This window comes from Diadema antillarum, unplaced genomic scaffold, assembly GCF_040938485.1.
Source record: "Diadema antillarum isolate AM-2024a unplaced genomic scaffold, OU_Dant_1.0 seq00000674_RagTag, whole genome shotgun sequence".
Classification (NCBI taxonomy): domain Eukaryota; kingdom Metazoa; phylum Echinodermata; class Echinoidea; order Diadematoida; family Diadematidae; genus Diadema; species Diadema antillarum.
In genome coordinates, this window is record NW_027271580.1 from 1,734,389 (window position 1) to 1,878,567 (window position 144,179).

The window sequence follows — 144,179 nt, forward strand, 5'->3', positions numbered from 1 at the left end:
TCTGTTTTGACTGACGTCATATTCTCCAGCACTATATACAGAGCAACGGACCAGCGCTCGACTGGGTCTCTCGTGTTGCTAATATTATCACCCTCGTTGCGTGACTGACTTCACTGTTGAAGACAATATAGTAAATACTCACCAGGTAACAGCGAGAAAGTAGGCAGCCATGTTTGCATAACAGTTGGGATAGCGTTGTAACACTTGGCGCCTCAATACTGGCGCCACGCATCTCCAGCTCAAGTTAAATCTTATATGGAATCACTGACATCTGCTTTTAATTACTCTGCCACATGCAGTGATGTCATAAGTAGGTTTGTTGTTCCCTTCGTCGAAATACCCATTCATCAATTTCATGCGTAAACATTTCCCTTTAATGGCGCGAACTATCCCAATTAGATATCAGAATATGTCGCAGTACAGATGAGCCTTTCAAATATAACGCGTGAATTCTTGATATTGAGATCAAGGGTCAGAGATCAGAAATCAGGATCACACACTGGCATATGATTTATTTGCATTAATTAAGTGATATCTTGACAACATTAATTCTGATAATCTAGCGATTTTATATCTTTAGTTCGTGGTCACAAGTCTCAACACACACACACACACAAAAACTCCACCCACCCACCCCCTCCCACCCACACCCACACACACACTCTCTCTCCCTGTCTTTCTTTCTATGAATTTTTCTCCACACCCTATTTCCATTTTTTTTAATGTAACCGCAATTCTTCAACACTTTACTTTCAAGTAAACATTATAGAACAAAATTTAGCAAGCGAAACTTTAATGTTTCATTTTAATTGGACATGACATAAACAAAAAATGCAATAGTAATTGTGATGCAATTAACAGACATTTTATGCAAATCAGGAGCGTCGATCCTGATGTTTGTTTGTGTGTGGGGTTTTTTGTTTGTTTGTTTTTTGTTTTGTTTTTTTAGCTTTTTGGAGGGGGTATAGGGTGAAGGTGAGGCGAGGGTGAGTGAAGGCAAAATAGTGTTTAGGCTCAGACCTATAGGCCCTTCTGAAGCTACTCCTCCTTTGCACGTCAACAATAGGTGATATTTGTTATTCCAAAGGCTCGTTGTTACGAAAACAAAATTGATATCGGCAAGGGTTCAATATTCCGAAACACACGAATTCCCTATATACCTAGGTGTTCCTTAATCCGAAAATGCAATATGGTTTGTTTTTCCGAAGGTTCGTTAATCCGAAAATAAAATAAGATTCATTAGTCCTTGCCACGCGGACAATGGGTGATGTTCGTTATATCGAAGACTTGTTGATCCGAAAATGAAATTAATTACGGCAAAGGTTCGATATTCCGAAGGTTCGTTATTCCAAAACACACTAATTCCCTACACCTAGATGTTATCCGAAAAAAAAAAAGTGCTTGCTAAGAAAACTTCCGATTTTTTTTTTCATTTTCGGATTAAATAACGAATCATCGGAATAACGAACCCGTCTATTTTGGAATAACGAAATTTCGGAATAACCTTTTAGATAACGAACTGTAACCCACAGAAAATGGGGTTTCTACCATGTAAACGTGGATATATATATACAAAACATGCACACGTATATTTACACAGACTCATGTTTTATTCTGTGTTTCATACGAAATGCAAACGTAACACTTCTATTAAAGATACGATTTTAGGAGCCTTTTCGCGTGAAATATGAGTCCTTCAAATTGATTCATACTCAGAAGAACAACAAATCGTTAAACAAATATGTTGCGAATTCACCAATTGGCTCCAATGTAAGGAAGAATAAACTCGAGACTCCTGAAGAAGGGGGGAAGGAAGCCACCGAAAATTTGAGTTGCTCAATAAACTAATTCTTTCTTATGTATTGGCGAAATATTGCATTACCGGTTTATTCTTCGTTATACATATATATATATATATATATATATATATATATATACATGTATATATATATATATACATATATATATACAGTGTATATCCAAACAGTACCCCCACCCTCATTGAAAAGGCCAAACTTTTCAACACGAAAGGGTTTTGAGCAAAATGATTCGAGAGAGGTGTACACACTTATTAGCAGCGGTCACACTGACAAAGCATCGCAACGTTTAAGTTCACAATTTTCAAGATCTGGGAGTTTTGACAGTGTGGCCTCAAATTTCCCGAGAACTTCTCGTGAAACATCTCTCGAAACTTCCCACTCAAACAAGGGAAATTTCCCGAACCCCCCGCCCCGCCAGTCGATCTTCTCGAAGTTTGGGCTGTCTGAACGCTCGCAGCTGAAACTTCACGAAGTTTGTCACGTGACCAGTCCACCACCTGTTTCAGGGCGGCGCCTCCGAAGCGCGCGCTCATTGGTATGTACGAGTGCGCATTGTTACGTCACAATCCTTAGCTGTAGGACTGCGAGGTGTGGCTTTCTTCTCTGTTGCTCATGCGTGCTCATGCGCACAAGTGACCCAATCTTTGAGAACTAAAGGAGCACTGAAACTCTTAGAAACTTCTTGAAGAGTTCTCGAAATAAAACTTCGCGGTGTTTTGTCAGTAGCTATTGACAAATTTCTTCGTGGAAATGAGGTTGACATGTTCAGCCATGTATGAGTGAATGAACATTACAGACAAAACGATCATTTTCAAAAGTCAAAAGGGGGTGGACAACAATATTTATAGAAAATGTAAAGAAAATAAAGAACATTTTTTTCACTTTTCCACCATCATGAAAGAGCACTTGACTTCTCTCTTTCAGAAAGCAGGATGGAATAATATTACCCTGAGCATACGTCAGTAACAAGTCAATGGAATGTGTACTTCTCATGAAAATGAAATTTTGTGGATTACTCATTATGTTTTCTTTATATTGTTGTCCAATATATAGACGTAATGAACTGTAGTAGTCTTCTTTTCCAGCGATGACGATACCGAAAAAATTTTTTCCTAAATCTTTCAATTAATTTGTTCTACTAATGTTGCTGCTTTCACTATGCCAATATTTATAATTGAGTTTTGGTTTCTTTGAAATATGAAGCAAGAGATGCCAACCGTATGCCTATTGTCAAGATTGCATGAAATCATTTGCCTTATATACTGTCGACTTGTTCATTTTAGCACTAAACGTGTAACTCGCTTCACAGACTCCAAATGGCTTTTGTGACATTTGAAAAATGATCATCTTGTGTTCAATGTGTGCTCACTCATGCATGACACAACAAATCATTCTCATTTTCACATTGAAGGTAGTCAATAAAAGTAAAAAACACCCACGCCAAATTTTATTTTTTATACTGATTAAATTTTTCGTTAGAAAAAAAAAAAATGTCATCTTGATTGGGGGAGCTATACTTATTTTGTTAGACATAATAAAAGTATGATTATATCCTTATAAAAATCTTTGCCTCTTGAAGCACACCTCTCAAAATTCTGGTTGATGATTCATTTCTGAAGACATGACAATCTCAATGCTAGGATTAATAGACTTTGGGCCCACGCTGGGAGGACGAGTCGCGGTAAAAGGTTTGCACGCTTGGTTGATAACAAAACGGTGCTTGGTTCGAATCTTAATTCGACAACTTTCCCTTCTTTTTTTTTTGGGGGGGGGGGGAGCAGTGGGTTAATGTTAATTTGGTTGTATACAGCAATTATACTATCTTAATGCTGCTTTATGAGGATAAATCTCCAAGCATGTAGTTTTGCTGTTTATCCCGCTAAAATCCCATCTCATACGCTTGTTTGTTTGTTTTTCATGTTTGTTTGTGTTTGGGGTACGTTACCGAGTTTCTCTTCAAATGTTGTGTTCATTTTGTTCGTTGTAAAGGGGAATATAATATTCCTGCAGACAACTTCCTTGATCTTTTCTGATATGCAATCTCTTTATCTGCCTTGTATAAGGGAAATCGTTCTTACGTCAGCATATTTCGCATGATATGTGCTCGCCGCGGGACAACAATCATACTTAAGATTTCAGCTTCTTTATCAACTTCTTGGTTGCATACAGAATCATTTGTTTCTTGGCGACAAAACTATAACATTGCCCTCAAGAGTGAGATTATACAAAATGGTGTTTCGTTGTGCACTGGCAGCAGAAACCAAACGTCATCTGACGCACCCGGGTGAAGTTCTCCATACACTATACAGCCAACAGTAACGGGAAGTGATCTGCGCTAAGTGCCTGTAACGTGCCAGTTCTAGTCAATGCTGCCCTTCGTCAGCTCTTGTTGTTGGTGCTGATAAGTATCCGTTTGTTTCCACTATCCGTTTCCCCTGGAATACACTGCCGCGTGTGTAGCCTGCCTTCAGGCCTGTATAGCTGTCATATTATTCGTGCCACAAAAAAGCAACCAAAAACCTAAAGAGCAATGTGGATTGAGTGAAAGCAGCAACATTAGAAGAACACATCAGAGAAAAGTTTGAGGAAAATCGGACAATCTATGCAAAAGTTATTAATTTTTAAAGTTTTGGTGTTGTAATGACTGGATAAGGAGACTACTGGAGTTCATGACGTCATGTGTGGACAACAATATAAAGAAAATATAAAGAGAATTTCACAAAAATTCATTTTTCATGAAAATTACACATTCCATCAACTTGATACTGACATTATGTTAAGGGTATAGTAATTAGTCCGCCTGCTTTCTGAAAGTGGTTGGTGAAATGCTCTTTCACGTTAGAAAATACGCTAGAAAAGTGAAAGCATGTTGAGTTTTCTTTATATTTTCTTTACATTGTTTTTCACACATGATGTCATAAACTGAAATAGTCTCCTTATCCAGTTGTTCCAACACCAAAACTTTTACAGTTCTTAACTTTTGCATCGATTGTCCGATTTTCCTCAAACTTTCACTGATGTGTTCCACCATGGAGCTGTACCTCCATGGTTCTACTAATGTTGCTGCTTTCACTCTATCCACATTTCTCTTTGGGTTTCGGTTTCCTTTAATATCCAGTAGTCAAAGTCCAGCAAATTAATATTTCGGCTTAGGAAGAGGCTTCTCCCTTTAAAATACAACTGCTTTAAAATAAAACTGCAGTTTGAAGGACTGAACAATAATCATCTTGAGTTGGTGGGTGGATGCAACGACAAAACAAGTTATTAGAGGAACTATGGCTGTGAGTTGTTCCAACTACCTCTGAAATAGCAAATACTAGTAGTTCGTTGCAGAGTGGCCTGGAAGTTAGGCTAGTGCACCTGGGCAGCAGGATGGGCCCTGGATGGTGGATGGTGTCATCTTAATTAATTCACATTCCGCGACTTCCTGAACAAGCCGTGATTCACGGGATCTTGCTACGTTTACACCGACGGGAGTGTTCTCACTGTCAACGCGTGGGTAAGTTTTGCTTCTCTCTCTCCCTCTCCCCCTTCTCCTCCTCCTCCTCGTTCTCCTCCTCCTCCTCTCCCTCTCCATCTCTCTATCCCTCCCTCTCTGTCCGACTCGATAATGTGCAAATGCTGAAGGCAAACGTATAATTTACAAGTTAAAAAATCCCTCAACGTTGTATTTCAAAAATGGTGACACAAACGCAGTATACAAAATACTGGAGAAAATGCCAACGATTTGTGAAAGTTTCCATCGCGTGTGAATGACAGCTTTCGTCCTGTTATAGGCCTTTCTTCATTATACCGCTTAACAGAGGGCCCTTGACCCTCATTTATTTACACTGATAATTTAACACTCAGGACCCTATTTTGATACAAGTTAATGACGGTATTGCATGGCGTAATGTGGGTTTACTTTGTCGTCGTCGTCGTCGTTGTTGTTGCATTATTATTATTGTTCTTGTTAATTTGCTGATATTTTTTGGAGTGCCGGGAATGTGTAATGACAATATCATTGTCATGAAAAAAGAAGAAGATTAAATCCCCTCTCTTAATGATATCTAAAATGATGGCTACAGACATCAGAAAATTCTAGTGTAACTCGTTATTCTTGCTATAGTTTACTTGAACAATTATCTTCCCGATCACCAGTATCATTATCATAATCAACAATTCGCAGCAGCTGATAGTATAGCGTATTTGTCGTCGTCGTAGTAGATGTATATGCCACTATATAAATAATAATATGTTATTGTTATGATTACTGTTTTATTCTTTAGCATTACAGCGTCAACGTTATTACCCATTATGTTGCTATTATAATAACTTTATTTGCATCATTGTTATTGTTGATATCATGATTGAGTTTGTGCTATAGCTCTTTTAAAGTCAGAATAGTATGCTGATAACAATTTGTTGTTACTCATGCTGTTTGTCCGTCTCAATTATACTTTATATTTTTAAGCATAATATCGCGGTATACCTCTGGGGACACTATATACCGGGGTGATTCTAAAGTAGACATGAATGTTGTGTATAATGCCGATAACAGCTTTGCTGCATTTTGAACAGCTTAAGACACAAACAAGATGCACTGTGCGACTTATAAAGTATGTTTGATAAAGAGGCGAGAACTAAATGTGCAAGAATATATGAAAATTACATTGGTAATGCGAACGCCCTATTAGCTGATAATGATCGTCAACCTCTGTGTTCCGAGTATTCATCAAAATGATCTCAAAAGTGTGGGCCTATACACAATCAGTGTTTATTTCTTGTTACTTTCAGGATTAAAAACAGAACAAAACACGACAACTCAGTATATATTGATTTGGTGATCCGATCTGACTGTAACACAATACCTTGATACACACATTATCATTCTTTCTTATAGATTTGTTTTGATGTTAGAACGTATCTGCCACATAAAATGTCGGCGCACTTTACAAAATAAAAACCCAATCCACGTATATGCAACAGACTCTTCCGCGATACAAAGTCACGATATAACCAAGAAAAAATCACAATGATATCTTTGGTTTATTTTCTATGTTTTCTTATGAACATCGATGAGCATCGATGACTAAACCCATGCTTACATGGCGATGTTGGGTTTTTTTTTCTGTTAAAGGTGACATTGAGAAACTAGGACGCTGTTAGTTTAACAATTTTCCATCACGACAATTTCGCACCTATAGTTTATTATGACAAGAGTTAGAAGACTTAATAGAGCTTAATCGGCAGCTCAAACTTGGTTGTCGAACAGAATAGAACATCCCGATGTCAGAACGTTGGCAAACTCATTGAGATCACGAGAAAAATAAAATCCCGCTTGTCTTTTGGGGGGCATCTGAATTCATTGGTCAAAAGCTATGAGTTTCATAACATTATATCTTCATTATTCAGTAAACCTCCACGAATATGCCTTTGATGCACACGCACCTAACAAAAGAAATAAGTGTCCGTTGCTGGAGTAAAGCATCGTTAGATGGTTATGTGCGTCACACACACACACACACAAAAAAAAATACAGAAATTACTAAACTATAAATTTGTATGAGTGTTTTTAACGAGGGAAACTTTGATTCTCAATTTGTTATTATGTATCAGTATAGTCCTTCCAACTGTGCACACGGGCGCCTAGCGAGTTCGTTCGACAACGAGGATGGCGGGAGTTCGGCGGCAGCTGACCCGCAAGCGAGTCATTCAGCGCCGCTCTGCTGGCAGAACACTTCTCTCCTCTCTGAGGCTTCTTCAGAATGTTGTTGTTTTGCAGTCTTCTCTACTGATCTTTAGGGCATGCAAAGTGTTGTGTCTACTGTTAAATGACTAAGATATCCAGCCACTAATGTCAAAGGGAATTATCACAATCTACAGAATAAAAAAAAAACAGTTAGTATAGCACTGTGTGTTGTCATGTACAATCGAAGCCATAAAAAAACACACCAGCGTTTTGATAGGCATAATTATTGTAACTTTGCAATAATCTACTGCGACCTGCATGCAAAGAGCTATGATATTAAAATACTACACATAGTCATTACAGCTGAAAAATAAAATCCTCGGGGAAAAAAAAGTAAGACAACAAACATAATCAACTTATAACAAGATATTTGATACCATCTTCTTTTTAGACACTGAATGACCCATCTTAAGTTTAAATAAAAAGAACAATTATGTTTATATCAATATAATTTACTAGCATCATGTTGTGGGCAGTATCAGTTTACTTACTGATGTTGATAGTTGACACTTTTGTTTCATTCATATCATTTATTATGTCATTCTCCTCACATCGTTTTTAGTCACTTGCCTGTAACCGGTGCTGACAATAACATACAAATCAGTGTAGGGCCAACGATTATGAGAGAGAAATAAGACCAATTTTGTCTGGGACTTTGAGAAGAGGTCTAAACCAACTCTTGGTGAGTCAGGACAGGAGTACAAGTTAGCCATGAAGTCAAATGAGCTCTTTTTTCTGTCTTCTTCGTTTAAAGGGCGGGAGCATCTTGGCACGTCCTCCCTCTGACTGCGCACAGTTGCCGCGGCTAGACCCCTGCAGCGAGACATGCAAGCTGCGCTGCTTTATATAGCAAGCACTGCTTGGCACTTTTAAACTCGACTTCCAAACTCAACGAATTTTTACCGGAAAACCTGGTTATGACGATGTCTTCACATTCCACGAGGAGTACTGTATTGTCTTAGAATCTACTTCGTTCCTCAGTGGCGTCAGGAGTTTGGAGTGGACTTAAATTTTGCGTCTTTCGACTGGACATGCTGACAAAGTGTATAAAAAAACTATAGGAGAACTAAGTCTTATACTTAGTGAGTCAATCGTAGTCAATCGTGTAGTAAGACTAGTGGAGACGCCAGTCCAATACAAAGAGAAGCGACAGACAGATAAGAAGTTATCTTCACCCTCGTCGGTCTCTGCAGACATATACTGAATTATGTACGTCTTGCTTCGTGTGCCAAAGTCGAGTGATTTTCACTCGGGCGCATCAACGGCATATCCCTCGGCTGTCCCTCCTGTGTTGACAGGCACGAAGTTAATCAAACAGATTAAAGTGTTCATTTTTGGAGTAGAACATTAATCAGATTAGCAGTGTAACGAAATCAAGGTTATCGAGATTTTATTCCTGGTTACGCCTAAGTTTTGTCCTTGAATAGTCAAATTCATCACTGTAGATTGCCAGCGCCGCTATTTATTTTGACGACTATATTAAAAACCTGTAACCATAGGGCCTAATGCGTGACTTTAAATCTATGCTGAACTTTATCACTACCAATATACTAGATACCCAATGATTATGCCAACATGCATAATTTCGGGTAGCAATCAAATATTTGCTGCGCACCTCAAGGGGTTCCCATGAGCAACCTATACAGATAGGAAAGTTTTGGTATAGATCGCTGTAACACACTCATTAGCCTATACTGCAGTTCATTATAGTTGCTGCAATGAGAGACGCGCACAATCTGCTGGCTACTCAAAAGGCATAGGAAGAAAAAAAAAACGTAGTTTAGAATAGATAAGGCTAGATAATTAGATAGATAGATAGATAGATAGATAGATAGATAAATAGATAGATAGATAAATAAATAGATAGATAAATAAATAGATAGATATTGGTTTATTTCATAGATAGATAGATATTGGTTTATTTTATCAAAAGGAAAATACATAGCAGCCCAGAGGCTGAATTGCGTGTTCTTGATGTTAATATACAAACGAAACAAAACAGTACAATACAATAATCATTTACATTAAACAGATGCAAAAAGTGGGCCTTATTACATGTACATAATTTTTACTACAAATACTATTCTCTTTCAAAATCTGCACTTGTAGTAGTAGGACAGTGAAACAACCATCCCGTTTTGATGGGTAAATATACTGTATTGAAATTTAATGTGTTATACTTTACTGTCGCTATTCAATATTCATGCATGTTATATTCACAAGTTTGTGATATCGTTATCTTTGTACCTCGTATTTGTACCTCATATTTGTACCGATATTTAATACGCCGAAGGGGGGTCGATAGAGTCAATTAAAATCTACAAATCTACATTAAAGAAAGCATAAGAAATTGATTACTGTAGATGTACGATCCCATGCACAAGCAAGGTTCCCTCTCGGCAAGAAAATGCAACGTTGTTACTTGTTACAATATAGCACGAAAAGGCTAACACCCATCTCAGCCAAAACCAATATGGAAATGATGACGCATTCAGTTGATTTTCTCCAAATCGTGATAGCGCCCTCTACATAGTTAACCTCCATCCTTCCCACCCCTCCCCTTGAAGCGCTCGCACCCCAAATTGATAGCCTCTATAGCAATCCAGTGATGACGAGTAGACCTACTAATACTATACTTTCTGTTACATGCTCCTTCTACCTCAAGATGTGTATTTTGTACATGTATGTAACACCGCTGTAGTTTTGGTAAGATATGGAGAGATTTATTTGTTTGCTATTTTATCTCTACGTTCTTTTTCTACCATTATACATTGCATTCTTCTTCTGTATAGAAGAAAAAAGAAGAATACAGTGTATGTGTAGGCCCCTATATAATGTATTGTGTTGATAGTGAAGAAATTGCAACTGATTGACTGAGAAGAAATGTCTTGATGTTTTATCATTGTATGAAGCATTTTGGTTTAAATAAAAAAAAATGAACACTCGTATATATGCACGATGCAGTGCAAGAGTCACTGATATCTTAGAGTAAATTTTGATTTTTTGCAACCCACTGAAAGTGAACTTACAAAATGTCTTCATGGATTACAGGAGATTACAGTCTTTACACCCATGGTCGACAGAAGCTTCATGCTGTTTTGTCACAGTAAATTGTGTGGTGGTTGGTGATTTATACAAACGGAATCGTCTTAATTCCAACACGTGACTTATGTTAATCAAATCGTCAACAGCGATGAGCAAATTTTTGACATTATGTTCAACAACAGGCATTTTCTGTAGAGCGCAGAATTGCTGATGAGCGGAATTAAAATTCATCGACAAAGATTACGGTTTGGTCGAGGTCCAAAATTTTGTTGACACCTTAGGACCTATAACAATATGTGGCATGCTGTCACTTGTTGACTAGAGTTGCTAGTTTCCAGAATATAAATTCCTTATCAATGAATTACTATGTATTTGATATAGTAGAAATAAGTGAGCCGTGTGTGAGAACCAAAAGTCAACACAGTGGAATACGGCGAAAGCGAACAGACAAGTTGACCTGTCAACATGCCCTCTGACCCTAACCCGCTCTCCTGTCTGTTTTCTCTGGTTGTCTCGACTGTCTGTCTGTTTTGTCTGTGAGTGTCTGTGTGTTTGTCTTTCTCATTCTCTCTCTATTGGACAGTGGCAGGATCGCGTTTTTTTTTTTTTTTGTCAGAATAAGATTTACGATTTTAGGAGATCACTGCTTTACTATCGGTTTTCTGCTGCATAGTAACACAAAAAGATAATACCTACGTAGCCGCATGAAAATCATTTGTACACGTTATGGTGGTGATGAACATAGATCGAGTTGTTTGTTCAGCCCGCCAAATGCGATGCACAAAAGAACTGGGGAAGATGATGCGCGAGTGCTGTGTCGAGGAACGGATCTATTTTGTTTACTTTGTATGATAACAATATCCCAAGTTTTGTGGAGTTTCGGGGAACGGGGTAGGGCGCAATATGAAACCGTGGCGGTGGAGGCTGTATTCGAACTCGCGAGCAGATAATACTGTCAGCAACTGGAAGCAAAGTGAAAGCAGTGAAAGTGCAGTCAGCTTACTCATATCAGAAAAAGGTATACAGGAAATCGTAGAATGCGTATTTGTTTTGCCGCAGACATGATATTTCACTAGGGCAGTTCTTGTCTAGTTTTATTTTAGCGCGAATGTCCGGTCCCTGTGTTGCGGTGCAACAATAACAGCCCCGCATAAGAGTGGACGCGTCTGAAACGATGAGATCATCGATTTCTCGTTGGCCATTGTTTGCATTGGAGGTTGGGAGAATTTAGAATGAAACAGCAACAAGTGAATCACCTGAGATTTGTGTTGCGGTTTGATTCTTACAGTTTATACGCAACTTCATCACTCTACATTCAAAAGTGGTAAAAATTCAACCAGATCCGGTTATTCTTCATGAAGTACGTGTTGGTGTTTCTCTTACCTCTTCTTAAAACGACCTGAGACTGGACTGAGAGAGCTTCTCAAGATAGTCGTGCCTAGCACGTTGCAATGCTTGTTAAAAGGATTCGTTCATTTTGCGTAAATTCAATTAACGTCGACAGTCAGGCTCCACCTGGCCCCGTTTTATCAAAGGATGAAATTGATTTTAAATTTCCTTACCACACAGGCTGCTATAGACGTACAGTTGAAATCAACTATATAATCGATTTTAACTCTTCATAAAACAGGGTCTGTAGGTATACTTGCATTAATTTTGAATATATCAAGGACCTCTATTCAGATCGATACAGTCTTATTATCATCAAGAGATTGAGTTGAATGAGAAGAATCCCATCAAATCATTATAATAATAATAATAATAAAAACAACTTTAAGGATTTTATTCCCACTTAATTCTTCCATTAGCACCAAAGTAACGATGGATATCATAATTACAGATGTTTCGCATAAAAAAAAAAAGAATCCGAAATTTGTTTTTCCCTTGCTGAGGCTATTGCCAGTTGACCATACTTCTCCCCGGCTAAAAAGGTTGTACCAAATGCACACGTACACACACACACACAATTAAGGTCTTTGCTCATCCTATTCTTTTTTAATGTAAGAAAAAAAAAACAGACTAGAATCGGAGGTTTCCCTCATAATTCCATCGATCGATTCTCGCTTGAAATCACGGGTTTCATCCTTTATCACAGTTTCCATTCTTTTACCCATTTGACACACTCTCTTTCATTCTCTCTCTCTCTCTCTCTCTCTCTCTATTTGTATGTTTCGAAGACCCAGACATTTTAGAAGACAAAGACCGCAAAAAAGGATTACCCGTTCGATAAGAAAAACACCAGAGTGATAATAGGACACTCTCTTTAGATCAAAGTGACTTTACAAAAGGGATACGAGAGCGAGGGAGTGAGCGCTGCGCAGGTGCGGCTGATTTGCGAATCAAATTCTCCCTCCCGTGTCTGGTCCGCGTGGCCCCACCCCCTGCAGCGCTGGTCTCTCTCGACTAGCAGCTACAGCGCGCTCATACCATTCTTCATTCCTCACATACTTTCGGAACGTCTGCTGGAACGTGAAAAATCTTCACTGAAAAGCATCTTTTCAGCCAGAATTCCGTCCATTACCGTCAAGTTCCCGTGCCTTGGACTCAAACGCCTTTGCCAATAAGGTCAGTTTATTCTATTTCCAAATTTTTGACAATTAAAACATGGTTTTGGTGGACGATGTCTTTCCGAAATTCCTGCATCTTTGACATTTTTGCCATTTTTCCGACAGCTAGGACTTCCGGACGAGTCTCGAAGTTCATTTTGTTTTGGTCGACTCCTAAATTGATTTACTTCAAGCTGAGACACCTGAAATTCATGTTACAGGCTAAGTTAGTATATTTTGCTCCGTATTCCAGTGTTTGTTTGAGATGTTCTGAGATGAACGCCACAATTCAGAGGCGATACTGGTCCGCTGTGCCTCCAATCCGCAGGTAAAGTATGTGCGCTTCTGTGCATAATCTAGCGTTGGTCCGAACGGCCGTGTATTGTGGACACGAGCTGGCTTATTGTATACCGCGGCATACTTCGCAATCCTGCGCAGCTCTGCCCGGACGACAATAGAAAACATGCCAGCTATTTGGTAGTCTTCGAGGCAGCAGGAGCAGCGACTTGTGCCATGCTGGAGCTGACACGACCGCTGTCTCCGAGCCGAGGACTGCAGTAGTGCTTGGGAGCAGGGAGAGTTGAGGGTTTCTTCCATATATGGTGCCCGATGCATCTCGCAGAGAAATGCGCGGCAGACTCGGGCCTCGAGCCTCGAGCCGTGCTGCTGGCGAGCCGATAGGCGCAGATTTTCGTTGTGTTGTGCGAGACGACAGCAGCAAGAACATCTCATTCCGCCTGCCTATCGCTCAGCGAACATTCACCTGCAGTTTACACATAGGCAGAGCGCATACACTACATACAGTACCCCCATACCTGTCTTCCTTCCTATCAGTATCACTCAGACCTGAAGCTAGCCGCGATGTCATGAAAGTAAACACCTGAATACGTAAACTGTGGTGAATACTCTACTGTCCATCGTTTGTATTAAATACATGTACTTTCGAGTCAGAAACCCGGATCCCTCATGTGTTCATACTCAACTGTAGGTAGCCAGTCGGGCCTATCATAAAACGTGTAATTGTTGATTCCTTTCACATTTCATGTCATGTGTGAAAACTACGAGAACTGCTGATGTACTACGCCGGGTACCTTGTATAACATTCGTCTTAATGATATGAGCGACATAATTTTGTTTGTAGAAAAGTAGAATCGGATTTCAAGGAAAATGTCGTTTGGGAAAGTGTTTGAAGACGGAGATCTACTACTCGATCACCAAATCATGTCATCCATCTTAGTTTTCTTTTTATTTCCCTCCAACTCATATAAGGCTGTTGTTGCCAGACTGAGAAATATATCAGGCCCTCTTAACAGTTCTGGGAAAGGAAAGAATGATAGGGTGAGAGCTCTGCATGTACCCCCACTACGGACTACTGAGTCCTAGGGTACAAAATGAGATGGAACCTAACTCTGTGTCTCACTATAAATTACCCCAGATATACTGTACAGTGCAAGATACGAATCACTAATATTTCAGTGTTGTATGCTAGTATAAACGCTGCCGGTACCCAGTAGAGTTGTTGCGTCATGTCTAGGTGAAGCAGAATTTAATCGTTCGTGTTATAGCTGTATATTTTAGAATTCTAGCTGCTAATGACACTTTAAGCTATTTTTATATGTTTTATTGTATAATAAAGGAAAAAAATGGAAGCCTTGCTGCCTACTGCCAATGCCATTCACAGAACGAAGGAGGTACATGTATGTGATATCTGTACCTCCTTGCTAGAACAAATCCTTCCAAATACTGCAGTTTTACCCACGTGACAATGGTTTATGTTGATGGTTTTATCCAGGTAGGTTGACTCTAGCTGAAAGTGATCTTCTTAACATCATTCATAATTCAAATTAACGAACCGACAATATTAGGAAAACACATTTTGAAGAGAAAAGTTAGAATTTTCAAATATTCAAACATTTAACATATGAAGCAAATGCTGGCTGTCGCATAAGATCACACCCTCCCCAGAGTTGGGGGGGGGGGGGGGGAGAGCAGAAAAATGAGAAAAATAAAGAAAAAAAAGAAGAAAAGAAAAACTTTCCTCTTTTCCTGTCAGAGCTATTGCCCCATACATTCTAGCTAGCTGAGGAATGGTGCTGAAGCTTTGCCCACGGTAGCTGCCGCAAGCCACGGTGCGTGGCAAGCTCGCTGTATGTGTAAACAACCGTTGCGTATTGTTAGGGCAGGGGAGCCCTGTGATAAGCCAGCACCATGCCTTTGTTACATGCTGCCATTTCTCTCTCTTTCTCTCCCACTCTCTATCTCTCTGTCTCCTTGTCTATAGTCACTCCACTAACGGTTGGTTGGACTGGGGCTTTTTTGTTTGTCAAGTCTCTAAACCTGTTATTCATATTTGTTTAATCCCAGATTTGTTTGGCTTTTTTTGAGGGGGGTGGGGAGTTGGTGGTGACTAGAAATGAGACTACTTTCCAACTGATAAACTCACCGATTCATGTACATTGTTCCTGAAAAAAAACAAACAAACAACAACAACAACCCAGCAATTAAAAGCCACTATTTCTTATTTTCACTTTTTTCCGAACTATCTTTTATTTTTTATTTATTTTTATTTATTTTTTATTTATTTATTTATTTTTATTTTTTTTTGGGGGGGGGGGGGGGGGTTGGGCTTTTCCGCACTTATACCTTGAACTGGTAACAATTTGTGAAGTTGTAAAATACAACTCATGATTCAAGGTTTCGTATGTCCCCAGAAATGCCATGCTGTCCACAAGATGGAAGACATGGCAGTGTTTAATGTATAGATTTGAAGTGATGAGTCTACATTGTATGATTTCCTACAGCAGTGCAAACAGAAATATTACATGGAAACTCAACATTTGTTCCAAGGGTTATCATACCAACTGAACTACACGGTACCTAGTTTTAAGTGCCAAGAGACAGAAAATGACAATAGGCAGACATTTTCATTTTCCCTGTCTGGGGTCATGTAAATCTGTTACAAACCTATTACACCAGGCATCAGGAAGAAGTTGATGGGGCTGAATTTAAACAGACCTATTAGCCTGTTTAGACACTGATTAGATGAATGTTTGATGGTAGGGAGTGCTAAAGGGGTGATGGAAAAAACTCAGTAACAATACGATTTACTGTAAAACACAATATATTCGCGGCATGAAAATTTTGCGAATTGGAGCCGACGGCCTTTCTCGCAGCATGAAATTTTCGCGACTTACCATTGGCATCCAATGCATATTGTGTAGGCAAGAACTTTCGCATGCATTTTAATTTCGCGAATGTTGCCGCTCTCGAAATTCGCAAAATTAAAATGCACACGAACATTCCTCATTTTACAGTATGTGACATGTTTGTCGGCATGCATTGAATTGATACTGGGCATTCTGTACAGAAGACAAAAGAGTCTGAAGCTTCTTACTTGTACATTGTAATTCTTGCAATTATTATGCTGCACCACAAGAAGCCCATGATTGAACACGTGACTGAAGAGTACAGGCAACTCTCATTATAAGGAAGTCCTCTAGCTGGACCGGCAGTTAATTGTTACATGAGAATTTTGTTATAGCTGAACAATAAAGTATGTAAAGATATAATAGATGATAATTTTGGAACCCGAATTTTTATTTCATTGTAGCAAGAGTTTCATTAAAACTATGTTCCGCAGTGCGTTGTAATGAGAATGCACTGTATAATACTATGTATGATGTAATAAAAAAGGCTTCAGTTAGAGCATTATTGAGATTATTTAGTGAAAGAGATTTGTGTTCAGTCAGTTGATTGTTGAACTGTATTGTTTATTTTTTGCATCATGTTCTGTTGTCATTTTTGTCATTTCATCCAATATATTACTTAAATATCACTAAAAATACAACTTTCCAAGTAATTTTGTGTTCATTGTATTTGAACATTCAAGGCAATTACCAGCTTAATAGCACAAATAAAGTTGTCATGACATTTGCAGTTGCAGTGAGCATAGGTCCATGAAAGTTGGCTTTGATAGGGCTGACGTACATGTACAGTACATGTACTTGTAGGTCTACAGACATCAATCCCAAACTTTGATGGAAAAAGAAAAAAAAAAACACCTGAAGACTTTGTTCTTTGAAAGCTTCTGATTTTGTGGGACCATTTTCTTGTAGTAAAATTGTTATTCATGGGAAGGAGTAATTTTCGATTGACTTACGCATGTAGATGTATATAACTTTCCTTTATCTATTTATTTATTTATTTATTTTTTTTGTAATCCATTCCTTTATTCTTTTTAGTAATCCTTTCCTTTGTATTGTGAATATGAGGTGTCATTCTTAATGATAATAATGTAGAATAAGTGGGGGTATATTGCCATATTTTCAGTGTAAGGAATCTTGTAGAACTACATATGTAATTTTGAGCCGAGGAATATCAGCTTTCATATCAAATTTCTGTACATAACAAATACATATGTGTGATTGTTTATTTGCATATATACTCTGTTCATATGCTAGCAGACACTACGTGTAGTCACCTATTCTAAAAAGAGAGAAAGGCAAGAAAAGATTCTGATGGTATGATCAAGGTCTGTGCCCCATGAAATACAAAATGTATCTTTCCCTTGGATGATCTGCCTACCAGCAGCACGGTATAACATGTCACCCACATAGACCAGAGTGTGGCGTTGTTTTCTTCAGGAGTGTTGAAACAAAATATGGTAAAAATCTGTGCTCCCTACTACGAGTGGACGAAAGCATAAATGCCATGTCACAACTGCAGCATTTTCAGGAATATCGTGTATTCAGATATAGTATTCGCTCCTAACCAGCACATATGGGTAGCCAAAGATGATGGTATGAAAATTGTTCCCAACGGTAACTCTTATAGCTCTTATGACACTTATGGATTTTATTTTAGTGTCGATAAATGTGAGTAAAGCACACTTGGAGAGTTTTTTTTTGTCTCTTTATTCAATGGAAAATGGCCTAAATGTAAAATGTCATGGCTGCATGCAAATTCTCTCAGATTCTGTTAACGTGTTCTTTAATCTTTTCTAAAAGTTGCCATTAAGTTTACAAAGTATGGCAGAAGTTACTGATATGAACATGAATATGTTGTAAAATTGCAATTGGCATCTTATCTTTGGTTGCTAAAATTCACATACTGCATTTATGTCATGTGTTACATTTTTAAGAACTTGTTCAGGGATTTTAAAAATGTTTTGCCATACAATGGAGTGGCATCTATTATCATGTGGAGTTTGTTATCAACTCAAAACCATGTGTTTTGATGACTGAGGTGAAGAAGCAAATATAACTTCACAAAGTTATGAGGTGTATTTTTGCAAGTTTTTCCGTGAATTTGGGAAAGTGGTTTGCTGGTTTGACACTCCCTGATTTTTGCTGCGATGAAGGTTATGAATAGAAAATATGTATTGAAGTTATGAAGTCACTAAACTGAATTGAGGGGAATTCCATGTGAGTTAGTCTGATAAGAAAGTGTAAAATTTGACATAAAGTCACAACTTTACGTAATTGTTGTATTGTATGACAAATCTGGAGGGGATGACATCAATTTATTCTTTGCATTTCATATTGACTGTTCAAGAACTGTTTCATGAAAATTAGGGAAACTTCACAATTTCATAACTTCCTTAATTTTCATCTGATTTTGATCAAACTTTCATTATTGTGCTGGTAAGATTTCAAATACTCTTTCCGTTTAGACTAACTATTATTTTTAGTGGATTTACCCTTTTAAGATAACTTCCTTAACTACTGTCTTGATATACAGAGGTAATTGGAATTCTTCCCATGATGGCTCAATCAAATAATTGGTCATTTTTGCATTAATTGCTGAGAACTCATTTGTACTGATAGTGAACACAACAAGCTGCATGTGTACTCCTACCCCAGAAAACTTCTTTAAGTGATTGTATACATCACCCTGTGACCTGAAAACTACATCGATACTCACTCTGTCAGAAGCCAGTCAATTGTTTGTGGTCTGGTAAGGGAGGAAAAGGACTAGGGAAAACAGAAACTAAGAGCAGCAAAAAAACAAGCAGAGATATTGTCAAAGAGAGAAAGATAATAATGACTTCTGTGCTGTGTCGACTATGAGTCATCGCAAATTGCCAGTGCTTCACCTGGTCCGGACTTTGCTCTTGCCTGTTGACTGTTGAAAAATGCATGCAAACTCCAAAGTACAAAAGGTCTACATCTCAATGTTCTGTAGTCACAAGTATAGTCTGCTGTCTGTAGTCTTGGCAACCAGTCCTACAGTGTAGTTTGACACTAATCTGCAGAACCTTTAGTATTAAAGTTTTTGAGAACATATATTTGTCTGTTTGTGTGATGGATATAAATTTACAAGATGCACACTGGTAGTGTAAAATAAAAGTTTTACAACTTTTGTTTCAAAAGAAATTTACAAGAAAAATTCTGATGGGTACATGAAGAAGAAATCGCTATTTTTGATTAAGATTGTGCTAAGAGCGATACAGTCCCATTCTTGACTTCAAAAATGTCATAGACTTCTTAGTATTCTTGTAAAACTTGGTGTCATTTTGATAATTTTTACTTCATAAAGTATATCAGAGAAGCATTTCTTTTACCACTTCAAATCATGCAAAAACACGGTATGTGCACTGTAGTCATTGCCTATCACAATGAGTCTTGACCCTTGGATGCATTTCTACATCCTGCATTATAATACTCTGAGGCATGTGGATTGACACAGCTAATGTCAGGACTCAGGAAACAAAATGAATGTTGGGCACATACACATGACTTACATATAACATGTATAACCACATCTAATCACATCATGTACAGTTACATGTAGGCCCTTATACCCTCCCACCACAATGTTTCTTTGACAGGCACAATAGCCATGGTCACACTGGCAAAACTTAAAGAAGTTCAACTTTTGAGAACACTTTGTAAAGTTAGCTCGTTCATTCACACAGAGTCCTCTAACTTCTTGATGTTTCAGTTCTCGATAAGTTTTTGAAGTGTGCAACAAAGAAGAGAGTGTGCACCATCTGACAGCTGACTGAAAAATGCAGTAGGTACTCCGGATTGGTCATGAGACAAACTTCGTAAAATTTCACCCGCGTGTATTGAGACTGCACAGACTTTGACAAGATTTGCCAGGGGCTCCTGGAAATTTATCTCATTTTAGTGGGACAATTCGCAAGAAATTTTGTGAAAAGTTTTGTTGAAATTTCCAGTCCCATTCGCCAAACTTTTAACTTCAAGATTTGAGTAGTTTGGCCAGTGTGACCGCGAATTATGTAATTCTGTACAACTATATGGGAATAAGTGTACATTGTATGTCTGTACACAAAAATGGGCAGTGTTTCTTTGAATCATTTGAATTGTTAATTTTTACCTTCTCTACATCTGAGTTGTGCATGACAAGGACCACTTTCACATCTGATGTTTTGCCAGGGCTATGACCTCTCTTAGCACAAAGTGTACTTTGGCAGGGTTATCGTTTCACACCTGATATTACAGAAGTTTGGCTAGCACCACAATATCTCTGGGCTTGGCTGACCATGCTTTCAAGTGAGGGTTAGCACCACTGTTGTAATTAAACGTTAAGCTATCAGGTGCGATACTTAAAAAGACAGGCAAACTTGCATGCTTTCTGTTATTCATTATCTGGACATTGTTTACAACTCTACCTCCATTAGTTCAAGATTCAAGTCACATATGTTTTTGCACAATGGTTTTTAAGCACATTACATTGTAGTCCATATAATGCAGATTAGTACACTTGATCCTGCAACAATGAAGTTACTGCATCTTTTGGGGAATTAGTGGAATCTTCACCCTTTAAAGGGAAATTCCAAAGTTAGTCTCGATTTTGATCAAAATCAGATAAAAACTCTCTGGAAGTTATGATATTGTAAGTTTTTTACTCATTTTGCAAGTCAGTTCTTGAACAGGTAATGTGCAAATGAGTGAGCTGATGTCATCACCTCAATTTTCCATTGATCATATAAAAAAAGACTGACAAAAATTCAATTTTTCTTTTGCAAAAGTGTAAATCATAGTGTTAAATTCGCTGCTGCATGGTATTAACATCAAATTAATGATCAGTCAGATTGGGATTTGGTACTGGGGCATGTTCTGCATTCGATAGAAATATTGGATTATAACATTTCAAGATTTTTGACGAAGTGAATGGCAAGTTGTGAGGCAGTAATGGCACTCCTATCAGAATAAGGGTGCATTTGTCTGAAAATTTTCTGAGGTAGAATCACAATCCTATGTAACTATGTTTGGAAACCCCATTCAAAGGGCGATATGAAATGCGTTTGAGACTAAGATCCCCTCTCTGTGAGTAGATAAACACAATACAGTTGAACCTCTATTATCCGGCCTCCCTTTATCCGGATCTCTCTATTATCCGGACGCAATCTCGCCGTGATTTTTTTAAAAATAATTACGGGAAGAAAGGGGGATTCCCAACTCCTTGAGAACTCCTACCCAAACACACATGAATTACATATTACTTCCAATATGATTAACATACATTGCATCAAATTTCCTTCCAAATTGCTTACCTTCAGACATTTCAACATCCCGAAACATCCCCAAATGTAACAATGAAAAGGTTGCAGTATACACATTACTACATGTGGTACTACAATGGGCTACATCAGTACATGTGTATGTATATGTACATGTATAAAGCATTGAGTCTCCCGTATCCGGCCAAATCCCTTATCCGGATGAGCCCCGGTTTCGACTTGTCCGGATACGAGAGGTTCAACTGTACCATTTTGAAACGCATAATTTATATCTTTGAGCTTTCATAGTCAACTTCCAGTATACATGCTGTCTACAAAAAAGGGCACGCCTCAGTTGACTTCCACTCTCCGAGTCGAACAGAGTTCCGCGAGTTGAATCGCGTATTATACGATGTTTAGATAAATGCGGAACCCCGAGAATCGTGTTTCAAACCATGTTCATAAATTTTAAAATGTAATTCTCTCTCTCTAGTTAGAGATACTGTAAATGCAGCATAACTTTTAACTGAACCGGAATTCCCATTGATAAAAAACTTAATCACTTGAAAAAGTCTGTGTAGATGCATGCGGTAATATGAGAAAAGGAGCACATCCATAAAATTCTAAGTGGAATTGGACAGCCGGTGGAGTTGCAGAATGTACAAAACTGTACTGTGCATTGTGGCATCCTCTGATGGGCCTTTCAATATAACTCTCCTAGTCAACATGAATTTGACCTCTAATCCTGAAATGCTCTGAACATCAGAGTTAATATAAGATTTCCACAAAAATAAGATCTTTCATGAATTTTGCATATCATTTAAGGTTTTTACCTTGTAGAAGATTTGTTGAAATATTACACTGTATGTCATTGCAAGAGAATATAGACCAACCAAAAATGATTGATATCATATCAGCAGAGTGGTATATAAGGCAGTACATCATGGGTGAAGGTTAATACAACATCTGTCAATCGCTAGCAAAGTTATAACCACTGGAATGTTAGTCTGTCATTTGAGATGTCATTATGTGGTCATTTTGGCATAACCATCATGGTCATGTGTCATCAGAAGCCTTTGTGGAGAAATTCTTATTTGTTTTGTGCATGAAGATGCCAAAAACAAAAAACAACCAACTTTTGTTCTTCGTTCAAGTGCACACTGGATGGCATTAAGAACTACAATGCATAAAAGTGTACCAAAGCTATGAGATGTTTTAGAAAGTGTTCTTTGTTGGCCAGTATAAAGCATTCCTGCTGCTGAAAGTTGCAGAAACAACCTCGTTTCCAGGTTTCATAATTCAGCGATGCATTATGGAGACCTTGTTCTGAAAATTTTGTCCCCTGCATGCAGGTTTCACGACAGGTCAGCCTTGACCATGGGAGCCTGCAATGCTGTTCTTGGTCACCTTAAAAAGTAGCCTTTCGTTTTACCATATTATTAGTACAGAATCTTCACAGTCAATACAATCTTGAGTTGTCGACTATGAAAATAAATGACAAGAGAAGATCTCTTTAATGTTTTGTGACCTCAAACCATGACATGTGATCCCTCTTTTTGGTGCCACTCCTTACAATCCAAGTGAGTGTCACATTTTGAACCGGTGTGCAAGGCAAAATGCTGAATTTTCATGATATGAGCACATCAATAGTGCATACACTTGTAGTTTGAAGGCAGCGATTCCTGGTTTCACTCGTGGTTCAGCTCCTAAAACTACAGCTGTGAGTGGGTGCATCGTAAACGGTGAAGTGTCATCTTTCTGTGTGCTGTCCTGTACTGGGACTTACGGCACCTGTGACTGATACTGCCCAGTGAAGTAGTTTTCGTCACCTTCCTCTTTCTTGCGCTTCACAAAAGAAGCCAATCCCCTTTGAATAGCCATTTGTTCAAAGAGACCGAGTTTCCTTGAAGTAACAGCAGACAAGGAACTACCTTATACCCCTCTAACTTCTTGGTTGTTGCACATGTGTTCCTGTCTGTCTGTCTGTAATGGAAAAGCATTTCAGCTACAGTTGTATCTGGACCCTCTGTCTAGAGAGTGGAAAAGTGTTTCAGCTATCTAGACCCTCCCAAATCAGGGTTAAGTCCATTCCATTAGTTACTTTTGTACATGTATCTGCATCGTAATTTTGCGTAGCCAGAATCATCCTCTCTATCGTAGGTGGCTGTGTGTGTTGGTTGCAATGAAATTCAGGTCAACATTCATTGTATGTACACACACGCACATTGTACGCATAAATGAAGAATAGCCGGTGAGGTTAGGTAATCGCTGAGTAAATAAAAGATTATGTCTGCAACCACATGTAATTGGTGGAAACGAGCCTTTCTTTCGTGGATGCTTTTGAGCTCGACTGGCAACCTCAGATCCTTTGTATCTCTCCCCGCCAGGTCTCTCCCCCGTACTGCACAACAGGGGGGAAGTTCAGTTTGTTAGCTCCAGGGAAACTTTTTTTGCCATTGGACCAACTAGTGCTGTACAAGTCTCCCGGGCGTTGGGGGAAAAGGAACTCTGTCTTGGCTTTGTTTGAATTTGGGGAGACTCTTCTGACAACATCCTGGGCCCTAATCAAATTTGTAGCTGAATTATGAAGGCCACTTCAGCAGAATTGATTGTTTCCCGTTTGCCCCGATTCTTCCGATTTTCCTCCGCGCTGTGACAACTGCTGATTTTCCACAGTGTATAATGCATCGGGAGAGAAGGGGTTAGAAGAGAAATAAGTTGTGTTGTCATTCATCTGAAATAGTACCATTACAATATTTTTAAACATTACTAGGCTATCAAACCCAATGTAAAAACAAACAAGAGAACTGCAGAGACAAAATATTTTTATGACACTGTCTTTTCATAAAATATGCCAGTTTCTATACATGTGCTGTGTGTATTGTATGCACATTGTAGGTTGCACCACCACAAAAAATTTGAACAATGTATATTAAAGACACAGTCTGAGCATCACCAGCATCATGCAGTGCCCTAGAACTAAATCTGGGAGACTGCATTCTCTTCTTCAAGGTGGGTGAAAGGTGTATTTTCCTGGGAGGTGGCATCAGAAATGTCACTGTCCATTATGTTTGAGTTTTGGAGCTGTGCTTAACAGTTGGTGACAAGTCCATATATTTCGTATTGTCTCCTCTTCATGCAACATGATAGTGCCTAATTTCCATGAGGGACAGTGCACATGGAGGTGTTTAGACACATGTAGCCATATATGGGAATTCACCCAGATTGCGGGAGTTTTAGGGAGGAAAACTGATACCTGAACTCTAGCGTCTTCTCCTGCAGTAGTCGTCACCCCAGCTTCAAACTATGGAAGATCAAAAAAGGCTTTGCTGTACGTAGGAAAATGCCAAAGGCAGAGATTTGTGTAATATTTTGACCTAAAGAAGTAATTGATGCTGTGTTTGAGCAAAGTATCCATAATTTGTACTAACTACATGTTTCAAAGTACGATGTATGTCCAATGTGGTTTAATAGATGCTGTGGTGGCAGACTTTATATACAAAAATTCATGACATTACTTGTTGGTAAAGCTGTTCACTTCAGGCAAGTCAGCTTTTTATATCTTAAAACGTAGAGAACCTTAGAGAATTCTCATCAGCATAAATATAAACAAGTAAAGTTCAGTGAACTGACCTTTGCAAGAACTTGTTCACGTGAAAAGCTTCCTCTTTTACAGGAGACAGACTGAATTTGCTGGATATGAGGTGAATTGGAGAAGAAAAGCAGCATTTATAGAAGAAAAATGGAAATGGCAGATTTAGTTTGGCTTTGAAGAAGGGAGTTTTCTGCACATGATTCAAAAGGCAGGTGGAAAATGAAAAGATGATGCCGAAAGTTTTTTTTTTTCTTAAATTTTGGAAAGGCTCATTTCAGATACATGTGTAGGGCGAGTGATAGAAATTGTGTCAATCATTCAGGCTCTAATGGTTACCTGGGCACTGTTTCATGAAAGTTGTCGGCCCTGACAAGTTGTCAGTCTTTGATAATCACCATATTTCAGTGACCAGAGCTTCTCAGCTGATCAAAACAAAAGGATTTTACTGAAATTGCCAGAGACTAACAACTTTCACGAAACAGTACCTTGAAGTGAAGAAATCTATTTGTGTGTGTACTGTGTTGAGATGTGAATTGAGACTTATGTGGCTTTTAAATTAATGAATCAACATCTCCCAAATAGAGCTGGGTTGATTGTGTATTGTCATGATATCATATGGGGGGTGGGGGGTAGACTGATTATCTTAATTCACTCTAGTTTTGTTCAAGCCTTCATAACAAAAGTTCCTGACAGTGGCAACCAGAAAGCTTACATGTACAGTGTAGCTGCTCATAGCAACATCTACATTGAATATGCTTACAAACTTTAATTCCAAGTATTGAATGTACAGGTGGGTGAAATAGAATTTTTTAAAAAAAAATACTAAGTCATCTAAGGGAAAGTGTCCATTAATTATAGTACATCAAATTTTTGAATTAGCAGCACCTGCCAAACAAAGGGCTTAAATGAGTGCCCTTTCCTCTGACTGACGTATCATGTGTTTTCCACACCAAAGGTTGGTTTCAAGAGAAAGTCGAAAGTCATGTTCAGAAATTTGAGTGAAGTCTTCAGTTAAGCAAAGTTTGGCTGAAAATATGATTAAACCAAAATGTAAGGGCTCTTACTCTTACTCGTTTGAAAAAATGAAGAAAAAGGAAGTGTTGCGTAGTAATACACTTTCAAATGGACCTTCTGCTGCAGCTCCAAGGTGTAATACTGTAAGTGGCTAGTTTCTAACAAGTATTCTTTATAATGTCACCAGTCCTTGGGTCAACCAGAGACGTGCTTGACACCCTCCCTTGTTGATGCCTTGAAAACCAAATTTAGCATCCCCTGGCTTCTATCATACCCTTGTGTACAGGTGCTCAGCTACGTTTTTTTTTTTTTTTTTTTTTTTGGTATTCATGATAAATGTTGACGGAAGGCATATAAAAGCTTGCAGGTTATACACCAGAACAACAGATTTGCATCTTTGTGATGTGACAAAGACAGCCTTGGTTCACCATTCAGATAAGTGCGAATCTCCAGCTTGTCGAGCACAAGGCTGCTTTCAGTGACTTCATTAAGTGATATGCAATATTCAGCAGCTAGACTATGTGTAGATTCAGTTGTCTAGAGGCTTTATGGATCAAAGAGTATCAGACACATAGTGCAGCCAGCATTTCATCTGCATCACCATTCAACAATATTCATCAGCACTGGATCTGAATGCATGTGGTTTCTAGTCATTGTGCAGAGATTTTTAGAGAGAAAAATCATACACATTTTGCAGCCAACATGCATTTAAAGATTTATCAAAATTCAACATCAGAGAGTTGATCAGCTGTAGTTTTTTGTAATTGGTCAGAGACTGTTTGGAAAAATGAGACACGCAGTGCAGCACGTATCTCATCTGCATCAATATTCATCGGCACTTGACTCGAGTGTCAGTAGATTTAGTCATTGTTCTGTGAGTGTAGGGTAAAAACAAAGTCAGACAGTATACAACTTGTATGTGTTCATTCCTGTTGTGCCTTGCAAATGTATTATTTGACAATGAATACTGTGCCATGTTATTTCAACATGTTTGTTCTCCCTTCCTTTGGGTACATGCCCTCAGTAGTGCAGATGGAAATTCTGCATCTTCACCATAATGTGGTGACTCAGCTTTCCTAGAATTTGTGCTGTAATACTATAGCTATCTCACCTGGGATATGGCTGCTTTAAAGGAATGGTATAGTTTTCGGTTGAGATGCGGGATTGAGAAATACCAAATTATGAAAATACCAAAGAGCATACAATTTAAGAGGAATTCAAACAAAGTTTCTTTGATGAAAATCAATTTTGGAATGGTCGAGATATCCAAAAAGCAAAGTAAAAACAAAGTCGTCCTATGAATAAAAGATAGGACCCCGTTGGTTTTGGATATCTCAGCCAATTCAAAACCAATTTTCATCAAATAAACTTTGAATTCCTTTTAGAATTGTATGCTCTTTCATATTTCGTAAGAGGTTTTTCATAATCTCACCAAAAAAAGTTGGAAGCCTGAAGCCCCATCTCAACATATCCTTTAAATATTGTCCACTTATACCACCTTCCCCATCATGGTAGTGGTTCGACTACCATGTAAAATGTCTGCTGTTTTGTATCATAAGACTTTGTTAGCTCTTTTATCATAGCAAATATAAACAGATACCTGGTAATCAGGCATCACTAAACAGCACCACACCTGATCTGTAAATGACTTGTAAAAACCCTCCTTTATTGCCTGTTCATGTAAGATCAAGACATTACAAAAGGTACTACAGTATAATCTTCCACTTGCTCGGATGGGCAAGGTTCCCATACTTTTGATGACCAGTGCCCATTAGTTTTACTGACCAGTCCAGTGACTTTCAGTTGCCCTTGGCACTTTGGCATGGTGGGTTTTTAGCATCTTGCTTATGACAGGGATATTCTGAAAGTGTTGCACATCACAAAATGCCACAAGTCCACAACATCAATTCAAATGCATGATGGCAGTAGAAAAAAGAATAAAAAGGGAGAATAAAACAAACCCCAGTAAAAACAACTGCAAATTGTGTACTCATACCATTTGTTTGTTTGTTTGTTTGTTTTTTGTTTATGGGGAGGGTATGTACAGTGTATGACAGTGTGTTAGGATGTTGTGACCAAATATATTCCATATTCACCCTCCATAATCTTCTTTTTTTTTGTGGTCTTTTCATATTACTAGTAATGCAAGGGTTTCGTGTACATGCATTGTACAAACACAGTGTATTACTGTGTATTCAGATCATCACACATTCAGTAAATTGCAAAATTCTGACTTGAATGCAGATGGTCATTTAAGACTAGGTTCGTGATATATTCAGATGTTTTGCACACCTCTCAAGCTTGTCAGGGGCTTGCCCTCAGGCCTGCCTCACCCAGCAACAACCATTGAAAGTGAAATAAATTCCAATCTTGGAAGTATAAAGTTGTATCCACAGTTCAGAAGCAGGTGAAATCAATCTGATCTCTCATTACTGAGCACTAAAAATGGAAACGGCAATATTTATAGAGAACATCGTATTGTAATGTATACAGCAACAGTGAGCCACATTGTACGTACGGTAGACCATGAAACACACCGTGTTTCACTAGTGTATTTAAAGTCTTGAATGTTTCTAACATTAGAATGCATTAAGAGCTCATAAGCATTGATGAGCATGCCATCACAGGAATTTATTTTTGTCTTTGCGTGCTGTTGCTAGGCCAGCTACATGTGCGTGTGGTTGCTCTGGGGAGCCCTGTTTGAGTGAGTATGCACGAAGACTGAAAACATTCATGAACACCTTTCCAGCTAGTGATTTATCAAAGCTTGGTTGTATTTCATAATCAGAGGCAATATCTAAAACGTGCAAACACACTTTTGCTTTACAGAAGCTGTGAATCCATAGCTCCTCCCCCCTTTTTCTGAAATATTAGCAAGTCCTGAATTGCCCCAAATTCTTTATTCTGTAGCAACAATTTGTCTTTCTGCTGTTTGTTGATAGCAATACAGATGGTTTTCTGAGGTGGATGATGTACGTGTACACATACTGCTTATGCGTGTGAGTTTGTGGGGGGGGGGGGGGGGGGGAGGGGATGAGACATAAGGTAGAAGCCTTGCAGAACTCTACACCATGGCCATCTTGTTAAAAGATGTATCATTTGTCAGACGATGATTGAACTGATTGAGACCAAGCGGGACACCCGCCCCGGCAAAATATTAATGGATATCTCAGATCGAATCTTGTGTCAGAGCCGCGCCCCGCAAGTGAACAAAGAAAATTTGGTAATGACTGATGCGGATCGCTGTCTGCAATATTCATTCATGAACATGTCCTGCATGCTGTAACGCTATATGCCACTCTGACATCCCCTCCCCCACCCTCACTTTCAAATGTTTTATGAAAGGGGATCTATCACCAATGTCAATTTTCACTTACATCCAGTTGCATTTTAGTAATACCCAGCAAGTTTTGATATCTCTCTCGGTCTCCCTAGATGATGGCCCATTTAAATCTTAAAGGTTGCATGAGGAGTGACCGACAGAAGACATACAAGTAAACATGTAGAGAGGCCGGGATTGCATTTTTGTTTTGTTTTTTGCTGTTTATTTTATTTGTTTTCTTTGTGTACTTGTTGCTCCTTTTTATCGCGTGATAATGGATATGTTCAGCAAAATTCCCTGTAAGAATAGCTGAGTTTTGTGGCATTGATTTGTAATTTGGATATATACTGAATAGGGGTTCCAATGCTTATGAACACATAAAATCAGCCCCACCTGACAGAGATATTTAAAACAAATTCAATGTTTAATTGATAAACTGTGGTCTTAAAGCACAGAGAACGAGGCAACCAGTGGAAACGCAGCCTTGTAACATTGTACATCATTCAGTTTTATCCAGCACAGAATTTCTATTTTGCGGATTGAACTTGCCAGCTGCATACTTTCAGTACTTTGCACTTCCTATTGTTTCATTGTATTGTTATTTACCTGGGATAAATTATTTTCAATAGGGTTCCCTTTATAAATTATATGTAGTATACATATTTTATTATTTTTTTTTCTGTAAATAACAATAACACCATACATTGTACACTTCTAGTAGTGTAGCGATTCTACTCATATTTGAATAATGCTTGTTCATAATACATGTATATGAAATAGTGGCAGTGAGATCATGTCTAATGTAATGTTCGCTTTGTATATATATACTCAGGGAATACCAGGTACCCTTCTAAATGTCTTGATCTGTAATGTAATCACAAGAAGATCAGTGACGTCAAAATGAAAGTTCAGTTTGGCATTTTGGAGTTGCGAATTGACCCGAGCACTATTCATTGTTCCCACGCTTCCTGCCCAAGTGATTCTCCAAGAAATCGCAGGTACAAGTGTACAGCTGCAAAAACGGTAGCCCGCCCGGAGAGCAACAGAACGAACCCATTAGCATGGTGCCTGGAATGGATTTGGCATTGTGTTTTCTTTCCAATTTTGATCAAGGAAGTAACATTCACTATGAGCAAAAATGATAATTTCAACAAATGCATCTCCAGGGGGAAAAAAAGGAGAACATTTGTGAGGAATAGAATTTATAAGCTTACTCTCCTCAAAGATGATATTCCAGTATTCTGTTTTCTTTGCCCCGTATCATATTTATTTCTTTCCTCGCATGATTTTCCTGATATCTTGCTGAAGAGAGATGAAATGAAAGCAGTGTGTTGTGCCTTGCATCAATCTCCAACAGCTGGGATGACCTGATGACAGTTCTGAAAGAAGCTGGTTAAGCAGCAGGGGGAACGTGGTGTATTTCTTGGGCCAGATCTATTTCCATAGCTGTTGTGTAAATGTATTGTAAAGCAGGTCATGACACAGTTGCATTTTTGTCCCCCGTTTGACTTGTGAGGCAGAAGTCTTGGTTTGATCGGGAGCTCCTGTACAGTAGGCTCCATGGTTTGATGCATGACATTGACAACAGAGCTGTAAGAGTGTTTGTGGATGGGCAAACGAACCTCTCAAGAAATGTTGGTCAATTCAATGATTGTAAATGATTTGATTGAAGAGGAACAAAATGATGACTGTTGATACTCCTAGCTTCTCTCTTGGTCTTAAGGTTTTTGTTGTTATTGTTGATTGGGGCTGGGGTGTTTTGATGAAAAAGAGGATGTACGCATTGTATAGTGATGTGTCATTTTGTATGTGGTCACTGCAACATTATGGGATTATGGGGGCAGCTAGTGTCCAGAAGTGGGGGGCAGGCTCGAGTGTGTGCACATCCACTTTACGTACATTATGTGGTTTGAGCAATGGTCAAGTTGAGTATTGATCTTCTGCTGGTATTGACCATGTGTGTACACATCTGTACATGTGTACAAGTGCTGGGACAGGTAGCTCAGTAGTGCTGTACATGGTATGGGTCAGTCTCCTCAGAATTAGATTGACCTATCTAGTGCTATCAAAGGGACAGAGGATCATCATACCACGCCAGCAGCAGCACATCATTATGACTAATCAGTGAACGCATCAAAGGCAATCAGTGTAAACTTAAGTAGATGGTAATGTGCACTGCACAGAACAATGCTCAATTGCTAATGCATGCAGTCGTCATAAGTATCAATTCTGCAGTGAAAGCGCTTTCCTTGACATTCTTTCTTCTGCACTGTGAGTTCCGATCATCTATGGCAGTGCTCAAAACAAAGGGAGTACCTGGTATTGTGAGGTCATTACATATAATGTATGTCTGATGCCATAAATGATACTGATAATGACACTGCTGGTACAACTGACCGACCGTAGAATGCCATACTCATGAAAGACATGATACTCACAGTATCCCACCTTCTTGTCATAAGATTACATTGTACCAGAAACATGGACCGTTTTCTGATACCAGTATTGAAAATGTTTATCATTTCATGCAAAGCTATATCAATGTGAACAATAGAGTCATGCATCATGTGTTTATCCGGTACTGTAAAATTGGAAATTGTCACACGAGTAATTTTTTGTGCTTGGCTGGGTAAGATGAATTCTGTGGTTTTAATTTCATGGAATCAAAACATAATTTTGTTTTTATATAGCAAGAAAAAAAAAATTGTGTGCTGCTATTTTTGCACTAGTATCTTATCACACATGAAAATGTGTGAAAACTTCCACTTGAACAGCATTCTTTTTTTTTCCCCCTATGAATTCACACCATTTAATAGTGAGAGTATTACATGGTGACAGTCACATTCAGAATATGAGAAATCAGTCTCACTGGACCTAGTGAAATTTATAAAGCAATATTTTCTATTTTTATTGTAATTGTGAGAATTTCAAATGGCATGATGCCACATGCTTTTTAAGTGTAGAATATGCAACAATGGAACTCGTCCAATCAGTCGCAGTGATGCAGATATTTTTTACAGCTTAGAGGAGACAATCTTTCTTTTGTTTTGTAAAGACAAAGTTCTAGGTATTCTGCGAACTGCAATATGTGACCTACAATTTATAAAGGTGACTATAGTGGTGAAATGAATTCAGATAGAAAGGAAGGGATGAACGTTGTATGAATATACAGTCAGCATATGAATACAATATAATGCAGCACGATTGTTTGAGAGCACAATAAGAATGGAAGTACATTGTATTGGACACGTGCTACACCCTCGTGAATCAATCGATCACGTTTCAATGAAATATAAAGACAAATGTGTGTACAATTTTGTATATGTGTGAGCTTTAATATAATCTGCCAATTGGCTCAACTTTTTGTGTAGAAGTGACACCTTGCTTTTACAATGACCCCAAATGTACTTTCCCTTTGTGAACAGTTGGTGTGAAATACAACACTGAAATTGTTTTTATTTTTGCACCTACATGTGTAGTTCCTCTCTCTGCTACTGTAGAAACTATGATTTTGAGTGCCATCTGTTTGAGAAAAACAATAACTTTGCTTAAAAAATGCTCAAAAAAAGTGCACAAAATCCTTTGAGAAATTACACATTGCTTTAAAGTTTTAAATGATTTTCTTGTGTAGATTTCTCTTTCTTTGATTTCAGTATACATAAGTATAGTTGTTCATGTAATCTCTACTTCCATTGTGGAACATGTTTTGATTGTTCATTTTTAAAGATTTTTTATATTTTGATTAGTCATTGTTTTGAATGCAATGTTACAGGTTAGTGAAAATTCTACCCAAAATTCAACAAATCATTAAGGAAGTTAAGCATTTATGATTGTCAGTAAATTATGTGACTTGTGGCTTGCTTAGTGTGTCTGTGTATGTCAGTTACCAATGTCAGTTATCATTTATCTGCATATGTATTAGTAGATTATGTTTTATTTGATGATGATCGCACACTGTCAACGACTTTGGGTTGTGTTACGTGTACAAGTTAGTTACTTCATTTACAGTGTGTTGCATTGTTTTTCTTCATTTCTCTCAGATTGTCTGCCTGCCTGTGTAGACGGCATTCTTGTCCACCATCGTCACCGCCAATCCCACCATCATTTCCGACTCCGACGACATGTCCGATAGCTGGCCCCCTGCCCAGGTGCCTCCGGCTCCGCAAACTCCGACCCCAGGGTCCCAGACTGGGGGTCAGACAACTCCGGGATCGCCCGACGACGATTTAGGGAACGATGCCGAGGGGGTGTGGAGTCCCGACATCGAGCAGAGCTTCCAGGAGGCTCTGGCCATCTATCCACCATGTGGACGACGAAAAATCATCCTGTCCGATGAGGGCAAGATGTATGGTAAGTAGCACGCGAGTCCCAATCTAACATTTGTCACCCTCATTTTTGCAAACCATGCAAAGTACAGGTATATTCCACAAATATACAGTTCGCAAAGTCTGTAGGCAGATGATAGGAGTAGGCATTTGTAAGACAAGTGTGTGTCCAAATATGGATCAGTCCCAACATTGGCCGTGGGAGATGCAGCACATTTTGTTTCACTTCTATTTTTTGTTTGTTTGTAATGTATTTTATGCCAAAGACTTCATGTACCAGGTAGTCACCTTGAAATAAGGATAATTTATCATACAAATGTTACACAATTCAAGTGATGCAAGTGTGTGGCCATGACTTGTTTGTATTCAGTGCTTCAATGAACTCGCTTCCGCCGAAATCTCGCCGTAATGCGCACCGTCAAATTAAGGCTACTGCAAACATAAGCTTTTGTTTGCCAAGGTATTATTTTACCCTGTTGAACAACAGAGGACCTGTGGACCTGCAGTTTGCACACCTCAAAAATAGGTAATGAGCAACTAGTCTGCTTTTTTATGTGTTTGTTTATTGATTTGTTTGTTTGTTTGTCCGTTTGCTTGTGTGTTACAGGGTACCAAGTTCAGCAGTTCTATTTTCCATGAGTTGCTGTAAAATGGTTGTCTGAACACCCCCAGGGGGCTCAAACTTTTCCAGTAATCACAGGGAGGTGTGAACAATGTCACAGCCATGGCTCAATATTCAGAGTGTGCATTTTGTGCCCAGGGCATCACAACTAAAATATCTGTGAAGGATGCACAAAATTGGAAAACCAGCATATACAGGTAGTAGGACCTATTTATAGAAGAAAGTGCATGTTTCAGATTTCAGTGCTCGGTTTCAGTTTTCTGTCTTCCATTCTCTGCCTTCACTTACAGGAGTATTTTCTGTTTTCAATAAGCACAAACAAATACAAACATATATTTGGCCATATTCTGGGTCTCTATATATTTTGGCATCGTACATATCCATCCCAGAAACATAAAGAGATATATTACATTTCCGGGCATAACAGGAGATGGTTCTTCCACTGGCTTGAATGGGTACTTTGGGCAAGGCCTTTTCGCCTACTGTACAGTATTTCCATCACTTGCCTAGTAATTATGAATTTTAGTTGTGTAGGGCAAGTGGGCAAACTAATAAAGGTAAGTCTGGAGACGAGATTTGCCATCATACAACATATGTCTGTAAATTTGAATGTAGAAGCGAAAAGTAAATTATGGAAAGGATACTACAAGTAGGCCTACTGTCTAGATATCAACCACAATTTCATATGTTTCATCCCAAGTAAACTGAATGTGTTACATATAGTGAAATATGCAGTGCAATCTCTCTTTCACAAGTAATTCTACGTATTGGTCTCTCTTCTTCTTCTTTTTTTTTTTTTGGGGGGGGGGGGGATGGGGCATCGCTGGTTTGATAACTACAAACCTGCAAAGCTACATGCATTATATGCTGATTTGTTGGTGTTTGATACGAAGTTGTTTGTGTCTAGATTTGCAAAGGGGATGTACTTTGTAGTCTGGTTGTGCTGCCTGTCTGAACCTCCTCCGTATGGATGAGGGAAAATACATGTAATTTGTGTGCAGGGTCAAAGTTCAAGGGTCACAAGGCAATTTAGTGCAAAGCGGCCAGTTGGACGAGTCTTACAATGAATCATGAGTCAGACCATGTAGATCCATGGTCAGACAGAGTATATCCAGCTGCTTAGTTGTGCTTTCTGTTTAAATCTTTTACCCACCAATATTGAGTTGATTCTTTCTTTCCCAGTTAAATCTTTGTGTATGTATTAAAAAAAAAGACATGGTATAGCTATATTCTTAATTTTTATACCTTTTTCTTTTTGTGCAGTGATGGATAGTTTTATAGTCAAAGTTTGTGTTTGTTTCCACTATAAAGGTCGCTCAGGGCAGCCTCAAAGGTTTCTGTAGGTTTGAGTGAGGCTTGCCTGAACTAGTTCATCTGCAGGCATTTGGGGCAGTAAACACGCTTGAATTGGAATAGTGCTTGTGAGCTGCCCTTCTCTGACAATCTCTCTAGTAGGGGCCTATGTAAATGTGATGGAAGTGCTTGTGACTGACAAATAAGGCCCCCTGACTTTTACTGCCTGAATGCTGATGCAGTCTGTCTCAAACTCTGAAAAGTGCTATAGTAGTTCCAAATCTCACTGCAAGCTTCATGCTCCTTCAAAATATGAATTGAACAGTGTGCCCCTTCAAAATATAGGCCTATTTTAGTATTTACATACTTTGTCATAATATGATTTCTCCTCTTCAAAATGTCCTGCTTTCATTCAAATGATTATGTGATGTGTTGTGGAGAAGCCAGATTTCATGATCTCATGTAAACATTCACAACAATTTAAATCAAATTGTTCAAAGAAGAAATGGTTGAAACATTTTATTCCTCTATAGATCTTTTTTAGTACTTTGTGATATGGAATGATTTCTTCCAGCAAGGACTGTGTGACAGATGAGGCTCTTATAGATATTCTCATCTTATAGATGAGGCCTTCGCAAATAGAATTTAGAGAGCATGCTGCTTGCAACCCTAAATTCATATCAATGTCTCGAAATTCTACTGTCTTCAACCTGTAAGGTTGTCACATTAATGGTGGTGGACAGCCATCTGCGTTTCACAGTGTTTGCTCTTTGACCATTTGTCTAATCTGGTTTTATGAGGTGTCGTTTTATTTCCCTCCCAGTCAAAGTACAGCGGACAATGGCCAGGTAACCTCCCTTTCAAAGAAAATTCTACTGTACCCGGAGAGTCAATGAAGGCACATTATACTATTTACTCAGGTAGAATAAGAGGCAGCTCTGCTTGCTGTTTGAGTAAATAGAGCTGCTCGAAAATACTTTCTGCTGAGTTGTCAGACACCAGCAGGCACAGAATGATGAGAATTTTCTCAATGGTATAGTACATTATAGTCTAGACCGTAATTTTGCCTTCCATTGTTGCACAATGTATGAGACATTGATAGCCTCTTTTGTTCGGGTAAATTTTTTATGTCTTGATAGTATCCACCTGCAGATTTTTTTTTCTTTTTTTTTTTTTGCTTTTTGCTTGTAGTGTATTTGTACATGTCACATCATACATTATGTGAATAAAGTGATTATCAATAACTAAAATGGTAGGCATTATGCACATATAATTTTATATGTGACTCATCTACTGTTCAAGTACAGTACAACTAATAGGCCTACTAGTTCAGTTTAGCTGATCTATTTTCATCAGTTGACTTCCTAATGTATAGTCTACTCTGTCTATAGTATAGTGCTCAAATCTTTATGCATCTAGAGCTGCCGAAATGTTGGATATATCTCCTTCCCAATACCCAGATAAATGGCTGTCTGTCAAGTTTGTACATAAACTTATGTATGATAACCATTTTTATTATTCTCCCTGTGGAACGAGCCAACCAAATAGGCTCTATTTCTTTTTCCCTTTCCAGTCGTGACCTCCACTGGCAATCATTAGTCAAGGTGAAATTTAAAGGGACTGGACATCAGTGCTTTGTAGTCTCCTTGAAATGCTTTGTACTACTTTTTAGAACAGTTTGCTATTTGATAACATTTTGTGCTTTAGAATGTCTTCAAAAAATTGAAAAGATCAAAGCGTGAAAGATTTTTCTGGTGATCAATCATAAGTCCTAATAGAGTTTTCCTGGGTTAAACAAGTCATGGTAATTTACATAAAGGCTTTTGAAATTTATTACATGCACAGCTGTGTAAGTACAAACCTTTGATCATACAGTCCAATTAAATTTCAGATGATAACTTCATTAACTTGTCACTTCAAAAAGCACAAGTTTGATTTTCAATGCTATCTCTTTAATATTTTGTGTGGGAAGATTTTTACATGGAGTAGTTTGTTTGTTTGTTTGTTTGTTTTTTGTGTGTGTGAGACTGACCAATTTGAATAAAATTGAAAACAAGGCCAAAATCATGCTTCAAGTGTCAGATGTAGACATCATGTGTATGACATGGCATTAGATGAAAAAGAGGAGCACACCGCAAAATGTGGCAAAGTTTTCGTACTAGAGTAATATGCAGTTAGCGCGCTGAGCTTTTGTGATTTATGCTTCCGAATGAGTTGTTTTTTCATTGTGTTAAGGAAGTGCAATAGGTAGCATATTTTAATGTGGGTCTGTGCACAATTTGGCAGTTATGTCTCCGGATTCATACCATATGTTTGCATTCTATTACTCGTGATGCACTCCGTACATTGTCAGTGCAGCTAGGGGCAGTCACTCTTCTTTCTTGGAATTCTTCCAGATCATAAACATCATCATCGTTTGATATAATTTATGAGTTCCTTCTAGCAGGTCTTCAATTTCCCTGAGGAAATTGCTCAAATGCACACACAGTGCAACAGCCGCCGAAGGTTCGTCTTCCCAGAAATTGCGCATTAAGGAGTGTACTTGCCTGAGATGCTCGGAGAAATCAGGGTTGTGAGGATCGGTCAGGGTGCAAGCGAACAATTTAATGGCAATACGATACCGACACAGATAGTGGTTGACCAGTCTCTAGAGGTTCGGCGTAGATTGATGTTGTAGATTGCAGAATAGTGGTTCTCTTTGCGCTATGCTGGCCAGCAAGTGTTCAATGTTCAGTCTTTTTTTCTTTTTCTAAATGGTAAGTTTCACATCATATTTGTTAGACCTCGACAGTGCACAACTTGCAACAGAAATAGAAGCTACAGTGTTTGCTAAAGTGTCATTTAGGGCTCTCTCACAAGTTCAGTGTGTACAGGTGATACAACGAGATCCAGAAGACGGACAAGAAGTAAATGATTCCTGTTCATATCCGTCTGCTCAAGGTGACCGCTGGTTACTGTAAATATGCTTTTGTCAAGCCTACAAATAAGAGTTAAATAAGACTTGACTCACTGCTCAGCTTCATATGATGCGAAAGAAAGATCACATTCTGACAAAATCCTTGAGCATTTGATTGCAATAACTTGAACATTTTACCTAGATGGTACAATGTATGTGCATGGATGTAAACAGATACTATAAATGGGAAAGAGGTGGACCCGATATATGAGCTCACTATTAATGTGATTAAAAAAACAAACAAACAAAACAATTGTATTCCATCTGTTATATGATACACATGTGAGTGGGGAATATCAAAAGAAGTGCTTTAGAAAAATCTGCATGAATTGTTTTGTATTGTAGAGGAGCATGTGCAAGACAAGTACTTTTTTGTCTACAGTGTTATGTGTTACTTTATGCCATCATTTGTCTTAAAAAGATAATCTTTATCTCCTTTCACCAATGCAACGGAATGATGTACATGTAGACCTATACTGCATGATGTTGACATAGCAGAACTGTGTGTACATTCAATGTTATAGTTGCCATAGTGACATTAAATGAACATCAAGGTACCCAATGTTGCATCTCATCAAATGGAAGGAAGGACAAAGAAAGCATACAGCAGTTTTTCTAGGTTGGTTTTGCAAAAAATACATGGAAGACTGGGTTTGTAAGTTTGGAGGCAGAAGGGAGATACAATGTACATTGTAGAGTTGGGATGGATACAGACAGACAAACAGACAGACAGACAGACAGACAGACAGACAGACAGACAGAGAGAAGGAGAGAGAACAACTGACTCTTCAAGACTTTCCATGTATGTACAGGGCGTAGCAGTGCCTCCATCCAGCTTATTTGTGTGGTTCCAAAGGAAGAGGTCGTGACCTCAAGTAGAGCCCAAGCATCACACAGGTCAAGAGGTCAAGATCAAGCCTCTCAGCTGGGTCAGGCCAGGGTGGGGGCTCCCTCTGACTGGCAGGCATCTTGTCACATGGCTTAGTCTGGGAGCAAGGAGGAATATCTTAACTCTTTGGCTTCTAACTGTGATTATTGACTTCACATGTGGGGCATGCTGGTATATCAACTCATGTCAGATTTGTGTTCATCTGTGTTCAAATAAAGTATGCTGCACATTGTAATATTGACATACAATGTAGATTCCAGTTGGACAAAAATAAAAGATTATTATATACGGTAATAAACAAAATTCTGCTGCTGCTAAATCTTCATTTTGAAATGCTGAAATCGTAGATCAGTGATAATATTTAAGATGGAAATATCAGCTCAGCTGCTATCAGAACAATAATGAAAAAAGAGATTGTAACAAATTAGATAGCCTGTACAAATTCTACAATGAAGATTGCTTTCAGAGTGACCAGCATGGTGGACATCCAAAAACCTCTCATCGGCATTCAGGGCAAGTTTTGACCACTGGTCTGCACTCATCTATGTAGGAATTAACTCTAGAAATTTTGAAAGGACTTGACATTGTATGTAAACTGTTCAATACAAACTGTGATGCCATTTTTTTTAATTGCTTATTAATCCATTTTAGTTTATATTTTCTTCATTTTTTGTTTGATTATTTCTTGTAGTTCATCCATTTGTCTATCTACTTGTCTTTCTTTAATACCTGCGTTTGTTGATTGAGTGTGATTCATTTAATTGATGTTGAACCATTTTGTATTCAGCGGGCATCAATTTATTGCCATTTAGTGACTAGAGTTGGCGAGTGCTTAATCTTCTTGGATAAATAATGGTCATTTCGACTCACTCTTCCTTATTCATTCCCAGTATTTCATACACGAAACAGAATCTGCTGTCTTTTTTTTTTCATACACCGTGTAAGTGATCTTGTAAGTTATGCCACGTAGCTGCAACCCAAACGAACAGAGGCAATTTGTTGAGAAAGCGCTGTGTTTAGCGAATCCGCCACTTTGGTAGGCCAGGAGACTGTGTGATATCTGCTTGGTATGCAGGTCATTATTTCTTTGAGGAAATTGAAGCGGCGCTGATGGAGATCTTGTTAATCACCGCCGTTACGGCCGCATCCCCCCACCGGAGTAAACTGCGAGTGCTGGGGTATTAGTCGCGTTGACAAGTGAAAATGGACAAGATGAAAAGCGCAATAATTATTAACTTGATTGCAGACTCTGATTGCACAAGGGGAGTAGGATAGGGAGAAAGGGAGATGGAGGGAGGTGGGCAGGGAAGGAGAAAGGTAGGAAGGGAGGTACATCTAAGAATTGGAGGTAGTAAAATCACTCGGTGTTTATCTGGCAAGGTGTGTACTTTCATCTCTGATTTTGTGCAGTTGTATAGTCACTGGAGCATGTATCATATGTACTTCCTTGGGGTGCTAGCAAATGCTAAGTTACTGTGCATCATTACCATGTAGCAGAAGTACCAAGTGATGCATGATTTTGTGGCATGCTTTGAACTTGCACTTTGTGAGGTTCTCTGGAAAAAAAATGAAAGCTACAAAGCACAAAATTTTCAGTCTCATAAGAAACTGATTGACAAGCTTAATCTAAAGTGTGATCAGAATATACAATGTATCTACTGTTTAGATCCATCAGAATCTTTACTTAATCAATGTTGTCTCCCATGATGGATTGATCTCTGTCTGTCTGTCTGTCTGTCTATTTATCTATCTCCATCTATCTTTGATATCTATCTATCTATCTATCTATCTATCTATCTATCTATCTATCTATCTATTTATTTATCTATTTACCTATCTATATAATACTGTACTATAGCTGTTATTTTCGTGTAGGCCCTACAGATATTTTCATGAATGGGGAGATGACAGACATTTTTGTGAGATGTTTTTTTTCGCAAATTGCTACCGAGGCTTGTTGTTAATGCGCTATTACCGTAGCGCATGACAATATTTTCGTGTGTTATTAAATCCATGGTCCTACTGTTGTTTGCGAAAACTGAGAAAATTCAACCCTCACGAAAATAACAGCTTATACAGTATTGGTCTGTCTATCTGTGAACCTAGCAAGTACATGTGTACATGTAAGAAGTAAAGAATGACCAGAAGAAAAAAACAAACAAACAAGTAGTTGCCTCAAGAAACAAAGATGATGCAGCAAAAATGGCACAAACAAAAATTTTAATCTGTGATATCTCATCCCAAGTGGAATTGTGAAGTGGGAAACAAGTATTTTAAACTATTATATCTTGGTTGAGGAGTTGAAGAATAGAGAAATTTATCAGGGAAATATTATGAAGGACACCAAGATAGCGGTGTTTATGAACAGGTTGCAAAAAAATAAAACAAAACAAAACAAAGCGTAGAATGTACAAGAGAGAGAGAGAATAGAGATGAGTTGTGGCTCTGTAGCACTACACAGGGCACTCAGCACAGCCTCCATTAGATCGCAGTGTTTTGGTTTTGCAGATTGGAATTTCTGGTATGCACGGCATGCAATGCATGGAGACCTGACAGGGGAAATTGACTGATGCACAGCGTTGCCGTGGTGACAAATGAATCACCACTGGCCTGGAAGTCTCATGCTCCCAGTCTTTTGCTTGTGTGGTGAGGAGTGCCGAGAAGCAGAGTATCTGACATTGTAATATGGGTTATAGGGGTATGGTAGGGACATTGTGTATAGTAGGCTGGTCTTCAAGTCTAGCAGTTAGATGAGAAGCTGTTTCATTATTGATGATATGATTATGAGATGGGGATGTTCCATTTTGATATGGGAGAGACAACTGGGAGTGAGGGAATAGCATGTATGCATTTATTCTGAAGGGGGTGGGTTATTGTCTGTTGTCTTGTTGTCAGAGCAAGTGATTATTTTACCAGATTTCAGGTAATGGTAGTGAGACCAACAATTTTAATCATCATTGTTTTGTTACTGAGATTTAAGTAATTATGTTTGAGAGATTACATAAATATTGTGTCTGACATTTCATAGATCATAGGGTGCAAAAAGAGCATTTGATAGGTCCATGGTCGGCTGTTTGGGAAAACTGTGAGTGAATTCCATTTTGTGTTTAAGGAATGAGGCTGAATGATTCGTCCTAATAAGAAAGGGGAAAAACACATAGGCCCTACTAGAATCTTACCAAACGGGGAGAAAAATACACACACATATATATGCACACACCTTTTTTTTTTGGCTTTTCAATAATCTTCACTTGATTTCCATGATTTTTCATGACACGAAATACAATCCACACTGATTGATCGAACAGAAAACACACAAACACACATACTTCCTAAAAGAAGAAGAAGAACAACAAACACAAACAAAAACATTGTCCAACTTCTAAGCTGTATGAGTTAGTGGAGGCATTTTTGTTGCTGTTTTTGTTTCTATAATCAGTTTTTTATCTATATTTTTGTCTGGAGATTCAGGGGACTGGCTTAGGGCAGCCTAAGGCAGGTTTGGTATTGTGGGGTTTTAGTGGATTCTGATGATGGATACGTGTTTCGAGATCAATTGTCATAAGAGCACAGTGGGAGTCTGAGTGTAACAACAGGTTCTTGAGCCACATTTTTTTTTTGAGCATTTCAAACTCATTTCAAGTGTATGGCAAGAAGGATGGATTGCACCCATTTGGTTTGGTTTGTATCAGGTTGATTACCTGTGATAATGGGAATGTCTATTTCAAGTATATCGCTGTATACAAGGGTGTCCACTACTGCAGCTGTGGATGAAAATTTCTGATGTTTTGAAGAACAACTTGGTTGGTACAACTGTAATTCTTGTAAGATAATAGTCATCCACCCCCAAATATTCTAACCCTCTGGAAGTAATCTGTCTCACTGTTCTTATGATGACAAGGAGATTCGCCGTATTGATACCCGTCAAGTGTGAAGAAATATATCCAAGAAACTTTGCGCAAACACGACAAGCACTGTCATTTTACAGTCGAGTGTTTTGCGCTGCCATCGATTTTCCTCTTGTGTCAACAAGTGTTGCAAGTGAGTGCGAACAATGTCGAGCATATTTGAAAATTGCGGAGAAAACAAGCACAAGAGGGTTTTGTGAAGTAGTTTTCAAATAGTTTACAAGAGTGGAAGAGGAAGTGGAAATATGACAAAAATTGGTTGTTGTGAAGAAAACATGTACCAGTAGTATGGTAGTATTTATTGAGACTAACCAAGGACAACATATCATTTTCTATTACTAACGGAAATGGGAGATGGTATGACAAAGTCGAGAGTTGAAGATTTTAGGTTATTGTTTTGTCTTTCTTGCTGTGATAGAATTTCTGTTCCTATATATGATGAAAACAAAACTCCTGTCCCTCAAAACTTGCTCGTGTTTGCTTCATTCTCTTAAGATGCCTCCAAAAGCCTGTGGAAGTGGTTCAAGTCTGAATGAGATGTAGGCTAGATAAGTTTGACTCTAGCCTCTTGGCAATAACAAGGACAGTCATTTTGACTTTTTCTCTTCTTTTTTTTTCTTCTTCTTCTTTTTTACCATTTCTCAAAATCTATAAGAATGATTGTACATGTAATGTATATTTTGAAAGGAAAATACACGGATCTGGCGTGTACATCATCAGTTTATTTTTCCGAGATCAGCGTGATCAGTGATGTTCGGCTTTGACCTCAATCCTTGATCTTTCATCACCATCGCACAGATCCACCACCGTGCCACCTCTTGCCCCCCTCCCCACCGAATCCTCCGCCCATCCTCCTCTCAATCTCAGATCCCCCCTGGCCTAGAGGAACAGGCTTTCACAAATCCTCCACATGTCATCCCCAGTTAAAGTTCTCCCATCAGTGCTCCGTAACGGACTTACGTACACTGTGTGCTAAGCTCGGAGGAGAGCTGCCGTATGCACAGTTTTGCAGAGTCATCAGCCGGACATATGAAAGCAAATTTTGAGCTCGCATGCATCTGAAACTACCAGATTGTGTCTTTTTCAACAGAGCATTGTCATTCTCTGTTTGTGTTGCCCTATATATATCTTTTCACACTATTTATATGTGTGAAAATCACCCTGTGCTTGATGGAGGGAATCGCATCTCTGTGCAACAATGGACCTTGAAATCTAGATGAGTGTGCACTGTACACCTGAGACCAGATTTCAAGTTCCATAGCACTTTGCCAATTGCAAAATAATAGTCGTCATGACAGTTGTTGTTGGGTTTTTTTTTTCGGGGGAGGGGGGGGGGGGGGGGGGATTGTGGATGATTTTTTTTTTCTTGCATTTACAGCTCATTAAAGGTGGAAGCCATAATTGCCAAAATACACGTTGCATCGGCAGGAGATTTTGCATAGAAATCGGCCAACTGGAGATCAGGAAATAACTTATTTCTGAAGGTAAAGAGATGACTGTCACATTCAGTGTCATTTTTTTTTTTCAGAAGAAATGTAACATGCTTATTGTAAGGGTTATTTAAGTACACTCAGTGTTCACGAAAAAGAGGACATGGGGGGTGCGAGGGGGGGGGGGGGGTGTGAGGATCATCTATCCATGTGTAACTTCTGAATTGTGCTCAGTCTGAGACCTGCCCATATGAAATTGTCTTATTCAGAAGAAATATGCTGGAAAAAGCAAAAAGTATGCAAAAGAGAACTCCTACTATTAGCCAATCTGAGAAATGTGATGTATTGCATGGAATATCACAACTTCACTCCTAGAGATAGTTTGGGCCAAGAGTTGGAGCCATTCGCTATTTTGATATCAATTCAATTCTTGTGATAAAGTTTGATGGCTATAATTAGGGTTTTCTTTGGAGTGTTATGACCCATAACGCTGGATGCAGATGGGAAGCATCTTTTATTATTGACGGTTTAATGTGGGAGCATTTCATTGGCAGCAACAATGCTTCCATTATAACTCGGGCTGTGACGGTACCCTGTTATACATAGTATTATTGACAATGAGGCATTGATAAAGAGTATGAGCTGAATGGCGCGTATGATGATAGATAGATATATATAGATAAAATGATATTTGAAAAGAATACTGCCAAATTCTGAAGCTACGTCTTTGAAACCTGTTGAGTAAAGGCTTTTGTGATATTTTAATCACATACAGATTGTATGATAGTAATGTTAGTAACTGTTTGAGATTTTAAACTCAGCAAAGATGGTATTATGAAAGTGGGAGATGATTTGTGCAGACATGCCATACATTTTATGTAGTACATGTACAGTGTATATTTGCATCAAGGGAAGACCATGTTCATGTTCACATTAGTGGGCCAGTCTTCTTTCCCCTTATATTTTTGAGCAGTTTGACATAATTTATTCGTGATGCTCTCCAGAACTGTATGAATTTTTCTTTACAATTTTGTGCTGGCAGGTGACATGTTGGACTTACTAATGTTTGCATGGAAAAAGCATAATCAATATGATGGAATCATACACACAGACACAGACACAGACACAGACAGACAGACACACACAGACACATGCACACAATTGTATGTCCTAAATAGATGCAATCATTCAACCCACTTTAATGCATTCAAGGCTCCCTTTGCAGGCAAGGTGAAAGGGGCCAATTTTACCCCCGGCCAGGTTAATATGTTACACGATCATTGCGTTGACAGCGCCGCGGAATGGTCAATTGCCTGTAGGATTGATAGTCGCGCATCTTTCAAATGTTAGTGTGATCCGCTGTGATTTCCGAGGCATCAATGAGACTTATAAATCGTAGTCAGTCATTGTTCGTAGGAAGGAGATAGAAAATTTTATGACATTATTTGATTGAAAGATGCATACACTGTATGTTTGCTGTGGGATGATAAGGAAAAGTACACTATGCACTTGTTATTGCATCATATCTTTGAGTTCACTCTCTTTTAATTTCTGGCCCCTCTCAATACTTTTAAGGAACTATGACAAGGAATAAAGAAACGGAGGAAAGGTATATATATAAAACTTGCTGAACCTTTGCTGAAAACAGTAGCCAATCGATGTGTTCGTGACATGCATGTTTAGTGTAGGCAGGATTTATGTTGTCACCTTTTTCCTCAAAATATCATGCAGGATTTGGCTGTTTCTACTGTCAAATTGCATAAAGCTTCCGAATCTTATTGTCCACATTTTACATCCAATTTCTTTACTGGGGGTATAGAGACTCTACGTGTGATTGTTTATAGATTTTTTATTTATTTTTATTTTTTTTTTGTCCTCTGCTTGTAAAATGAAATGATCTTGTTTTCAAAACCAACCCACAAATATCAGTTTTTTGTAATATATATATATTTTTTAAATATTTTTTGTTGATATTCATAGGAGATTTAGAAAAGCCCTATTGCATTTTCATTTGTGTGTGAGATTAAAGTAAATACTTCAGTCCTCAACCATGCCCCCAAGAAGAGCTCTTCTCTACCTCTTATACAAAGTCCTGAGTATCCTTCACACCAGTCTGAGAGCTTTGTTATTCTTTTTTAATCCATCTTTGATTTGCATTTTTCCAGGTTGTGATTATGTGCATGATCATTTTACAGAACTCTAAGAAGCAAACTCAATACCTTTGCCTGGGGTCTTTTAATGGAATTTTATGAGATGATTTTGATTTTATAAGAACAAATTAGTGCAGCTCAGCCTTACAGTGAATTAGATTAATTTTCAATTTAATTATTCACTGTCACTCCTCCCCCTCCAATGTTTAAGGGAGTGATAAATACTTCAGGCAAAGAAGTCACATTCTGTGTTAGAAGAACTCAATATCCAATTTGACCTTGTTTACCATTTAATTGGACTTTCAAATATGTTTGATTAACAAGAAATTATGCAAACTTTTTTAAAGCTGGGAGTACCACCATCTTTCTAGAAATGGGTATACAACTACTGTGTATGTTGGCATGTGTCAGTTGTTGTTTTTTGGGGGTGAGGGGTTCATGAAAAATATGCACTCAGACAGTCATTTGTTGAACGTTTTGTCTTGAAATTATTTGGACTTGGCTTTTGCAGATGGTCCTGTTTTGATTGACCATAAAACAATTATATAACATTTAAATGTTTCCATGATAATTGCTCTCATGAAATGTCTGCATGCTAAGCCAAACATAAATTCTACAAACAGACATAACCCTAACCCTAATCCTAATCATCATGTTATCAGACTAAACCTCAAACCCTATCACAACCCTCGCCCCAAGTCCTTGGACAAAGTAAGACCTGGAGCAATTGTCGCAGGAGCAAATGTTGTGTCACTGCTAAAATAAGTGTCCATTGGTAAACTAAGCCTCATTAAGAGTTTATACAAACTCAAACTCAGTAAAGCAGGAACTGTTGAGACCCTCAGGAAATTTGCAATTTCATACTCATAACCTACCACCATTGCAGGAGGAGGACAGTAGGCGATCCAAATGAAGACAAGGTGGATATCTGTCACATTATTACATTTACACGTCAGCTTGATTGTTAAACCCATATATGTACAGTGTAGGGCATTGATTTTGGATATTATTGGCAACTGTGATATATACAACAAACTTTTTATGTACAGTAACATTCAGTCAAAGGTCTTCCTATTACTGACCCCCCCCCCTTTTTTTTAACTTACTTTATCTCTTGATGTTGCCCATCACTTAGAGCTCTGTCAGAAACCACTAACTGCAAGTTAGCAAATCGAGAAGGGAGACCCACAGTACACAACAGAGGGGTTGATTACATGCGGAAATCAACAAACCAAAATCACTCAACCCTGGGGTTACCCTGGTCCTGTTGGTCGGGTCGTGCATTCCACACATTCTTTTCACATTCTTCGGATTTTCCCCCCTGGTTTTTCAATCAGACAGGGCTGGGGACACATGATCTGGCCTGTCAGAATGTGTGTTTCTACACCTATTAATTTGTGAAAAGCCCCATCTAGTGCTGAGGACAAGTGGAATGGGAAGAGGAGAGATCCTCTCAGCTTTTGACGGGGCTTTTCATGGAGAAAATTGTCAAGTGTGTGAGCGTGTAGCTGCTTCTCAACAAAAATAACTTGGCTATATGATGTAGCTGTATTGTAGCTTTTGTAGGGTGATGTTAAAGGGATTGTATAGTTTTGGTTGAGACCTAATTTCAGGTTTCTGACATTTTTTGGTGAGATAATGAGAAACCTCTTATGAAATATGAAAGAGCATGTAATTCTATGAGGAATTCAACGTTTATTTGATGAAAATTGGTTTTGAAATGGTTGAGATATCCAAAAAAGAGCGATTCTAATAAAGTATGGGACCCACACTTTATTACGATCGCTTTGTTTTACTTTGTTTTTGGATGTTTCAGTCATTCTAAACCCGATTTTCATCAAATGAACTTTAAATTCCTCTTAAAATGGTATGCTCTGTACTATATCATAGGTGTTTTCTTGGTATCTCGCAAAAAGTTAAAAGCCAAATTCTCATCTCCACCAATACTGTACCATCCCTTTAACTGATATATGAGCTCTTTATTTGTTAGGGTGGGATTTCACGGAGCACGCGAACGATTTGCGAAGGACGCGAATGGCAAAATCCAGCATTCGCATTTTGGTCTGCAAAAGATCGCCAAACGAACGTGAGGGTTCGGAAGCGTCGTCAATTGTTCGCGAATGTCGTTTTTACTTCGGCGAGAATTTCAAAAAAGTTTGAAATTTTCTGCGAACCTTTTCCGCACACTTGGTCGTGATTTGCTCGTGAATTGTTCTCGAAAGTGTCTTTAAAGCCTCGTCATATGCGCAAGACCTTCGCAAGACACGCGCGATGTTCGCAAAATGTTCGTGAAACCCCAAACAGACTCCTAAACTTTGGAGAATGTCTCGCGTATGTTACGCGAAATCTGCGAAGTTTTTCCGATCATTTTACGACGTAATCGCAAACTGTTCGCGAACCTTTTGAGACATTCTCGCGAACGTTTAGCGCACGTTTGGGGGATGTATGACCTATACGTTTTATACAAATAAAAATTGTAGCATACACCTAAACATCAAACAATTATTAACAACTATAGTAACAAAAGAGATTAAAGACGAGCAAAGAGAAAAATGTTTAATATACAAAAAAAAATCGCAGAATACAGTTAAAATTAATCTAAAGTATGTAAAATTTCATTTGAAGTAAAGAGATTATGTGTTGGAAAAACTGCAAAAAAAAAAGATCATATATGCTTTACTAGTGGAGATACGTCCTAGAAAAAAAATGTAGGCAAGCACACAATAGAAAAATGAGAGAAAAAGAAAGGAGAAATAGAGAAAAGAAAAACATTCAACTCAAGACAGTTTCCACCTCTCCTTGGGTACATTTTCTCCCATGATTATTGAAAATTTGTCGTTGTTCGCATTTCCGTCGCGTGTTCTTCGTGTACGTAACATGCTGTACTTTAGCAATGATACACACGACATTCGCACATACGTCGTGGAAACTTCGCACAAATTGCGCAAGAATAGTTTTCGGCTTCATTGTCGGAAAACATTCGGAGAAAAACTTTTCCGAATGTTGGATTTTGCCATTCGCGTCCTTCGCAAATCGTTCGCGTGCTCCGTGAAATCCCACCCTTAAGCACAGTGTCACTGATATTCAGCTTGCCAGGGACTAGATCTCATTAATTGGGGTAATATATATATATTTTTTTTTTTAAAGTAATCATCAATACATGTATATCAAAGTGATAATTGAAGAAGCATGTTATCCACTTAAATCTTGAACTGCATTCCGTTACCAGATATTGCTAGTGAATCAAAGAAACAGAATGTATCCTTTTTCACCCTCACCACACACACACAGTAATTCTAAATCGTTGCGTGGTATTTTATGTTGTAAAAAACGTGTGGTTTTTGTAAACCATGTACATCCCACTGTTGGTCATGGACAAGTTACTAGAGTAACCTTGTACAAGTTGATTGATAATAAAAAGGTGAAGAACCAGTTTAATGGAGTGGATTGCCCCCCCCCCCCCCCCCCCCCCCCCCCCCCCGCAAAAAATAACAACAAACAAACAAACAAACAAAAACAAACACACTAAAGAAGGCTTTGAAAGAACACCTTTGAGTTCATCATTTTTGGAGAGGACTTACTGTAGAAAGAGGAGAAGAAACAATGTTGATGTGTGCAAATAAAAACAGCGCAAATACAACTCAACGCAAACAAGAGGAAGAAGAAAAAAAGGCAGAAGAAGAATTGCGAATGATGGAATACTGAATGAACTGCTTTTGAAGTTTTGATGTACTTGCCAGGTCCCAACCCCCTTGGTCAATTTACATGTATATTGCAAGAGTTCACCAGACACATTCTATCACATAGCAACTTCCTTTGCCTGTCTTCTTTCTTTGAAGCTGACACGTGATGTCCCAAATTTTTAGCATGGGACAGTATGGCTTACTAAAGACAAAAGGGGGGGGGGGGGGGGGGGGGAGGGAGTGGGGGGATAGGAGGAGGAGAGGCATGTCTATGGGATTCACATTGTTGGAGAGAATAACAAGTTTGATAGGGAGAGCTCCCTCGCACTGTCACCTGGCAGGTGGCTGCGGTTCTCTGCCTCTCCCCATCTCCTAACCCCTCCATTACCACATCGCTCATGTCTCCTCTTGTCCGCATCACCAGCGAGTGCTGCACCCTCCGTCTGATGCTGATTGAGTTAATGAGTGATGGGGGGAAACTGATGGTGGCGACAGACCACCAGCCAGCGCAGATGGAGCCGGAGTCCTGATGCAAATGCGCCGAGGCTGGCAGCCAAGTGGCCGAATTAGTGTCAGGGAAGTGATGGCTGCAGGGATACACTGCACACGGATTGAAACAAGGGACTTGCAATGGAAACCACTAGAAATACCTTCAGGGAACGGAAACATTGGCAAGGAGGTAAAAAAAAAATGTGGTCTATGAGATAGCCACTCACCCCACCCCCCTTTGAGATGAAAAGGGAGACGAAAACTCGTCAAACTCTTTTTGTTACATGTCAAACCCTGGTATCTTCTGGGTTGTTGCGGTTCAACAACATTCTGAGGACCCCTCGTGGCCCACTCCGAGATGTGCAGTTAATAAAGATGTTAGCACGATGCTAACCCAATTTGGTCATTTCTTCTGGGGCAGCCTGGCGTCCATTGACGAGTGGCTACATTGATCCATCCTGGGTACCTCTCATCGAGAGATGTCTGTAGACAGAAGGAGAATGACATCAAAAGGGATTAGTCGAGTGATATTTCCACTTAGGGATTCGCACTGTGCAGAACCCGGAGGACGGAAATGGAACCAAGCGAGGGCGTGTCATGGGAAGGTGCTTCTGCAGCGCTTTAAAGCAAAGACTGATGAGCCTCAGGAAATGCTCATCTCCCATTCTGTATTCGGGACATATTCCCCATTGAATACCTTGAAGTAAAGATTTGAACCTGTTGTGATATAATCATGAGATCCAGAATGGGTTGAGTCTTTTAATGACTCATTTCATGGTTCATACCACAAGGTGGTGTACCCAAATGTTGTGTACATGTAGCAGACCCACCTGTCAAATACAACACTTGCCTGGATCGAGTGTAAAATGAATGTTGGGAAAGTTTTGCCCGCATGCTATCTCTTTGAAATGACATCTAGACATGGAAGCAGACATGAGTGCGCAAACTGGGCCTAAAATATCCGTGGCACCCAGGTTGGGTTAATCCCTGTCGCACTAGGGCACCATCACGATCCAGACAACTCTGCCCACCTCCGCATTTACCACACTAGTCTCAGCTCAAGTCTATTCAAGAATCAAACTAGCTCCAGTCAAAGAGTGAAGAACTCATTCTCTTTGTATCTTTTGTCTTCAGCTTGTATTTTTAGCGCAAGCTCATGATCATATTAGAATGACGGTATTTGTCAGCTTTGAAGTTACGTAACTATGGACTTCCAAAGTAATATACCACAGATTAAGACCAAAATGAGAATAAATTACAAGCTAGTATCAACTAAGTTTGAATTTTATCATTTCCCCTTGCTCCCATGGTCTATATGAATGCAGAGACTTAAAGTAAAATGGTGCTCTCTGAAGTGAGTTTGATTTAATTTCAAAATGATGCTATCTTACAGACATCAGCATTGCCAGGACAACCAAATTGCAACATTTGCTATCTCGAATTATGCAATCGTCCCTGTTTGCCGTAGTTTGTGCATAGACCATATCGTTAGGCTTTTTGAGTGCATCCAGGCAGCGTTGGCCGGGCACTGGCGTGAGTGAGGCGGCAGAGAGGCGTGCATTCAATCAACCTGTCCCTGGATGGTTGCGAGCCTCCAGGACCCCCGCCTCCTCCCGCTGCGTTTTGTGGCACAGGTGTTTGGTTACCTAGCAGGTTACAGAAGCAATGGACAGGAAGTAGCAGTGGTGCTGTGGGAAGGAATAGACAGATTAGCCTTTGCCCACCGGGTTACTCCCCATGATTGTGACCCGAGCGAGTCTTAGCCTTGAGCTTCCTCTGCATGCCTGCAGCATCTCGCCTCCCCTCGCATGGAAAACGAGAAAAGATATTTTGAATGAGAAGAAATACCTGCCAGCCTTTGATTGACCACAATAGGAATATAACCTAACTGTAAACTGGGACAATTATCCTTATTTTTTTCTTTCCGTAATCGACAATATGGTGGGAGGAATTCAAGTACTGTAGCTGCTTTGACCAACAGGAATCCAACTCTCAGCATGTGGGTGATGATCAATGACTTCTACAAGTTCATGATTATGGTTTTATCAACAGGCAGGGGGTCTATTCCTTGATTCTGAATATTTTCCATAGATAATAACACTTAGTAAAAAGGTTTTCATTGACATTCATAGTGGAGAAAGGCACATTGCAACTTTAACGATACTCAAGTAAGAAAATTATAGTTAAAGTGTGAATGGGGAGTTTTAAAAATGTCTAAACTGAGATGATCGTCAATTGGCATCAACAAGTATAGTGTCTGGTACCAGTGAATGTAAGTTTTTTGAGATCTGTTTTTGCATTGTTTTTGAGGCTTGTGATACTACGCTGTGAATAGTAAAGTTTGTGTCATGAAAAGACTCTTGCATTGTTATCATTTGTTCTCTGTATGCTCTTTTTAGCTCTACTAGTTTTTGTAACAAATGGCTTGATGTCATTTCCAACTTCCACACTACTATCTTTCCCTCCTGCAGATCCCTCCCTGGTCCCCCGCACAGTTTGAATTAGCATCGGTAATTGAGACAAACGGTGCCAGAATTACCATCTTTATCCCTGTTTTCAGATCAATCTGATACAGTCGGGGTGCTAAAGTTCGATTCGCTCAGAATTTCTCCCCGTACTGCACCCCCGTCCCTCTCTGCCCGTCTTTATCCATCATGTTTGTTTCATGTAGTTGCAGCGGGTTCGTGATGCGGTCCCTCTCACCTAATATCTGGGGACACTTCTGGTTGGGAAGATTCTGGGGTAAACATTCTGAAGAAGCCTACAAAATTGTGTTAATCGACCTTCGCTCTGAATAGGCATTCATGAGCTGCGCTTGGCCTGGCGAGAAGTAGATCCGCTCGCTTTACCTCCTCCTGTCTTCACTTTTTTTCATCCCGCTTCATCACTGAAGAAACAGGAGAGGCTGTGTATGGTGGTGTTTCAAAACCTGAGCCTCTGATAGTGTACTGTATCAGATGTTAAGAAAATCCAGGTACAGAATTTAAGAGTGCAGAATTGGAAGTCATTCCTTTCAGCTGTATTAAAGGTTTGTTGGTTTTTTTTTTTCGTTTTTTAAGCCACACTTAAAAGCATTTGGTATTTATCAGTACACTAACAATGAGACCAATAAATCAAATGTATAAACAGCTATCAAAAGCAAAAATTATTTGCATTCTTTATTTTGTCAAATGTCATCAAAGAGGGCCATTATGACCATTTCTTTGTCACAAATCATCTTCATTCGGAACCAGCAGGTTGCAATGTGAAATATTTTTTAGCATCCAACTCAAAACTTGTCACTTGTGCAGGGTTTTCTTTGTGGTCAACAATCAACACATGAAGCAGAGTTCAGAGTGTGCAGCTTGACGTCATTATGAGTGGACAAGCCTTTCAGTTAGGCCTTTCAGGGTTATCCAGACCTGTGGATACGAAAGCCACCCTCAGTCTCCATTAACCCTCTGGCCCCCAAATCATCCAAAACAACCCACCGGCATGCAACAGACCTTTTTCCCTCCAACACATCATGCCAAACCAACTCAATGGCGCACTCCTCCCAACAGATTTTCATTCTCCTCCAAGTCTGGTTAATTACGATATGCAGTTAATATTTTTTTGCATGACAAATGTGATACAGTTTATGGGGCTTTTGTGTACATTTGTATTTAGTCTTCTCTTTGCTCTAGTGCGTAACTGAGTACAACCAGTGGCTGTTGTCTCTATTGACTAACGGGTCAAACTCTGTGTTCCATATCATTGCACCAAAGAGCAAAAGTATTACATGACAAACAAATTAAATTGTGTTCACACAATTTTTTTTTTTCTTTCAAGACCTCACCTATTCATAAGGGGAACATAATCTTATTTGCATTCTGCTTGTGCAGCTGGTAAAATTCTGTATTCTGCTTCTGTGAATATGGAATCATGACTTGGCGTCACTTTCTTGTTGCATTCTTGAATTTATGGAGATGTGAGGGCAGTATGATGTCCCAACCATGCAGTAATATACTGCAGACAATGCTGTATACTCTGTGAATAGAAAATGGGATAGAAATTGTAATTGTTCCAACTGTAATTCTTCTGAACTGTGTAGACTGAATCTCACCTGTGAATGGGAGATATTTTAGGCTGCCATATAATTTGTTAAAAGTTATTGGTCGACTACCCCATCTAATTGTGTGAATGAACCTCGTGTGTGTGGTTGGACGAGCAGGGTATTCTGAATGTACAGGGAGTAATTCCCATGTCAGATATTACTGACACTGCTTGCTCGCATGAGAAATTTGGACGTCATCGATATTAGCCAAAAATCAGTATCGACAGCGGGAGAGCCATATATCCCTTAGGGATGGCACACAAGCAGGCCACAAATGGGTTGCACTGCCACACATTTGTAGATGAAAATGTCTTGGAGGGGATTTGTCTATGAGAAAGAGTTGGCTTGAATGAAATCCGTGCATTCAGATTTCACAGATCAGCTCAAGTTTGAGCAAAATCAGAGAAGCTTTCAGAATTTTATGGCACTAAGTCATTTACCAGAAGCATCCAATAGCAAGCACACATATCTGTGTGCCTTATACCATCTTTCTTACAGTGTCTCTAATATTGTAAAGAAGCAGCCCTCTTTAGCACAATATCTTTGTTGTCTGTGTGTGTGTGTGTGTGTGTGTGTGTGTGTGTGTGTGTGTGTATGTTGGGGGGGGGGGGGATGACAGATCAAAAATGGGATCATGGAAATCAAAAGCCAGTTCATTGTGTAACATGTCGTAGCAATCAATTTAACGTTTAGGAGCATGACATTTAATACATAACGGTGTCAGACCTACCTAGGAATCTATCTTTCTGTGACCAGAAAATGCAGTAGATATAAAAGGTAATTCAAAGTGTATGTGTGTCGTTATTGTTGTGTTTTCTGTTTTGTGGTGTGTTTTTTTTTTTCAATTCTCATTGCCAAACACCAAGATATTAGGAGCTGAAATTTGACTCGTGCCGTTGCGAAACCGAATATCATCTGCAGGCAAAATTCTGATCGTACTGAAAGGGGTCGCAAGAGATGGCCTGTTTTGTTTTCTTTTCTTTAACTCTTTTTTTTTTTGTGCTCTTTGCTTCATTAAACAACAAAACAGGAAGCATAGTACCGGTAGTGTCAGAAGATGAGAAAGTAAGCTGCAGATTACTCATTGTGGTTTGATTTAGCATGAGATGTTTCAGATTACTTCTAAATTTTGTTAATTCCTTTTTTTAATTGGTATATTACTCCACATTTTCATGAATCATAAAGTTCAGAAATGTCACATGAAAGAAATATTAATTAATTATTCATCAATGAAAATCCTATTTAATTTTTTTTACATTTTTTTAAGGGGATGAATTTTCAGGGTGACTGCCGTTGAATCACACTAGTGGGACTTGCCATTGCTATAAAAGCATCACGGTCTGTATGATGAAAGAATTGAGCTCATAACAGCTCTGGAGAGAGACTGGGTAGATATTTGTTTAGCAGCTAGCATCAGATCCAATATCACATTTTCTGTTTTGCAGATGGCACTGCAGCCGTGTTGGATGTCTCGTCCAAATCTGCAGTGGTGAACTTGAGTTAGTCTTACTGTAAGGGCTTTTCAGAAAATTTCTTTTCAACAAAATGTCAGGAATTGTTTTGCGTCATGAAAGTATACTAAGTCTATATTGAGTACCAGTGACAGCCAGTGTAAAGTGGAAGGGGGTAAAGTTAGGTGATTCCCAACCACTAGAGGTAAACTTTCCTTCTTTTTAAGTACTATGTAATCAGGAAAGTGGGTTGCCATGTTGTTCTCAAAAAAAAAAGGAGTATTTTTAGTGACAGTGGCGGGGAAGACTAAGGGAGAAGAGAATCGAGGAGTGGCAGGGAGCTCAAAGACTACTCTTGACCCCAATCCAGCTAGGAACTCTCCCCTCTTCAATCTCCATGTCTGTTTCCCCATTTGTCGCAATCCATTATTGATATGCCCTACTTTTGCCCGCTCCTCTGGGGTAGCATGAATACGAAATCAGGGGTATCATGGGCTGCCGGCTGCGGAAACACAATCGTGCAGGCACAACCCGAAGAATGTCCAGAATCCTGCGCTACAGCTGATTTTTTCCCAATGCGGTCGGCCTGCGCCAAATTCTCGCAATAGCTGGAATGGTTCCTCCTTTTTGCAGCCCTTGAACAGGGAGGAATTTAACAATGGGCAAAATTTCCCACGAAATTGTTTTCTTTTTTGCCTGTCTTTTATTTCGTATGGGCATGAAATATGGTAAAGCCATGTGGTAGAGGCCCTAAGACAATAGACACAGTATTAATGGTAGGGGGAGGAGAGTGGCTCACAAAATCATAGTGATGATAGAAGAGGCTCTTTTCCAATCTCAGTTTACAGAAATATTAGAATCAGGGGATATTTTCTTTCGTGGTACAGGAATGGATTCTCTTCTATTCTTTTTTTTTTTTGGTTGATTGTTAAATGGCCCTCATGGATGCCTCACTCCTTGTGAGAGATTAGAGAGGAGAGAGGCCGATGCTTTCAGTTATCTATGCTGAAGCAACCGATTCCTTGTGTTGAATTCTGAAACAAGCACAACAGAAAAATGTTGTCTTTCATTGCAGTAAAAAACAAACAAACAAACAGACAGAATGAACAGGCACACAGGCATTCTGAATAAGATGTAAAAGAGCAGTCTTGAGGTTATTACTACATGTACCTTTTCTCAGCTTTAGGCCTACATTGTATATGTACATAGAACAGATATTTTCAGTCATTTTCAATGAGGAGGTTGCAGACATTTTAGTGAGATGTTGTTTTCACGATTTGACACCAAGACTGTCATAAGTGCGCTAGTACTCTATCGTGTGGCAATATTTTTGCGCTTTGTTAAATTTGCAGTTCAACAGTGATTCATGAAGTTTGCAAAAATGACAGCTTGTACAGTGTATGTATAAAAATCAATTCATTCTATCAAACAAAAGGTGATAGAGAAGTATAGATTTACAACCTATATTGTTCTAACAATTTGTAAGAAGTGCAATTAAATCATCAGTGTAATCAATACAAAAATATACAGATGCCTAACATGCAATGAGAAAAGCAATGCGTATTTGCAAGGATGACAAATGAATGTTTGTACTGTATCATGTATGTATTTATCTTTGTATTCATGTATGCATGTAGGCCTATGTATGTATGTATGCATTTATGTATGCGTGCATACATAGAAATTAAAGGCATAATTTGCCATTTGCAGATGAAACAAAAACCCAGCTTTAGTGCTTCAAAATAGTTCTGAAATGTGAGTTAGTGATACAAACAACCAATGTAAAGATTTGAATCAGTAATTAATGTAAGTATTGTTCAATATACAAAATGTGAACAATAGTTATATTAAAAATGTTTCTACAATAAACTGTCTACAGTTATGGTTTATTGAAAAAATAGTGATATCTCCGTATATTTTAGGCTTTATTGCAAAATTTTTACATGGTAAGATGTTTTGTGATACAACTGACCTACACATAAATATATGCATCAAACGTGATGTCTCGAACATTTTTCAAATCGCTGCCCCCAAAGGTAAACTGTACCTTTAAGGGATGGACCAAATGATAGAATACTCAGTTTGGTTACAGAAAAGCCATAATATTCTCCCCTCTATAGATTGCAGGAGAAATGCTTGTGAATTGAAGTCTGTAACCCCTTTGTTGAAGAGTTGGTGATCGGATGAAGTTGAATCTGAAGCGTCAGACAACACTGCCCTTTGTGTTGGATTCACACGGTGCGAACCTGACTTGAGCTCGCTGTTGTGTTTGGTTATGTAGTCTGCTGGTTTGTGTCCACAGGGCGTCCAGCTCAGCAAACTATGAGCAAAGGGGAAGGGAAAAAAAAAAGAGAGGAGAAATCCCCTTATTTGTACCTGTTTGTGAAAGATTGGGGGGGGGGGGGGGATGGTTGTCTGTCTCATACAAGAATCTGTTCCTCCCCACCAACATCAAGTTCAGCAGCAAGCTGTGAAAAGCAAGTTGCAAACAATAGACTTACTAGGAGTGCCGACAGTTGAGCCCCAGGGTCACAGGCGCACTCGGGTGTGGAAAGATGAACTCAAAAGGATAATGGGTTGAATTGTAGAGCGAGGGGTTTATAGAAATTTCTCCCCTCAGAAGAAGAGAGCCGACATCATTCAAACAATGCATACTCAAAAACTCATAAACTCTGTGGTTTGATACAGTTTGATCTTTATGCCTATTGTTTTCCATCTCTTCCCATCACTCAGGTCGAAATGAACTCATTGCAAGGTACATCAAGCTCAGGACCGGCAAAACAAGAACGAGAAAACAGGTATACACCCCGCTTCCAAATGGAAGAACCCCAATTTTTGCACACACTTTTCCTGGCAAAGATGTACTGCACGATATTGTATGCTTTGTGGTCTGTATATTTGTTTTGTGATGATTGTCGGACTGGTGTTATTATTGCTTTTCATTTTTGTTTTGTGGACACAAATGATACTTGATGAAAACTGGACCAGACAAAAACAACATCAACTTTTATATTATCATTATCATTGCATTGAAACAAAAGTAATTCATTACACCATCACACATTATTTAACACATTGGTCACATGTTGCACATCAGAAGAAGCGTGGTAACCATATTGTGTCATACAATGTATTTTCAGCTTATGGTCATTGTGTTGCACATTGGTGTATTCTACATAATTGTGAGCTTGTCTCGCCTCTCAACTAATAAGGGCATTGTGTTTCCCTACTTTTCTAATCCTCTCTCCATCTATATCCTGACATTCAAACCTTCTCAAATTCGAATCTTGGTGGATTCGCAACTCGGTGTTATTCTCAGGAGTAGGCCAAGACTTGTTGCATAAAGTCTTCTTTACAATTCTGTTTGTTCTACACACTCAATTTGTCAACCTCATATATTACACTATGTGGGGCTTTTAGAACTTATAAGCAGACATTTAGTCTGTTAAGCATGGTTACTTGTTAGTCTGTGTTTTGATTTTATCATTGTGTAGGTCCACATTGTCATGATTTCCTGAAGTTAAAATAAAGATATTGGGGGGGGGGGGGGCACAAGTTCGCATCTGTGGGCATTGCTTCATAATTATCACAGAACACACTCAAATGCCCTTTGCTGCAGTATAACAAAATCTTGTTTCCTGTCAAGAACCTTGTACATTGTATTTAGTGGTAACATGTAGCAGAAACTACTCCCAATTACACCGTGATATATCTTTGAATCATCAACACTGTAGCTGGCAGACCCCTGTCTATCACCTCAAACAATCACACAACTATAGATGTTAATCAATACAGAATTTTCTTCTAATGTACTGAACATGAATCCGTAGGAGATGTGAATCCACCATCTTTTCTTTCATCATCGCTTGCTCCAACCCCCCCCCCCCCCAATTCTCTGTGGTTCTCATTAATTCTCTTTGAATTTCTTTTCAGAATTTTACTTAAATTTTTCCCTCATCATGATACTACCTTCAGAACAAATAGTTGTCTAGTGACTGTATAATTCTATCTCACTCTACTGTTTTCTCAGAGTGTTCCTACAGAGCTTCCTTTGTGTGGCTAGTGACAGACTATGTCTTGCCGTCATGAAAATATAATTATTTACTCATGCAAATGAGGTTAATGAGTGGGCACTTACTGGTTTATGGTAGAATATCCCACATTTAAACACTCCTTATTTCTGCAAAATTGAATCAGCATATGGTGTGTGGAGTGAAAAAAAAAAGGATGAGATTGAAAAGCATGTATATGCTAGTTTGATGATTTACTGGTACCATCAAATTCGTCACAGTCAGTTTGGAATAATGAAAAGAAGAGGCCTTTTGCTTCTCTTGGCATTTTCTATCTCTTTGCTTAAAAAAAAAAACAGGAAAGAGATATTGTTGTTGTCATTGACTGACTAGTAGAATCAAATTCATACTGTTACCAGGTAGTAAGAATCTAAATACATCCTTTCCGTGTGTTTGAAGAGCTAGAATATAGTCCCGTCAAATGAATACCCCCATTTTTTTTTTCTTCCTTCGATACATGTCTGTCCAAACATGTGGGACTTGAGTTTACTGGGAACGTTCCTGGGCGAGGTGGAAACGAGGGAGACCCAACAATGTGGGCATGCCGCCCTGAAATGTTTCATTTGATGCTACGTGGTAACTCAGATATGAGGGAGGCAGGGGGAGAATTTACTGATGTTGCCATGGGAACGTCATGCCCACATGCGCAATATGCTTCATCTGAATAACTCCCTTCTCACACACTTGACTCTGATACTCCACCAATCGGGAACAGGAAGTCATTCGGATCCCCCCCCCCCCCCCAAAAAAAAAAAAAAAAAAAAATCAACAGAAAACCCCAAATGAAACAAAATAGTTAAAAGAGAAGACAAATGCCCATTGCCATGACAACTACAAACCGAAGTTCTTGGCTCCGCTGCGTTTATATTATTTTCCCCCACCCCAAGATTTCAAATGAAAAGAACCTGACAATATTAGAAGCGTTTCGTGTCCATTGTGTATGCAGAGCTCAGCAATGTTTGTGTAGGGTCAAATTTTATTAAAAACCGAGTGATATGAAGAACCAAACGTCACAATCAAAGCGAGCCATGCTCTCTGTGACATTTACAGTGTCAGCATTAAAAAAAAAGAAGAAGAAGAAGAAGAAGAAGAGGATGAAAAAAAAAAAGGTTTATTTCAATGTCGCTCAAGATGCCATCCAAATCACTAGCAACAGCAGCCACAAATACGTTAGCACCACTGATAATCTGGGAGTGCATTGTGGTAGACACCAACGGTGTTTTAACTGATGTAGTGTCGTCATCATGATGATGCAAGTATATGGCACATCTTCCCTGCATTCTATTTGCATGGTATCCTCACTTTCAAATTGCGGGATTATGATGACAGGTAACAGGCCACTGCAGGCATTGCTTGGTTATTGTTTTCCTTCCATTATTTTGCGTTGTGAAGATTACGACAATTTTGATGATCTTAACCCAAGATACCGTTTTCTTCTCATCTAATCAGGCATTGCTGTTATTGTTTTGCTTGTAAAAAGTCCAATCACATGTTGATGATAACAGCTTATCATATCTTTGAGTGTCAACCGCACAAAACAAAAACAAAGAGAGAAATTATGTTAATCAACAAATGATTTGCAGAATACTGTCATATGAGGCAGAGTCAAATATAGATACATCCTAAGAAAATGTAATAAATCTTAACCCGATGAGAAAACGCCAAACAATCACTCTTCTTGAATACTATTCCATGCCACGTGTTTTCCACTTTGTTTAAACTTCCTTCCTTGTTTATGTCTTCGAAGCTACAGTAGTTGTCATCAGATGCTCATATTAACTCCATAATCCATCCCTTAACATGGCTAACAAGTGTCTTACCAAATCACTTCTCATCTCACTTGCATCTTTTGGTTACATCCCCATCATCATCATTGTCGTCATTTCAAATTTATTGGATACAAGAGTGATATTGCCGAGTAGGAATTCATTCTGCCCCTCAGTCCAGGGGAAAATGAAGATTAAGTACAACAAAAGATGAGCCGAAATTGCGTGAATTTCCTGCCGGGTGATTTCCCCGGACAGATGATGTATTTGCATTGCTGACAGATAGTGTGTGCCTGTTGATTTGCATGCAATATTGGTGTAGCAATTTGTGAAAGGGTTTTGTTTGGCGAGGGTTTAATCTCTGATCATGCAAACATGCAGTTTAAAGTTGTCTTAAAAATATGACAAGTGCATATAGAGGATAGGACCCTTGTAATGAAATGTGAAATTCATGTATGTTTGATTTGCCAAAATCATATGAATCTTCATGCCATGTACATGGTAAGAGGATGGGGGAAAAGAGTAAAAGCTGTATTAAGTGTGGAATTTATTAGGTGATTGTGTGATGATTGTATCCAATAAATGCCACTGAAATCATGCTATAGAAGCTCTGATGTAAGTAGTTGTGAGTAATAAAAAGTCATACTTTAACACACTGTATTCTGTCATCTAGATAAGGTGAAAAATAGCATCATGACAGACTAGAAACCATGTAGTATTTTGTGTCTGTCTGTATGTGTGTGTACAAGACACAGACATACAAACAAAATACATACATACACACATAGAAATATATATTCATATACACATATATGGCAGCGGATGTGACAATATGTGACATAAGAATGACGAGGTATCATACTGACATTCATTATTGGATAATGACTGGACTACTCTTTGATCAATTTTGATTGCAACATATTGTTTTGATTCTTTTGATAACACTTTGAATGTTTTATTGGTGGTTTGTCATAGTAACCAGTGCTGCTGTACCTGTGTGTGTGTGTGTGTGTATTATATGTATGTATAGACATATGATTTGTTTGATAAATTCACATATTATGAACATGAGTTGCAAACAGGCAACTGTGTTTGATGTGTATATTATCATCACTATTGACAATGATCAAATAATGAAGAAATCTTCATTTTAGTTTGTCTCTCTCTTCTCTTCAATGTTGGATGTGTGATTGATGTCATGGCTGTGTGAAAAAGCAATTATCATGTCGTTCAGTTATGAACTGCCTGGCTTTGCTTTTTTTTAAAAGTTAGCAATACAGGCTTAATGTCTTTCACTTCCAGTTGATAACACCAATTGACTCTTTTTTGTCTTTATGACATAAACTTTGGTCAAAATGTTGACTGTTAACATATCACTCAATTCACATATGTTGAATACATTCATGAATTATGATATTTGATAAGTTTTTACCACACAAAAAGAAATGCAATAGTCATTAAAGAAGACAGGGAGAATGGTTTGAAGTTATGAGTTAATTGTGAACTTGATTGAAATGAAAACAAGTGCTCAATGGGATTAGTACAGGGCAATCAAACTTTAATCTTGTTATGCTATATTGTTGTTTTTGTTTTTGTGACTTGCTCTTGTAATTTTGTCAAGTATGTGTAAATTGCATCTTGTTTTCAGTTTGTGTTTATTTCTTTGATTTGCTTTTGTGCACACTTTGGGTCTAATGGTTTGGCAACCTTTGCATGTGCTTGGATGTTCTTTTTGTTCTTTCACAATTTTATTTTGCACTTGACACCATTATCATTGTAAGCATTCCCGCCTGGCACCAGCAGCTCAGGTTGGTGCCACGACCCAGGTCATGAGGAATCATGTTTGGAGTGTTGCACATTTGAGTTCACTAGTACACTAGTACGCAGTTTATTTTTGGATGTTTTTTTTGTTTTTATATGTTGTCTTTATATTTTGGTTAATGGCTTATTTGTGTTGTAGAATTGGTAGTTGTTGCACGTCTGCCTGATCTATATTTTTCCCACATTTGTTAGTTAGTTGTTCGTACTTCTTGTGGCATGTGATTAGTCTGTTGTTTTTCTGAATTCATGATTTTGTCAGGTGGTTGTTATATTTCTTTTTTTTATCACTCACACAAATCCAACTGCAGCCGCACAAGTTTTTAAAGGGTTTGATTTGTGGTGATAGGGTGTGCTTGTCCAGCTATGTATTTTTGTTGTTCTTACAGAAACCGCATTTTATCATTTTTTTTTTCTTTTTTTTACTGTGATAAATTTTCTTCAAAACTCACTGGCATTGAGATTTAAAGGCAAATACAAATGCTTTGTTAGGAGGATGGAGGGTTAGAGGGCATATATCTGGCGGGAGAGCAAACGTGCTTTCCATTTGGCCAGTAATTATGGTAAATAGACTATGGGAAGAAATACAAAAAGTCTTTCAATCATTTGGGTCACAAAGGAATGGGAAGTACTTTGTTTGTTCACATTCATTCTTGTAACAAACAAAAAGAGAATCAATTGTGACCTTTGTGACATTTATTTGATACAATATTCATCTACTTGAAAAAGTAATGACACAATAAAATTTAAATGCATTACTTAATTTTTTCTACTAGATGTGATTACAGAGCATTCACAAATTGCAGTTCGCTAGCTCCTGTAGCTATCAATGTATATGTATGTATGTATCATGTATGCATATACATGCAGCCAATAATAACTCTCAAAGATTCATTATTTCATCACAACTTTTCATCTTTATGATAATGGACATTTCATCCATATAATTCCTTTGCCAAATTTTGCTTGTTTGTGCTACATCTCTACTTAGATGGCTTAAATGCATCATGTATTTTAATAAGTTGTTTATGATAGCAGGAAGTCCTTATTAGGCAGTGCAGTAACAACATGGGGGGGGGGGTGTTACTGCTGAGATTGTTTGGTATATAACACCTTTTTTCAGCTGTTTTAGGGAGATGGATGTACAAAGTATGTCAGATATATCTTGTGAGTTGTGTACAGACATATGTGATCAGATTATTTGATAGGGAGGAAGTATACATTGAATAATTCATTTCTTGTGATGGTGCTGATTTAAATATCGGATACCTGTGTTTAGATGTATATCAAGATCACAATTTTAAACCGATACAAGTCAGAAATATATATGGTGTAGTAATATTGCTAATATGCGACTATTTCAGTTTACAGTGAGGCAATGCTAATAGCAATAGATATATAAACATTCAAAACGTGTAAAACATGTAGCAAATTTGTGATAGTTTTTAATGATTGTCCCTATTGTCAAAAAAAGAGAAGAAAATGTGTACTTTTGAGCAAGTAACTGGAGTGACTGTACAAAATACAATGATAATGCCCAAAATATTCATCTTCCACCTAGCTCTCATAGATTAAAGGAATAATTTACCATTTGCAGATGAAACAAAAACCCAGCAATAGTGCTTTAAAATAGTGCTAAAATTTTAGTTAGGGATAGAAACAACCACTGTAAAAATTTGAATCAGTAAAATCAATGTTAAGTAAATATTGTTAAATGTACAAAATGTGAACAATAATTGTAATAAAAATGTTCCCAGACTAAACCGTCTACGGTTACGGTTTATTAAGAAAAATACTTATATCTCCTTATATTCTAGGCTTAATTGCGAAAATTTTATATCGTAGGATGTTTTGTGATACAACTGACCTACACATGCGTCAAAAGTGATATCTTGAACATTTTTTAAATCACTGCTCCCAAAGGTAAATGGACCTTTAATGCTATTTCATTTTTACCATGTATTTTGATTTTGTCCTGCTTCCTAAAACAAGTAAAAGTAAATTCCTATTCAATGAAACATTTGTGCTTTAATGGTACAATGGGATGGGTCATCAGTTATTAGTCAGAAATGCTGTTAGATACATGACATCAAATTTCTTGAAAACTCAACACTATAAAGAGTGTATAATCTTTAATAATTCTTTGCTCATTATAGCTTAACCTTACATACACAAACAGAGCTGCCTAGTAGTGAATTTTCACCATACCTATTTGTTTTTTCATAACTCAAGCTAAAATTTTATTTTGAGTTTAAACAAAATAAATCTTAATAGGGCATGCTAAAAATGTTCAGTTTTCCCATTTTCAAACTAAAACATTTTTGTTAAGATTTGCTAAGATTAGTTGCCTTGCCAAACCAGGGCCCTGTTTTATGAAGAGTTGAAATTGATTATAAAGTTAATTTCTATCATAAGTCTATGACAGCCTGTGTGTTATGGAAATTTAAAATCAATGATATCTTTTGATAAAACAGGGCCTAGTGGATTTTGTTTGGTGTTATGTTGTATCACTAGGGAAAAACAAAATCTGTCATTTTAGAATGCCTACCCCTTGCATTTGTACTAACATTGTCTGTATGAGGTTATGTCCTAAAGTAAGGGAGAAAATGCACATTATTCATACACCGTGAAGTGGAAATTTCTCATCTCGCTTGTTTGTTTTCTGGGAGTGGACCGTTGGGAGGGATCTTGGCAGTATGCAATGGATATTGAGCGCAGAAGAAATGTGGAACAAAATGTGCAAACCTCCAAACATTTCCCCCCCTCATTACCTCCCTCACAGGTGTCAAGTCATATTCAGGTGTTGGCGCGAAGAAAAGCGAGAGAACTCCAAGCACTATGTAAGGTACGCCACCCAAGGGCTCCCCCAGTTGTGAGCCGGAGATAGTCTGTGCAGTGTGCAGAAGGAATCGGGGAGAGCTCCATGGCTAGTATTCACTCAAAATGTGTGCCGTCCAAATTCTCCTCGCCGAGCAGAGCAAATATTCATACAAAAATTATTTCTTGCACATTAGTCTTTTAAAAGGGCATTCAATATGCTGCTTGAAGATTGGAGTTCACAAGTATTCTCTAGATGCATTGACTCAAATGCAACCTTGTGTTTTTGAGGAATACCTCATCCTTCAAATTGATAGGAGACATAGTCCTTGAGGGTATTTGCAGCAATTATGGAGCACACCTACATCAAGCTGTGTTCTTGTTGGTGCATACACAGTAAACCTGTGCTCAGTGGCTGTTACTGTGATGTAGCACAATGATGATCCAATCAGTGACAAGATAGATGTCCAGGATAATACTTTTGTTTCTTTTTATGATGATGAACTACCCACACAAGGAAATAATTTGATCAACACAACCAAATCAGAATGAAGAGATGATTTTGGTCTAAGCAAAAAGAAAAACCAGAGAGGTGTAATGCCGGTTATCACGTTTCATAGAATAACTTAATTGGAGAAGGGGTCTCTAATCCCATGGGAGATACTTCCTTCCTAGCTCTGCACAGACTTATCTCTGGCTTGAACCACTGGAGACCTATGTCTGTTTTATGCATGTTTAAAGACTTTTTTTTTCCAACTCTATTTTGTACATTGCTTGTTCTTCACCCGAGTCAGGTCTCCAGCCATATCCAAGTGCTTGCAAAGCGAACAGCAAGAGAAATTCAGAAACAGTTCAAGGTAAATGGCAAACAAGTAAGTACTAGTTTGGCAGCGGCTGCAGCCCAGCCGATCAACCCATGACAAAGGAGTGATGGCCCCCTCTGTCACAAACGTTACCTCCCTCTATCGACAGGGGCAGGTTAGACGAGTTCATGTATTCAAACAGCAGTTTTGCAAATCTTACAGTTAGGCTAGGACAGTTCAAATACATAAGCTTTTATTCTTCATTTCATTTGGGTGTCAAATTGAATTATAGATCCCTCATATCTTTATTGACCTTTCTTCCAGAGATTCTAGTGTACCTCTAAATAAACTTCGATAGGATGTTCAAACTAGAGAATTACTGACTGATCCCCCATTGTCACTGCTCAATGTGAACAAGATTGAAGCAGACAATATTGACCAGATTCTCTTCTAATAGTGACTTTTGCCCAACTTGAAGACACTTGAGTCTCATGGAAAATGGGTCCACCCTTCCCACCCTTCCACCTGCTAGAACTTCAAAAGTTTAGCAAAGGAAGAAAACAGTGCTTACAGGAAAAGCACCTTGACTTGATGCAATGATATGTAGCATCCTGTTTACCTTCCCTACTAGAAAGACTTAAGCTGCTCCCTTGACAGGTTGTTATAAAGTTTAAAACCACAAGGAGCTGACTTTAAAAAAATGAAAAATGAAAAAACACACATGGGAATTAAGATGCCAGTCATTTTGATGGTTTTGTCCAACTTAGTGGCTCACATTCCCTTTGATTTTTTGATATTGACAATGTTATGGGTACCAGAGGAATGCCTGGATCATAGTGTTATGGGGTGCATAATTATGTTCATGGATGTCTAGTCAAGAATTCTCTAATGTTTGGCAAAACAAGTGTGATGTTCTGTTTTCAATTCCATAATGTCTGGACTTTAAATCCAGTCTTGATTAACACCACTGAGCCGAGCTCACAAAATAAGAAGAAGAAATTATAAAAGAAATGAATATGAAAAGTCAAGCTAGAGTGCTTCATGGATGGTAGTGAAACAAAATCTGTGACATACAACTGGATGACCATTATGTGAAAAGTTCAGCTACTTGCACTCTCATAGAACAATATTTAATTCATTTTCTACCATGACTTATCTCCATTTTGGTTAACCAAAATCAAAGAGACTTTAGTAGCACAGGGCAAATAAACATCCATTTCTCCACATTAGTGGTGGCCCGATGGCCCAGGGCCACTAAAATGGATGTCGGGCCACCACTGAAAAGATTACCTTTTGGTAGCCGATTGGGCAGCTAAAATTCAAAATGAAATTCTATGTTTCCTTTTATTTCGGTCCACTACATTTCTAGTTCAGGCCACTAAAATTTTGAATTCAAAGCTTTTCCTGGCCTGAATTGGCCATCAGAGAAAAATGTTAGCGTCGAGCCCTGACGGTATCAGTCAAATGCATGTCCATGTGATTTTTAGTGCAAGCTTACAATATGTGTGTGAACCTTGTGAAAGACTAAGTTTGAAGCGAATAAATCTTCAACTGTATATTTAACTTTACTGACAAAATCAAGGGGGAAAGGGGTTTTAATGAATATTTGTTCTGAGCCACTATATATTTCTGTCAATCACGGAGTGGAAAGTAAATGAAATAGCATCCATTTGTGCATTTTAGAATGGCCTTATGAGACAGTGTTTACATAGGCCTAATGTACATGCACACGAGTCTGGATGTAATACAACAATTCCCCATCCTTTATTATTACCTCTGACTACTATGTCTTTATCTTCTTTTTAGATATGTCTGATATGCAACATTCTTGTGGATGTACAGCATCATAATATGTGAAATAAAATAAAAAATCTAAAGCACAACACAAATGAACAGATAAAACTTCCATATTCACATATGGAACTAATCATCATTTAAAGAGATGGTGTAGTTTTGGTTGAGATGGGATTCAACTTTAACTTTTTGTGAGATAATTGTGAAACCACCTATGAAATATTAAAGAGCATGCAATTCTAAGAGGAATTCAAAGTTTATGTGACGAAAATGGTTTAGAAATGGCTGAGATATCAAAAAACAAAGTAAAACAAAGTGGTCATAATAAAAGGTGGGTCCCACCTTTTATTAGGACCTCTTTGTTTTTGGATATCTCCGCCTTTTCAAAACCAATTTGCATCAAATGAACTTTGAATTCCTCTCAGAATTGTATGCTCTTTCATATTTCATATTAACCCATTGAGGACGGGCTGATTTTGCTACAACACGCATTTTCCATAGACACTTGCTTGAGTATACTTGTGACTCGTCCTAAACTGGTTAAGAGGTTTCTCCTTTATCTCATGACAAAATTGGAAACTTGGAAGCTCCCTCTCAAACAAAACTATACCATCCCTTTAAGGGAAAGGAAACAAATTGCTGTTTTTGTTTTGTATTGCCTGCTGGTACCCACATTTTTGTCAAATATGTGCATATTCTGCTTGTATCTTTCCCTCAACCCCAAAAATATCACCCACTGCAGCAAGATCAGGCAACCAAGGACAAAGCGTTGCAGAGCATGGCTGCCATGTCTTCAGCGCAGATAGTCTCAGCCACAGCCCTCCAGAACAAAGTGCCGGCACTAGGGCTGGCCGGTTTGGGGATGCCGGCAGGTGTGGCTCCGTTACGACCGCCCTACCCGGGAACACCGGTAGGTTGTTATCCTCATATGTACCATTGCTAACAGGTTGTCTGGACGAAGGCATTATTTGGTCATCTCATGCAAGCCTGTGTGGTCTTGGGAAATTTTTTCTTGTATCTTAAGATAAAGTATAAATAATTCTCAAATGTTAATATCCTATTGTTGACTTAGAAGTCATATTGGCTATACCGCTTAATCATGCTTCTTCCTAATTTTCTGTTGAAATGATGGGTAGGAAATACAAACAGTTTGACACTTTAATCAGAGTTTATCAGATACCATCTCATATTCATATATGGATAAAGCTTGAGAATTCACATGCTCAATGGCGAAGGCCTATCTACACTTTTTTGAAGATCTACGTCAGTGTGAGATAACCTCTGTACATGTGACCTAACTTTGCAAAACCAAACTGTCACTTTGAATATTCGAACCAAAAAAGAGTATATCTGGCTTAGAAGAGAAGCTACAATGACAGCTATTATTTGTCCCATTACACTATGACTTTGTGGTCACATTAAAGCAGTATTTAAGGATTGCCTAGGGGTAAATGTCTGGAGCTCCTTGCACAAAGTGGTTTGCAGTTTTGATAAGGCTGCAATGATTGCAGTCATTATGGAGGCAACCAGGAAACATCCAATCAGTCGCCAGTTTTTAAGATCCTTACCCCAGCAACTGCAATTATATTACAACACCTGTACAATAATTGCAAACCACTTCATATGAAACTGGCCCTAGCTCTGTCCTCGTGACTCCGTCTCTCTTCTCTCCAACTAACCCCCACCCCCCCCCCCCCAATAAAAATGCTTGGGTACCGTGCATATTTCCAGGGGTCAATGCACCATCCCTCACACTCCAAGTCAGAGAGAAGCATCCTACCTGTTTCCAGGGATTTGCACCCCTGCTCAAACCGGAAGACAGAAAAAGAAGGGAGAAAGAAACATGTCATGCTCTATTTCAGTGAATCTGGTCTTTATCAGCGCTAGTATTCCCAAAGCTGTCTGGTGCAGTCCTAGCTTTGATGCCAACAAATCAATGAAGTCCCCTCTTTTTCTTCTCCTTCATCTTTTTCTTCTTCTGCATTTTTTTTTCTTTTGCAATTTACCTCCTGTTTTCCCTCTCTTTTATGTTCTGTACAAGTTTGGTTAAGAATAGGTTTTGTAGTATCTCTTGAAGTGAGAGTTAAAGGAGATACTAAAAGGCTAGATGCAGTGAGATTCTTTCAGGAACAGATTCTATGGTGTGTTTAATGGTGACACTCATAGCATACATTTTTAGCACTTGGCCCTATTCTTCTTTTCCCTTTTCCGCAAGTTTTTGGAAATATGCTCCAGTGCGTATGTGGTTGTGTAATGATACCGATGGTTCTTTTCTGCTTTGGAAAATTTGTGGGCTGTGTGTAGACAGGCAGTACTTTCTTTTTCATTTCCTGTTGAGCGATGGATGTTCATAGGGTACTTTGATGCACTGAATGATGTTTTGTATTCCTTGGTTACTCTGTGAGGGAGTGATGTCTTTAAGGGGGAAAAAACATGCATTGCAAGCAATATTAACTGCTCTGTTGTCATATAAGCCTGGAGAATAGAGAATAACTGGTCCCATCCTTCAATCCAAACATTCTAATTGATGTAGAATACAAGTCACAACTACATCAGAATTGCTGTCCCTTTCTTCCTTCTCCCACTCTCTGACCACAATTGATATGGATACTTCATTTCTGTATGATAGTCGGTATAATTTCATGAAGGTCTCCAGTCCATGTTGACCATGCATGTCTTTAATATCTCCATCAGTTTCCTTGTTCCTTCCTCGTGAACACAAGGCGTGTGGCAATGCATACCTTGAGAGGGGTGAAGTATCAAGTATCTGTCAGAGAATTGGACTCCGTGGTCTCCAGGTGCTGCGCGAGGGGGGCAAGTGTCGGGAGGGCTCCCCATGGGCGCCAAATGGCCGTTGGGTGCTACCCAAGGCTCGCCAGGATTAGGCGACCAGACGAATTGCCGAGGGGGCCCTCACGATGCGATTCCCAGAGCCGGCCCCAGGAGGACGGCCGTTGGCGTGAGTCAGACAGGCTGCCATCATCACGACAGTCGCTGCGACTTCTCTCTCTCTCCCCTCTCTCTCTCTCCTCTTCAGTGACCTTGAATATGGCCTCAAGATAGATTAAGTCTTTGATGGTGATGTCACGGCAGAGCCTCCACAAGTTGCCTGCATGTTGGCTCTATGGGTAGTGAAAGGCTTAAATGACAGCTTCTCCTAGAACCCAGATTCTTCCGCAGTGTTTGTGGGCAAAGAAAAAAAAATAACAACAACAACAAATCGGTGCTGTCTACAGGTGTCACACGCAGGTGGACACATCCATTTTCAAATTGGTGACATTCCAAGTTTTAAGGTGATCACCAATAGATTTGTGCATCCAGACATGGAAATGGCCTTCGTATTACGCACCTCACATCCCCAGACGGCTCTCTCAGTCTATTACAAAAAGAAATCCAGTTGTCCTGCGCCCCGTGTAGACTCCAGTTTCCTCTTCCTAATGTTCGCACATGCACCCACTTCTTCCTCCTTCTCTCTCTGTCTCTCTCTCTGTCTCTATATCTCTCAATCTCTATCTCTGTCTCTTGTCTACCTAGATTATCATTTAGTTTTCATTTCCGTTCACCTGTATCTCTGTAGCCCCGAAAAATCATCCCCATATCTTTTTATCTGTCTGTATGTTGTTTTTTTTTTAATCATTCTTCTCTGTCTCTCCAACTCACCTTCTTCTCTCCCCCCCCCCCCCCCTCGACTCATTCTCATTCTTCACCTCTGATTGCTTGGCCGAGGATATGTTTCCTTTGTCTGAGATCTGATGGTTAATTCAGAATATTGCCCTCAAAAGTTGCTGGGTTCAAGTATTCTGTCTGCCCATCTGACGGGGCAGTCTCGTTCCTTCTGAGTTTGAAAGAGATACAAGTGCCCCCAAGTGCACAAACACTCTTAGACAGGGACAACTGAAAAATCATCCGTCGGTCTCTTGAATCATCTTTGGTGTCTGATGTACAATTTCCTTCTTCCTTCATCCATCTAGTGCTCAAGAACTTTGAAGTATACTCCTATGAAATAAAGCTTACTCTTTGTTCTTCCATGCAGGAGATTTTTTTTTTTTATTATGTTCTTTTGGCTGTCTTTTCTCAGTGAGACTCTCCACTTTATTTACATTTGGATATTTTACCACAGACTTATTACCTTCTTTATGTGCACATCTCTGACATTTTACTGCATGAAATGTTTGCACTTTGGACATATTGGGTGATGGCATTTTTTGCCTCTGAAATTACATGCGGCATTTTGACTGACAGCCCTAGAATTACAGGCCAGTTTGGTAGTCAGGAGCGCCGTATTCTGGGCTCTGTATCAGTGATAGCTTTTGTTGAGGGAAAGACTGTGAGCTGGTGTAACTCAGAGACTATAACCATGCATTGATGAACATGATGATCACTTTCACGTTTCCTGTTTCCTCCACATGTGGGTCCCCATTGCATAAAATGTTGGTGACTTTTACAGTTAGTGGTAACCCTGCAATCAAATGGTAACTACCGTAGCAACACTCTATATAGTCAATCAAAGCCAAGAAATCCCCAGTAGTTAACATCGATTGGAGAATTACCTTTAATTGTTAAGTAACCATAGTTTTATGCATTGGGTGCCCTCGAGTGCCCCACCTGAAGCATTGTACCCACGTGCCCATACCTGGGGCTTTATCACATATCAGGACCTCTTTCCACACAGGGAGTCATGATTGTTAATCATAATAATTGACACCTTTAAAAACTTGGGAACAACTCAAATGCCTGAAGCTGATTCTTCGTTGCACAGCAGTGGTCATGGTAATTGCTGCTGTCATAGGTTGCTATTTCTTCCTTCATGATTTTTATCTTCCCCTTCAATGAAAAGGGATCGATGGTGATATTAACATTAGGGCTAGTCAATAGCTCCTGAAATACACATGACCTACTTACTGTATATATTGCGTACAGTGTATTTAAATTTTCTTTATCATTGTGAATTTTGCGAGTCTGGAGCTATTTGTTATTTTTAGAACACACGAAAATGTTGACTCTGATCCCGTCATAAGTGCAATGTGTCGGTGTATATTTCTTCCATCATTACTGTATTCCGTGGTCGCAAATTTAACCGCATGCGAAGTTGTTGGGAAGTGCCCCGATTGGCAGACAGGGGAAAATTAGACTCGCTAAATATATTGGGTATACAGTAATCATTGGCCATCCCACTTAAAGTCTGCTGCCTCTGCAGTTGTGCCTCGAGATTCAGTCCTCCTCTCTACGATAAATGTGAATTTCATTGTGTCATCTTTGTCAATAGCAGAAAGGAATGAGCTGGCTTCATTTAACCAAAGTTGTTTGCGTAGAGCACTCTGCTACACAGGAACTAAATAGAGACCCTCTTAATTAAACAGAAATTACCCATATATTTAGCCTGCATTATCTCTGTAGATTTAGTTGGATGCACACCACTTTGCTAATTGGATTTAATTGCAAACAGCTCCACAGGGATTTAGAGATATGTTGATTACTCGTAAAATTGGATGCATGGTACATGTTTTTTCAATAAGCAGCAGGGCACATACATGGTTGTTATTAACTTGGGGTCAATGTACTCTGGGGAATCGCCACAGACCATGACGCCAATTGCCACGGCATCATTTCTGACTGGTGATAGTGTGTTTGCAATCACACATGTACACTGCATTATTAAAAAAGGATATCTTTGTGTGTGTTTCTGTCTTGCCTCTGTACAGCAGTTATGGCAGCCGGGATTATCGCAAGCCGGGCCATCTCAGGAGTAAGTATCTGGGATAACATCGGGGAAATTCAGGGAAATGTACAAGATATGGTCAGTCTAGGGGAAGCTGCATTCTAATGTCTTTTTGTTAATCACATTTATGGTACTTTAGCAATGATTGACAGGTGATGTCACTGGCAGAATCTTGGTTTGGAAGGTTTTCATGTGGGCATATCCAAGTAATCTAAAGAAAAATAGTAGGAATATAGAATATGTGGCTTGTGTTTTGACATTGTTTGGCCACAAAAGTGATGATCAAGGGTATTATGAATCAGTACAAGTCAACATACATTTGTATTGCATGGTTCCTTTAAAGATGGTGTCATGCAGGTGTAGCTATGCTACATACAAGTATACCCATAGTTAGATGAAGTTAATATACCTGTAGTCCCCATTTATTGAATGTTGTTTTGAGACATCTGTGCCAATTGATACACACAAAGCACAATGAGGGTTAATGAAGTTTACATTACAGATATAGATCCGTAACCTCAGGCATACATGCATCCTCGTTCTCTCCCCTTTTCTTATCCTAATTCACACAAAATGAAACCTGAGAGATGCAAACATGTATGAAACAAAATCTTTGGATGAGTCAGTGTTTCAGGAATGACTAAGTGTGCAAGAATTTTCTGGTTTCCACACCAAGGCCTGGCTGCCTTTTTGAGAGGCTGCAATCAGCCACTAAATGTTAATGAGCAAAAAAAAAATATATATATATATATCAGTGGAGTCTGGTTTGGGAGAATTAAGTCAATGACTGACTTTTGTCACTAAGGGGAATCCCCTCATTTTTTCTTTGATGGCCTCAGCAGCATCAAGCCTTTCACATCGGTCGGACAACCCTACCCTCCCATCGCTACCACGGTGAGTGAGTACGCGTCGGGAATGACCCCGCAGAACGTGCCGCCGGCGTGGGAAGGCAGGTCCATCGGCATGCGGAGGTTACGACTCGTCGAATTCCAGGCGTTCATTGAACGGACACGGGATCCCGAGAGCGTGAGTTTGTATAAGAGAGATGCACTGCATTTTCATGGTCTTCAAGGGTACTGAAATGTTGATCTTTTGACAAGATATTCGTTAATGAGCAGCCAAATTTGTACACTGACTATCATTGCATATTAGAATGAAACCCTATCATATGTAAGATATATCTTTTATTCAATGAAAAGATCTGAACAATCCTCTTTATCATTTAAGATCAGCAACACACCTGATTATTCATGAGATAATTGTTAACCGTCAAGTCTTCACAGAAATATCTTGAAATTCTCAAAGAGCATTGTATTTTCCTAAACATTTAAACTACATGTATATAATGTAGTCCAATGTCCAGCAAAGATGACTTGTGAAATGTTACGATTCATTTTTTTTCTCACTCTTAAATGTATGAAATTTCATTAGCTGTAAATGTCGTACAGAGTTTGATAAAAATCATTGATATCTCTGAGTAACTTGTTTGTTAATCCCTCTAAATTTGACCATATAGTAAGTTAGCAATCCCTCTCAGGTTTAATGAAGTGCCTCAGAACAACAGGAAGGCCATGGTGACACATTAGGGATTAGGGATTAGGAAATCTCTATTCATTTGCATTCATTTTCTGGACATCTGTGCCAATTGACAAATCAAACATAGAATGGATTAATGACATCCTTATTTACTTGCAATATCATTGCCTAAGATCAATGGCCTAGAAGCAAGACCTAACTGAAATTAGAATCCTTGCAATAGAACTAGAGAAGCACTCTGAGAGCGCAGACCTCCGCCAAGCATGCAAATCATTTTCAACACTGATCTTGTTCTTCCATAGAGATATCAGTGATTTCCACCCATACGTACTTATAGCATTGTGTGCTGAAAGTTGCCTGATTTCCCAATATAGAAGCCTTTGTTACGTCATAAACCCTCAGCTGCACGGCGCGCCTCACCCCAGCAGAAGCTAGAGCACGCACTTTAGTGCGCTCAGGGAAACCTCAAATACGCGCAGCCTGAACTCCCAAGTTCATTGACCCTTCCTGCCAAAATATCAAAAATCCTTCATAAATTCCCCAAAAGTTCTTGGATCACTACCAAAAGTTAATCGTATGTTACTTGTGTCATTCTCAACCTTTCCTGCAAGTTTCATCCCAATCCGTTAACTACTTTTTGAGTTATTTTGCACACAGACAAACTAACAAACTAACGAACACACACACAAACCAACGGTAACGAAAACATAACCTCCTCCCTTGGCGGAGGTAACAAGAGGTTTTTATAGTGACAGCAAGAAGTTTCAAATTGAATACCAAATTTTCTCAGCTGTGCTGCTTTGTCATAATTACAACGAAGTCTTTGAATGACAAGTTGTTTTTTTACCCTGAACAAAAAACAAACAAACAAACAAACAACCTGAGTCATAGTATAGTTGTAAGATATGTGAGAGTTAATAGGAACATCATGATCGACACTTCGCAAAAAGTTTTTATCTTTTTTTAAATCCATTCTGTCATTACAAAAATTTTTCTGAGGATTTGAATGGAATTTTAAATGGATGCCTCAAAAAATCTAGGTCATCAACCATTCTCATTAAGTAACTGCTAGTTAAGCATGCTTGCTGTTCAGTATTTTACCATTACCTAAAGTTTTATGTTGGGAAGAAAAAAAAAATCACAAATCTCAAGGTCCCTACTTGTCTTGTCATCTTCGCATCTGTCGCTTTTGTGTGTGTGTGTTTGATCCACACGTTGGAGTAACCCTTGATATAAAACATTTTCAAGCGTATATGATGACTTCTTCTTTTTTTCACTAGGGGGAAAATGTGGTTTGTTTGTCTTTTGAATACTCATCCAAATATGAGCACGCGAGAAAAATTTGGAATATGCTTCTGTAAGTGGGAGCTTGTAAACACTTAGCATCCTGGAATGTAAGTGACCCGTGCAGATCGCATCTCTCAATAATGGCAAGCCAGGGATGGGCCCCAGGGATGGGCCCCAAGGTTGAGAGGCATTTATGTATGGGAGAGAAACATCTTATTTTCCATGCTCTTTATCGGAACGGGTCAAGAAAGATGAGATGTTCTACATTGCAAACTAATTTATGGAGAATTCTCTTAGAAGCAAAAGTATTTACTCTTTTTTTTTTGCACGTTATCAGGAGATTCTGAGTTTACAAAAAAAAAACACAAAAAAAAGAACAAACAAAAAACGAGAGATGAGATGTTCTACATTGCAAACTTATGAAGAATTTTCTTATAGAGGAAAAAGTATTTACTTTTTTTGCACTTCATCAGGAGATTCTGAGCCTGCCAAACAAACAAGCAAACCAAAACAAAACAAAACAAAACAAAGTAACAATAAAATGATTCAGTTGAGGCAATCTCCAGATTTTGGCATGTTTATTGAAAGAAACATGAACCAAGGAGGTTCGAGAGATGGAGTTACAACTGACTATAATTATTCAATCAGCTGTCAGTTTACTATTGATAGATGAAAGAATTCCACAAGTGCATTTGTGCCTTTGATGTTCGATGATTGAAGCCGCTATCTTTCTGAGCAATCTGAAGATTCATTTTTAATGCTAACATAATATCGGGTATATGCTGCTCGTTTAAATGTTAAATGCAATGAAATTTCACCTAATGATAAAGCATATAAAACAAAAGTCAATTCCGTTCGAAAATATGTGCAAAAGTGGAAATCTAAGCTGTATTTTGTGAAAGTGTTTGAAATTTTACCCTCATGGAAAGGCGGTTTTATCACTTTTCTCCTTATTTCCGCTAAATGAAACTAATATGGTATCATCTTCAAGTATAGTTCTTTATAAATTGATATGTCAGATTAGCGTACAGTCAAGTAATTTTGATATCTATTTCAGCAATGTTTGAGCAATTTCTATTCGCGCACCCCCGTGCCTTTACCATAGTCTACCGCCCATCGTTTGTAAGTAGGAATTGCGAAAAGTAATTACCATCACAAAGACATATCTTCCTTGGAAAGTGGCTGGTGATTATGCAATGAGACACACGTCAATTGTCTTCGCATCTGAGCAGCAGATCCAGTTTGACACATACTTCAAATATTTTTGAGTGGCGGCTTCGAGCATGGGATCAAAGCGAATAAGACTGTTGTGACTCCATTTCTCAAACCTCCTTGCATGAACTAATACAGCCCACTTGGGCAGGGAAGTTTTGTTTCTTAATTGTGAATGTGGTTATACCTTCTTTGAGTGAATGTGTGTGTTTTTCACCTCTTCAAGGTAAACAATGCCTGAGATGAAACAGGCATATTTCAGTATGGCTCCTACTGTCCTTCAGAGTTTGAATTTACACAATCGATTGCTCTTGTGGCATTCATACCAATACTCTTCTTTTCGTCCAACACATGTTGTTGTTTTTTTTCCCTTTGGACGGGGCAATGATATGTTTTCACAATCATTGAATATAATCTGAATGCTGATTGGATAAGAATTGTACTGTTCTGAATCAAGAAATTTTGGCTGTCCGTACATATCTTTAAAGTGTGATGAATGTACATTAGCTGAATTGCCCTGGAGAATGGAGCGGAAATAAGAACGATCCTATGCATAAAAGGCCATATATGTATAAAGTATGAAGCATTTTTTTAGAGTAATTCACTTGATACAAAAATCTGGTGAGCCTTCTTGGAAATTTTTCTCTTCAGGAAACCACTCAACTATTATTCTCTGTTTTTTTGTCTTCCACTCTGTCCCTGCCCTTCCCCACTCCAGTACAACAAACACTTCTTTGTTCACCTTGGTCCAAATGTCAGCTTCTACGATCCACTTCTGGAGGTAAGGAGGAAACACTTGTCACATATTTCTGACTCTTGAGTAAAAACAATTAGTTTGAGACAATACTAAAAAAAAGCTGTCTCTTTTATACGTTGAAAACAACGAGAGATAGACATTTGGTTGTGCAACGCCCGTGTAGATTGAAACTTTGGATGTGTTAGACAAGTTCTCATATTAAAGATACTTTTTGTGAGTGTACTTGTGAAATACATCACGTTACGACGATATGCATTGGAATATGTGATGAAATCCTTGTGCTGCAGCTGCCTAAGTCTCATTTTCATTTCAAGAACCCTGGTATGCCAAAATCAAGAATGTCAAGCTTCAGAGAAGCTAGTTATTATTACATCATCATAAAGATAGCATGCAAGTCAGCGTATCACTGGTAGCACTGAAGTGTACACCTCGTGGTATTCTCTCCATTGGCATTCTCTGAGCAAGCCATATTTAGTTATTTTCACCTGTAAATCAAATACACATGATCACGGATACAAATATTTATGAGTTAAACAGGCAGGCTCAGTAAGGAGATAAAGAACCTCTTGACCTTCATTTAGCCAAGTACTAAAAAATGTAATTTCAAAGAGAGAGAGAGAAAAACAAACAAACATGCAATTGCTCATTCTTTATTTTGATATACTGCAACTTATGTAAAAGAGATAGTTATTTGAGATGAGGAACTTCTGCTAAATCCTTGCTTATTTTCAATGCAAGTTTTGTAAATTACCTAATGTTCCTTTCATAATTAAGGTCTAAGGTTATATATACCATGCCAAAAAAGAAAAAAAGAAAAAAGAGAATAACAGATCCGATAAGATTTATCTGATATACCTGTGTGATGAGTCCACCTTTTCTGTCCTCTGTTGATCCAATGCCCCACTGCTCATGCTCTCACCTGCTGTGTTCGTCGATGTACAGGCCGTAGATGTCAGACAAATCTACGACAAATTTCCAGAGAAGAAGGGCGGCCTGAAGGACCTCTACGAGAAAGGACCGTCAGAGGCCTTCTTCCTCGTCAAATTCTGGGTGAGTGAAAACCCGATGGCATGCCAACTCCACTTCTGTGGCACTCAAGTCTCCGAAGATATTTCAAGAGAATTGTTACGTGATGAATAATGATAGGTTGAATTCTTACAGGTTCTTTAGAAAATAGCATGATGTCTCTTTCTTTTTGTTCAAAAAACCTAGATATGAAAAAAAAAAATCATGTAATAGATTTGTGACAAGTTAAATAACAGGGTTGACCTTATGTGAATATGTCAACCCTTGAAAGAATATGGGAATATATAAGAAGTACTCAAAATTATGATTCTGCATGAATAATCCCTCTCACGGGTTTGATTCAGCCTATCTCAAGTAAAATGCTTCTCTCTTCTCTTTTTTTAATCTTCCTCTTGTGAAATGTGCAATTGTGTACTCCATTCAAACTGTGCATGACCCGTAACAAAGACCACTGTGAAAATGAGGCTGTGCCATTTTATGCGTGTATCTGTAGGCGGACCTCAACACCAACATGTCTGATGAAACAGATGTCTTCTATGGAGTGACCAGCCAGTGAGTGTAGTCTTCATTTGTCTTTGAAATATAATGTTATAAAGCTGCTAGACGACATTGAGAGCAAGTACGTAGTTTAATCAAATCATTATCATAAATCATTTTCTTCATTACTGTTTGATGGCAGACATTGACAGTCAGCTGCAAATTCCATTTGGGGAGATTTTAGTGCAAATTGCATTTAATGAGGTGTTGCTGCTTTCATGAAAGCATGCATTAGATTCAGATGTGATACAACAATGAAAGAAGTTTATTGTAAGGTCTTGAGGAGTTTGGCCAGCAGCACAAGCCCTTACTAATCTCTGTTCAGTAACTTGTGATTTACTTCATTTGACCCTAAGAGAAGGTAAGACCGTATTATGATTTGGCTTTGGCTTGTGCAAAATTCACCGCAGATTTGTGGAATACCATACCAAGATAAAGTGACTGATGGACGTAAAGTTGAAACATTCAAGAAGTATGAAGAATGACTAGTTACATTTGCTGTTCGATGCTGATGCAGTTTGTTAAGTTTAATTACCCTTTACTGTAAAATTGGATATTTTCGCGTGAGTAATTTTTGCACTTGGCTAGGTGAGGTAAATTTCAGGTGTTTTGAATTCTGTGGAATTAAGACAGTAATTACTGGAACAAGCAAAAATGTGTGTGTGCTTTTATTTTCACGCTAATTTCTAGTTATGTGAAATTTGTGAACAATTTCCACTTAACAGTACCTGGTATAGTTTGCCATCCTACACACATAAGGATTGTGAGTTATATGCGAGGAGCATGGGAGTATTATCATAACTCAGCTGTGATAGTCTTTACGCTTCACAGTCAATGGGCTAGTGTTGGCTGTGAGAGTGAAATTTTAGGGTATTCATTATCGTATGAGTGTATGTGTGTGTGTTGGTGTTAAACAGTAACTTAACGACATGTTTGATACCTGTCTTTTATTGCAGCTACGAGAGTGATGAGAAGATGACCATCACGTGTTCAACCAAAGTCTGTTCATTTGGCAAACAGGTGGTGGAAAAGGTTGAGGTGAGTTTTCGATAACTACTAATCTGCCATGGACTCATGGTGACATAGAGGAAAAAGATGGGGGGGGGGGGGGTGTGTGGGATGGTGGTGAAAATCAAGTAGTAGCATATTTTTGCTTAGCATACAATCAAACCTCACTGATAACATCCATTATCATGCTTACCAGGTATTTGCTCAAACAGGACGTTTGATTTCACAATCTCATATTGTGACAATTAAGTAGACAATGTTGGGGTGAAAATGTGTTACCGTGATAAATTGTGGCATGGCCCAGATGGGCTTTGAACCTCGAGCCCATCTCGACTGCCATGCAGACACACGGCCGACTGAGGCACCTTGCCGCCCCAGTGCACCATCATAACACACCATATGACTGCACTGAAAATGTCAACATCCCAAGGGACTTGAATTGCCTTTGGTAGTGAGAGAGTACGGAGGAGTGATGCGTACAATTTTAAATGTCAAGTTCTACCAGCAATAGCAAGTCGCTTCCTTGCAATCAATCAACCCCCTTGTGTCTCCCCGCTCGTCTCCCCCTCAAAAATCAGACGGAGTACGGGCGCTATGAGAATGGCCACTGGATCTACGAGATTGCCAGGTCGCCCATGTGTGAGTACATGATCAACTTCATCCACAAGCTGAAACACCTCCCCGAGAAGTACATGATGAACAGCGTGTTGGAGAACTTCACTATACTTCAGGTTAGTCCACACAAAAGACTACAACAGACAACTGGCAACAGACTTTATACCCATGTTTTGATCTTAAGACCATTTGTGACCCTGCATCACAAAACCAACAAAAAGTCGCCAGACATGGGATTTTTAGTTAAGGGGAGATTCTGAAAGAGCAGACTCTTAAGCTTTACAACGATGTATAGCTCACTTGAAGTGGACTCTCCTAACCTATCTAAATATTGGAAAGAAAGAACACACTCTGGAAAAGTGTGAACCGAGAATAAAGGCTCTGAAGTACAGTGTCTATCTGTCTATTCAAACGCTTAATCTTTACCAAACCATGCTAGCTGTGCGATGAATGAGACAAAAAACAGGGCCTTAACCACTGGAGCAACAACAATGAAGGGATTATCAGATTAAGTTGAAATTGAGCATGCTCTATTATTTAAACACATTCTGTACATGATTACTGCCAACTTTCAAAGCAGTAGTATTATCCCTTCAAAAGTTATCAGACTTGAAAGTGAAGAGTGTGCAAAGGATTATCAAGAAATGAAAAGGGGCCTCTAAGACATACCTGATCTCACTACTTTACAAAAAAGGGTTGTAGAAAAACTGCTGAAAATGCACTTTCCCAATCATTTTATGATCCCAAACTTAAGAATAATGTAGAAGAAGGTTAGCTGTTTCAGATAATATGAAAAACTTAATACCTTTGTTGAGTCCTCACTTAAAATCAAGGGGTGCGACCTTTTGTTTGTTTTGTGGTGCATGGTCACATTTACTCTTTAGTTTGCTTCAGAAAAATTGTTCTCTTAACCCGTTGAGGAAGGACTGATTTTGCTATAACACAAATTTCCCATAGACACCTGCCAGAGTATTCTCGGGTCTCGTCTTCAATGGGTTAATGTGTAGTCTTGCATGTCAGAAAGCATAAAGTTAGCTAGCTGGGAAGAGCCAACTCTAGCTGGAAGTCCATCTGTGTTACAGATCAAGATTTGATTATCTCTTCAAGAAAAATTTGAATTAAAAAAAAAAGAAGAGCACACTTTTTACTCACTCATTGTTTCTCAATATGTAAGTGCCACCATCAGGCTACCTAGAAGACTTTCTCAACATTTCAGCAGAGAATCACCATGGATGGTTCTAACTGTTCATTTCGATAGCACTCAATTACTTTGTTCAATTGCCGTTTTGTTACATTTGTGTACGAAAAAGAAATGCAGGAATAAAAATCAATCAAACCGAGTCTGAAAAGTGTGCTCACGCTGTCTCATATGTTTGTCTTGCAGGTGATTTCCAACCGAGACACCCAGGAAACATTACTATGCATAGCTTTTGTGTTTGAGGTGTGTACCAGTGAACACGGGGCACAGCACCACATCTACAGACTGGTCAAGGACTAATGCACAGGTTGTGAGACTGATCCCTTTGCTGGATACAAACGTTGCTCTTTTTTTTTCCTCGCAAAAAGACTCTCTAGCGAGTTTTCTTCTATGCTACCCACCTGTGCAAAAACTGCCAAGTTTTTAACTCATTTCTTCTCCTCTCCATTTTGGTTCTTTTATTTTTGTTGTTGTATGAGAATTTTGTCATCATGAAGCGACTGCCAAACCAAATGCTGACAGCTATAGTCTCTGATCGTGTTTAAAATGTTGGCGCACACAAGCCATCGTATGAGCTGCGTCTTGTGATGTCTAGTGGAGCCCTGCCCTGTGGAATCATGCCCAGCTGCTGCAGTGATGATTAGCCCTCTATAGCGCACAGAGGCCACGGGAGTGTGGCAAGACGCGGGCCAGTGGGTGAGGCCTGGAGATTCCCCGCTGCCGTGATGGAGAGAGCTTGAGAAAGAATCGAGCCGCAGCCGCCGCCTCCCCGAAGGAATCATGAAGCTGCTACCCTTGGCATCTACTTGCCAGTGTGATTCATGTTCCTGAACTCTTTCTGCAACCTCTTGTCACCGATGAAGATGCCTGATCGCCCAAATTGTATTTTATAAGACAAGTGAGGAGGAACTACTTTAGTATTAAGTGCTTCAAGATCATGTTACCATTATTGTAAGAACTTTTGTTCTTTGTATTCTCCCTCCCTTGTGTGTAGGTTGACAGTATGCTGCAGGACACTGCTAGGAACATATGCAATGGGGATATCCCCGTGCGTTCGGGTAAGTGTGCCACCCTTTGCACGACGTGAGGGGGAAGTGCTAAAGCCTGTGTCTTACACCAAACAGCATTCGTGTATTCCAGAATCCTATGGTTATGAGAATGGTTGTGCAAAGTTGGGGAAAAGAGTGGTGGAGAGTTTGGTTCATGTCATTCCTGAATCAAGTATTCGGGATGGAGATGGTATTTGGAGGTTGTTGCTTTTGTTTTTTTCTAAACTCAGAACTAATCAATGCAAAGAGAGAGTTTGATTAAATGTCAGGTATAGTTTAAGATATCAGAACTGGAAGATTTCTCCCCATTCTTCCGTTTTTCATGTTTTTCCACTCAAATCTCTCCAGCAAATGATTTCTTATTTTGTTTGTCCCACTCAGACAATCTCTTCCCTTTGATCTCATGATATCGTTTCTTGTTGCCATTTCTGCCGTCTGTGTGGGGCTCCCTCGGTGTTCACACATGTCCATGCAACAATATGTGTGCATGTCACAAGAGTTTCTACATTGATATTGCACATGGACTGTTTTTGCTAGTTATTCGTATTTTGATTCAGAATGTGCTGATTTACCTGTGCTTAAGAAGTTGAGGTCACAAGTGTAGTAGATTGCAATGTTGCAAGCTACCACAGTGTTTAGGTTTTACTCACCTGTCTTGAAAAGAAAATGAAAAAACAAAACTGGACTCCAGCCTTTGGGTTATCTGAAACTTCATGTGGAAGTTTCGTAGTAAAGAGATTTTATCATGTTGTGAAGCCTTGTCCAAGCTCTAAAGAACATAAGTGTCATGCTCTTTTTTTTTTCTTTGTTTTTTTTTTTCAAGGCTTGGCAGAGAGTTCAAAGGACTTTTTTTTTCTCCAAAAGATAAATGAAAGCCAAAGTATAAAGCAATGTCATGTCTGTGAAGGGTTCTGAAAGTTCAATGTGATGTTATTTGGCTGACAAATGCAAGTTTGCCAGGTAGTGCTGATGAGGAAAGTGTAAGCAATGCTGACTGTGCTCTTGTGTATGTGTTTTAAAAGACAACACGACGATCGAAGGCCATGAAGAGTACATGCCAAATCAGGATTGGTCTATCCTCCAGCACTAACGCAGTGATGGTATTGCTTAAGAGACAAGTGCCTTTGACAGGCTTGTTGCAAGCTGTAACAGTATTATCAGACGCAGTGGCATAGGCAGTATGTGTGTGTGCTCACATCCTCATAGCTGTCATCCCTTACCAACTCCCCTCTCACCCACTCTACACATCAGCTCACAACCATCCTGCTGCCTATGATTTGGGGCAACCTATGTGCAACTAGAATGCAGCGGTAGTCCATCCATATAGACTTGGACCCAATGGCCGCAACATCTGTTGGTAAATGCTGCCACAACGCCGTACTAAGCTGCCTCTCTCGCTTGAATATGAAGAAGAGAACAGCAGCATAAATCCCAGATCAAATTTGTTTCAAGCTTCTATGGTGATCCATTTGACGTGATTAAAGTTTCACTTTTTGATATTCGTATTGCAAGGATATTAGCCTGTCGGAAAGGAAGATTTCTGCCGAATGATTTGCATTAAGACATGGAAAATGTGTGCAGTCTTGAGATGGTCATATGTACAGGGTCATTGTAAAATTTTCACACTGTCATGAATATTGTAGGGTTTATCACTCCAAGAGAAAGTCCTGAAACCTTTTATGCACATACACAATCTTATAGTTGTGAGTTGAACTTTTCTGACTACAAGTATAAACTGCCATGAACTAAAAACTGATAAGGTGTATATTGATGTATGTGGGCCCTGCTTCCACTGAAAATAGTGTTGCTATTATGATAACTAAATGAAAGGAGAAAAGAGAAAGGTTTAATAAATCTTGATTATTGACCTATCATGATCAATTGTTCATAGACCTGCTGTGCAACTGCTGTGAACAGCTCCCACCAAAAATTTGGATTAATGTTTAACATTGTTTAACAAGCAGATTTACAGGGACATCACTTGTAATATCTAAACAATGAACACTGTCACTTAAAGCATTGTAAGTATTTGAACTGGCCAAAATGTAAATCATATCCAAATCATATTGTCACTTACATTTTACTTGGGCAGTGTTTCGTTGTTCTCATATACCTCAGTTTATGTAGCACCCCAAGATTTGACAGAGGGTTTTAATAGCAAGAAGCAAATCTTATCATCATACATGTAGTTTGGTGTGACAGTGTGAGTTTGGAGTGACCCTTAGCAGCTGCCAGAGATGACATGCTTCAGCAGGAGGGCTGAAAGTTATGTTGACTTCATCAAGTCTGTACCCCCACTGCTCCTTTTCCTCCCTTACCTCCCCCCCCCCCCCCCCTCCTTACCTTCCCAGACTACATACAGTCAGAGCATCAAGTATTCAAAACAACAGGACAACATTAGTGATGTCTGATCACTGCGAGATTAACTCTCTCATTCCCAGTGGCAGCCGTGCTGCTTGGGTTGTCAATGCTATATTCACTAAGTGGTCCCGGGCGGGTTTAACCCCATTGGATCGTATAGGCTGGCCAGTAACGTCTCTGCACAGAATTCACCGGTGGAAGATGTGTATTGATATTTTAGCTGTCTAGAAGTGTGGTGTGATGTAATAAAAAAGAAAGGAACTGCACTGGATGTGTTCTTCACAAAGGCAGATTTTCATGCATCAAAATGTGGAGATAGCTCCTGCACTATAGCACAGTAATGCTGGGTAAAGCAAACATGGAGAATGTGAGGTTGTGTTGTTGTTCTTGTTTTTATCCCAGTGTGACCTAGAGAGCACATGTGGTTATTCTACTTCATTGTCGCCAAGCACCATTTGTTGCTTCAGCTGCGTGGTCTGCTGTGAAGCCACAAAGGCAAAGAAAATTTTATCAGTGCCTGCTATTATCGAGTGGCAGAGGTGGAGATGATTCTAAGGCTGACTGGTTGTATGTCTGATCTCCGAATAGTATTCTCCCAAAGTCACAATCATCAGATGGTATGTGTTCCTCGTTTCTCATACTTAACATGTTCAGTGTCACAAAGTGTGTTGCGTCACATGAAGGAATAAAATGCCAAAGCTTAAACCAAGATTTTCATGCTTGTACTTAAACCAAAAAATGGACTTGGGGAAACGCAGGGAAGATGACATAGAGAAAGATTCTCTGTCTTGTAATTTGTTTCTCAGATTTGCATGAATGTGTTATTTTTCTATCTCATCAATCGTGTCTGGAACTCAAATCCTTTGTGTCTTTTCAGATTCTAATAGTAATACTGGAACTGAACAATATTTTCTTGAGCCTATGACAGAGAATTAGTGTTTTCTTTGTGGAAGTATGTGGCGTCTATTTTCACTTAGCTTTCTGGAAAGAGGTGACATTTGTAAAAAAATGTTTATGTTTTGTACAAAGAATACTATTCCATATTTACTATTTATTGTTGCTTGTGTGTTAGCTTCTCTTAAAAGCTGTTGTGTAACAGTATGATGTTGAATTAAAGTTTCGGATAGGATGGGGTCCTTGTGAACTGATGTTCTGAGAGAGGAAATGTGTGCATTTGATTTGTAGGTCTACCTGTTTCTTTAAGAACACACAAACAAAACTAAGTACTACCAATACATTTTTCCGTAAAACCAGGGATGTGTTTATCCATGTTAAGGTAACAAGTGTGTCGCCAAGTAGATTGTATGTTGTACTGCCCAAGAAACTGAGCAGCTGTTGTAAGATTGTGGCATATGAGTTTGTTAATACTAGTTTTGAGTACAGTTTTGTAAGAGGGACATTACATGGTTGTATTGCCAGATGTGCACAGTTAGTGCCACACTTACCCCCTTTTCAGATGAGAGAGTTCTTGTATCGATATACGACATATGGATATACAATGTATGGATGTAGAACATTTTTCGCATCTGAATGCCCGCATATCGATACATCATTTCAATATGGGCGTTTTTCGAAACAACGTTTTGAGCACCACTTCATACGATTTTCCTATATCCATGCATCTGAAAGCTCTCATATCCGTACATTGTATAAGTAGGCGGGGCTTACTTGCAACATGCACTTAGGGCCCAACCTCTACTACAAATGAGTCCAGCACAAAGTATAAACACAAAGCGCCAAGCCCGCACAAATTTTGTACTGCGCAGTGGAGAGACTCGTACATATTCATGAGCATCGTATGAAAGTTCAACTGAGCGTGAGGTCTGAATGCTACCAAACGATTTTCACATAATGGCGTGTTGTGTCTGAATGGACTCGTGTCAATACATCGTATATCCACACGCCGTATGAAAATACCATAAGTCGGTACGTCTGAAAGCAGTATTAGATGGCAGGAGAAACACATGCATGTATTTTAAATACCAACTCTGGCATTTGCAAGGAGGAAGAAATGAGAATGAGAATTTCCATTGTGACCTTGACTGAGTTGAACTAATAAATCATCGTTGGAACATGATGAGTGTTACAGATCACTTAAATTGAAATGCTTTGTGGTTGTAATAAGTGTGAACAAAGGATTTATGAAGTTTGATCATTGTTACACCCATCATTTCTGTAAAGAAATGGACAATATCTATTGTTTTCTCATCCTGCTATTAACCTAGAATATTGAATGCACACACCCTTTCTGTTACATGGTATGTGTTTTACTTTCTATTCCAACTCGTGGTTGTTTCTTTTCATTTAGAAACAGTAATTTCCTCGGACATCGTCTTGTGTTCATTAATGGAGTGATATTTCTCAAATACTGCTTTCAGCTGTGGTTAGATGAATTGTGTCAAAGAGTAAGACATTTCATTTCTGTATTAATTCCACAAAAGGGAAATCTTTTTGATTAGGGGTGTTCAAAAGAAATGTAATTTTGATTATTGCCTTTGTTTCAAATGCATCGGTGCTACGTTTCACGTTTTGTTTTCTTACTACAAAAAAAAATAAAAAGATGTACAAAATGTAACATATTTTACCAGAGAAACTTTTTACAAAGCTTTTGTAAAGCGAGAAGATGTTATATCATTTTACCTGGGACTAGTGTAAAAATGCAGCGTATTTTCTGAAATTTTGTTAAGTGTATGTTGTAGACATTTTATAGTTTTTTTTGTGTGTGTATTTTGCATGCAATGTCTGTGGTTTTTTAATCATGATTATCACTGAATCAGTACACATTTCTATATCGTTTTGTTTGTTTCGTGATGTGCAAGCTTGTTTCTTCCATTTCTAGACTCTCCAAAACTTTTCAATTTGTAACTTTATTAGTGTTATCATGCATTTTTATCAATAGTTATTTTAGTAATGGATAGAATTACTGGGACCAAATCTAAAGGCAAAACACGTTGCTCCTTGTTATACCTGCTCTTTTTGATATATCTTCCTCTCCACAAATGCTCTTCGTTACCTACCCTTCATAGAGCTGGGAAAAAAATACTGATAGCCTAGGCAAACGTTTTTGTGTACTGTTAACAAGGCAAACTTGATATCTTTATGGATTGGGTGCTTTTATGATGCTACATGAATGCTTTATAAAGTCAAAGTCTTATATTGGCAAAGTGTCTGATGTTAAACTGGGTTGAATTTTGCTTAATTTTGTGATAAATGATCAGTGCCCGGAGAAGGAGAGTGCCGGACCATGCTTGCAGTAAGTTTCAGCACTTATCCATTCTACAGTATTACTGCTCTGATACAAGACTGATTTAACTACAGAAGATATATGAAACCATTTTGAGAAGGGGTAATCAAATCTAGGGGGCGCATCATCCGCCAGAACTACCATCGTATTTTTTTTTTTTTTTTTTTGTATTGTCTGCTTCTCTTCCTTTATGGTTTTGGAAGACTTTTATGTTGTCTAATCCTTCTCTCTCATTAATCCTTTCTGTGCCAGGTACTTTGGACAGTGTGTACAATGCTATGGGGTTTTCTCTGCCATTTGGCTCTCAAAGCATACGAAGGGTTAAGGAATATATGAGGGTGAAATTTCTTTGTCCGCTGATTCGGCTGATTTCGTTATCGTTTTCTGCTCCACAGATTTTATTTCTTTACAACTCCTGTGTCAGTTGTCAATAAGTGTATTGTGATTCAAAAGTGCAGATAAAGTAAAGCTAAGGATTCAGATGTGGTATTGACCAAGGGGCATCGGGGGGGGGGGGGGGGGGGGGAAGCGGGGGGATATGCATGTTCATAAAGAATTCTACAAGTAATGGATTAATGGCAATGCGTAATTTTAAGAACCGATATTCACTGTTTTGCTGCCATTAGTATTTCAATTCCTATTGTAAGGAACAGATAGATGCATTGTATTCTTGTGCTTTCGACACTGCTCTCGTACATTTTTTTTTTCTGTGAAAAAAAAATATCAAAAGATATGACAAAAACTACCAAGAAAATCTAAGGATAGATAGGTAAAATTTACAATGCTTGGGCAAACAAGTGCCTCTTTTGATGAACAAATGATGAAAACATGCAAGAAATGCTGTGAAGGATTTGTTTGTTCATCGGTGGGAAAAATTGACAAAGATTCATGTCCTGTTGCATATACCCATCTCATGTGAGGGCGATGAAGAAATTTACCTGTGGAAATGGCACTGAGCAGGCTCACATTTTTTGAGTCCTCAACAATACACCTTGATTTGCATATTTACCATTTGTATTTTAGTCTCATGAGGTCATATGAAGGCATCTCCTGTTTATTTTTATTATATCATTTATTATTATTATCATTATTATTTTTTGTTGTTGTAAAGGGGCAAAGATTGTTGCTCAAGGATTGTTTGTGTTGCTGTAAGAGGTGATCTGGGTTTTCTGTAGGGGGTTTGTTTATTTTTTCCCCCCTTCATTAACTGTGCTTGATATGCAAGCTAAATCGTCTATTAAAATGGTCTTGTGGATATAAGTGGTAATGACAGTGTCTTCAAAATTATTTTGAGAGGAATCAATTAAACAACAAAAATGATCTCATAAGTGCCTGTTAGTCAAAGAAAAAGAAAAATCTATGGTGTTACACAAGTGAGTTTTTACTGTGATGTTTGTTTTTATGACAGTCACCCAAACTGGAATGGTTTGGGATGAGCGGAACTTACGACGTAGTTGTTGTATGCGAGTCTTTTTCTGTGTTTGTAACTTGTACGATGAAGCGTACAGAGACTGCAAAAGATTCTTCTTTTCATTCATCTTTTGTACAAATAAAAAAGGACAAAAGTTTGCAGAAATACCAATGTATCTCATTTGCTTGCTGTAATTGAGTGTATGATTTTTATTTATGTACTTTTTTTACTTGAAATAAAACGAAAAAAAGGCCACGAGTACACACCTTGCTACATAATCGGAGGAAAGAATTGAAGAAATGTTTGGATACACAGTTAACAGAGTTAGCCAGCCTACATTGCCATCAAATATTTATGCAAAGTACATTGCAAAATGTTCACATGTGGAACTTGACATGAGTGTGTGGTGTCCATTACTGACTTGTGAAAACGTGGGGAACTTTAAAATTCCATTTTTCTGATTTTGTGTGTGATTGGATGAAACTTCTACCATTTGGTATTTCTGGTTAAACTCCATTTTTATTGAAACCAACTTCAATGTGGTGTAAAATCAAACTTTATGTGTACTTCCAAAATTCACACCTCACAACACACCAAAAATGGGATATCCATAATGAAGTGTACTTTGAAGTTGTCATTTCCTCCATTGTTAAATGTCTTTAGCTGCAAGGGTAAGTAGTTCCCCATTTAATTTCTTAAATAGCTTTTAACATAATTTGAATATGTGGTTGTTGTGTGTACAGACAATAGATGCTGACATTAACCAGGGAGGGGTCACCTCCCTGCATTAACTAGAAAAGCACTCAGAGAGCACATACCTCCGCCAAGCCAGCAACTCATCAATTCATGCAATTTCCCAAAATAAAAGCATTGTTTACATCATTGCATGGTGCCTTGCCTGAGCAGAGCGTGGCTTTAGTGCGCATTTGTAAACATCCAGTACACACAGCTTGAACTCCAAGTTCATTGACCTTATATACCAAAAGATGAAGAATCCTTCAAAAATCCGTAAGAATTCCTGGATCACCACCGAAACTGAACCAACGCAGTTGATCACTTAACCTCCTTCCTTGGTGGAGGTAATAATAAAATGTTTTTTCTTGGACCTCCAAAGAGCATTTGGCGTAGATCCTCCTCCAGAAGTCATAGAGAGTATTTACCCTGACACGTCATGGTATCAAGTCGGGGAATGTGTACTCATTAGAAAAAAAAGAGAAACTTTGTGACTTTGTTTTTAAATATATATGCCTCCATCCCAGATGATGCTGAAGGTATTATGTTTCAAATTTACACGTCCCTTCTGTCCGTTATTCAATCCCAGATATTATCATGATCTACAAACAAAACCCTCCATGGATTTTCTTAGTCAAGGTATGTTAAAAGAGATGTAGAGGTGCAGAAAACGTTTTGGGCAAAATCCTGCGAGGTCAAAGGTCACAGGTCGCCAAAAAAAAAAAATTAAATAAATGAATAAACAATCCAGGGGTAACATCATCCAGGGCCCTGTTTTATGAAGAGTTACAATTGATTATATACAGTAGTTGATTTCTATAAGTCTATGGCAGTCTGTGTGTTTAGGAAATTTATAATCGATTATATCTTTTGATAAAACGGGGCCCTGGAAAGTCCAGTGTTAATATACTGTATTATAGGAAGGGCAGAAATAAAGGCAATTCTTTACATATGATCATTCAGGTAGTTCAAAGGTCACCATACTCCTGCTAGCAAAAATTGTCATTTCCATCCATTACTTCAGCTAGGAATATCCAATAGTAATGCCATCTGGCAAGGATGAAATTAGATAATCAGCTGAATGCCAGGGTGAAAGGTCATAATTCACTGTCATCCGACGTACTCCTTTCCTGTAGACAAGACATTGCTATAAAACACTCATATGAAGTACTGTAAAACGAGGAATGTCTGCATGCATTTCAATTTCCCGAATTTCTCGAGAGCCAAGATTCACGAAATTAAAATGTACGTGAAAGTTCTTGTCTACACTATACTCATTGAATGTTAAGTGCAACTCGCGAAAATTTCATGCCACAAAAATATCGTGTTTTACAGTACTGTAAAAAAAGGAATGTTTGCGTGCATTCTAATATTACGAATTTCGCGAGTGGCAACATTCGCGAAATTAAAATGCACGCGAAAATTCCTGCCTACACAATATGCATTGGATGCCAGTGGTAAGTCGCAAAAATTTCATGCTGCGAGGAAGGCCGTCGGCTCCAATTCGCAAAATTTTCATGCCGCGAATATATCATGTTTTACAGTACATGTACTCCTCTTCTATTGACAAGACTTGTTATAAAATACTCAAATAACCCTTCTGTTCTATTGATAAGACATTGCTGCAAAACATTCATACCACATACTCAGAGACTCCAACTCTCCCGTTTTCGACGGGAGATCTCCCGCCGAAAACCCATTTTTGCAAAATCTCCCGTTCTCCCGCTTGAGATTTAATTTCTCCCGCCCTGGCTCTGTGTCTCCCGTTGGAAAGGATTTCTTACTTATTGTTATTGTATGTTGACAAAAATAAGCCTTAGATAGCACCAGAGAGCATCTAGAACCCTAGGAATTTCGCGCTCCGCTCACATCAACTTAGAGTCTCCCGTTTGCTAGGGGTTTCAGGCGGGAGAATCTCCAGATCAGAAGGTGCTTTGGGTTGGAGTCTATGCATACTCCTGCTCTAACCACAAGACATTGCTATAAAACACTCATACCATATACCAATACTACTGTTTTATTGACAAGACGTTCATATAAAACACTCATTCCACACACATTGTACTATACAATGTACCTTTTTTTCAACAAGACATTGCTACAAAACACAAACACACACACACCATTTACTCCTTTTTTATCAACAAGACATCGCTGCAAAACACTCATACCACATACTCTTTTTTAACAATTGACAAGACATTGCTATAAAACACTCATTCCACATTCCTGTTATTGGTACACTTATACCATCAAACTCCTTTAATACTGACAAGTCATTGCCGTAAAACACTCGTACCATTGTGCTCCTAAAGTATCTTTGATACATCATCATGATTTATTTCATCAAATACTTGTGAACTTTGTCCCATTGAAATGTGCACATACTGACCATGTAACTATTCACGTGCAGGATGTGTGAAATAGGACTGAATACAAACACTGGAAACAAGGTGTAAGTACAAGAGTCCTTAATCATGAAAAGTTGTTAAAGATTGTGACTGTTCAATAAAATTCTTAGCTACTGAGATATGATTACAGTAGTAATATCAACATGGAATCACTGCTACTCTTCACAAACCACACACCATAGCAATTAAGTACTTGCATTATTATATCCCTCTCAACTATCTCTCTTTCTATCCCCCCCAAGAAAAAAAATGGAACCCACACTAATAACAAATAGACAAATAAATACACATAAGAATTACTTTGAACTACGTATGCACATGAAATTGATGACATATTTCTAGCTAAATTCAGAAACGGGCTTTGATTCAGTTACAACCCTTTTCTGATTCTCCTAGAAATGGGGCAAGAAGATAATGGCCCAAATTCATGAACATAATTTAAATTCAAACCACTGTTTAAGCAAATTTCTTCTGCATAAATACGATTGACAGATAGCGTACACCAACAGACGTCCAGTAACAAAGGCGTGTTGATACGCACGTGTCAAAGGTATGCCTATTTCATGCTTATTTTAGTCCATGGTCTAAATTTAAACCATCTTTGCAAAGAGCGTGTTTCTACTGAGCGACGAAAATTCGAGGTGATGCCAGCCGATGTGTGGTGATACCGGCCGATGCCGGCCGATACCGGCCGATGCGTGGTGACACCTCGAATTTTTCCTCAGTAGAAACAGATCTGGTAGTGGCCGATGCCGGCTGATGCGAGGTGCTCCGTCGTCCATCTATTGAGGTGGTCGATGCGTGGTGACGCGAAGGACGATTCTCAGTAGAAACACACCGGGTAGCGAAATTCGAGGTGTATCGGACGTCTAGAATTTCTCCCCGCGCTTTTCAATCAGTTCATCGCACACATGTGTACAAAATACGTGTGTACACACAGCGACCGTGTTCGCATCATGCTTTGTTGGTACCAACTCGCTTGTGTATGTGTTACAGGCCCTATACGTTACGCTATACATTACATGTGAATTGTGGCATTCATCGCCTATTGTTCGCGTGATTAACAGCCTAACTTATTGCATTACTAAGCCCTCATCACTTACTTGATTTTGCACCGCGTTATTTCATTTTATATTGTCTCTAATCGCAAGAGTACCATATTAGTGTGTCGCAGCCTTGAGAAAATCTCAACTGGACCCTCGATCTCCAAAGATTTCTCATCAGTCAGTGGCAGGACACCAGTATGTTAGTTCGGGGTATATTGGATGGGAAGACGAAGAGAAATGGCTAATCAAAAAATAGCCGACGCAGTTGTAGCAAAGCAGGCAGGGTTCGGATCGTATTAACAGGCAGTGCGCGCGTGACCCAAATCTGTGACTTAAAAATACCTGACTTCCGGAATCGCCGCATTTGCACGTCACCTTTGCATCACCTCGTATTTTATCGCTCAGTAGAAACAGCTCGAGTGGTCGTAAAATACGAGGTGCTGCGTTGGACAAAATTCGTGGCGATGCCAGGGATGTGAGGTGCTCTCAGTAGAAACACGCTCAAAGTCGGGTCTCTATGTTAAAATGTTTAAACTTATACTAACAGCATCCATGTGCATTATTCACTAAACAGCCTGCTGTTTAGGAGAAAAGTAGTACAACATTCTCTGTACAGTATTTCATTGATGCAATCATGATTGTGGTCCAAAATGGCATATCATGATGCTGAAGACAAAAATCCATCACATAGCATAATTAATGATCTCCCCAAATCACTGAGCTCATCATCAGCTAATATGCTGATCTTGTAGAACATAATACAAATCTCAACTTTCTTGCTTTGTTGCCTCTGTCGATCGAGCTTGAAATAAGAAAGCAAAGTTTGTGACAGAAAGAACAGTAATGACGACAATATATGCTCGATCATCCTGCAGGAATTACAGAAACTAGTTGGTACCGAGGTAATCTGTATGACCTTGTCTATGTATAGTAATCTCAAGAACACAGCAGGTGTGACTTACTATACCAGTCTTTGGTCCAAATATCGCACAAGTACCTTGAGCCAGGATAGCAGTTGCTGTGGTCAATTTGCCTATTTGCATATTCATTCAATGGCTGACAAAATATCATATGTTTACTTTGTTCCTTCGCGAGAAGAGGAGAATCAGTCAAATTCTAACTTATCATTTCATCTATAATTACTGGCAAGGAAAATACCATGAATACAATCTAGACAACTGAGGTTATGCAGGTGAGAGATTTACCTAGCTACAAATACCTTTACTCCAACTTAACCCGTTGAGGACGAGTCCCGAGTATACTCGGGCAGGTGTCTATGGGAAATACATGTTGTAGCAATATCAGCCCGTCCTCAACAGGACGTCCTCAACATCAGACACTCTGTTAGAATGATATCTTTACTATTAAAGCGGAACTTAGAATGTAAACAATAGCATACACTTTATGACATGGGGTACTTAGTCCCTGGACTTTACTAAATGTAAAATGATGATAAATGCCTGCTACAAGTTTCAAGATTGAACATATATATATATTTTTTTCCAAAATGGAGAAGAAAAGCACCTGGCATTCTCTCCTGTAGTGTTTACATGAATATAAGTTATCTACAATTTACTGCTACCAGCAATAGCATTGAATGGGGCTGTCATGTGACCATGTACAGACTCTCATGAAGATATACTGTATACGGCAATATATTTCGCGAGTCTAAATTTTCGCGAATCGGGAATTCCCGACGATTTCGCGAGTGGTTAAATTCGCGATCGTGGAGTCTGTACTGAGCGGAGAAGTGTACACGCGTACGTCACATTCACATCGGGATCAGAGTCAATATTTTTGCGTGTCTTTAATTTCACGAATAGCACCCGACTCGCGAAATTCGCGAAAATAAAAACCTCGCGAAATATTCGGCGTATACAGTATATCCTATATGGATTTGAAGATAAATACTGCAACTGCGTCTTGACATGTCTACTCAAAACACTGCACAATGTTTTCTCTGTTTATCTCACATGAGGGTCACTTTCTCACCCTTCTCCCTCCCTCTCTCTCTATATATACATTGTATCTATCTAAATATCTCTATCTCACTCTCTCTTCTTTGATTCAATTCTAAAATCTACCTTCTTTTCTTTTCCTCAGTGATGTAAAGCAGGGCTCAACATTAGCGGTGGCCCTGTGGCCAGGGGCCACTTACAATTGATGTCGGGTCACCAAATTTCCACAAAGGTTATCTTTTGGTGGTCTGATTGGGCAACTAGATTAAAAATGGAATGATACATTGCCTTTAATTTTGGGCCACCACATATCTTTTTCAGGCCACCAAAATTTCAGATCTAACAATTACAGTGGCCCTGATGGCCCACCAGAGAAAGAAGAAAAACAACAACTAGTGTTGTGCCCCGTGAAAAGACAGGTAGTCCCTATAATTTACAATCAGATTTCAGTTCCATCAAGCATACGAGACAGTGCCAGCCCTGTCCTTCATCGGATCTTTGTATTGAGGGGATGGTATAGTTTTGGCTGAGGTGGGGGATTCAGATTTTTACTTTTTGCGAGATAACTTAGAAACCACTTATGACATGTTAAAAAGCATACAATTCTAAGAGGAATTCAAGTTTTATTTGATGAAAATAGGTACTGACATGACTGAGATATCCAAAAACAAAGTAAAACAAAGTGGTCCTACTAAAAGGTGGGTCCCACCTTTTATTAGAACCTCTTGTTTTTGGATATTTCTGTGATTTCAAAACCAATTTTCATCAATTAAACTTTGAATTCCTCATAGAATTGTATGCTCTTTTATATTTCTTAAAGAGGCTTCTCATTATCTCACCAAAAAGAAAAAAGTTGGAAACCTGAAGCCCCAGCTCAACCAAAACTATACCATCCCTGTATCATTTAAAGTCATGATCTCTCTTTTGTGTTAGGCACCAGTGCCGAGAGCCTCTAATAGTTCCATCATGAATCCCCGGAGCTCTGCAGCTGGCGTGGCTTGAAATTTCGCACGGAGAGCGCAAAGCCGGATTTAGCTGCAAGACAGAGAATATTGGGGTAAAAAAACAAGTGATATGAGAGGATTGCTTGTTATGAGAAAGTGGAAAGAAAATTTCAATGTGGAGATTAGGTATACTGCATACTAAGGGTTTTTCAATTTAAAACTGTTAGGAAGTGAGTTATGGTATGGCAAACAAATTTGGCATGCATTCATCCCTTGTATACATCACATAAACATGTTGCATTAAAAAAAATTCAAACAACTCCTCACGGCTGTCTAATTGCCCCATTCTTTCTTCTCCTTCTCAATGTACCCTTCTCACATAAAAAACCCCACCAACAACAAACATACCAAAAGGTGAAACACGAACATGCTTATTGATCTTGGTGTTTCCTTTTTTTTCTGAGATTTCATTCCCATACTATCATGTCTTTAATTTCCATACCACTGGAACTGAATTAATATTCAATTACAATCCAAAACAGTCACTTTTCATTGAATATATCAGATTATGGTATCAAAAGGAAATTTGCAGGTCATAATATATTTTGAACATACATTAAAAATGCAAATACATTTACAATCTTCAGTGCGGTTAATGAAGGGTAAAACATCAAATTCATTCAAGTTTCTATCAACAAGCACTAGCTTCCCCTTTTTCCATCATCTTTGCAGTATTTAATGACCAAAATTGTTGCTAAAACCACAAAGATTTCAATACAAGTACTTCCACTGTCTGTCAATGATACCAAACTTACTTGGGGGCACTGTTAGTTTGGTGGCCAGAAAGATGATTGGCTGCAACAGAGTGTTCCGTGTTGCCACGGTGACCTCGTAAAAGTGCACTGCCGGTGGATGCAAAAGAAAACTTAGTCATAGTACCATTCAAAAAATACCGGTAGTTACAATGCCTGTGTAGTACCTCTTATAAAAAAAGTCATAGAGGTCTTTGAAATCAAGCCAACTCAGAATGACATTAATCATGCCATTAAACAACATTTTACTGCTTTCCAGGAGTTTTTACTATGCATGTATCTCATAAACACAACATATAACCTTGACTTTATGACTTTATCATAAATAGTGATTACTACAAAGAAATCAGTAACAAATACACAGTGACGAGTTTGGCTTCATACCAATGTGAGTCAAAGGCACCCAGTCAATGAACATTTGAACTGGACGGGTAAACAGTAAAACAGTTATGGCAATTTGATGCCAATAAGGCATCTAAGGAAAAGATAAAGGGCCTATTCTGATAGCTTGATTGTGACATTGCTTGTCAAAGGTATTTTTCTATGAAATGCCACGAAGGTCACTTTTCTGGAAGAAACAAAACAAAATAAAAACAGAAGAACAAAGAACAAAACTGTTTTTCTCCATGAGTCTGCTGGAAATATGTTAACAAAGTACATCATCCAGACAGAGAAAGTCAAGAGTCAATAAAAAAGTTCTTCTAGTTGAATTATCCTTTGATCTTAAATACGTTCACAATTGCCTTCCATATTCATCATTGAAATGCAAGACAGAGAGAGAGAGAGAGTGAGAGAGAGAAAGGGAGAGCGAGATCGAATATGAACACTCCATGCAAATACCATTGCTGTAATGATATGACAACAATGAATTTAGGAAAAAGCGATGGTTTTTATGCTTTTTTTTTCATTTTTCTTCACAACAGGATTGCTAGTTGGAAGTTCAAAGTTTATTAGGGAATGACCAATAAAAAGGGCCTTCTTTCCCATCATTCAAAGACAAAGGCACATTCTGAAGTCATATGTTAAAACAACCAACAACAATAATAGTAATAGTAATAGTAATAATAGTAATAATAATAATAATAATTATTATTATTATCATTATTATTATTATTATTATTATTATTATTATTATTATTATTATTATTATTATTATAACAACAATAGATATATAGATAGGAGGAAAGATGGCCTCACCTCTCTCTTTGACAGCCCAGTCACTAGCCATCCTGAAATCAACCTGTCTCTGATCATGAAGGTCAACTTTATTGCCTATCATCACAATGGAAACCTGCATCATTTAGAACAATGGGAGGGGGGAAAAAGCATGAGGGATTGCACATCATCCTTAAGTCAGTCATTATTTACACTATGTTTGTTTATTTGTTTGTTCATTTTTACATCTGAGAAGATGGCTGGATAGCCCATATTCAGCTACGTTAAGCGGGTCTTACACGGGGTCCAGTTGGATGTGAGGTAGGACCACTTCACCGGGTTAAACACCCTGCTCTTTGCGATGAATGAATGAAGCAGGATCTTTTACGTGCATGAGTTGTGACTCTCTTACACACGGGACCTCCATTTTATGTCCTATCCGAGGGATAGGGATACGATTACACAAGTACCTGTTCAATGGCATTCCTTGCCTTTTCCTGGCTCCATCATATTGGACACATATAGACCGATTCTGTGACGCGCTATGTGTATTTTTGGCATGGGCAGCACCATTAACGCGGTGTCTTAGCCGACCCCCCCCCCCCCTTCCCTCTCCCCCACCCCCTTCAGCACGCGGAATGAAAAACTGATGCATGGCCGTTTTAGCCAATAGGCGTCTTGTACTGAGTGCATGAACGCTTGCTTAGTGCGCGAACCTTTGCTACAAGTGCGTGATAAACATGTTGCCCGGGGGTGGGGGAGAGGAGGGGGGGTCGGCTAAGACACCTCAAAATGAGCTCATGGCTGCGCCCAGTGCCACAAATTGTCTGCTGCCCTCAACGAACCCGAATCGGTCTATATGACCACCCCTCCCCCCCCCCCCCACACACACACAAAAAAAAAAAGAAGAAAAAAGAAAGCAAGCAAGTAGAAAAAGACACAGGATGAGTGTAAACAACATTCCCAATGGTGATGACAAGAAGACACACTATGAGAACTTAGAACAGCATTGCGGTATTCTAAGGGCTGAAAATGCATATTATTTTTTGGTTGGGGAAAAGCATTTCTACCTTTCCTTGCAATAGACATGTGGTTGTAACACAATCTGGGAAAAGCATTACCTTCCATGATACTTGCAGTGTTTTTTTAAACAAAAAGAAACAAAAACAACAAAACAAAATTAAATGATAAATAATGAAATACTGGTAAAAACAACAGTTGATATCTCTGACTCTGGGGTGTAAGAAAACTCACCTCCTTTTTATCTTTTTCCCTCAGTTTGTCAATCTCCTTCTTGATTTGTTCCAGCTGTTTGAAGGATTCAGAACTGGTGATACTATAAACCAGGAGATAGCCCTGTGGAGACCATGAGAGAATACAACTCAGAGAGTTAAAATATAATTTGTGGAATACTTGCAGCCAAATTTTAACAAGATGATTTTGATAAGAAATGACAACCTAAATCTGTTGAGCTCTAAACAATAACTGGAAAGGTGAAACCATGGAATTCTTACTTCACGCAATTGGTCTTACAGTGTACTTACAGCAATCCTGTATTAATATGAAGAGAAGCACTTAACAGACTGCATACACCAAAAGGTACAATTTGAATTACACACAAACCATGTTTATGGAGTAATTCATCAGATCAAAACAGCAAGGAAAATGACTGCATTCACATTAAAGAAAAATAAGTGCATAACAAATGTGGTAACATTAACCAACTGTATCTTATGGTGCATCTCAAGTGTAATGCCCCTCAACCTGAATACAAATAAATATGTTATATTTAAGGTTCACTTACCATTTCTAAATATTATCATTTCACAAGAAAAAAAAAATGTTAAAGTTTACAGGTTTGACAATGTCAAAAGACAAAGAAACAATAGATATGATAGCAGGAATAAATATGTTATATTTAAGGTTCACTTACCATTTCTAAATATTATCATTTCACAAGAAAAAAAAAATGTTAAAGTTTACAGGTTTGACAATGTCAAAAGACAAAGAAACAATAGATATGATAGCAGGAATAAATATGCTGTGGTTATTTTCTATTGCATTTTACACCCTAAGCCTTTCTCTACATAGTCATAATAATCTAAAGAGGCTTCACAGCATAGATAATGCCATGACAACAGTAGCTGCAACAATATTTACTACCATAAAACCATAGAACTGAAGCTTGTAGGAGCTAGTGTTTGCAATACCCAGTCCTGCTGACCAAACCATGGCCTGGTGAAACCTATTTGACAATAAAGCCACCCATTCATTCAATAATACCAAGGCATTAATGACACGAGATCAGTGGCCATGGTGTTAGATAAGCCCAAGACAATTAGCACTGGTATAGGGGATGTGCTGAGACACAGGATTAAAGTACAATAAGGAACAGCCTGGGGTTGGAGTCCTTTCTTTTTGCCAAGTGATAACAATGCTGCTACCTCTCAAACACACAGCCCCTCTGATAAAAATCAGTGCAGGGTTACTGACTTGCTGTTCAAAGCTGTAATGTTGCTTATGCTCATGATATCATTTCGCTGTATGCATTAAACCACCAGGCATCTTTTACTTCATATAACCATACATCTCAACAACACCTTTCAAACTGATATAAGTTACTGATGACAACATTTATTAATGCATTCTTGTTGGTATAGCTGCAAGAGCTTGCATCATGTTTGGTGCACTTTATTCACCTATACCATGGCACCAAAGGGTTTTAAACTAGAGTATGTGTAGCTAGGTACTTACATCAGCCAAGCTGTAGTAATGTTTGGACAGCTCAGGTGAAGCTGGTGTCTACAGAAAATACAATTAGTAATCATTTTAATAATCAAATGTGTCAGCATATTATGTGTGGTGTTTGTTTTTTATGTGTCATGTGTGATGATAGTTATGATCTATAGTAAAAATAACTATATCTTTTCAAAGAGGAGTAATAACATGCATATATCCATTATATTTTGAATGACCACCATTTTCACAAGACAATTTGATCCACTGAAACTAAAATTTGGTAGAAACACTTTAATCTTGATTCATGCACACTGGAAATGAATGTTTAGCAGGGCAATCGCAGCTAGGTAGGTGTTTACTGTTGATATCACCATAACCTACCCAACACCACAATTATTCTTATGGGATGTCTTCAGTGGAAATTTGAATATCCACTGGACATTCATTCAACTCTAGAGGGCAGCAGACCCACTGTCCAAACATGCATTTTTGCTGTTCTTTGAACTGTGCTTTAAATTATCTGTTCATCACAAGAAGTGATGTTGATTTTTCTTTTTTTTGGGGGGGGGGGAGGAGGGGGAGGGGCAGAGGTTATTTCTCATCAGCACAGTTTGTCTCTATTCAAAATCCTGTTGTACATGCAGAAATGTTCGTTTTTCACTCTTCAAAAGATTTTTTTTTTTTTAAATGTATACACACCCCATATGATATCAGGGAACCATACCGTAACATTAAACTCAACTCTCTTGTTTGACCCTGGTGTAGCACTTTGTCATAGTTTCTCCTATCATCAGTTTCAAGAAATTCAAAGGACAAAATTTTCAGATTTGATTTGAAACATTATATTATTCAATTCAGCCTTAAGCCATAAACAGTGCTGTAATTATTTTTATGTCTTGGTCAAGGAGCACACATTTAAATGCCTGTACCACTAAATCAAGATGGATTAAAATATCTTATTCAAAAGCATCACAAACTTTTCTTACCAATCCTTTGGTGTCATAGAATCTCACACGCTCTCTTGTCCCTCTGCTTGTTTCAACATTGGCGACATAAATGTCCTCAATGGTGGGGAATATCTGGTCCTTGAAATAGAAACCATGATGAAGAAATACCATGAAAGTGAAGTTAGGTATAACTTTGTAATAACTACATCACATACATTTAATGCACAGACATCTGCTATCCTACAGTAAGCATAGTCATAATATACTGTATACGCCATATATTTCACGAGTCTAAATATTTTTGCGAATCGGGAATTCCCAACGATTTCGCGAGTGGTTAAATTCGCGATCGTGGAGTCCTGTACTGAACAGAGAAGTGTACACACGTACATGTACGTCACATTAACATATGGGATCAAAGTCAATATTTTCATGTGACTTTAATTTCGCGAATAGCACCTGACACATCAAATTCGCGAAAATAAAAACCTCGCGAAATATTCGGTGTATACAGTACTTAAGATCAAGACACTTCTCTGTGACTGTGTAACAATGTCACTTTCTTTGCATTTGAATTCTCCTTAATATCTTGTGTCAAAACAATTTGTTGTACATCAAAACCCTCATAGATGTTTGGAGGCATGGCTACCACAATTCATCATTTGGAAAAAAAAAAAAGCTAAATTCTGTTTGAACAAAAATATTTTTGACACTTGAAATATTCAATTTTCAGGCCCAGTACAGAAATAATACTTTCAACTCAGATGATACAATTTTACAATTTATAATTTCCTCAAGATGCATTCTGATTCTTGCCTAAATAAGCAGAGCTGCGAAGAGCTATCATTACAAAGGCCTCGTCAGTACAAAAATCAATAATGCAGCAGCAAAAATAAGCCAACTAGTACCTGACCAACACGATGTGATCCGTAGATGACCTGTTCCAATATGGCAGTCTTCCCCACGCCAGCTGAGCCACAAACAACCACTCGACATGTCTTGCCCATCTTACTCAATCCAGGGAATAGCATGAGATGGAAAAAGAGAACAATATTTATAGCTAATACTAAATGCATGCACAACTACGACTGAAATGGTTGGGCTACACGGTTACACAAAATAAGGCTATTTAGTCGGACAACAAAATTGAACACATACAACATCATCTATATCTGTGAGGGTATTGTTATTGGTGTTATGGTTTGTGCAATGCAACTTGATACCGGTACTAAGTACTTGGTAGCATTCCTCCAAAAGACCACAATAGGAGTTTTGTGACTTTAAACTGGAGATGGTGGACTCATTTAAAGAAAAGGTAATTTAAAGGAGCCATTATGAATTTGGCTGAATCAGTTTGGGAGATTACACTTTGAAGAGGCTATTCCATGTCCTTGTAGTTCAAGGGAAGAAAGAGTTACTAGTCTGTATAAGTAAATTTAGTAACGGTATACATATGTGTTACTAATTGGTACCTCAAACTGGTTTGAATGTCAGTTAAAGCCAGGGATGGTACTTCTGGTTGAGATGGGGATTCAGGTTGTAACTTTTGTGAGATAACTAGAAACCATTTATATGAAATAGATCTATTAAAGAGCATACAATTTTAATATTAAGAGGAATTCGAGGTTTATTCAATAAAAGTAGGTTTTTAATCTCAAGTGTGTGGGTGTCTGAGATATAAAAAAAAAAAAACAAGTATGTAAAACAAAGCTCAAAGGGGCCATTCTAAATATGAAAAGGTGGGACCCACCTTAATATTTAAAAATATATTAAAGTTATCTAAACCTGAATCCCTGCTATCAACCAAGCTTTTTAGCAATATTATTACTATAATACTAATAGCATTGAAAAGCCTGATTTCAATTCACTATAACCACGGGCTTCAGATGGAAAATATAAAAAACAAGAGGAGGTGAAGATGAAACTATGACAGACAGCTGTTGAAATTATATTGTAAACCGGTAGATAATAATATATCAATATAGACAATGGCATGTAAATGCCGCAGTGGCATCGATACCAGGCCAAGTCTTATTATACATCATATGTTGCCCCATATATTAACGTTTGTGTTAGTTAGTCGGTACAACGCAATACAATGTAAATGCCATCATGCCAAGTCTCATTTACTGATTGTGTACCCGAAACGGTATTCGCACTTCTGATCAACTCAATGACCCAAGGTATTTACAACGAGGTTAGCTATCACCATGTTTTCGCCATATTTTCCATCATTATATAATGGCCAGTTTTGCTAGCACAATGTCATCATGACATTGCCATTGGTTTATATCAAGTTTCTGACGCGGAAGTGGGAAGATCGCGAGAGGGAAGACCGCAAAAATTCATGCATGCATTCTCACCGGCACCGCAGTGCTGCACTTGATTCGTAGAACTTGAGTTTTTCTTCTTGGATACTTGCCAGCGAAATAAACACAAACACTCAAAATTAACTACACAAAACATATTTAAAATGTATGCATAATCACCTCTGTCTCTGTCAAGGAAGAGCAATTTCGTACCCCTGCAAATTTACATGGTGTATGTGAGTCACCGACGGGACGTGATGATGACCGCTAAGTCATGAGCCTCCTCGCTTTGCCTTTGATCGCTAGCTAGCCAGCCAGCGCCGATACATGCTAGCTGCGTCCTCCGACGTTCGGTCGGCCTCGCACTGTCTTCCATGAGAGATCTCCAGGGATCCATCAGCGGCGGGTGGCTATCGATGGCAGCACTCGCTGCAAACACGTAGCCTATAGCCTATTTTTTAAATAATTATATATACTAATAATTATGGTACAATTTGACTTCATTCATTATCGTCGTTTCATTTTCATTTTCTTTTCCTTTTGGTTAATTTTATGCGTTGATTGGTCCTCACCTATTTTATGCGAGGCTGTGATCTAAAGTTTATGCATGAGTATTCATTCACTTCATTCATTCATTCATTCATTCATTCATTCATTCATTCATTCATTCATTCATTCATTCATTCATTCATTCATTCATTCCCCGAATTCATTCAAAGTATCACATTTCTAATTTGATTAATTCAATACCAAATATCACTTCAATAAAAATCTTTATCTCCAATTCATGTAGACCTACATTGTGAAGGAGGCCTGGCACCAACAAGCATATAGCTAGTAACTATCGGGCACGCCTATAACACATTTACAGATAGACATCAACACTACCACAAAAAAAAAAAGGGGGGGAAGAAACAGCGCAGGAGTATACGAATAGGAAAAATGTGAGCGTAAGCGTATTTGATGTGGGTAAATATATATATATATAATAATATGTTGATATTGTAATATCTATTTTTAGTACAATGTATAATGCATTGAACACGTTTCTGAAATTATCACTCACATTTCTCACACTTGATGACAAAAGGTGAGAGAGCCTCTTACCATCATTCTACTTTCTATCTGTACTCGGAATCGTTTATGTGAATGCCTTTCATTTTCATGTACGATTTACTAATGATTATGCTCTCGATGAAACCACCAAGTAGGTTTTAAGAGTCATATAATTATATCGTATTCCCAATCGTTTCCCATTGATCCCATATTTATGCCGCCATTTAAATAACTATTTTAAGTATATTTGTGCCAAACTGGAGCTGCCACGCCCACAGACAGGAAGACAATATATTCGCGTCTCATTGCATAAAGATCCACTAAAGATAGCAATACATGCAGTCTTCATGATAATTGATTTTCGTCATTCCTGTACTTATAAACAATGAGCGGTATTTTATCGGTAAAGACACTATAGGATGCGCGAATATGAAATGCGCAAATAATACTATTGCCTATAAATCAAAATAAAGATTACTCGACTGTAACATGTCTGGACATTAATATGACGTATATAAAGCTACACTTGAGATTATACCATCAGTTTCATTTGTCGGAAATCATCGGAAAATGATAAAATCAGCTTTCCAGGAGCCCGGGGTACTCGCACACTTTCACGTCATATAGCTCATATCTATATTTTTGGACAGGGTTGACTTTTGTTACTTCATCATCAGTGTCATGTCACCACCCCTGCAAGCAATCGAAATAATTATACTCTCTAAAAAAAAATCGAGTGAAAATATTCATTCTTAAAAGAGTGAATACAAAAAAGAATGAATTTTGAGTGAAATTGGAGTGAATTTTGAGTGAAAATGTTAATTTTCACTCATTTTGGAGTGACCTCAGGGATCACTCGAAGATTTTGGAGTGATCCCTGAGGTCACTCTAAAACGAGTGAAAACTAACATTTTCACTCAAAATTCACTCCAATTTCACTCTAAATTCACTCTTTTTTTTTTGTATTCACTCCTTTAAGAGTGAATATTTTCACTCGATTTTTTTTTTAAGAGAGTACCCTATGTAGGTTGAGATCAGTCCAAAAGGATCCCGATTGACATGAGACTGGGAGTTTGTTTAACAGCAATTTAAGACTAGATAAGAAATATTGGTTCTCATCGATCCATCATGAGTGGTTCACAATTTGCAAGCATGCTTTTCAGTGAACCTCTCAGTTCTTTCTTTTTTTCCCCCTCCAAACATAACTTTGTATTTTGCCGGTATGCATGTATAATTTCGTATTTGTTAACCATTATCTACCATGTAAAGTCGAATACATGCCTTATATGTTATATCTTCTGATTCATTTCGTGTTATGTTTGACGAAAAAGAAAGAAGGAATGAAATCAATGAAATGAAATCAATGAAATGAAAAATGAAATAATACCATTATATACACACCACCTTATAAAGTTCAAGAACTTAAAGGGTGATGTACAGTTCTGGTTTAGGTGAGGATTTAGCTTTTAACATTTTGCGAGATAATCAGAAACCACTCTATGAGATGTCAAAGAGCATGCAATTCTAAGGGGTATCAAAAGTTTATTTTGATGAAAATCGGTTTTGAAATGGCTGAGATATCCAAAACAAGGTAAAACCAACAGATCCTATAATAGTATTACAAGGCGTGGCCTGTCGCCTTTTATCATTATTACTTTTTTGGATATCTCAGCCATTTGAAAACCAATTTTCATCAAATAAATGTTGAATCCTTCTTAAAATTACATGCTCTTTCATATTTCATAAGAGGTTTTTCATTATCTTACTTAGGAATGTTCAAAATAATATGAATCCCCACCTCAACCAGTATACTGTATACACTCCCTTTAAAATTATGCCATTATCTATGCGTGCATGCCGATAAAATCTGTAGTTATGAATGCATTTAATGTGTTTCTGAAAGTGCCTATAGCGGTGGTATACATTGCTGATGTCATCATTATTTTCACTTCAATTCAATTATGAAATTGCTCACGTGCATCAGGGCCCATTCTATAGCCGTAAGACAAAATAAAAGTTGTGTCATCTCATATTGCAAACAACTTGTTTGTTTGTTTTGCGTCACGTTTGTCGGATCTATAAGGAAGAGGGCTTTAGTGTCGTTTGCAAAAATATTGATTAAAAACGGCAGTGTCATTATTGATTGAGTCAGCATAATCAGATATTGTAACTGTGTTAGCTGTATACCTGTTTATTTCAGTTTTTATTCCTATTATTCTTTAATTTTAATGATGGACGAGGACGTTAATGATAATAGTCATCATCACAGATTTACTCTCGCATGAAAGACAAGGAAGTCTTGTGGAAGTGCCTTGTAATATGGGTACCACGGCAGGAACTGCGCGGGACTCGAATAGGATCTTAAAATAATGCCTCTAACCTCCATACCTCTTCTTATATACGCAGTGGCGGATGGGGGGGGGGGGGGCATCGGGCGCGCCCCCTTTAATTTATCCTTAGATTAAAGAACAAAATAAAAATGAAAGGGGCACGTGCCTTCCTTCTTTAATTTTCAATTGTTGTGGCTCCAACAAATTGCGCAGAAGCCCCCCTTTTTTATATTATTTTGCTTGTCAGCTGATTAAACCCGGAAGTGGCTCCAGAAATATTTTGTGCTGCCCCCTCTCCTCTTACGGAATGATCCTCCCCTGTTATACGTCAAGATGCTCGGGGTGTATTTACTCAACTGTATAATTTTGCTTGATAGTAGAAATGAGGACACTTCAGTGAACTAAAATTGAGGAAGATCGGACTTTGAGTTCAACTTCTAAGCTGATTTTTTCATAGTTTCTATAGCTTTAATTTAATACCACAAACTAAAAAATAAAGGTTCAAATTTGCACCCTATTTGTCCCTATAGCAGCATCATGGGGTGCACAATTGCATCTTTTATTATGCAAGTAAAAAAATTAAATCTCTTAATATTTATATTCGTACCTACAAATATGCAGACATATCCATCAGAGTGTAAGTTTGATCCGTACGAGTAAAACCTTGGTACTCGTCCAAATTTTCAATTCACAATGTATAAATGTTTATGGTGCATGTTTGCACCCTTGATTAGCACAAAACTGAGTGTGCAAATTTGCACCCCAGTAAGTTCAAAATTCAGCGTATTGCACCTCTAAGGGTGCAAATTGCTGCTTGGTGTGCAAAGTAGTACCCTATAGTGTGGTTGTATAGGGACAATTTTGGGGTTCAAATTTGAACCCGTATTTCTTAGTGTGCAGGGGCGGATCTAGAAATTCCGGAAAGGGAATCGGGGCGCCTTTACAAAATTAAAGGGGGCACACGCGCCATTTCCATTTTTTCTTTTTATTTCTTTTGTATTATTCTGTAAAAAAAAATAACTTGGGGGCGCGCGCCCGGCACACACAATAGTCATCGATTTACGTAGAGAAAGGGAGGTGATACCTGCCTGATGTTAAAGAGATCTATAGCTGTCATTATTGTGGTTATACGGGATCGGGTTCCGGGCCGCGTTTTTTTTTAGACGGCACAGATTGGGGCATGGCGCGTATTAAACCTATGGCAAACACATTGGGTTAGAGTTAGGGCTTAGGGTTAGAGTTAGGGTTAGGGTTAGGGTTAGGGTTAGGGTTAGGGTTCTAAAAAAAAACACGCTTCCGGGCCGAGGAAAGTTTTTTGTTTTTTGTTTTTATTTGTTTTTTCCTCTCTTGCCATCTTTTTCCTTGTTACGAGCTCACAACGGGTGGTAGTGGTGTGTGTGTATGGGGGGGGGGGCATTTTGCGAGAATCATGTGTGTTAAAAAAACCCAAACAAATAGCGGATTTCTTTTCTTTGGTTAAAAGAGTTAGGCCTACAATGTAAGTTTGACATTATGTTGCACAATGTTTGAGTCACTGCATTTTGTCTGTAGGCCCTATATAGTGTAAGATTGACATTATTTTGGACAATTTGTGTATAATCTGCAGTTTGTTTTTGCATAATTTTTGTTTTTGTTTCTGTGAAAGTGAATTTTGTGATATAAAATTGAACGAAATTCAAATAAAGAATGATAAAACAAATCAAGAGTAGTATGCGTGCGATGGTCAGGTCAAGGGGCAATATCAATGTTAACTCCCCACCCATCCCCACCCCCTGTGTACCCACAGAGTAACCCACGTGACATCTCACGATGAGGCGATTAGATTATGGCAAGCCATTCCAACTTTTGTAAAATTTGTATTCTTTTATCATGTACAGTATTTCATTTATTATAGTCCTACGTTTATTAGGCCCAATACGTAGGTCCCATTATTTATCGAAAAAAATTCAAGAAAAGAACAGTACTTTGTCAACCATACGAAACTTATCATTCATTTCCAAACTAAGAATACAATTTTTATATAAAATACTGTGATGTAATTTCCATAAATGGTTCCATGTGCTTTAAAACTCTCCTCGTTGGTATTGTAAATAAATGAATCTTCAACAGAAAGCTTTTTCTCTGGTTCGCGAATCAAATGTCGATTCTTGGTACGAATTCCTTGTTTTAGTAATGAATTTGAAGATTGTGAAAAAAAAACACAACATCCAAAAGGCTTGCCATAACGGAGTGTCTCACCAACTTCACGGGAGACAGGACAGGTGGGTTTCGACGTATCGAATTCAGTACGGCGAAACTACACACGTACGTACATGCAATGGTACGGTACGTAAACATTGAAAAGCATACAGCTGCTGCATGCATTTGTCAAATCGTCAGTGCTGTGCCTACCCCGAAAGCTAAAAGGCGCGTGACACCCCCTTTTTGGAATCTTGCGTTGGCCTGATGGTCCTGAAAAGACTGGGGACGTAGTGTCTCTTGCTGTATCAGTACCAGAAAAATGACCCACGGGAGATGACGAATGTGAAGGTGATTTATTGTCCAAGAGCTTCGTCCGATCACTCGCCGCTACGACCGCGCTGCTAGCTGCTGGACTGGTGGTGGTGTCATTCCCTTTGAATTGCCGACTTCTCTGTGCCTGTACTGTGGCAGATGACTGCTGCCTTTCTCTGGCCCTTGTGCAAGTTGTTGTGGCCTTGTTGGACCCAAGCTTCAAGCAGATTCACCACAAGACCTTCTTTTGCCGCCTTGCCCACACATTACCCCATTTTATTGTAGAGGTAACTGGTAGTTAAATGATAAAGGATTTATGTTGAAGTCGCGACCCTGTAGCGTTAAAAAAAAAATAGAAATAAAATTTTATTAGATTTATTCCAATCTTCATCTCGCAGCATTCCATTTCACATAAAGACGGTCTTACAGTTAGATCTAACGAAGCCGTATCGGTAAAGATCTAACGTTAGATCTGTGCCCTTCAAGCTACGGCTAGATCTAGACGTTATGAGTTTGCATACTGCACAAGGCAAGACGGTATTGACTTTTGAATTGAAGATAATCCTCATAGTTAATACTCACATACAATGTAGCGTTACTTATGTAAAATTTTAGTTGATCTTTTAAACATGTCTTTGCCTAGACAGAAAGATCTGTCTGTCCGGAGGAGTCTTTTATTTTTTGCCATTAATGCTCTCCTCGTGAAGCCAGACGCAGTCTCTGCGGAACATTCCCTGACGGACAGATACAGACCGATCTTTCGGTCAAGTCTTTGCCATTCATGCTTTGCCTTTATCAGTGGAGAACAGGCAATTGGTTAAAACATTGAGTTTGCATAGTTTTTGTTTTGCAGAGTTTGTAGAGTTTTGCGATACACAGTAAAGTCCAAAAGAATGTCACTTGCGCTGTGTTTGTAGCTGAGACTTCTGTGCATAAGATATGACGATTACGAATCAGCATGCAATCTGAGCCAGGCGCACATGATATAAATCTGTGGCTTTTCTGTTGTAGGGAAACGAAATTTAGGTGAAACCGAGGAATATTTTCTAAGATAAGCCCTATACTGTAGCTGTGCTACGTCCGTGCTGTACGTGCTTTATTCAAAAGGTGGTTGTGTAGGTCCAACCATACCGCTAATACTATCATGTAGAGTAGACTAATTAGGTATCCCTGTTTGCGCCAGGGGCATATGATAAAGCTGCCCCATCAGATGCGAGAGTACTCACACTTCCCATATAGCAGCACAACACGTACGGTACAGTGTACGAGTAACTCCTTCTTTTGTTCTGTTTTGTGCTCTTTTAGCTTAAAGGGACTGTACAGTACTGGTTGAGGTAGGGATTCATGTTTTGAACATTCCTAAGTGAGATAATGAAAAGCCTCTTATGAAATATGAAAGAGCATGTAATTTTAAGAAGAATTCAACGTTTATTTGATGAAAATTGGTTTTCAAATGGCTGAGATATCCAAAAAAGTGCTAATAATAAAAGGCGACATGCCCCAACTTTATTAGTATCTCCTTGTTTCACCTTGTTTTTGGATATCTCAGCCATTTCAAAACCGATTTTCATCGAATAAACTTTTGATACCCCTTTGAACTGCATGCTCTTTGACATCTCATAGAGTGGTTTCTGAATATCTCACAAAACGTTAAAAGCTAAATCTTCACCTCGACCAGAACTGTACACACCCTTTAAACCTCTCCTGGCACAAAAAAGGCACTCTGCCACAAACAGGGATAATCAATCTACTTATATTAGGCTTGTCACTTGGGCTCAATAGAGTTTCTCCAGAATATGAAACTAAGCACAGGTGTAAAATGATTCAAACTTGTTAGCACCAAAATAATTGATGTATGATATGTAGACTAATTTTCAAACCCCAGATCAGTCAATTTGCCTTTCGTTTAATGACCAAATCTTAGAGAAATGACAGACCAACATATGATGCACAATATTAATTCTTAGCTTTTGGACCTGCATAAGAACTTAATGATTTTTAGATATAGATCTATTATATTATGGAATATTATTAATAGGGCCATATTATTACCATGCTTGGCTAGTGTAACATCCTTAACGATGTGTGGATGTACGCATGTATTCTACCATTGCTGAAGGTCATGACTAATTACCCAAACAGCACATTAAGCCAAAGATACTGGACTGAAGACTCTAGTTAGGTTGTTGTCTGTTCAGCTGACCATCGTGTGTAGATCTATGCATTGACACCGAGAATCATAACACTTCAGCTTTGTTGGACCTATAAAGCATTGTAAGGCTTGTGCACATGACAAAATGTTGAGGATCTGGGGAGGCCTTGTACAAACATGGTGCAGATGTCGTCAGTAAATCAGATGTACAACTAGTGTTGTGCCTGCCTGCCATGAAGTTTGCCAGCCCTCTAGAGTTGTGAATTCTGCAAGTAATCTGTAGTTACACTGTTGCCCTCTCCCTCTAGTAAGAGGTTACAACAACTGTCATTTAGGCTTGAAAAAACAAAACAAAAAACAGTGAAGATATGTTTTTAGTTGGTTTGGATGTTAAACAGTAGTGCTCACTAGTGTTGTGGATGTCTAATAGTGATTAGAAGGGACATTGTGAGGCATTGATTCCAGGATTATATCATTGGATGCACCATTCTAGTCAGCCGAACCCATCCCCATCAAAGACAAACTTTATAAAAAGAAAATGCATTAAAAATTGTAAAAAGATATTTCACTTTTTGCCAAAACCGAAGTCAAATGTAGGAGAATCAACAACAAGCTCTCTTGTCCAAGTATCATAATGGTGCAATGAATGTATAGTCTCAATCTGCATTGCTGAGAACAAAGATAAAACTGTTGGCAAACTGATATACCCTACTCAACAGGAACTGAGGTGTCAAGGCAGAAGGATTAATTGTAAGCAATCTTCCATACCATTTATAACAAAATCATTGATGGTGCTGCCAGCCATGTCAAACCAAAGTCGGTGATTAATTGTCCTTTGCAGGGGAAGCTCCAGTGAAAGCAGACGTCATCTGTAGCCATGGAGAGGTATGATAGCAGTGGTAACAGCAGCGATGACGATGACCCCACCGTTCCAATCACTTCCAAAATCTACCCTGTATATGCCCGTCACCATAGTGAGCGAAACCAGAAAAGTCCTGCATTCATCACAGGCAGAAACAGTGCAGTGCTGAGCTTTGACAGTGATTCCAATTATTGTGGTAAGTTGTGGAATTGTACAAGAACATGCATGATTGCCTAAAAGATTTAATATTATTTGATTTCATACACGTTGTAAAAACTACTCTATACTGTATTATCAGTTGCAAATATTATATGTGGAACGAATGGTATCAAGATTACTAGCAACATGGGGCTTTTGAAACAAAACAAAGCATACAATGCCAAAAAAAGAAAGAAAAGAAAATTGGTATTTTTTGATGACATATAGGCCCGGATTCACGAGGTGGTACAGATGGTTCAATCTTGTCCATGGTTTAAACCATGGACAAAGACCGTATTTTTTTATGGGGCGCCAAGTGTCACATGGCCTATTTCGTTAAGAAATCAGTCATTTCGTCAATGAAATGATCATTTCGTACAAAATAGGCCATATGACACTTGGCGCCCCATAACAAACTATGATTTTTTTCCATGGTTTAAACCATGGATAAGATTGTACCACCTTCGTTAATTCAGGCCATAGTGTGATTAAAACTTCGACACATTGTCGTGACTTTCAAAAAGAGCTCACATGATTTGCATTTTGTTTCTACTATAACACACAACTTTTCAGATATGACACTCTGATGGCAAGGACCATTTACAGAGAGTTTTATTTTCTGTTTGGAATCTCCGCTGTTCTGAAAAAACAAAACAAAATATATCACTGTTCACAGTCAATCAACGTATCTCATGATTTGCTTTTGAAATTTGATATCCAATGTTGTAGATAAAAGTGCTTCTGTAGAAATTCCCCAACTTTCAAACCCAGGTAATAGTCTCTACTACGTTAAAGTTTCTCCACCACACTATTCAACCCATTGAATCCTAACTTAATTTCCTTTTCAGTAAAATACACACATTAGTATAATTTTCTCCTCATCTGTTTCCCTTGTTCATCTTGTCTGTTTTAATAAATCACATCATGACAATAACCAAAATATGAGCTCCATTCAGTTTCAGTTTTCTTGTTGGATGTTTCGTGTGGTGTACCATTGGGAATGGGCTATCAAACTGGATTTTATCTCAAGATTTTAATAGTTTATTTTCTTTTTAATTCATTTTAATCAATTGTACATTACGCATATTTGAAAATTGAATATGATCCAACTACACAGCAAAAACAAGGAATGGGGAGGGGTGGCAGAGGGCTATCTCAGAATAGGTCTGATAAGTGTGGTCAAATTCATTGTAACCCTCTACATTCATGCATTATTTACTTTAAAATTTTTGCCTTGAGTCTACATGCAAGTATCCCACCAACTAATACACATTTTAATGTAGTACATGTACATATAATCCATTGTTCTGTATTGGTCAACATGTTCATTCTACCAGTGTCATGTACCACCGAGCAAATATCAAGGCCTAATTACAATGCATGTGAGATCAACATTGACACTCTGTATGCACTGTATACTTGTACCTCGTACTGAGGAGGTGTCCTTGATTGTGCACAATGTATCAGTGAAGCTGTGGGAGATCAGACACAGGCTAGTTCAGGAAGAGAAAGCTTTATGGTTATGAAAATTTTCTTTAGAAAAAATGCATTGGAACATGAAGCAACTACTGCAACAGTGTTTGAATGAAACAGTACATATGTACATAGATTATGTAAACGACAGTCTGATGATATGCATGACCAATTAAGTGTACTGCAATTTACTGTACATTCAAACATATACACTGAATTTAAATCAATATGTGCCCCCTTAGTCGCTATATCTATCTTTTGTGCCAGAAAAATGAACATCCCAAAGCAAGAAGTTCAGAGTGGTAGTCTGTTAATGTTCTCTGAACCACGACTTCCATATTTGAGAATCTGTTAAAACGATGAAACTCTGAGAGAAGCTATGAAATGAATATGACCCCCCCCCCCTCCCTTTTTTTTTTTTTTTTTTTTTTTTTTTTGCGAGACAAATAAAAAGATTGATGAGATCACTATCCCTGGAATAAGAGGATGTTTGAGGTTTTGGCTGCTCTCATTCAAACATGTTTACCTTGCATGTATATGACAAACCACATTACCACATGCATACCACAGTGCCACATCATGTTATTATTATGACAGATAACATGTTATCGATGTAGAAAATAAGGATACATGGGGGAGGGGGGTTAAAAAGAATTATAATGTTCTCAGTTGTATTTCATGGAGGCTGCTGTACATGTAGTTGCCTTATGTGGATGTCTTACATTCACACAGTCATCACTGTTCATGTGCCAGTGTGGTTTTACTCAGAATTTCCTGATTTGTTGCATTTACAGTAGTTAGTTTTGTAGAAAAATTGCTTTCACTTTAGTATTGTGTCCCTTTCATGAGATAGGCTGAACTGAACATATTGAGCATGAATTTGATCATTGCTGTTTTTGGTATTTGAAAGACTTGAGTATGTTCCATCAATGGGGTGCAGATGGAATAGATAAGTGATATGGTCGATATGAACTATGTAAATGATAGATGAAATGCACAAAAAGTCCCCATGATTTATGACATCAGGATAATAAAAGTCTGACCATGGCTGAATCCTGAAGGGTCTATTTCAGCCACGTCTTTCATGATGTATTCAGATTATTGATACATTTGCTACTGAGTACACTGTACAAATAATATGTATGTTTTGAAGAGTTTTACAAGGAGAGTATGAAAAAGTAAATGATATCAACGGGATTCTGGTCTTAGACTTCCTAGATAACTAGTCTTATATGATCAAGTTTTTTTTTGTTTTTTTTTTTATACTAGTAGTGTGTACAACCTGGTCTATATAACTTCCACCTTCACTCTCTATTGCTACTTAACACAGAGAGAAAAGTTGTCTTCTTAGGTTTCACTTTTGTTTTTGTTTTTTTATTAACAGTGTGTAGTCTCTTTCATAGTCTGTGAATTACCGTTATGCTTCACAGATCCCAAAGCTCTGTTGCAAGCTGTAGTCTTTGTGGAGGATGCAGTGAAATTCCGCAACATCAAACACAAGATTGATCCATTTTCTCTGTGGTACTACAGGATATACTACTCATGGCCCATTCAGTGGTAAGTTTAATCGATGGGGAAATTTAATTTGATTTGACTTGATTTGATTTGATTTCTGCATTCCTTTTTCGTGCAAGAATATACTACAGTAAATTGAACAAAGTGATATTTGAACATAGGTAATACATAGAAACAGGTAAATGATGGGATTAATATACAGCAATGTTTTTTTTTTTTTGTTAATACAAAATAGTGACAAACAGGTGTCATTTAAGGCATAAAAGATTAAGATTCCACATACGTGGGGGGTGTTTCATTAAACTTTTTGTCAGTGATTTACACTGACAACTGTTAAAAGCTACTGAAATCCTTGCATCTGATTGGCTGATAGCAAATTTGTCGGTGAAAACCTCCGACGAACTCGTTGATGAAACGCCCCCCTGGTGTTCAACAGACAAATTAAGCAAAATCTAGATATAATGTAAATATAGGGGACCATTATCATTTTTAGCAGCTAATACGTGATGGAAATAATGACCTTAGAAATATATAATTATGTATAACAATCACAGAAATTCTAGATAGCTGGACTTCACATACGTGTGTATGGACAGATCTTGGAAATTTGCCACTGGATAATTTTCAAGTGTACAAAACGCTGTATTGCTGCTTCATTTAAGCCTGTGTGCATGTGTCTTGTACGTATCAGTGTCTGAAAGGCAAATATGGGGGTGCTTTTTACGATGGCCCTTTACAGCAGTTCTAATAATGGGGATATGCAACTGTTTGATGACCTTGGTTGTTGAATGGATCCAATCAAGTGATCATTCCATTCAGAGCATGAATGTGTACCATGTGCCCATGTCTGAGTGATTGGTAGGGCTTTTGTATGCATGCTGAATTCACCTTCTGAATATGATTATGATTCTCCATAAAAAAATTCTAGGCATAGGGCCCATTTAAGGCTGATGAAAAGCCTACTGTATGGACAACTTCCTCTTATAAAGACCTTTTTGAATTTGTATAATTTTGCAAACCTATTTGTACTTGCATAAAATGACATACATATTTATATTGTAATATTGTTTTGTTCTTTTTTGTTCTTTTTGCCACATGAAGGAAGAACAAAAACAAAACAAAGAGAGTGTGCAACAGTTCATTGTGTCATCATTGCTCTTTTCATGATTTCTTGACAGGTTGTTATACCTGGCCATCTTTACCATCCTCATGCTTGCGTTCTTCGAACCTCCGTCCTCCCTGACAACCCATATGAGCTCAGACCCACGTTACATGGGCGAACGCATCACACCTTACTGTGGGATCACAGAAGCAGTGGAGATGCTGTGCTTGCTGATCTTCCTGTTTGATGTGTGCACTAAGGTAGGAGCTGATCCATCCATACCAGATATGACTGCTTAATTATACCCCCGCCAAACGAAGTTTGAAGGGGGTATATAGGAATCAGCGGACGGTCGGGCGGTCGGGCGGTCGGGCGGTCGGGCGGTCGGGCGGTCGGGCGGTCGGTCGGGCGGTCGGTCGGGCGGTCGGTCCGTTGCAAATCTTGCGTCGCGAACTACTTCCTCAGTTTTCAACCGATTCCCATAAAACTTGGCACAGATGTGTGCCTTGGGTTGTAGATGTGCAAGACGTATTTTTTGACAGTACCCAAAAGTACGTTGCCATGGTAACGGCATATTATGGGCAAAAATGGGTACAAATCTTGCGTCGCGAACTCCTCCCACAGTTTTTGATCAATTTTTATGAAATTAGGTACAGATGTTCATCTGAATATGTTAATGTGCAAGACACATATTTCCGCAGTGGCAAAGAGTGCGTTGCCATGGTAACGGCATGTTATTGGTAAAATATAGGGCAAAATGCTTCATGGCAAAACTGCTTCATCAGTGTTCTTCCAATTCTCATGGAATTCATATTGAATGTTTGTCTTAGGATATAGGTCAGCATGACACATTTCTTGACAGTGACAAAAAGTATGTTGCCATGGTAACAGCTCACATATTATGAGCCAAAATGATGGAAAATTTTGTGTTGCAAACTAGTTCCTCAGGTTTTGCCCAATTTACATGAAACTTGGTACAGATGTGTGCCTTTAGTTGTAGATGTGCAAGACGCATTTTTTGACAGTACCCGAAAGTACGTTGCCATGGTAACGGCATATTAATGGCAGAAGATCAAGGAAAGATCTTGCGGATTTAACTACTTCCTCAGTTTTTTGACCAAAGCTTATGAAATGTGGCACACACCTTGATCTTGGTGGGAAGATGTGGAAGACATATTTTTCGGACGTGTCGGAAGCTGCGTTGCCATGGTAACGGCATATAAATGGCAGAAGATCAAGGAAAGATCTTGCGGATTGAACTACTTCCTCTGTATTCGACTGAAGCTCATGAAATGTGGCACACACATTGGTCTTGGTGGGAAGATGTGCAAGACATATTTTTTGGACGTGTCGGAAGCTGCGTTGCCATGGTAACGGCATATTAATGGCGGAAGATCAAGGAAAGATCTTGTGGATTGAACTACTTCCTCAGTTTTTGACAAAAGCTTATGAAATGTGGCACACACAATAGTCTTGGTGGGAAGATGTGCAAGACATATTTTTCGGACGTGTCGGAAGCTGCGTTGCCATGGTAACGGCATTTAAATGGCAGAAGATCAAGGAAAGATCTTGCGGATTGAACTACTTCCTCTGTATTCGACTGAAGCTCATGAAATGTGGCACACACATTGGTCTTGGAGCGAAGAAGTGCAACGCATATTTTTCGACGTGTCAGAAACTGTGTTGCAATGGTGACAACATTTTAATAGCAATAAATCTGGAAAAACCCTTGCAGATTGAACTACTTCCATCGTGACATCAAATTATTGCAGTAAATCTTGGAAAAATCTTGCGTAGCAGGCTACTTTCTCATCTTCTTTCTTAGGTGTTGCCATGGTAATGGTATTTGTTGTTTTTTGTTTGCTTTTTCCATTCATGTTATGACACCATTCAAGTTATCTGCATCTTCAATGGCAGTTTTCGTATGTTTCCTATTGTTAAAGTATCCATATCTAGCAAAATAAAAACTTTGATTAAAAGAATTCATGAACACTTTGTTTTTTGCTAATTTACCCATTCTGTAACATTAAGCAAATTCCACATTTTCAACATTTGCTCATGTTGTCATACAACAAATTTCAAAAACAATTCAGGAGAATAATCACTTGCCCCCTGATGGTACATGCAGATGGTTTGAATAGACCATGCGTCCTCGTCGCGGTGTCGGTAACATAATGCATTTATTGTATATCCCTGCTATTTCTTTTGCAATCCACATCTCACCTTCTGGTCTGCCTTTTACTGCACGTGTATTTTGATGTGTATAGCACATGATGAGCACATCTACGTATACACAGAATTAAAGAATGTTGTTGGTGCTAATTGTCATATAGGAACTAGATGCATTATGGCTAAATGGTCTGGTTTTATGTGCATGATGTTCTGTGTTTCACTTAGTTTGGTTTGCACTTTTACTTCAGACTGCTTTTCATTGCATGTTGAAAAATGTTTAGTTTAGCTTCTCTGAAGTAGAAGAGATTTTGAGTTATTATATTTTGCATGTTTCAGGAACCAGGAATGCATTTGTTGTTTCATTTAAATGCCCTCATGGTTCCCCTGAAAGTGACAGTGACCTTGATTTCAGTAATGTTTCGGTTATAGGTAATATTGCTGTGAGGTCGTCATCAATGGACTAGAACAATGCCAAAGAAAAATAAACGGAAGCCAAGCCACAGGACTGTCTGTGTAAGGAAGAAAGAGAACAGTCAAACACAAAGACAATCAAATCTGACCGATAAACAGGATTGGCTGAAAGGTTATACCATTCCAAAGTTAGCATCCAAGCAGAAAGAAAGCACTACCAGTTCAGTGCAAAAAGAAGACACAGAACATTTAATAACAGTGAACTGGACACATGAAACAGACAGAAATGCAAGAGAGAGGCAAAGAATTGAATTGAAAAGAAGTCTTGAAACATCAGATGAACGTTTGAGACGCCAAAAAGGAGACAGAATACGTAAAGAAAACCAACGTAAGGAACCTTGCTACAGATTACAAAGAAACAAAAGGGAACGAGAGACACAGAAAAGGAAACGTGAGTCTTCAGAGTTCCGGATAGCAAGAAATGAAAGAGAGAGGGAACCAAAAAGAAAGAAAAGGGAATCAGTAGATGTCAGACAAAGCAGAAATGAAAGAGAACGAGAAGCACAGAATAGGAAGCGGAAGTCCTCTGAAGTCAGGCTAGCAAGAAATGAAAGAGAGCTTGAGGGAACCAAAAAGAAAGAAAAGGGAATCAGTAGATGTCAGACAAATAGAAATGAAAGAGAACGAGAAGCACAGAATAGGAAGCGGAGTCCTCTGAAGTCAGGCTAGCAAGAAATGAAAGAGAAGCGGGAGTCGTCTGAGTCAGGCTAGCAGAAATGAAAGAGAGAGGGAACCAAAAAGAAAGAAAAGGGAATCAGTAGATGTCAGACAAAGCAGAAATGAAAGAGAACGAGAAGCACAGAATAGGAAGCGGAAGTCCTCTGAAGTCAGGCTAGCAAGAAATGAAAGAGAACAAAAGGCACAAAAGAGGAAGCGGGAGTTGTCTGAAGTCAGGCTAGCAAGAAATGAAAGAGAGAGGGAACCATCAGTAGATGTCAGACAAAGTAGAAATGAAAGAGAACGAGAAGCACAGAATAGGAAGCGGAAGTCCTCTGAAGTCAGGCTAGCAAGAAATGAAAGAGAGAGAGAACCAAAAAGAAAGAAAAGGGAATCAGTAGATGTCAGACAAAGCAGAAATGAAAGAGAACGAGAAGCACAGAATAGGAAGCGGAAGTCCTCTGAAGTCAGGCTAGCAAGAAATGAAAGAGAGATCGAACCAAAAAAAAAGAAAAGGGAATCAGTAGATGTCAGACAAAGCAGAAATGAAAGAGAACGAGAAGCACAGAATAGGAAGCGGAAGTCCTCTGAAGTCAGGCTAGCAAGAAATGAAAGAGAGATCGAACCAAAAAGAAAGAAAAGGGAATCATTAGATGTCAGACAAAGCAGAAATGAAAGAGAACGAGAAGCACAGAATAGGAAGCGGAAGTCCTCTGAAGTCAGGCTAGCAAGAAATGAAAGAGAGAGGGAACCAAAAAGAAAGAAAAGGGAATCAGTAGATGTCAGACAAAGCAGAAATGAAAGAGAACGAGAAGCACAGAATAGGAAGCGGGAGTCCTCTGAAGTCAGGCTAGCAAGAAATGAAAGAGAACGAAAGGCACAAAAAAAGAAAAGATGTGATTTTGAAAAATCGGTCATCAACTTTAAAAGAGAAATTAGAAGTGGTCCATGTTTTATTTGCACTATATGCAACAGACTTCTGTATAGAACATCTGTCAAGATATACAAGAGCACTACTTTTCCAGAGTCAAACTTGAGAACAGGCAAAATATCATTTGATGGTAAAGAGTATGTGTGCATGTCATGTCATCAGTCAGTGAAAGCAAAGAAGATGCCACCACTTGCTGTAGCTAACGGCCTGCAACTGGATGAGATTCCCCAGCAACTAGCAGAGCTCAACTCTCTTGAAAGTGTTTTTGTTGCAAGACGAATCCCATTTATGAAAATACTAGCTCTTCCACGTGGCCGACAAAAAGCAATTCATGGGTGCGTAGTAAATGTTCCCATTGAACCGGAACAGGTGGCATCAGTGTTGCCTCAGGTCCCAACTTCTGAGACCTTCATTACGGTCAAAGTGAAGAGAAAACTGACGTACAGAGGACATGTATTTGCACAAACTGTCCGTCCCAGAAAAGTAAGAAATGCTGTGCGTATCATAAAAGAAGATCTTCAGAATCCCCTGTATGCTGATGTCATAATTAATAATGACTGGATTGATGAAAGTATGCAGCAAAATCAAGAACTGTGGGAATCTCTTACAGGTGAAGGAAATGATTTTTCACCAGACCAACAAAATCAACATGATACACAGCAAGAAACAGTGGTAGACCCAAGACATGAAGTAGTTACAGGAGAACTTGTCCAGCAGGTTGACAAAGAGCAGGAGGAAAATTTAATCCAGAAAAGTGTTTCTGAAGAAGGAAATCAAAATACAAGAGAAGAAGAAAGTAAAAAGTCTGTAGCCAGTGCTTTTGTTAAGGACAGACGAGATGCAAGAGATTCAGTGTTGGAGAAAGATACCCCTGAAGAAGGAACTGCAGAAGTTGAGCAAGAGGAAGAAGATGAAAGATCCAAGTTTAGTGGACTGCCACTTGACTCTTGTATTCAACCAAAAGACTTTGTTGCAGATGGTCAGACACTAAACATTGCACCAGGAGAAGGTAAAAAGCCACAAAGCTTTTTTACTGATACTCATGCAGAAGAGTTGAGTTTCCCTCAATTGTTCCCGAAAGGACGATTTGGGTTTTCATACCAGAGGCAGAAGAAATTGTCACTGAAAAAGTACTTTCAAGCTAGAATATTGAATTGTGACAGAAGATTTGCCCAGAACATTGATTATATCTTCTACGCACAATACAGAGCTGAAGCTCAAGAAGTTGGAGATAGCATTAGTTTGAGTCTACGAAAAGGAAAATCACAAAGTGTCACTGCAGGGGAAGTGAAAGAGAAATGCATTGCAAGAGATGATCTGGGGATCTACTTCCTTCACAAGATCAGAGGATCTCCAGCATATTTCAATAAGCTCTTCTATGATCTTCTTGGCATGATCAGACAGCTCGGACCATGCACGTGGTTCATAACTCTCTCCGCTGCAGACCTGAAATGGCCAGATTTGGTTCAAGTTATTGCCAAGCAACAAGGTAAAACTGTCACCGATGAAGATGTCAAAGCTTTGTCATGGGAAGAGAAGTGTAGATATCTGCGATCAGACCCTGTTACAGCTGCAAGGCATTTTGACTCGAGGGTTCAACATTTCTTCAAGTATATTCTTATGAACAAGCAACTTAACCCTCTTGGCGAAATAGTGGATTATAAGTACCGAATCGAGTATCAACACAGGGGATCACCACATGTGCACATGCTCGCCTGGGTTAAAAATGCCCCTACTTTTGAGGAGAATGATGAAAATGAAATCAAAGAGTTCATCGAAGGCAAGCTGTCCTGTCAATATCCAGACGATGATCCTGAAATGTCTGATCTGCTACACCTTGTACAACGACACACCCACTCACAAGCCTGCAACAAAAATGGGAAGTCATGTAGATTTCATTTTCCAAGACCACCACTTAATCAAACTGTTGTCTTCAAGCCCCTGGAATCAATACCAACGGAAGGGGAGAAGAAAGTGTTCACTAATACTTTGACGGCTGTCCTCGATCAGTTGAAAGATGTGAATCAACAAACTACTTTGGATGATGTGCTGAGGAAATGCAATGTCTCTGAAGAAACGTACCTGAAAGCCCTCCACTGGAAACAAACTAAAGGAGGACAACCTGCAGTTCTTCTGAAAAGGACACCATACGAATGCAATGTCAATAACTACAATTTCATGCTAATGAAGAGCTGGGAGGCCAACTTGGATGTACAGTTCGTAACAAATGTATACTCATGTGTCATGTATCTTGCCTCCTATATCTCAAAACCGGAAAAGACATTGGGAGATGTACTAAAAGCAGTGAGTAAAAGTTCTAAGCATCTAGGAACAAAACAAACCATGAAGAATGTGGCACATAAATTCCTGACACATAGGGAAGTGAGTGCCCAAGAAGCCACATACAGACTGCTGTCATTACCTTTGACCCGTGGCTCCAGACAAGTAGTCTTTGTCCCTACTGATCTACCTCAAAACAGAACTCGACTTCTCAAGCCAATGGCTATCATCAACACCATGAATGATGAGGATCCAGATGTGTTCCAGACTGGTCTTGTGGAAAAATATGCTGCTAGACCAGACGAATTGGAGGGCTTGTGTCTGGCAGACTTTGCTGCAAAATACAAGACATACCAACAGAGTAAGGGAAGTGATGAGGAAGATGACCATACTGATGAGAAAGAACGTGACCATCTATCTGCAATCATCAAATTGCAGGATAATATGGGAAATATGAGTAAAAGAAGTACACCAGCCATCATCCGAAGTCATCAGTGGTCCTTAAAGAAACAATCTGAAGAGTACTATCATTCCCAGTTGATGCTGTACTTCCCCTGGCGAAATGAGATACAAGATCTGTTCCAGGATTCATACAAACAGAGCTATGAGGCTAAGTATGAAGACTTAAAAAGGAACAAAGAGATGTATGAACATCATGCTGAAGAACTTGCTGATGTATTGGAAGACATTGAACAAAATGGAATTCCAGAGGACAGTTGGGTGAATGTAGCCCCACAAACTGAACAAGCCAGAATGGAGGAACAAATGGAAGGCAGGCAGACAGATGAAAGTTTACACAATGCATTTGACACAGAAGCTACTAATACTGCTCAAGCTGACACTGGCAGTGTTCCACATGAATATGATGTATCAACAGAGGTTGTCAGCCAGGATGAATGGATAAAGATGATCATGTCACTAAATCCAAAACAATATGAGCTGCACAACTTCATTGTAAACTGGTCATCAGCAGTAGCTTTGTCAAGAAAAGAAAAGCCGTTCCATATCTTCCTGACAGGTGGAGCTGGAGTAGGCAAATCCTTCCTCGTCAGAACAATTGTACAGACAATCAAACGTATGTTTGCAAGAAGTGGGAAAGACAGAGACGGGCACATCTTGGTCTGTGCACCAACAGGCGCAGCTGCGTACAACATAGCCGGGCATACCTGCCATGCAGCCTTTAAGCTTCCAATCCAAAAAAGGAAAGATGATGATTACATTCCTCTGTCTACAGAAAAACTAGCTTCAATGAAAGAAGCTCTTCAAGACACAAAAGTGGTGATAATTGATGAAATATCAATGGTCAGTGCTGACATGTTGCTAACTATACACAGGCGGTTATGTGATGTCATGGGCAGCAATGAACCATTTGGTGGAGTCTCTATTCTGGCCGTTGGAGATTTAATGCAGCTGCCTGCAGTGGCGCAAAGGCCAATTTACATGCCTCCTGATGATGAGATTGCAGCAGTGTATGGCTCCCTTTGGACATCACATTTCAAAGTCATCGAATTGACAGAAATCCAACGACAGAAGGATGACCAAGACTTTGCACATCTCCTCAATAGAGTGCGCATTGGAAAGCAAACTGAGAAAGACATTGCTGTCCTGCAATCAAGACAAACCTCCAAATCAGCAACCGAGTACCCTGTGGATGTAACACACATGTTCGTGTCCAATAGAATGAAGGATGAACACAACAGTCGAATGCTGGAAAAACTACCTAGTCAGAAATTTAGCTTCATGGCTGTTGATTCAAAGAGAGATGTACAAACACAGAGAATTGAAACACCACAGTTCTGTCAAAACGCTGGTGGGCTTTCAGCACAATTAACAGTTGGAGTAGGAGCAAGAGTAGTTCTAACGAAGAATATTGATGTTTCTGATGGCCTTGTAAACTCCGCTGCTGGAACTGTTACTGGATTCCTGCCGTCATATACCTGTAATGACTCTACTGAAGAACAAGCTGTTGCATCATTCAAACCGAAGTACATTCTAGTAAAGTTTGACGATGAGAGAGTGGGGAAGAATTGCAGATTTGCTTCAAAGGGAATCTTGCCTGATGAAGATTCAACACCTATTCCAACTGTGGAAGCTCCTGTATACCTGAGCAAAAGATCCTCCAAAGTCACTTCAAAAAGAATCCAATTTCCTCTGGCCCTTGCTTGGGGAGTGACTATTCACAAGGAACAGGGGAAGACAGAGGAGTCTGTTGTGGTGTCATGCAGTGGCCGCTTCATGCATGGACAATTCTACACTGCTATTAGCAGAACAAAAGACATAAGTGGTCTCCATTTCCTAGGTGAATTGACAGCAGACAAGGTGAAGGTAAACAGAGAGTCTCTCAAAGAGATGGAAAGAATTCAAACGGAATCTCCATTTACACCTCAAGTTCCTCTGTACACATCCAAGAATTCACAAGTGTATTTCAAAATGCAGAGTGTGAACATCAATTCAATCAAACCTCATGCTGCCTGCTTCTTTCAAGAAGTCCACGCTCAAGACCAACACATTATGTGCTTTCAAGAAACTTGGCTTACGCCAGAAGATTCAGAGCCTCAGATAAACAATTTCAGTAGTATCCGAAATGACAACAAGACAAGCTTCCGGGGACATAGGCATGGTGGTTTACTCATGTACATACGCCATGACCTTAAAGTAGTCAAACACTTCCACAATGATGACATCAACTTGGAGCACCAAATGGTACTTCTCACTCATGTACAAGATGACAATTTCAGAATTGTAATCATCTCGCTCTACAACAACCCACGAACATCATCACGTTCTTTCATGCGCAACTTTGAAATTCTCCTTCAGAGAGTGCCAGAGAATATTCCAGCTTTCATATGTGGAGATTTCAACATCGACTTATCATGTACAAGAAAATGCAAGACAAACTTGATCAAGCTCACAAGCTACTATGGATTCCCTCAGTTTGTACACCAGACCACCCACTGTAGAGGAGGAGTTCTTGATCTTCTCTTCATGAATCGATGCTTTCAAGACACTGTGCTCAGCATAATACCATCATTCTACTCAGACCACATGACAGTATCTCTGGCTGTTCCCTTCCTTTCCATGATGCAGAAAATGTAACAGACAATATCAGACTCTTTTGAGAATTTCAACATTGATCATGAAGACAGGACTTTATGTTTGTATGGATTTGGAATTCAACAGTCACAGATAATATGTCTGATCAAGAAATTTGTCTAATGAATGCTCCTGTGAAGAACCTGAAATTCTTCTGACATTATTAAAGGAAAAAAAAATGGAAGGGAGCAAGAGCCCAGAAGAAAAAACTAAGCATCAAGGCAAAACATAACTATACAGCAAGCTCTGAGAACAAGAATCAAAACTATTTTTGCAAGAGCCCTAGAAAAAATATGAGACACAAGCTCTCAAAATGGTGTCAAGATTTACAGAGATTCAAAGCCAAGCGGATAGAAAGAAGCCAGAAGCTTTCAAGAAAACATGAGCTCAAAAGGAGATAACAGGAATCATTAGACAGGCAATAAATGAATCAGGAATCAACTAGAAAGAAATCACCAGAATCAGTACATTGATCATCAAAAGCCAGAAACTGCTCCTCAATGTTGAAGCAAAAACTCTGGTAAGATTACAACTTTTTGCCGAGTACCAATACACATTAACCTCTGTTATTGCATGTATTCTGTTTTTGAAATAAGTTATCTCAGTGTGTGTTATGCCATGTCATATACTGTCTTCATGTCTTCATGCCATGTCATATACTGTTTGTGACAAACTTGTCATTTTAATATTTTGCCAATTTTGTGAAAATGTAATCACACATTGTCCACATGTACTTTAGACCAATTAGGAGAATCATGCATTATGGCGGGGGCATACCAGTCGCCTTAGCGACATTTCTAGTTAAATTTATATTCAATTTTTGTATTCTTTCTGTATATATCCACGATTGAAGGAATCGGTGGAACAGCTGGCAAGGGCAAATGGATTGTGGTGGTATGGGCTTGTGTTGAGGGGAAGGATGAGAATGATGTCCTGAGGAAAGTGCTAGAGTTTAAAGTGAATGAGCCATGAGAGCGAGGGCGACCTAAGAAAGCGTTGAAGAGACAGGTGGAGGAAGAGGTTGGGAATGTTGGCTTTAAAAAAGAAGATGACCCAAATGAGAATAGATGGGGAGAAGATGTGAGAGCCGTGACTGCTCAAGTTTGGTAAATTCGGCCAGCCCTATTATCGGGGACAGACCCAGATTAAAACTGGTGTGATGACAACGACAATGATTATGATGATAAAAAAATGAGATTTTGTTATTGCAAGAAGATTTTCCCATTGCAGATTATTTTAACGGGCATGTCTGTGGCACAACTTGCACAATATAGCAAGCTTATTTCAGAAAATCATAACAAGATTTTGTTGGTATGAGTTTTATTGGTGAAGCAGTCATTATTTCCCTTTCTTGCTCTGTTTGTTACCACACTATTGGAAGAATGCGGGGGGGGGGGGGGGGGGTAAATGATTGACTAAGTACTTCTTGTACACTTTAAACACACGCAAACATTCAGTGCAGATCACACCTAACAATATTTAAACAAAGTGGAGAGGTGACACTAACTGTGAAGATTCAGTTTCCCTGTCAATGGCTGCAGTATGTAGCGTACTATCTGCCAGTTTACACATGTTATCGTAAGGGATGGTACTGACTAATTTGAGGCTTGATGTGTAGAAACTGTCTGTAGTTTTGTATACATGTGTGTATCTTTGTCACAACCCATGGTTGCCTGTTAAAACAAGATTCCATTAGAATAAAATGATTTCTACAGTCCCAAGTATCTCATAATGCGTTTATCTGTCACATTTTCATGAGAGACAAGAAGACAGCCTCATCCTCATTTTTTTTTTTTTTTTTACATTTTGAAATTTGTTCAGTGATAGATTACATAGATCCACATGAATAAGACAGAACTCATTGCCACAGTATGTCCACATGCAAAAAAAAAAAGAAAAAAAGAAAAAGAAATGAAATGTCGGACTGTACCTCCAATCCATTTGTAAAGGTACTTTCTTTTCAGATGTTAATTTTGAGTCCTCAGAAACAATCAAGAAAGAAAGAATGCAAGGAAAAGGATTTTTGCATCCAAAACTTGGGAAACATTTTTGTACTGATATATGAATAGGACTTCTGCCTCTGTAGACCAATCTCCTATGCTCATGTTGATTGTTAACACTTCTTGAAAACCTTTGTCTTTCAGTCCTACCTCATTGGGCGAAAGGAATTGATGAAGAGCAAATGGCTGCTAGCCTACTTCTTGGTCATTGCCTTCTCCCTTGTCGACTGGCTGGTCTCTGTCAACTTCAACTGCCAGATACATACACTCAGACTTCGCCGCTTCCTCAGACCCTTCTTCCTCATACAGAACTCGCAGTTGATGAAGAAGACTGTGAGGAGCATCAAAAACACTCTGCCAAAAGTAGCAAGGTTTGTAAATGAGAACGATCTTTCTGTGGCCTACACGTTTACTCATCCACTTATCATTTCTCAGCTCAGTCGGCAGATTTCATCAATGTTCTCAATTAGTAACTTGCTCTGCAAAGCCATGTAAGATGACTTGCTTAGGAAATGGGGGTAAGTCCCATATTCCCTGTTTTGTGGCTAAGACGTCCTCCCTGGATACCTTCAGGTTTTTGTCAAGTGTGTTGAATCTCATAAGTCAATTTTGTCCAGAAATATTTGTACAGTGCTCATTCAGAAGTAACAGTTCGTGGTAGATTTAGCGTATTTCCATTTGGGGAAAGTCACATTCTTTGTGTACGTAATATACTCATTAATGGGATCCTAGTATTTTTTGAAATTTGTGAATGTGTACCGGTAATATAAACTCTTCTCTAAATATTTGTGTGTTGACATTTGTTCTTCTCAGTGTGATCCTCCTGCTACTCATCCACATCTACTTCTTTACAATGTTTGGGATGTTGCTGTTTCCAAGACCTCAGATGGACAAGGTAATAAAGAGTTGTAGCCATCAATTATATGCATCATCAATCATGGGAGTCTTAGAAGATGACAGTCACTAGGTTTCGAGTTGGGGGGGGGGGGGGGATATGAAGGCTTTAAACAATGCACTCACTGACATTAATGTAAGGGCTTTCACATGTAACATGAAAATGTTCTACCATTACAGATCATAGGACATTAAAGGAGGGATTCGAGAGAAAAGTTATATGACTCTTTAGACCTTGATATTTGAATACTGAAAGCTATTTACTATGTTTCTTGTATGCTGAATTTGGGACTTCGATTTTGCATATGAAATGATTAATGTTCATTTATACTGCACCACATCATTTCACTTAGAGTTTGTAGAGTTTTTTAGAGGTTCTAGAAACTAGATACAGAATTATGCACATCTCCATCTCCCCCCCCCCCAAAAAAAAAAAAAAAATACTAAAGGTACTACTGCTAATGTAAGGGCAGGCTTGGCTTTAGCCTTAAATACCATCAAAGATTCAAGTAAACAAAGCAGAACAACAAGTAAACTACAAACCTGTCTATCTATTTTGTGGCATGGCTGTCCTCAGTTCACCAGCACTATCAAAGCCTATGTGTGAGAGGAGAATGAGATTAGTGAGATGCTGTGTGTGGCACCCTGAGCTATCTGCTAATCCACTCACACTATGAGAGCCTAAACAGGGTACTGCAAGGAAAGGGAGAAATCAGGCCACTTACATCAATGTACTGAATCCTCACAAGCCATGAGCCTTGATGGTTTTTTTATAAAGAAAAGTAGGACCATATGCAAATGACTATATTCATTTACATACTGCTGTGACCGTCTAACACTGACTAACAATCTCAGCTAGGTGCTAATGGAAGGCAGATCTGAAAAGACATACATTGTGTCACAATTTTTGATCTGACTAGTGAACAACTCCCGTTGTTTTTTTCCTTGCTTTTCATCATGTGCAGGCAACCACTGGCTATACAGTTATCTTTACATTTCTATTTTCATTTTCAGCCAGAGGAAGGTATAAACAATGGATCCTCAGGCCTCTTAAATATCACCGTCAATGCCACTTCATCACCGATAGTAAGACCGCTCTTTTGCTTATTATTTTTTTTAATGAGTATATTTGCTAAATTATGTGAGTTTTGTTGATTAAGTTTTTTTGTGTGTGTGTGCACCATCTGTTGAAGGCTCACTTTAATTCTTATGCTGCTAAGTGGGAGGCCTTACAGCTCATGGGTTTTCAACATTTCATATTTGCTTTTTATGAGTGATATTAGTTCATATATATTAACCAATTTTGATGCAGTATGTAGACACAGACTCACACACATGTTAGTGAAATCCCGATACCTCCCTCATGTGCAATGTAAACCTTTCTCTGAATCGCTAGTCTAGTTCAAAGACCTAACATGTATATGTTCTTCTCATTCCTGAATAGAACAGTGTATCTTCCATACACAAACTGAAGCCTGCAAATATCAGTTGCAATGCTATACACCCGGAACAGATATTTTGAAACCTGTAGAAAGAAAGACTTTAGAAATAATGGGCTGTGGAGTGAGACATCCTATGTACCATATATTATATTATGTTTCATTTCATATCTTTAACAGGTGTTGTTTTCTTTTAAGGAATCTTGCGAGCATTGAATTTGTATTGGGTCAAAGACTTCTAAGAGGAAAGGACACGGACAAAATTTTGTGCATTTTTAAATAACTCTTCAAGCCTGCAGAACCCCTTTAAATCTGTTTCATAAGTATACTACTGTAATTACCATATATTTAGCAGTCTAATTTTTCTCGAATCAGGACTTTTTGACAAATTCCTGAGTGGTTAAATTTGTGATCATGGAGTATGGTAATGAATGGAGAAATAAATATGTGCAGATTGCATTCTTGTGAAGATCAGAGTAATTGAATTCAGAGCAAACATTTGCTTCTTGCTGCTAACCAACATCGAATCCATCCCTCTGGTTGCTGTCTGTGATGTCTTGTAGAACAATGACAGGATATATCAGGAGGGTCTTCAGCACTTTTCCACCATCGGAGACTCCCTCATGAGTCTCCTTGTGCTTCTCACCACAGCAAACAACCCCGACGGTGAGTGTACTCTTCCGCTACTTCTCTCCTATCATGCAAGATGGACTGCTCGAACTGGACTGCTTTATTATTTTAGAGGGGTGGGAGTGGTGGGAAGGTAGAGAGGGTCAAAGTCGTCATGAAAGTATGTGGCATTTTACTACAGCAAAATGGGCTACTCACACCAGATAGATGAGTGGGGGAGGGGATTGAGCTAGAGAGGCTCAAGTCATCATGTGTTCATGTGTCCTTCTAGTGCTGCAAAATGGGCTTCTGATACTAAACCAGAATGCTCTATTACTTCAGATGGGTGGGGTTGGGAGGGTTAAACTTTATACTGCATTTTGATATCAGTTTATCATTATCTGTTGGATACAGTATGCACTCAATCAACACTTCACCAAAACATTGCATTTTTGAACAATGTTTGGATGCATTTTATTCTTGTGGATTTCTTCAGGGCATGCTTTGAAGGTATGAAAGAAGTTGTTTATTTAGTCTGGAAAGGAATTTCCTTTGAATATTTACATAAGCAATTAGATTGGCTGGGCTCTATTCCATCCTTCTGTTTTGGTTGGGATATTTCGATCACATTCTCCTTGCGAAAGGGATCGGAAGATGTTTGAAGTATGCAAGTAAATAACAGGATATAATTGTGGTCGTCTGTGATCTCTGTTTTTCTGGAGCATCATTTCTGATATAGAATGAGGAAGGAAAATTTGGTTTTACTGGTTAAATGTTACACCTTGCAAACATCGTGACAAGCTGTTTTGTTTTCCTCCTCCTCCTCTCACTTCCTACATCTCTTTGTTTTGTCATTTTCCTGTCATACTATTTGTGAATGCATGTATGTATGTATGTGTGTGTGTGTGTGTATATATGTATGTATGTATGTATGTGTGTGTATTAACCATGAACATGTATGTATGTAGGAATGTATGTATGTGTGTATGTGTGTGTGTACATATGTATGTATGTAACCTCTCCCTCTTATGGTATTTCATCTCTTACCCTCTCTCGTGGGTTATTCCCAACTTGGTCTAATATTGGTACATAACAGTGACTGTACGGTTTAAGTGTTTATTTACGACAGTCTCGACACCCACACCAGTAATATAACTTGCAATTCATATCCAAGTCTATGTTGACATATATCATGTATTTTTGAGAAATCTCGCCACTTATAACTGAAACAAAGCAATAAAGGTACAATACTGTAGATAATGACAAGATATGTTTTCAATTTTAAAGGGACTGTACAGTACTGGTTGAGGTTGGGATTCAGGTTTATAACATTCCTAAGTAAGATAATGAGAAACCTTTTATGAAATATGAAAGAGCATGTAATTTTAAGAAGGATTTGATGTTTATTTGATGAAAATCGTTTTTCAAATGGCTGAGATATCCAAAAAAGTGATAATAATAAAAGGCAGCAGGTCACGCTTTTTATTAGGATCTCTTTGTTTCACCTTGTTTTATGATATCTCAGCCATTTCAAAACCGATTTTCATCAAATAAAATTTTTATACCCCATAGAATTGCATGCTCTTTGACATCTCATAGAGTGGTTTCTGAATATCTCGCAAGACGTTAAAAGCTAAATCCTCACCTCAACCAGAACTGTACACACCCTTTAAGCAAGAAGAAATGAAAAAAAAAAAATAGATAATCCCACTTTGCTAGATCCAGCACCAGCTGGACATTGTGCTACAAGGAGAGTTATTTTACTCTTGGTATTAGCAAGTGAATATAAATGAATCATATACATCTGTAGGATTCTTGCCAGCACAGATGTACCACATTACCATTATATTTTATTTATGATGAATATGATGAGTAGACTAGAATCCCTTTAAAATTCATAAAGGTGCTCTGAAAATGAAATGATTAATTTGAAATTTGTTTTTCTTTTCACAGGTATTTGTAGTACTGTGTAATGCCTAGAGATAGAAACATTGTATGATGCAGTGTATTTGAATATAAGACAGCTTAGCATAGTCGTTGCATGTTTGTTTGAAATGCTTACATTTCTTTTAAAACTAACTTGTTGCCTGTACATTTACCTTTCAATACATTGAATTGCAGTAACTATGCCTGCCTACCAGAACAACAGATTTTATGCACTCTACTTCATCATATTTCTTGGAATCGGTAAGAATGTCCACATGCCCATATTTCTTTCATCTCAGTTCTGATAAGTACATCTTTGAAATAAATCAATAGGTGTAGAGGGTCACAGTCGGACATGCAGGCAAACTTCACTGGACTCCATGCTGCACACCTCGGTGCCTTAATCGGCCTTAAATTATTTGGTCATCAGTTCAATCCGCTACCAGCATGTCGCTCCGCCATGTGATCATAAACGTGCCTCAGTTTCAAATTTATCCACTTCAAATGACCTCGGTTTCCTATGAAAATGTCAATTCTGTGGAGTCTGGTCATGCCTAAACAAATAAAGACAAACTGCTATCTGACAGTAAACATTATGTCTGGCAGCTGAAGGTGCCTTACAGTCCAGATAATGTGACGCTATCTCTGGACTCCAATACGAGAAAAGGCCCCTTAAGTAAAGTTTAATGGTCAGAATTAATGCTCAAATGACTCGTGTTTGTCTGGACAAGATGACAGCAGTGCAAGCTCAAATTAAGCGATGTGGCGCCCTGTCATAATGTCAGTCGGAACCATGCTACAGCAGCGACATAAATGAGCAAACATAAACTTTCATTTGGGCAGAGGAGCAACAATTTTCTGTTGTCCATGAAAAGTTTGTGCATCCTTGAAACAATACTTAACCCGTTGAGGACGAGTCCCGAGTATACTCGGGCAGGTGTCTATGGGAAATGTGTGTTGTAGCAAAATCAAACCGTCCTCAACGGGTTAACCTCAATCAGGGGACTTGAATATGTGACCGCCTCATTCAAAACCCACAAAAAGTCACAGATTTGGATCCTTTGTAATGAACCATAATATTTCATTTGGGTTGACAGACTCAAATATCTAAAGTTTGTCTAACCTGGGAGAGTAATGTTTTTTTTTCACCTACTGTCAAAATTTGGCTGCTTAAAACAAGACAGATATCAAGATATTACTTTTTCTGGACCCTATTTGTGGACAGGCACTGCCTTCACTGGGAAATAAAACATGTTTTCATTGATACTTCTGCACAGCACATCTTGAGTGACTCCAATCTTTAATTCTCTTTTCTCCCTTTTCTATGGAACTGCACCTCATTACTCTCTCTTTTTTCAATCACTTTTTCAATGGATTGGCATTGTCCATTTTTTATTAATATTAAAGTCATGTATCTTAAAGAAAGCTTTCAAACTATGTAGAAAAGTGGAATTTCATTTTGGCAAACTGTTTGTTGGTTTTGAGCTGGGCGGTCACATATGAGAATATTTACTGTGTGCATATGCTTCATGGAAAGCTTACATCGGGAAAAGTTCCCCAACAAAACATACAGCGTACTATCAGGTACAGGATGTGATCATATCACCTTCCCAGTGTAAAGCAGGAAATAACATTGCCCTTTTTAATATTGAATGGAAAACATTATTTTCCTGGTTCTGTATTCGAGGCAGACTAAGAGAAATACACAAATACTGTCACAGTCATCCGGCGGATACATTGTGGAATTGTCTGTAAAGCAGCATATTGAATAATTTCTTACATTTAGTTAGGCTGTCAGGTGACGGCTTGTCTCCTCGTGGCCAAGTACATTACATTGTCTTGCTGCAAATTATCGATTAAGCCAGCTAATGGTCATCACTCTTTGCAGACGACCTCATTAAATAGTCTAGTATTCACAGTTAGTCTTCATGCTCAAGATGTTGACTCTTCACTATATTGTGAGAGCTGAATAGCTGCTCTAGTAATAACCGATTTGTCTACTTCAGAAGGAGGAATCAAATCAATTTGCTGCCTGCTTTCAAAGACGATGTCAGAAAAGAAATATGTGTTTAGTTGGAAGCAGTTTGTGGAATAGGCAAATCACTTATAAAGCTGCTCAGACTTGGATAAAAGCCAAGCGAGGAATGATGAGATTATGACTGTCAACAGATCACTTGATGGAGCATGTAAAGACCATGCAGAGTTGGTGTCTTATCCCACATGACTTTAGCATGTCATTATTAAATTGTAAAATTTCCTACATTTGTTTGCAAGTTGTTATATCTTATGTCATTAGGAGATACAAGAGCAGGAAAGCTTAAACATACTTCAAGCAGTATTCTCTTTGTTGTTGTTGTGGGGGGGGGGGGGGGAGAATAATTGTATTCAATCATTTAAACTGTTCATATAAAACAAGAGAATCTTGTAAGTGCTTCTAGATGTCATAAATGCAGTGGCTTTGTGTAGGTGCTAGGTGCACAGAACATTATATATGTCACTTTTAATAACTGACAGGCAGATTGAAGAAACATTCCTGGTATTTGTCCATTTTTGCTTAAATTATCACTGTGCTGGTGCTGTTTTGCACAGCTTTTAAAGAAACCTTAGTTTCCCTTTTCTTGTCTTTTCAATACTTTTGGCAACTAACTCTTTTTTTTTCTGCTTTTTTTTTGTTGAACCAAGTGGATATTACCAGGGGTAGATATCTAAGAGGTATCAGTATTTGCTATGTGATTTTTGCCTCATCTGTAATCTGTTGCTAATATTCAGCCTTTAATGCCTCTTGAATCCATAGGTCTCTACCTGTTCTTCAATATGTTGACTGCTGTGATCTACAATGAGTTCAGAGGTTACCTCATTGTAAGTGCTTTGTGCTTTCTGGTCAAAGACCTTTTTCTTCTTTTTTTTCTTACCCTTGTAATACACACTGGGATTGCACGAGGACTTTTGAGGAAATTTTAATGCACTTTGCCTATTTTTATTGGAGTTCTGTTTGTTACGGAGGAGTCAGTGATTTAAATCTTTATCAGCTACACGTTCTTGACCTGATTGCTTTTGAATGTTATGTTTGTATTTTTTTTTTCTAGATTAGTTGTGGTTTTGTTCCTGTTTTTGTGATTGTGTGCATACATATATATATATGTTTATATTTATGCATTTACAAAAAAAATAATGATAATTAAAAAAAAAAAACTTTTGTGGAGATTCTGTTTTATTATCATATTACACTACGTAAGTGTTAGTATAACCCAGTCACCAGTTTTAAAAAGAGATTTCCTGGAAATGATAAGAGGGAAGTGAATGAGTGATCTTTGGAACTTGTAGAGTCGACCAACTCTCAGACACTTGGACTCATATTACATACAAAGTGTTTCAATTGAGTTGCTATTGATTTAGGGATCGTAAAGAGCGATGTGTTCATTTCATCCAAAAATGGCGACACAAGTGCTTTTAGAGCACATCCTTTTCTAATTCCCAGGCATTGTGTCGTTTCATCTTTTAAAAGAGAAATGGACAGGAAATTTTGTCTATGTTTTGATTGTACGTTTGTTCCTGTATTTTTTTTTTGTCTGCACTTGTGCTTTATTAGGCTCAGCTTCCTTGTAAATGAACAAATATAACCTTTCCTGCCTCTCTCTGAATCATACTCATTGTTTTGCATCCATCTCTCGTATTGTTACTGTATAAGTGGTTTCTTTCGCGGTGGTTTTATTTTCGCGCTTTTCACGCTTTGAGGTTGAACCGCGAATTTAACATCACGCGAAAATGTTTTGAACTCGTGGCTTGTTACAACGCTATCATTACCGACCGCGAATTTAAACACACGCGAAAAAGTCGGCACGGATGGAAACCGAGAAAGTTTCTGTACGCGAAAGAAACCACTTTTACAGTAAATCATTCTTGCACTTCCTTCCTTTTCAGACGCAGAGTGTGAAATAAATATGAAATGAATTGAATTGAGTTGACTGATGTGCAAAAAGCTGAGATTTGAAATTTTTGCCTGTTTCAAATTGAATATAGGTGTAATAAGATGACTGATTATATAATGAAATCCAGTGTGGTGTTCTATGGCAGCAGATTTGTAGTGAATGGAAGTCTTTTTCTTCTTTTTTAATATCAGCAGTAACAAATTAATAATAGGATTAATGATGATTACTTGTACAACTCAATATTTGCTCTGAAAGTTTTATGTATTCTTGTCACCTAAAAAATGAAAAAATAGTGAAGAGTTGAAATTGACATAGGTTAATGAAATATGTACAAGTGTCAAAAAAGTCACAGAATGTTAATGACTGTTGTTTACATCATGAAAGGATCTATGTAATAATGGGTTTGTAGAGAAGAGACTGTACTGAATGAACTTTTGGAACACTGATCCTAAATACTCTATATTTTTTGTCAAGTTCATCTCTTCATTGTGTATCCCATCAGTGAAATTTGGAATGCTTTCATTTTGTATATATAGATATCATGGAAGTATTTTGTTGCATTCTCTCAAGGCCCAATTTTCATCTAAATCTCAGCTCTGGGAATGATGTGGGTCAGTGTTAGTATCTTATCTAGTCTTCAAGTCTTTATTGGGCCATGTTGCATAAAAAAAAAACAAGTGCAATCAAACATAAGTCCGGTATCAGCTACTCAGAATTGAGTATTCAGAGACTTTATGTTTGATTTTCCAATTTATGTTTGATCTCAACTTATATGTAACAGGGCCTAGCCTTCTTCATTTGAAATTAATGCAGTGGATCCTGTATTAAAAGGGTGTTTTACATCCATTTTGTAACCCGATTGTTATCTTACTACTACAGATCAATGCAAGCAGTGGTGTTTTACCTCCATTTTGTAACCTGATTGTTATCTTATATTACCAGAGATCAATGCAAGCAAGTCACTTCAGGAGGAGACTGGGCTTCCAGGCAGCCTTTGAGATGCTCAGGGCTCAGCTGCACACTGTGAATGGTGGTTCCATTGGAAGGTATGTCAGTATCCATGCGTACACACACACACACACACACACACGCACACACACACACAGACATACACACACGTACACACACACACAGACATACACACACGCACACACACAAACTTACATTTTAGAGCACAATACAGAGGTGGCTCCAGGAATTCAGGGGAGGCACCTTTGCAAAACTAAAGGGGGCGTGCACACCCCCCCCCCCCATTTTTTTTCTTTTTGTTTCTTCTGTTTTAACTAAAAATAAAGAGGGAGCGTGCGCCCAGTGCGCCCCCTTCTGGATCCGCCACTGCAATAGTTCAGTAGTGCATACAAAATACAGGCATTCATACCCACAAATATTCACACTTTCTGAATTGTGTGGCAGGCATGCTTGCCCAAAAAACACTTCTCGTAATATGCCATTAGGATACTCAATAGCCTTTGTAGTCACAGTGTCATATCATGTTTCAATCAGAATTGAACATGCTGTATGATTCAAGCATGCGATGTGATAGCTCACTCAAGTAGGTGAAGGCATACTTCCTGTGCACTTCCTGGAGTCAGAACAGATGTATGAGACCTTTTTAACAAGGCTGATTTTTCATTTCAGTTGGCACGTAGATACCCCACCACTCTCTGAACTGGCATTGAGTACCTCGGAACATTTTCAACCAGTTTCGAGCTACAGCATTAATATCCTATCTTGACATATGACTCTTGAAACCAAGAGCCTTGGCATAGTGCTTGAGAAAGAGTTGCCAATATTGCAGAAAGGTCCACTTGTCTGATACATATACAGTTGACTCCTGTTATAACGAAGTCCTCGGGACCAGCAGGTTTCTTTCGTTATAATGAAATTTCATAAAAGCCGAACAAATAAACAATGCAAAACATAGAGCGGATGATCTTGCGGCCTGAATTTTTACTTTGTTATAACCGGATTTTCGTTAGAACCGTGTTCCTTAGAACGGGAGTGCACTGCATATATTTCTAGAGAGAGAGAGAGATGATCATTAATTGTTGGGGGGGGGGGGATAAAACAGAGAGAAAGGTTATCAGTTTTTTATGCCAAATGACGGTTCCTACATAATGATTACTAAGCATCATCATCGAATGATGTTTTCAGGTCAGTGGTTAAGTCTGTACAGAGAGTGTATGCTTGCACTCATGACTCTGTGCACTTGTTTCATCTGTAAGTGGTTTCAAATACTTTAAACTGGTTTCTGCATGCTGCTAGGATCTCTGATATAGAAAGTCTCCACTCCAGTTTGTAACATGAAGGACACAGCTTCGTGCCTGGGATGTTCAGATGCAAATATAGCAGGCCATTGTGAATGTTTTGTTTGTGGTTTTGACCAAAAAGTCAGGTGCTTCCTATCATTCGGGGGATGCCGAGTTTGGTCAGGATATGGAGGTCAGACAAAGTTTGTGACCCTAGTTTTGACTGTCTAGTTTAGGTTCACATGTAGGTATTACTCCAGCACGGCATAAATTTGCTCTCCCAGACAGCAACAGTGTGCACTGTCTAAAAGAACAAGTAATTATATTGGCTGTGTAGACGTTCAGCATGTTGCAATACAGTGCAATGAAGTACAAAGCCCTTTTCCAATGCAGTAAAGGCAGAAGTGTTAAGATGGTATGTTTGCAGTATCATTTTGAAATTGTGATGTAAATATT

At 38.6% G+C, this 144,179-nt stretch overlaps 3 protein-coding genes across 10 annotated transcripts in view; 2 read left to right on the plus strand and 1 right to left on the minus strand.

Annotated features, from left to right (window-relative positions):
• Positions 1 to 13,027: 13,027 nt before the first annotated feature.
• LOC139736901 (transcriptional enhancer factor TEF-1-like) lies at positions 13,028 to 88,136 on the plus strand. 8 transcript variants are annotated; one of them, XM_071647568.1, is made up of 13 exons: positions 13,028 to 13,161; positions 33,581 to 33,890; positions 59,545 to 59,609; positions 67,248 to 67,310; positions 70,622 to 70,789; positions 75,582 to 75,625; positions 76,438 to 76,624; positions 80,352 to 80,414; positions 81,333 to 81,440; positions 81,910 to 81,968; positions 82,910 to 82,991; positions 83,540 to 83,692; positions 84,961 to 88,136. In XM_071647568.1, the coding sequence occupies exons 2-13, from the start codon at positions 33,662 to 33,664 to the stop codon at positions 85,072 to 85,074; spliced, it is 1,335 nt and encodes a 444-aa protein (XP_071503669.1). In that variant the 5' UTR covers positions 13,028 to 13,161; positions 33,581 to 33,661; the 3' UTR covers positions 85,075 to 88,136. The 8 variants fall into 8 exon arrangements, with proteins under 8 accessions (XP_071503669.1, XP_071503672.1, XP_071503673.1 ...); XM_071647571.1 differs by having other exon boundaries at positions 76,441 to 76,624; XM_071647572.1 differs by having other exon boundaries at positions 75,585 to 75,625.
• An 11,800-nt stretch (positions 88,137 to 99,936) lies between these two features.
• Positions 99,937 to 108,178, minus strand: LOC139736957 (NF-kappa-B inhibitor-interacting Ras-like protein 2). Its single transcript, XM_071647631.1, has 8 exons — positions 108,073 to 108,178; positions 106,492 to 106,590; positions 105,623 to 105,721; positions 104,652 to 104,699; positions 103,152 to 103,253; positions 101,940 to 102,033; positions 100,746 to 100,832; positions 99,937 to 100,021 (listed from the first exon to the last, which is right to left on the minus strand). The coding sequence occupies exons 2-8, from the start codon at positions 106,588 to 106,590 to the stop codon at positions 99,951 to 99,953; spliced, it is 600 nt and encodes a 199-aa protein (XP_071503732.1). The 5' UTR covers positions 108,073 to 108,178; the 3' UTR covers positions 99,937 to 99,950.
• A 5,749-nt stretch (positions 108,179 to 113,927) lies between these two features.
• Positions 113,928 to 144,179, plus strand: part of LOC139736928 (two pore channel protein 2-like) — a 47,326-nt gene continuing 17,074 nt past the window's right edge. Inside the window, exons 1-11 of the mRNA XM_071647602.1 lie at positions 113,928 to 114,058; positions 116,765 to 116,981; positions 119,887 to 120,013; positions 121,150 to 121,333; positions 132,822 to 133,048; positions 133,491 to 133,572; positions 134,586 to 134,657; positions 135,574 to 135,676; positions 137,741 to 137,806; positions 140,340 to 140,404; positions 142,417 to 142,520. Coding sequence (XP_071503703.1) covers positions 116,801 to 116,981; positions 119,887 to 120,013; positions 121,150 to 121,333; positions 132,822 to 133,048; positions 133,491 to 133,572; positions 134,586 to 134,657; positions 135,574 to 135,676; positions 137,741 to 137,806; positions 140,340 to 140,404; positions 142,417 to 142,520 — 1,211 coding nt within the window. The 5' untranslated portion in view covers positions 113,928 to 114,058; positions 116,765 to 116,800. The remainder of the gene's footprint in view (positions 114,059 to 116,764; positions 116,982 to 119,886; positions 120,014 to 121,149; positions 121,334 to 132,821; positions 133,049 to 133,490; positions 133,573 to 134,585; positions 134,658 to 135,573; positions 135,677 to 137,740; positions 137,807 to 140,339; positions 140,405 to 142,416; positions 142,521 to 144,179) is intronic.

Coding starts and splice junctions, on each gene's coding strand:
- LOC139736901 (XM_071647568.1), top strand. CDS start 33,662: ATGTCCGATAGCTGGCCCCCTGCCCAGGTGCCTCCGGCTCCGCAAACT. Junction 59,610..67,247: donor AAACAAGAACGAGAAAACAG/GTATACACCCCG, acceptor CCTCCCTCACAG/GTGTCAAGTCATATTCAGGT. Junction 67,311..70,621: donor AACTCCAAGCACTATGTAAG/GTACGCCACCCA, acceptor CACCCACTGCAG/CAAGATCAGGCAACCAAGGA.
- LOC139736957 (XM_071647631.1), bottom strand. CDS start 106,590: ATGGGCAAGACATGTCGAGTGGTTGTTTGTGGCTCAGCTGGCGTGGGG. Junction 104,700..105,622: donor TCTATGACACCAAAGGATTG/GTAAGAAAAGTT, acceptor TATTTTCTGTAG/ACACCAGCTTCACCTGAGCT. Junction 100,833..101,939: donor CTGGGCTGTCAAAGAGAGAG/GTGAGGCCATCT, acceptor ATCCACCGGCAG/TGCACTTTTACGAGGTCACC.